Below are 128,232 nucleotides of genomic sequence, written 5' to 3' on the forward strand. Positions count from 1 at the left end.
GATGGGTCGTCGGATCGAGTTGAAGCCTGGTAGGCAGTGTTGTAAGCCATTGATTTTAATGGAGTGTGAATTCTGGGTACATATTTGTGAGTGCATAATGGTTTGATATCATGGTTTTGTTGGCGTCCTTGCCTTTCTCGTGTTTTGACCGATCTTGTGAAATTCACCCTCAATTATTGAGCTTTTTAGTCAGATCTTTTTCGCAGAGATCTCTTGTGCCTTCCTCAGAGTTGTGGCAAAGTTTCACTTGATTTGGTGAAGGTTTGCTCTTTGGTTCGTGGAGTTTCCTGTCGGGCTATTTCGCTGGTTTGCACGCAGATGTTTTGTACCCACTGGATTGACCGGTGAGGCCATGTAAGCCTTCACGGACGATACGGTGAGTTGGCACCCCAGGTTGCTTGGTGTGCAGGTTTTCTGTCTCTCTAGACTTTGCCTTCCCAGGATTGTCCGGTGAGCTCTCTGCTCACTCACCGAGTCAACGGTCTGTCCGTTGCACGCAAAGCTATCCATATCCAAAATTTTGAATTGAAGATTCTTAACTTTTGGAGTATTAAATTAAATCTAATTACAAAATTAATTGCAGAACACTAGGGCTACTTTGCGAGACTTTTCTAACAAGGTATGTTAATCAATAATTAGTGGATGATACTGTAGCATCACTGTAGCAAATCATGGCTTAATTACCGTCATTAGATTCGTCACGAAAAATTATGCCTATCTGTGAAAAAATTTCGCAAATAGACTTTATTTAGTGTACCATGCATGCAAGATTCGTTGAACAAAAAATTTGGATCCAAAGAACCAAAGTGTACGCGTTCATTCCTCGGTTTCTCCGCTTCTCAGGCTTTCTCCAACCATTCCCCCCATCCAACTCCCCCCAAACGTACTATTTACTATATTTTACTACCTTCCTCCAAAAGATTCCTCCCCCTATAACTCCTTCTCTCCAACCATTCCCTCCATATCTATTCCCCCTATATACTATCACTCATTAACTAACTATTTAATTAACGTTTTTGAATTTAAAAAAATCATACAGTATTTGTACTGCCATAATACACATTATCATCGTGTTACGGGGCTCAAACATGATTAATATCGCGAAGAAACGGTGTGATTAGAGATATATGGGGAGTTGAAACTCCCCCATACATGGGGGGAGATTCATCTCTCCCCCTGCGTAGGGGGAGCTGTGGGGGGAGCCGTTGGAGCGCTCGCTCCCCCGAAAGCCCCCCTACGTAGGGTGGGGGGCGGCTTACGGTGAGCCGTTGGAGCTCGCCTCACCTCGGTTTCTCCGCTTCTCGCCGGACGTCTGTCCGGTGACGTCACCGGTCTTTGTCTATTGGACAAAGCGCGCGTGTGGTTTCTGTTCTTTGCCTTCACCGGACACCGTGACTTTGTCCGGTGATCTCACCGGTCGATTCGGTGAGATGTCCTTTTTGCTGTGGATGTGCGCAAGAGGTTTTTGGATTTTTCCTTCACCGGGAACTGGCTTGTTGTCCGGTGCTCTTGTTAGATGAAGTCACCGTCCTGTATGGTGCTGCTTTTCTCTGGTTGCCGCGTTTCTGTTCTTTCCTCTCACCGGCCGCCCGTTCTTTGTCCGGTGAGGGTTTCCGGTGGTGTGTGTTGCCTCTGGAGCTCGTGTTTCGATTGCGTGTTTTTCTAAGCGTGTGTGGGCTATCTCCTTGGGGGTCTTTCCATGGGTGCTACTGGAGGCGCGTCGGGTTGTTGGGACATAGATCTTTCGATTTGTCAATATCGAATTTGATGCACCCATTCATCTCTCTCTGGTCGCTACTTCGGTCCTTGATCGCTACTTCGGTCCTTCAGCACGGAATGTGATGCAGAATGGCCAACGGGTAAAGATGTAATTAGCCTTAAGGATGTGGCAGAAAAATTCACAAACAACATGTTAATAACAAAAGTACAATTTTAAATGGACGATCAGATTAGATTAATGACACTCATTAAGTATCTAGTATCATAAATCACTATAAAGATCCTCTAGATTCCTGGAGGCTGGTACTGGGTGATGCTGGCGATCATTCTAAACGCACCATAGGGCTGGTCAATAGGCACCTGTAGACAATACGACATAAGGAAAATGATTCAGCTTTAATTTGGCCTCAAATCTCATATCAACATAACGAGACTTCTTTCCAGTTGTGACATGTATATATTGACACGCACCATGTGCCCAGCTTCCAGAATCCAGTAAAATTGCAGGCTCCTGTATGACCTAAAAAAGGCCTTGATTCCTTTTGAACAGTGTATAACTGAGTCACAGTAAGTCAATGTTTGCCTGGGAAGGCTCAAGAAATTCCTCAGACCATCCCATCTGAAATGCAATATTATAGGTCAGAAGCTCTGAGGCATACATGTTTGAAGAATTAAAATGCGAGAACTCAAAGGCAATTCATTGGATTTGATTCTAGTGTGAAAACAAGAGTAATGTGTTAGCGAAGGAAGAAATAAGAAACAGATTAGTATGAAAGGTTGTCTAATTGGAAGCATTAGAGCAACAAATAGATCCAGAGAAGAAAAAGGTTCTAATTTATGTCTACAAGAGACCAGGTGACCAGGGGCAGTCAAATGAATATACAGGCCCAGCCCAGATCCAAGCTGGGACCCTGGGAAGCGCATCAGATTCGGGTTGATTTGGGACAAGTAAATCATCCGGCCTACTCAACTTCAAGGACACGCCATGAACCATCCACAAGCATTCAAGGAGATAACCATCTCGCTTGTTCACATGCACCTCTCAGATCTACACTCCAATCTATCACTACTACGAAAACAGTTTTTAGGAGCAGATAAAATCTATTTGTAGGGGCGGGTGCGGTACCCGCCCCTGCTTTTCATAGCTACAAATGCTGTTTGCAGGGACGGGTAACGCGCCCGCCCCTGGAAATCCATTTCTAGGGGCGGGTCCTAGAAACAGATTTTTAGGGGTGGGTCATGCCGCGACCCACCCCTACAGATTGAATAAAAAACAAAACAAATTGCCAACAGCAGCAGCTCCGAGCCGCTGCTGCACCCATGCCGCCGCCGCCGTGGCTCTGCACTTTGCTCGGCAGCCTCACGCTGGGCATCGTGTAGAACTTGTCCTCCTTCTTGCTCTTGTTCTTATGCCCGTCTTGGTCACTGCAAGCCAGGCGGTGTTCCTGCCGTAGCCGGCGGTGTGGTCGGCCTGCTGCCACTCGGTCGGCCGCCGCTCGCGGAATCCCCGGGGGTAGCTGCAGGATGGCAGCGCGTTGTCAGTGTAGATGCGCCCGTGGGCATCATCTCTGGCATGGCGGCGAACGCGTGGACCGTCCAGCCGCGCGTCCCCCGTCCAGCTTGAGGCCAAGCCACCCGCCAGTCCTCCGTCCGCCTCCAAGCCCCGTCCCCCAGCAGCACCTGCTCGCCGCGCCGCTCGCGCCCACCTCCCACGCGCCGCAGTGCTCGCCGAAGTGGTCGAAGCTCTGCCACCGCACCACGGAGGTGAAGGGGCCTCGCTCCGCCGCAGCCCCGAGCCAGTACAGCTGCCCCACGGCGCCGCCGCGCACCGCGGCCCTGCACCGTGCACTGCCGCAGCCCCGTGCGGCAAGGGAGGGGGAGGGGAGGTGGCGGTGCTGCTGAGGCCGGGGAGGAGGAAATCTCGAGGTGGAGAGGTGGCGTGTGGGAGGGAAGAGATGCTGGAGAAGACGGAAGAGATAAGGAAGATGGGGGAGAGAGGGAGGTGGCGTGCGATTGCCGGGGGGGTGGATCGATGATGTGGACGCTGCCGGATTGGGCAGATGAGGGGTTGATTTTCAGGGGCCGGCGATGGCGTCAACCATCCTAATAAATGAATTTTCAGGGGCGGGTGACGCCGGCACCCGCCCATACAAATAATTTTTTATTATAAAATTTTGTTTCAATGAAAATATATAGCAAAACACATAGAAAAAGTAAATTTTTTACCATAAGCCTATTATGACATGTAGAACTTAAAAAAAATATCAAAATCATATTTCAGCATATATAATGGTTAAGAGTGTAAAATCTTAATGTACAACTCAACCACAATACTATCTCATACAACTCAAGGCTCACTTTATGGTTTCCGCATTCATAATCACTATATACACTAAAATGCTTTTAATATTTTTTTTCTTATTCTATAGATCACAATAGACTTATGGTACAAATTTCACTTTTTTAATATGTTTTGCTATTTTTTTGAATTAAATGTATTTTCAGAATAAATTTGAAAATCATTTGTAGGGTTAGGTGAGGGGGTGACCGACATTTTCAGGGGCGGGTCACCCCTCACCGGCCCTTAAACATGGGTCCATTTTTATGGGCGGATCCATTTTCAGGGGTGGGTTGTTTGCTACAGTAACTTCACTCTATTTGTAGCAACGGGTCATATTTTGACCCGCCCCTGTAAAAAAATTGGGGCATTGCTACGGATCATTTTTATAGTAGTGTGTAGCAGCTTGGACCTTACTGAATAGCTTAGCCTAGATCATGGCGACACACCCCCAGTAGTAATACAAGATGTAGGACAATTATGCTATGGAAAGCCGCAACTAGTACTACGTATAATTTATTGTCTATTTGTCTCTATGTGTTTTGGATCCACTCCATCCATAGAACAATTATCGGTTTCTTAGTCCTTGATACCATACCCATTGGTTTACTAATCCTCGACACTAGAAAATATTTTTTTTTCAAAAGCATTTATACAAGGTTATAAAAATTTTGATTGGCACCGGTCAGGCGCAACCTTGTGTGTTTAGTAGGCAGTACTCTAGATTTTTTTTTATAACAAAGAAGTAGCAAGAGAAAATCGTTTTGTCACACGTACTAGTAGTTTGAACAAAGATTTTGGCTTGAAATGGAATTTCATTGTTGTGTATACTGTTAATGTATTTATAGGTCATAAAAATTTTGTGGCCTCTGGGAGAATGCTTTTATGACATTGTCAAACACAATGTGAGCTTTCGTACTGAGGCAATTACCAGTTGGATATTTAGTAAGGCGACTTGAAAGTTTTTGAAGAATTGTTCAAGCATTATTGGTGCAAATGGATGAGCTTGATATATTTGTGAAGTAGCTGGTTTGATAAAATGGTGGCAAAAGTGCAGAGAGAATGAATTTCTCTCAAAGGTGATTGTGTCAGGTGGCTAAGGTATTATGTAACACAAAATTATGGTTATATATATATAAACCTCTGTCATGGTTAAAAAAAAAGAGCATGCATCAACCGGCGAAATGGACAGATTAGAGCCTTACTTTAGCCTGCGAACCCATCCTTCTGCACCAACGGTCGAGCAGATCACATCAAGCTGATCAGAAAACATGATAAACTTGATTAAAAACTCAGGAATTAAACACGAGGAATTGAGAACAGAATAAGTGTGTGTGTGTGTGTGTGTGGTTGCACAGTGATGATGATGATGATGTAAATTAACTCTGTAATATTCGAACGTTCTGTAAGCATTAACTCTATAATATTCGAACGTTCTGTAAGCATTCCCAATATAAAACGGCGAGGGGTCACAAGTAAATTTCTGTGGCTGAATGTGTAGCCAGAGGCTGGGTCATTCAGTTTGGTAGGAATCTTCCTGGTTTCTTGGTTGAACAATGGTACTCTTTGGCTGTTAGACAGAATACTGTGGTGTGCTGTCTGATGAACTTGATATTCCTATTTGGTGTTGGAATAAATCTAAGATCTTCTCTGTTAAATCTGTTTATAATCATATGACTAGAGGTGAAAATAATGAAAACTTGGAACATATTTGGAAGGCCAAGATTCCTCAAAAGATTAAGATTTTTATGTGGTTGGTTCATAACAAATCAATTTTAACTCGTGATAACATGGTTAAGGGTTTTGCTATGGTACACCTTTTACCTCTTAGGAGGTACTCCCTCCTTCCCCGTTTATAAGGCATGGTGGAACATGACACGGTCTTCTAAACAACACTTTGACCATTTATTTATCATATATTATATCACTTTTGATTATAAACTTATAATCATTGTAAAATATATTTGATTATGAATCCAATCATATGAAATTTGCATTATAAAAATAAAAATTTAATAGTCAAATTATTTGTCAAAGATGACAAGGTTTGAATCTTGATATACGTGTATGCCTTATAAACAGGGAAGGAGGGAGTAAGAGGTTGGATAAATCTGGATCCTTGAATTTTGAAAGAGAAACTAATTAATTGAAATAAATTGCCGGCTATTCAGTTCATCATGCATGCAGCCATGCAGGTGTCTGGCGAGTGGCGTGAGCGCCTCCGCTTCCTCCTCCAAAGTTGTTGGATCTACGTGCACTTTCGTGTTACAATTTTTTTTTCTAAAAAATCGGACAACTAGATATATGTGTTTTCGATGTTATCGTTATGCATATCCACTTGTTTCTCAATTCCAATCAATTAGATCCATTGTGGTGATAGATAACAACAGCAGAATAGCTATTTGTTCAGAGTTATGATTGGTTGCATTTTTGAAATGCTCCTATGCATCATGGAGGCGGACACTAGCACGTATAAAACAGGCCTTGGCCAACTGTTGTTACCTGGCTAGTAAACTGCTGTAGGTGTACCCTATTACTAGCATTTTGCAATGAAAGCAACTGAAAGAATTGCCAGATGGTACATTAGAGCCTCCTTGAACAAATTTTTTTTTTCCTAATAACAAACAAAAGACCAAACATATAGAAAACAAATTGTTACACTCCCCCATGACGAGATTGGCAAAAAAAAATCAAACGGTGCATGCAATCTGCTCGTGGTTGTGTGACGTACCTGGATAGGATAAAAAAAATATTACACGCATGTCTCCATCTAATTCCCATGGGCAGCCCATCACGTGGTGGGGAAAAAACTAATCATGCATGCATGTTATATCTAATTCTTTATTTTCTGATTTAAAATATCTAAAATAAATATTTAAATTATTACTTCTTAGGAGGTAATATGATATTAGATCAACGGTCCACAATCATTCGGTGTACCGTAGCAAAGCCCCATGGTTAAAAGAAAGTGGCAAGGCGATCCTACTTGTATCTTCTGTTCACAGTTAGAAACTTGTGATCATTTGTTCTTTATTTCAACGTTCTGTGGCAAAAGTAGTGCGGGGCGTTGTAGCTTTATCTTTTGGAACTAGCTCTATTCCGTCTTCTTATGATAGTTTTTGGCCCTGGATTAAACAATCTTTGGCTAGGGGGGATCATGTTTTTATGCTTGGTTTGGCTGCTATTTGCTGGGCAATCTGGAGGACGAGAAATGCTGTTGTCTTTGAAAAAAAGTTTATCAAACATCCTTGTGAGATCATTTGTTCTGCTTGTGCCTTTATGGGATTTTGGGCAGGATTGTATCCAGAATCCATGAAGGAGATTATCATGGCGGGAGCTGATTCGATGCTCAAAATTAAACTGCTCTGCGCATATTGGGGAGTCAGAGAGGGAGTACTGCTGGACGACCAAGAACCCTTCAAGCACCTGCTGATCCGGCGATTGGAAGTGATGATGAAGACTCTGATGAAGATTAATATCAGATCTGGAGATCAGGGCTTGTCTTTTGATTAATCTGTTTGGTGGTCGGTTATGTGGGCTGGTTGTTCGATATATGTCTTAGTTGTGGTCGTCGAAACGTTTGTTCTGATGGAGGGTCGTCTAGATACTGTGTTAGTCGTCTGTCTCTTGTATCTCCTGTTCTTGTTACTTGGTACCTGGACTGTTTCCGTTTCATTTGAAATGGAAAGGGGGTTCTCCGATTCAAAAAAAAAAATTATTCTCACCTGTCCATTGTACACGGTGACGTTCACTCCATAGGATAGAAGTTCATCGACCTATAGCATATTCGAATATCGATCAAACACCACAAATTCCATGACAACTAACGAAAGAATTTAGAAACTCATCCAACCAGGGTATCTTGCCTCATTAATTGCTGGCTTCATGAAGTCGTTGACCAGAGCTTCATATACGTCAAGCGAAGCCTGTTGCCAGCTGCAGTTTAATTGGAATTGAAGTGTTATTTCAAGGAGGACGTGGTTTGGACCAGGGTTTTTTTCCCAACCGGACACCCCAAACCGGAGCACTCCAGTTCCGGTAAACCGGACCGGTTTCACCGGTTACCGGTAGAATCCGGTCAAATTCAAATTTGAATTCAAAAACTCAGTTCAACCGGTTCGTACCGGTATACCGACCGGTTAGACCGGTTTACCGGTCGGTTTGACCGGTTTACCGGCCGGTTTGACCGGTTTGAATTCAAATCCAAATTTAAAATCGCATGTGTAACCGGTTTGGACCGGTATACCGGCCGGTTAGACCGGTTTACCGGCCGGTTTGACCGGTTTACCAAGTGGGCCTTAATGGGCCGTCTCATTTTTTTCCTTTTCTTTTTTGTTTTAACTTTAAATGCCCGAAAAGTATGTTAAACGAACGAATTTTTGAGAAAATTTGACACCATTAGATTCGTAGCACCTTAAAGTATTTTTAAGAATTTTTTGGGAATTTTTCATTTTTTCGAATTCAAATTTGAATTTTGAATTTGAGCCGGTTTGGTACCGGCCCAAACCGGAACCGGACCGGACCGGTTTGACCGGTAACCGGTCAAACCGGACCGGTTCCCACCGGTTAGGTGAACCCTGGTTTGGACACCACAGAAAGCGTTGAATGTGATGACAGGAAAAGAGACGCTCACATGAGGTCCTCGGGGATGATCTTGAGCTTTTTCTTGATAACACCATTCATGATGCCCTCGATCGTGTTGGGGTCCGACCCAGACGCTTGGCTGCAGACGGGCATTATGTGGGTGCTTCTCAGAGATGACAAGCCTAAGTCGGCTGCCAGCACCGGGTCCATGCCGGTGTCAAGCAAGAAATTGTCGATGGCCTGCAAATCAACAAAGAGGAAAACTTTAGCCCGATCAAGCAGGTTCATTCGTTGATGGGGCCGGCGAGCTAACTACTACTGTTATTACGTATTTTTGATTTTTTGTGAGCAGGAGAACTTACCACGCTGTCACTCTTGGAGTCGATCAGATCGAGAAGATCTGTAAATGTCTGGCGCGCTGTGGCGAACTTCCCCGCCTGCATCTGCTCCTTCAACAGAAGAGCCATTCTGACCAAGAAAAGAGTGATGGGAGATCTCAAGGTTCACGTCCGCGGGCGATTGGAGAGACAAATTACCAAAGGTAAGCTGCTGCGGGCACGCACTTGTTGGTATCGTCGACGGCGTTGTCGTTGAGCCTCGACACGTAGTACAGCAGCGTCGCGTACGAGAGCTGCAGACAACAGTACGTGCATACATGGGTGCAAGTAACTGCAACGATTACTGAGACGTGCATGTAATAAAAACAAGAATCGATTTGTATGCTCACCGCGAAATCGGTGGGCGAGATCCAGCTATCCCCAAGCACGACGCCTCCGAGCGTGAGGTTGATGGTGCGGGCATGGATGGCCCTCGCGATGGCCGTGCCGACCATGGCGGCATGCTTGCCGCCGTAGGACTCGCCGACGAGGAACAACGGGCTGCGCCGCAGAGTCCGTATCTTCCTGGTGAGCGCCCTGAGGAGCTGGACGATGTCCTCGGTCGCCTGAAGGTCCGTCGTCACCAGGGCAGCCGGGTCCTCCGAGTAGCTGTAGCCGACGCCTACTGGGCTGTCCTGTGGTGCATTATTGACATCACCAATTAATAAGCATGAAGTGTCGCGGCAAAATAACAAGAAGAAGCTAGAAACCGAAAGAGTGATTAAGCTCTCTAACCACAAAGATGAGGTCGGCCTTGTGCAGCCAGGTGTACTTGCGCGGCTTCAGGTTGACGTCCAGAGGCCCGATCTCCTGGAAGTTACCGCGTCCAACGCCGGAACCTCCCTGCAGATCAGATCGCGTCGTGATCGGGAATGAAGAATACACCATTTATACAAGGGCATGTATACTAGGTAGGAGTATATAATTGGCTGCAACTTGGATCAATTAAATTTCAGATAGCAAGCATACCGGGCCGCCCTGCAGCCAGAGGATGGTCGGCCATGTCTTGTCGACCGACGACGCCCGCTGCGGGCTCCTGTAGTACCACCAGAAAATGTTTGTCTCTGCAGATTAAATCCAACAGGAACAGAGTAATTTAAAATTGGCATGCGCTTAATTACAGCGACGAAATATAGGAGATCGATCGAGGAGAGCATAGCTAAATAAAGTGCAGAGATCGAGGGCTAGCTGCAGATTAATTACTTGGCCGGACTTTGGCGTAGCCCCATCTTTCTGCCCCGTCCGGTGTCCCGGTGGAGACGCCAGCGCCGCCGCGAACCAGGAGGCACACGAGGGGGAACAGCAGCAAAGCCCCAGCATGGGTGGTGGCCATGGCAGCTAGCAGGGCCTGTGCTTGGGATCGCAGAGACTACGGTGGAGGCTCAAGCTAGCTGCAGCAGTGCCTGCGCGTTGGTGGGTTCGCAGCAGGCTCAAGCTAGCTGCAGCAGTGGCTCAAGGAGATTTGTGGCTGCGTGACCGGTGGGAGCAGTAAGGAGGCGAATAAATGGGCTGGGCTCTCCAGGGTTTCGGCTAGCAGAGATTGATTAAATTCAGCTGTACTGTGGTGACGTCTCGTACCATCTCGTTCCACAAAACTATTATTGTTAATTGCCAAACAAAAAAAAAAGCATTGCATGATGACTTCGAAAGAAAACTATAAAAAGTTTCCTGCATGCTCACTTCTTTCTTTCATGATATCATTGATGAAACGTGCCTAGAGACTTGGCATCTGCCCTGGCACCCGCAATGGAGGGTAGTAGGGGGTAGTAAGCATTTAATGTATTCTTGCTCCTAGGTGGATACACTGTGGAAACAGGGAATAACAAATCTCAGGTATTAGCACTATTCCCCGGTATGAAGGAAATAACAATTATATTTGTACAGTGACGGGCCATGCAGCTGGCACATGCATCTTCTCTTTTCATCTCACGGTCATGAGAAAGGGTCGCAGGGACATGCAGCTTTTCTTTGCAGGCCCCACCTTAAATTGGGTGTACATTGTGCGCTCGTTGCATCGCTACCTCTGCCTGTTCCATGGACCCAGCTTAGTACCTCAGCTGGTAGTATACATTGCGGCTGGTGTGTGCGGGTCTCACATCAGTCAGTCTGTAATGCATGGATGGTGCACAGCAGCTTGCCAAATTTGTACCGGCCGGCAGGATATATGTACCATCGATCGGCATGCTTCCCTCCACCACCAAAGGGGGTGCCCTCGGTTTGGCTTCAGTCAAGCCACCAATAATATGAGCGAGGAAGCTTTACATTCCCTACCTTGTGCAGTGCTTTCGAGAGCACACATGTAGGCAAGGATCGATTGATGTGTACAGTAGGATGTACAGCATATCTACATTTCTCTTTTGCCTTTTCTTTGATCTGTTGTGTACATACACTGCTACACCTGTGTGAAATGTATATACAAAATCTCTCAATATCATCGCTCTTCCTTACCACTACTGTTGAACACTTTGTTTAATGCAAGAATTTCTAGCTACCTAACAAGTAGGTGCTAAATGCATGTAGCGATATAAAATCATGGATATGTTGATACGACATAAAATTAAAGATGCATGCTAGCTGCGCTCCATCTGCAATGGCACCAAATGCTTTCTTTCACATCCGCTCTTTCTTCAGCCTACATTGCATTGCATGGATGGTGCATATATAGCTTGTCAAATTCACTATAAAAGAACCACCCTATAGTGATGCGCACAAAGGTGACGCGACGTTGTCGCGCGTCACCCCTACAGCAAAGGTGACGCGCAGAGATGATGCGCGTCACCTTTGTCCCCCTGGGGCGCCGGCCAAAACGTTGCCCGTCACCTATATTACAGGTGACGGGCTACATACATAGCCCATCACATTTGTTCCAGACAAAAGTGATAGGCTTCTCCTTGGTAGTCAAAGGTGACAGGCTCTGATGTTGCATGTCACCTTTGTTCCATATATAGGTGACACGATCTAATGTTGCCCGTCACCTATGAGGTTGCCTTGATATTTAGCCATGGCCGCCGCTGCTCGGGCAGCAAGTTGCAGCAAGCAATTGCTCCGGGCAGTGGCGGCGATCTAAGAAAATTTCGGATCCTCCAAAGTTAGATCTCAAATCCTACCCCTTCCCCTTCCCCTCCTCCCCCATTCCCTCCCCTCCTATCATATATAGCCTTCCATCTCTCTTCCTTGATCTTCTTTTTCCCATTTATTTCCCCTTTTCTCTTCCCCATCTTTCTCCATCCCTTTTGGCCCCATTTTTAACTCCTACCCCTTCTTTGGCCCTACCGTCACATTCTGTTAGTTAACTCGTGTGAACAGTAACTTGTAGTTTTTCACCCCTCTTTTATTAACTTTTACAGTGATACAGCTGTTGGAGACTGAGCCCATCCCTCGGCAAGGAAGCGTAGCAATCATCGGTTTGGTTAAATATTTTGCACGAAGGGAGGAAACGCAAGTAAGGTGCTATGTAGACTGAGCCCATCCCTCGGCAGAGTGTTACATTTATAATGGTACAATAAGTCATAACAAAATAAAATGATAATTGTGTGAATTTTTAAACAAGAAAAATGGTCAAAACATTGAACAACGTGTCATGCATTTAAATACGGAGGGAATATTATTTTCTTGGCAATTGAGTGGTGAAATTAAAATTCTTCTCTTTATGGCTCTCTAGTTTGGAGTTGGGTACAGTGAAGTGATTTACTTTTAAAAAACAGTGAAGTGATTTAACAAACATGTAATAAAATGGCTTCTGTTAAGTTTCTTCAAGTGTTCCAAGTTTTTCCAGAGATGTTGACTTGCTAAGAGTCCTATATGACTTCTTAAGAAACAAAAATACCTAAATGAACTTCTATCAACTGCTAGTTGCACTTGTGCTTCTAAGAAGGAAATTAAACCATCAGATAAATACCAGACAAATGCTGCTGCTACACTACTTTGCATTCAGACAATGCTGCTACTATCTCTGTCTCTATACCCCTAAAAATAGAATCTAAGGACTGCACCCCTTTGGTTTATGTTTCACCTTCGAGTAATAGCTCTACCTCCAAAAAGAAAAGAAAAATCTGCTACCAGCTAGGCTTATCATTTACAAGCCCATGCTCCAAGATCATATGCCCAACCCAGCAGCCCAAGCAACAAAAGGACCATGTTCCCACCAGGTTAATTCGGAAGCCCACGACCGAATTTCCCCTCCTAAATTATTCAATTCGTTTTTCCTTTCTTTATTTCCGAATTAAACTGACAACCATTTGTGCCCAGGCAATGTCTCTACCATGCAAACTCCGATTGACATGATTCTTATTCTTCTTAAATTTATCTAAATACAATACATTTCCATTCCCATTAGTTCCATAATTTTTAGATCTCAATTTAAATTAAAACAAATTTATTTAAAAGCTTGTTTGAATTACTTTGTTTTCGGTTTTAGTTGAGAAGGAGCTTTTGGGCCCGGCTTTAAAAGTATCATCAGTTTGGAGTTTAGAACCCATTGATCATGAGTTGGTAAATTCATAAGAGGTTCAAGATAAACAAAATTTTCTGGATGATAGAAAATTTGTAATGAGAACATACGATGTATTAAGAAGCCAACCTTTTGGCAGATTGGAGAACATGCAAACATGAATCATGATGATAGTGCATATTCCATATGTTTCTAAATATTTGTCACTATTGACTTTTGGTCATGAGTTTGACCGTTCTTCTTATTTAAATTTCTTTTTAAGTTTCAAATATCTCATGTATGGCTTACTTCATCATCTAAGGTGTTTTGAATATGACTTATGTTTTTTATATTTGTATAAATTTTTGAGCAAGATGAGCGGGCAAACTTGTGACCATAAGTCAACAGATACAGGAGGAGTACTAAACAATGGCGAGTAGCTTTTATCGATATTATTGCAACATCAAATATGGGTTTGTGATGACATATTTGATTTTTGAAAGTACCTGTCAAGAACGGAGTCGATAATGACTGCTTGTAGGAGTACCTTTTTTATTCAAAAAAGAAGTACTTGTACCTTGTGATACGGGCAATATATATGTGCAGTGGAACTGCCCGTATGTACGCACAGCTCCCACAGTTTTTCATTATTATTTGGGTGGAACCAAAATCAACGCAATAGATTCTGAGGGCTCCATTGCGACAAACAACAGAAACGACAATGATATGCAACCATATACAAACCTTTTCTTTTGCAATAAATTTAAATGCTTGAAAACATACATATAAGGATGGATGGAATTCCCTGTCAAATTCTGTCCAACACATATTATATTAGCACAGGTGAGGCATACATATCTACTTGGTGTTTGCTAATAGCAGAGTAAGTAACGCTGCAGCTTACAATGTAGGTGCAGCAAAGGTTTATTTCTATATTACTCACATTGTACTCATATTCTGTTCTAAAACCCCAAAAATGTCAATATAGGTGGGCAATATTTTGGACTATCTGTACAGTTAAATTGTGGACACCAGCCCCATTGCCCGCCTCTGCAAATTGTTTTACAGAGCCGGACGTCTTTACAACTGCCTCTGTAAATCAATTTAAAGAGGTGGGCAACTTTTGGCCCTCCCCCTAAATCAACCGAAGCAATCAACCCAAGCTGCAAACTTTGTAAAATGTATAAGTTTTGTATAAGAAGTTAGAGGAAGACAAACTCTATATCAAAATTGTAGAGATCGATGAGATCCACAATTTTGTAGCTAATAAGATTTTCATTTGACATCGTTTTGACACCCAAATATGTGTTGCAAGTTTCAGATCTGTTTGAACAAACGATGTTTTGAAATTTTCAAATGGTCCAATAACAACGCCCGCCTCTATAAATCGATTTACACAGGTGGACAAAGTTATTGTCTGTCTCTGTAAATGCATTTACACACAGGCCTTCGCCCAAAGGATGTGAAAATCTGTTTTGACCGCCTATGAAATTGTTTATTTTTCAAGTAGTGTGAAATGAATGCCCCACTGCGTTACTCTGTTATTATACAACCTCACTACAGTTGGTAAGGTTGGTCTCAGTAATAGCAAGCAAGGGAACTGGATACATAGAAAAACCTTCTACAGCCGAAATCCACCTGATTAACAACTTTTGGCATTCATCGATCCCATAATAAACTGTCTTTCACTAAAGGACTTTTGGCAGTTCTTCAGTGAAAGACTGTCTTCACAGAGCTTCACAGTTCTGCAACCTTAGATTAATTGCAGCTCAGTTCAGTCAAATTTACCACTCAATACTTCTTCAGTGTTGTGCTCATTAAAGAATATACAAAATTACAAATCAAAGAAGTCAAAAACAATATGTATGAGTGGGGTTATTTAGTAATGTAGCACTCCAAAGAGCATAGTGTCTCATAATTCTACAGGAGGCTGGTCTAAAGGGCACAACGTCGATCCTTTGTACCAAGGCAGAGCATTTTGATGGATATTCTCTCAGCGTCTGCCTTTCTTATTTCGGAACACAATCTAGTCATCAAATCTTGTCATCTTCAGAGAATGATGGCATTTTCAACCTCCCTGCAGTTGAGTCCATGTATAATATGATTTGCTTCATCAGTCACCACGGAAGCACGGGCGTAAGTGGTGGCTTACCGGAAAAGAAGGCCTCAAGGTTGGCAATGGTTGTGTCGCGCAGGTCTGACCTGGACTCTGAAGTAAACACTGCGATATGATGCGTCATGACCACATTGTCCATGGACCAGAGCTCGGCAGGCACCTTGGGTTCGTTCTCAAAGATATCAAGACCAGCTCCAGCGATCCTGCCCTCCTTGAGCGCCCTGATCATCTCGGCCTCGTCGATGTTTGGTCCTCGGCCGATGTTTATGACGATCCCATCCTTTCCTAGTGCGTCAAGTACATCCTTGCTGATGATGTGGTGTGCCTCCTTGTTCAGCGCGCACGCGACAACAAGCACATCCGATTCAGCAGCAAGATCGCGGACGTTGGAAAAGTGTCTGTAGGAGACTGAATCCCTTGGCTTTCTGGAGTTGTAGTGGATGATACAGCCGAAGGCCTCAAGCCTCTTTGCAATCAGTGAGCCGATGCTGCCCAAGCCGATGATGCCAACACGCTTGCCACCTAACTGAAACAAGGAAAGTACTCTAATTTGCTTCTTGTCTTGCTAAAATAATTCACGGTATGTATGTAGAAAAATCTTAAAACTCTGTAGTACTTTACTTCACTACAATCAGGGAACAGACACGGAAAGATGAGGCGAAGCAAACAAGGAAACGGATGGACCTTGGAGCCTAGCAAGTAGTCGCCTTGCACCGGCCAGAGGCCGCGGCGGACGAACCGCTCGGCGGCGGAGACGCGCCTGAGCACGTCGATGAGCAAGCCGACGGCGTGGTCTGCAACGTCGGTGGAGTAGACCGTCCCAGAGTTGGCGACGGCGACGGCGACGCCGCGGCGCGCGCACTCGTGGAGGTCGATGTGGTCAACGCCCGCGCCGGTGCTGAAGACGAAGCGGACGGACGGGACGGCGTCGAGGAACGATGCGTCCACGCGGGCGCTGTATCCACCAACCACGACCGCGGCGCGAGCGGGGTCGGGCCGCGCCGCGGCGGCGGCGAGGAAAGCGGGGAGGGGCTCGCCCAAGGCGTAGAAGTCGAGGACGCGGTGTTAGAATAAATGGGCCAAGAGCCTATTTAAAAAATAATCAATAAATTCCAAGGCCCATATTTTTAAGAGGTACTTACAATTGTGATAATACCACGTTGATGGCTATCAACAAATAACCAGAAACTGATCTTTCAGTAATGGTTGTTAACAAATGACTAAAAACTGATCTTTTAATGGCTGATTGATGGCATTAACCTGGGTACTCAAAGGTCTCCCCTAAAGCCTAATAAGAGAGGCATCACGTCCTTTGTCTTTCGCGGGAAAAAGGAGAGAGCTCCACTACTGTGCTGTAATTTTGTTATCCCCGTTCCGGTGATCTGTGTGCACGAACTTTACCAGAAGAGCAGGCCTCCGAAGCTGCGTCCTCACCAGAGACTCTGCACCTGAGGAGTAGAAGGGCGATCAAGTTTTTGGGGAGCGCATCAGCATGACTACTCACCGCGAACAACTACTTCATCTACCTTCCCGGCGTCACCTCTGCACAGCGAACACCTACACGGCATCGACTTTGATCAGCTACATCGAATAGGCTCGACTAGCGATGTCGGGTAACGGCGCATCTGGTTCCTTCGGAACCGGCCCCGCCTCTGGGTACTTTCTGAACTTCATGTGCATGTTTATTGTTTTTGTTACAAGCATGTTGGATCATGATCTTATTTTTATCTATAGAAATGTCATGATTTATGCTCTCATTTTTGGAATTAAAATGAACCGTAATTGGCCTCTAATTCCAACAATCCAAAAACTTGATTGGGCTTTTTCGGTTTCTAGTTTTGCTGCACATCTCAAACCAAATCCTTTTGATGGAACAAATTACAAGAGATGGGTCCGCATGCTTGAGTTGTGGCTCATATCAATGAGCGTATGGTTCATCACTGAAGGTCCTACTACTGGACCTCGCACTCTCGAGGAGGAGAGAGCGTACCAGACTGCTGACAACTTGTTTAGAGGGGCTGTGATCAGTGTTCTTGGAGAGAACCTGGTGGATGCTTATATGCATATTCCCTTTGGCAAGGAACTGTGGGACGCACTTGAAGCAAAGTTCGGTACCTCCGATGCAGGCTGTGAGCTGTACGTCATGGAGCAGTTCTATGATTACAGGATGGTTGATGATCGTCCTGTCATCGAACAAGCTCATGAGTTACAGGCGCTTACAAAGGAGCTTGATAACTTCAAGTGTAATCTGCCGAAAAAGTTTGTGGCCGGCGGAATAATTGCCAAGCTACCTCCTTCTTGGAGGAATTTTGCTACCTCTCTGAAACACAAGAGACAAGAGTTCACTGTAGCTGGTCTGATCAGCACTCTTGATGTTGAAGAAAAGGCGATAGCAAAGGACACGCATGCTCGTGGCAATGAGGGAGGTTCTAGCGCCCATGTGGTGCAGAAAAAGAATTTCCAATCCCACAAGAACAAAGGCAAAGGGAAGGTTGATTACAAGCACAAGGCTGCTAAGACTACCAACTTTAATAAGAAGAACACAGGAAAATGCTTTGTGTGCGGTGGTTCTGATCATTGGGCTCGGGACTGTAAAGACCGCAAGGATAAGCAGCAGCAAAGGCTGAAGAATTCTGCTAACATAGTTATCGGCGATGCTAAGAAGGGAACATCAGGGTATGATAATTATTCTATTGTTCTTTCAGTTTGTCATTTACCTAATTGGTGGATTGACACCGGAGCCAATATACATGTGTGTGCTGATATTTCTTTGTTTTCTTCTTACTAGGTCACAGGGACTGGATCCGTGTTGATGGGGAATGGTTCGAATGCGGCTGTTCGTGGTGTTGGTATGGTCGATCTGAAGTTTACTTCGGGAAAGACTGTGCGACTAAGGAACGTACATCATGTCCCCTCAATAAATAAAAATCTTGTTAGTGGATCCCTTCTTTGTAAGGATGGTTTTAAGTTGGTGTTTGAGTCGAACAAGTATGTGCTGTCTAAATTCGATTCCTTTGTTGGTAAAAGATATGAATGTGATGGTTTGTTTCGCCTATTGTTGTCAGACTCTTGTAATAAAGTTATGAATCATGTGTGTAGCAATGATGCATCGAATATTTGGCATTCACGGCTTTGTCATGTAAATTTTGGTTGTATGTTGCAGCTTGCCAGTTTGAGTTTAATTCCAAAATTTACTTTGTGATAAGGACACGCCTGCACTGTCCAAAGATTTGCCCAATTTTTCACGGTACAAGAATCAATAATCAATATAATCTGAATTATTTCTTGGATGACAAGCTGAATTTATATCCAATATAAATTATGCACTAACTTGACTGAGCTATCTCCAATGATCAAGTCCTCTAGCAATCTAACGTGAGTAGTAACAATGAAACCCCGTCACCAGCACAGAATATATATAGTCCAGCACCCTTTAGTTATGTCACCACAGCAAAGCTATTAGCCTGACTAACAGATCGGCACTTGTTCACAAAAGCTAGCAGTTCAGCACCACAGTAATAGATCAAAGATTAAAATATATAGAAGAATTATTTTAATCTCTGACAAATACGGGAGACACAGCCACAAATATTATCCCAAACAATATAGTGTCTATCTCCACACAGATCAAACGATTATTCTGAATAATCAAATATGCTCAGTAGCAATGATAGATAATGAGGGATCGGCTTACAATAGTTGATGCAAACCAATCCCTAGATAAATCTTCCACCCGCGGCCACGACGAGCCACGATCAGAAGATAGGGATCCACTGAAGAATCCGGAGCAGCGCACCCAGGAAACAATCCTGATCACGCTCCCAATCACGATCCAGAAGAATCAGCAAGGTAGATGAGATCGGACGGCGTCTCGCTGTTCGTAGGAGAAACCCTAGACGAGAGACACAAATAAAATCCAATCTAATCTAAACTCCTTATAGGCCAGCACCTAGGCTTATATGTGCGCACAGGCACAAACCCAAAGTGCACGCAGGCACCAGACTCAAGTCCGACTCAAAGATGAATAGAAATAATATAATAATCCGGCAACAAAGCGAATTACCATACTTAGCCTTCCTAATTAAAACTTAGCCTGCCTAATTGAAACCAAGCCACACGTATGAATTGAGTAGAGCAGCCAACAAACGCCATGCATGAAGAAAACAATAAAATAATCCAGCAAGGATGCTAATCAATTCACGTTTGATTGATCTCGTGAACACTTCCAACAATGTGAATAATCCCTCCGGATTGTATCTCTTTCTTCTTGCGCAAATTATTAGCTCCACCAAATATTATCTTGCGTGCAATACTTGCAGTACTAGATAGAAAGCCTTTCTTCATAATATTTTGGTTCACATCAAAACAAAATGCACCGAGCTTTATAACTGAAAGATTTTTCACATCATTACCGTCTGAATTTTTTGAATTATTGCACTTCTTTTTATCGACACAAGCTGCAATGATTTGAGGAGCCATGGGCTCATCATCCTCTCCCCCTTGAAACAAAGCCGTCCTTGGCTTTGGCATAAGCTCAACTGGCTTCTTCATCTTTGTATCTATTATATTTTCGTCTTTCTTGCTGTGGTGTCCCACGAAATTAAAAAAAGAGCCAAACTGTATAGGAGATTTATTAGCATCACAGAATTCACCCAAATAATTAATATTCACAGAAGAATTTCCCATGATGGCTATATCTGATGACTCATTGAATTGAGGATTGATGTCGGAAATATTTTTTGCACTCTTGTCATGAATCACTGACTCACTAGCAGCAGCAAGAGTAGGAATATTCACATCATTCTCCGTCCCTTGAAGCAAAGTCGTCCTCGACTTTGGGACAATTTCAGCAACCTTTTTCTTTACTTTCACATGAGGAAAAATGACAGCCTTAATAGCACTAACCGGCATCGGTTTGAGCACATGATGAACTCCCTTGTGTACAAACGAATAATTATTGGAACGACCACCATGAGTAGCATCAAGATCAAACTGCCATGGTCGACCCAACAATAAATGACAAGCACTCATCGGCACAACATCACAATCTAGTGTATCCATATAATTTCCAATGGAAAATTTAACTCTAGTCTTGTGAGTAATTTTCAGTGTACCACTTTCATTCATCCACCGCATATAATGTGGTTTTGGCAGCCTCCGTGTAGGTAAGGATAAAGCATTCACCAAATCAGAACTAATAGCATTTGTGAAGCTACCACTATCAATAATTAATTTGCATACCTTGTCTTGGATTTTGCACTCTGACTGAAAAATATTGGATCGCTGCCCCTTCACATTAGCAATGGTTCCATCACGTTGCACTTCATGAGACAGCAAAGATAATGAACTTGTCATATCAATAGCAAGCGATGGCTCTATAGAAGAAACATTGAAAGAGTCCACAACTGCAGCCGGAATTCTAATTAAAGGTTCCACTGGGTCATCATAAGAAGACTCACAAACTTGCTGCCCTGGTGTCAAAGAAAAATCAGAACCACCAGCTTTTACCTTGACATCTGCTCCAACAATGGATGTGGCTGCAGGAAGATCACTAGACAACCCCATTATAGCTGCGTGGTTAGTGGAAGCATTTTTCTCAAATTGTGTAGTACAAGAAAAATTCAGAAACAACCATATAAGAACTTCCACTGCTTGATAATATATTCTTCTTTGGCTCAAGAGGATGAGCAATAGCCTTGTTCATTGCATCATAAACAAATTGTCTTCGTAACACACATGTCATATCTCCCCATGTCCGAATATGGTCATCGACATTAAGCCACCATTGCAAAACATCATTATCAAATGTTTCTTCTGCATAATACATCTTTATGACAGATGTAAATCCATGGCCCTTGAAAAATTCCTCCATACCATCTTGCCAATCAAAGTATTCACTGATACTTGTTGTCAGAGATAGTTGCGGCATCGATTTTATTTTGTCCAGCAAATAAGGTTGATCCATTATAAATCAGCAGCAATAATTCCAAAAGTACCATGAGCAACCTGTCTCTGAATACCAATTGATAAGGACACGGCTACGCTGTCCAAGAGTTTGCCCAATCTTTCACGGTACTAAAATACCAAGGATTAAGGTAATCTGAATTTTGTTCTCCAAACTGATTTTCCGGGTGATAAACTGAATTTATATCCAATAAATAATGCAGCCGACAGCAGCTAACAACAAGCAGGTAAACTAACGCTAAGAATTGGAATACGGAAACTAGTGCTCGCCCGGCAAACAGTGATCAGAACAAAAGTCCTTGGTTCAACGAGAAAAGCTAGCAGCAGGTATTCACGTCAATTAACGAAACCAATACCTGACCTCCACTTAAGTTCACGGCAAAAATAAATATCACAGACACAGACCAAAGAAACTTCTGTTTGATCAATCATAGATAATTGCCGTAGCAAAGATAGATAAGGGATTAGCTTACAATATATAAACCAAACCCTAGATAATTCTTCCACCCGCGAGTAGAACACTCACGATCAGAAGAGATGAACTCTGATGGAATTCGTCACGAGCCCAAGCCTGAAGACTTGATCTCACGATCTCAGCAGATCGGCAGCTTGAAAGACTGGATGGGAATCGCCCTTCCCTGGTTCTTCGGAGGAGCCCTCGATGAAATAGGAACACACCAGGAAAATCCAATCTAATCTAAAGATACATGGGCATCAGCCCTAGGCTATATGGCACGCAGGCCAGCCACAAACCCAAGTCCGACTCGACCATGACCTGAAACAGACATGGACTCAACATGACCTGACAATTGTTTCGACTACTGCGACTCGTACAAAAAAGATGTGACTGCGGGATCAGATCCATTGGAAAGATATTGAAATTATCTTTCCAACAAGTACTTATAAAGCAAAAACTGACTTCATATGAGGGAGATATGGCCAATTTACTTTGGGCTTATAAAGCTGTGACGGCTTTGGTCAAAAATTCCAAGTGTCAAGTCTGTGTGCAATCTAAGCAACCCCGCAAGCCACACAGGGCTGCAGAGGCGAGGAACTTGGCACCATTAGAACTTGTTCATTCTGATTTGTGCGAGATGAATGGTGTGTTGACTAAAGGAGGGAAGAAATATTTCATGACTTTGATAGATGATTCAACTAGATATTGCTATGTGTACTTGCTTAAATCCAAAGATGAGGCGTTTCATTTTTTCAAGATCTATAAAGCCGAAGTTGAAAATCAACTTGAGAGGAAAATAAAGTGTGTTAGATCGGATCGAGGTGGAGAGTATTTTTTCAAATGAATTCAATTTGTTTTGTGAGGAGCATGGCATTATACATGAGAGAACTCCACTATATTCACCTGAGTCAAATGGAGTGGCTGAAAGGAAAAACCGCACTCTAACAGAGATGGTTAACGCCATGTTAGAAACTGCTGGACTTCCTTGGGAATGGTGGGGTGAAGCCATGTTGACAGCTTGTCATACACTTAACAGAGTTCCTATGAAAAACAAAGAGAAGACACCATTCGAAGAATGAGAAAATAAAAGATTAACACTCTCATACTTGCATACTTGGGGCTGCTTAGTAAAGATTAATGTACCAATTACTAAGAAACGCAAGCTTGGGCCGAAAACAGTTGATTGTGTTTTCCTAGGCTATGCTTTTTACAGTGTTGGATATATATTCTTGATAATTAAATCTAGAGTACCGGACATGCATGTTGGTACAATCATGGAGTCCATAGATGTTACGTTCTTTGAAAATATTTTTCCAATGAAAGAAACACCTAGCAGTTCTAGTCATGAATTTGGTGAAACCCCTGAAAATAATGATGAAATAGTACGCTTTGACCAACCACTTGAGAAAAATAATGAGAAGGATGACAATTAAGTAACTCGAAAGAGCAAACGACAAAGGACTGCAAAGTCTTTTGGTGATGATTTCATTGTGTACCTTGTAGATAACACTCCAAGAACCATTGCTGAGGCTTATGGATCACCTGATGCTGACTATTGGAAGGAAGCAATCAAAAATGAGATGGATTCCATAATGTCTAATGGGACTTGGGAGGTAGTTGCTCGTTCATATGGGTGCAAACCTGTAGGTTGCAAGTGGATTTTTAAGAAAAAGCTTAGGCCAGATGGTACTATTGAAAAGTACAAAGCAAGGCTTGTGGCTAAGGGGTATACCCAAAAAGAAGGCGAAGATTTCTTTGACACTTATTCATCTGTTGCTAGACTGACCACCATTCGAGTACTACTATCCCTGGCTGCCTCACATAGTCTTCTCGTTCATCAGATGGATGTTAAGACAACTTTCCTTAATGGAGAGTTGGATGAGAAAATTTATATGGATCAGCCTGATGGGTATGTAGTAGAAGGTCGGGAAGGAAATATGTGTAAGCTGTTAAAATCTTTGTATGGCTTGAAACAAGCGCCTAAGCAATGGCATGAGAAATTTGATAAGACTCTCACGTCGGCTGGCTTTATTGTGAATGAGGCCGATAAGTGTGTGTACTATCGTTTTGGTGGGGGACAAGGAGTGATCATGTGCTTGTATGTCGATGACATATTGATCTTCGGGACTAACCTCTATGTGATTGAGGAGGTCAAGAACTTTATGTCTCAAAGTTTTGAGATGAAAGACATGGGAGTAGCTGATGTGATTCTGAACATTAAGCTACCGAGAGATGGCAATAGTGGGGTCACACTTGTGCAGTCCCACTATGTGGAAAAGATTTTGAGTAGCTTTGGATATAGTGACTACAAATTTGCTCCCACGCCTTACGATCCTAGTGTGGTGTTGCGAAAGAATCGAAGAATCACAAGAGATCAATTGAGATATTCTCAAATCATTGGCTCGCTAATGTATTTAGTTAGCGCCACGAGACCTGACATTTCGTTTGCTGTTAGCAAACTCAGCAGGTTTGTCTCAAATTCTGAAGATGAACATTGGAAGGCTCTTGAGAGAGTGATGCGCTATCTAATGGGCACAACGAGCTATGGAATTCACTATTCCGGTTACCCTAAGGTACGAGGGCTATAGTGACTCGAACTGGATATCTGATGTTGATGAGATAAAAGCCACAAGTAGATATATGTTCACACTTGGAGGTGGCGCTGTTTCCTGAAAGTCTTGCAAGCAGACCATCTTAACGAGGTCAACTATGGAAGCAGAACTCATAGCATTAGAACCCGCCACAGTTGAAGTTGAGTGGCTTCGTGAGTTGTTGATGGATCTGCCGGTGGTTGAAAAACTAATACTGGCTATCCTAATGAACTGTGATAATCAAACTGTGATTGTCAAAGTGAACAGTTCAAAAGACAATATGAAGTCATCAAGGCCTGTGAAAAGGCAGTTGAAATCTGTCAGAAAAATGAGAAACTCTGGAGTAATAGCATTGGACTACGTTTAGACTGCTAAAAATTTGGCAGATCCTTTTACTAAAGGTCTCTCACGGAATGTGATTGACGAGCCATCAAAGGAGATGGGACTGAGACCCACATGAGAGTTATGTCATAATGGTAACCTGTTCTATTTGATCAGAGATCCCGTGAATTAGGACAGCGAAACAAACTATTGACTAACTGAGAAGGAGAATACTATCGTACAAACCCACTCCATTGAAGATGCATTTTCTCCTTTTGCTGCATGGCAGGTTGGTGAATACCTTAATGTGATCCAAGTGGCTTCTTGGAAGCAAAGATATTGTCATGCAGAAACATCTTTTGAGGAACACACCTATATGAGTTCGGCTGCTAGTCAGAGTCTATGAGATCGGGTAATCTCTAGAGACTCATGAAAGGCCCAGGAGTACGATTTATATGCTCCAAACAGAGGGGAAGTAATTTGCAGCCCGGTATCGGTCAAGGATGTAAGTGAAACTTGTTCGCACAAGACTGACAATTCAAGGCATAGTCCATTGTTCAGTTGTGGCCAAGTGTAACTTATGCTCTAGGTGGATGTTCAACCTTAACCAGGTCTCCATCGAAACGCCAGTATATTAAACAGTGTTGGAAATGAACATGTGCCTTGGAATTTGGTGGGGATTATTAGAATAAATGGGCCAAGAGCCTATTTAAAAAATGATCAATAAATCCCAAGGCCCATATTTTTAAGAGGTAGTTACAATTGTGATAATACCACCTTGATGGCTATCAACAAATAACTAGAAACTGATCTTTCAATAGCTGGTTAATGGTTGTTAACAAATGACCAAAAACTGATCTTTTAATGGCTGGTTGATGGCATTAACCTGGGTACTCAAAGGTCTCCCCTAAAGCCTAATAAGAGTGGCATCACGTCCTTTGTCTTTCGCGGGAAAAAGGAGAGAGCTCCACTACTGTGCTGCAATTTTGTTATCCCCGTTCCGGTGATCTGTGTGCACGAACTTCACCGGAAGAGCAGGCCTCCGAAGCTGCGTCCTCACCAGCGACTCTGCACCTGAGGAGTAGAAGGGCGATCAAGTTTTTGGGGAGCGCATCAGCGCGACTGCTCACTGCGAACAACTACTTCGTCTACCTTCCCGGCGTCATCTCTGCACAGCGAACACCTGCACGGCATCGACTTTGATCGGCTACATCGAATAGGCTCGATTAGCTATGTCGGGTTACGGCGCATCTGGTTCCTTCGGAACCGGCCCCGCCTCTGGGTACTTTCTGAACTTTATGTTCATGTTTATTATTTTTGTTACAAGCATATTGGATCATGCTCTTATTTTTATCTATAAAAATATCATGATTTATGCTCTCATTTTTGGAATTAAAATGAACTGTAATTGGCCTCTAATTCCACCACGCGGTAGCGCTGGCACAGCGCGGCGGAGAAGGCGTCCTGGCGGCGGCTGATGAGGAGCGCCGGTGGATTCTCGCCGGACGCGGTGGCGCTGCCGCCGGCGTCGGCGGAGGATTCCATTATGGAGTTGTTGACAGAGACGTGGAAGCCTCGACGCGCCGTCCAACTGTCAGTCTCTTGTGATGGCCACCGATTAGGATAGCCATAAGGTTCTTCTTGTTCAATGCACGAATACCCAGTTAACTTTTTCTCGAGCTAAAACTACTGTCGGAGGCACCAACGGAGGGATCACCATCTACGGCAGCAACGGATTCAAGAGTCTGAAATATTTCTCCCTCCATATTTATCGTTGTGGGACCGCACTGGAGTTTCAAGTGGGATCAATGACAAAGCTTGAGCACGTGAAGCTCAGGTTCTCTCTTTTTTTTCTATTTTTTGAGGGTCCTATACTAGAGTAGAAGTTGCAGTATCTGAGTTCACATGTAGATGCACACCGCACGCACCTCACGCAACACCTCCCTACAAAAAAGCTAAGACCTACAACCTATCCTCCAATATTGCTTGTTCATGTGCAGAAGCACGGTCGGAAAAGGACCACCTATCTGAAAATAGGGAAGACCCAGGTGAGTATCGCGGGCCACCTATAGGGAAGACCCAGGTGAGTATCGCGGGCCACCTATCTGAAAATGGGAAAGACCCAGGTGAGAATCGCGGACTAGCAGCGCTCGAACCCGCGACTGGCCGCTCGTGCCACTCGAGCGTTACCGATCGGACTATCGCTCGTTCTAGGCTCATGTTCTCTGTGCATAAGAGGGAGTGCCTGAATGGTGCCGCTGATTTGGGCATCCAGCACCTCTCCGCTCTCAGCAAGGTTGAGGTTGTAATTTTGGGCAACTGCATGCGTGACAGCAACTACGATCCAACAGAAGATAAGAATGATGGCACTGTCACATGGGTTGCAACCACCATTAATGGTGCCATCACGACACATCCGAACCGTCCCAGTATCAGATTTAAAGCATGGGACAATACGGAGTGTCAACTGTTCGAAAGTGTAAGTTCCCTCCCTGAACTGCCTGCATTGTTTTTTTTTTTTGCGAATGGGCTGGAAGCTCTCGAATTTGATTAACCCGTGACATTTACAAGAAACCCTTGAAGAAAGAGAAAAGTACAGCAAAAACTGCAGAGCACAATCTCCAGGAGCCGAAAGTAGCACAAAGGACCCTAAAAAAACTCGAATTTGAAGCAAAGGTCTCCAGGTCCTCTATTCGTCCTAGCTTCCACGAATCTTGGTGAACCGCCGGAGTCTGAGAACATCCGCTTCGTCCAGGAGAAGAGCCCAACCAAGAACTCGAACAAGGCCTCCAGCTATTTGAAGCCGCATGAGACGTAGTCATTGTGGTGTATCTTCCGCCGTCGTCGCATGCTTGGCCAAGCATCAAATCCGCCATCACCAGTACACCCACCAGTGACCAGAAGGAGAATCCGGCGCTAACAGTAGGACCGCCAACCCGGAAGGAGAATCTCACGGGGGAGCACACAAGATTCATACTCAAAGCTTCCACCCTTTCGCAAGAAAGGAGGAAAAGAAAACTCGCATCCCCCTCACCACCGATGCAGTAACCGGAGAAGAAGAGGAGCAAGAACAAAAGCCTCCCAGTATCTTCGATGCATAAGATGCCAATGCCAAAACCAGCTCCGCCATCGGTGACATCAAAGAACTGGAGCAACAGAGCTGACCTCATCCATACGCCGGAGACGATGCTACCACCATCACTGCTAGTGAACTGACGAGATCCAAAATCGTCGCCAGCGAAGACTTAAGGGCATAGTTATTAGTACCGGACCGGTGATCGAACCGGTGAGGATGTTGGTTCAATGGTTCAATAGTCCAACCGTTATGAACCGGTTGAACTGCCGGTTCAATAATTTTGGACCGGTGAGTTGAACTGGACGCAAATTTTGAGAACCGGTATAGTATATATCTTTTTTTAGGGCCGGTATAGTATATATCTGATAATTAACAATGCATAGTTGGTCACATGTAAAATAAGATTATATAAATAATTGAAAATTTTGTGACAGCTATTTAGAAGTTTTGCTATGCTGTAAGCTTTTGTTTGAGATGGAGATGCACTTCATGATCTACCGCTCCATAACTTCCAAATCTCAAATCTTTTGTAGCATAAATTCGCTTGCAATTTAAATTCGATTTATAATCCAACTAATTAATAAAAAGAAAAGAAATATTTACATTATACAATTCTACGTATGGATCGAGCAACTTGGTCACACAAGGTCACCAGCTGCCTCCCTCCTACAATCCTACTCTCCTAATAGTAGCAAGAAGCCCTCTAAAAAAATAGTAGCAGAAGCATGAGGCACTGCGGCCCTGCTGGGCCCCGTGGCCCGTGGTGCTTGCAGCAGCCAGCAGCAGCAGCAGCTGTTGGTTACCCAAAAAAAAAACAGCTGTCCCTTGCGGCGTGCGGAACAGAAGAAAAAAATGGCGTATATATGTCTAGGTACCTGTGCAGCTCCAGCCTCGTAGATGCACGGAACTCCTAGAGATAGAGGTCCTATTGGGCCCACCAACTGCTGATGGGATTTGCATTCTTGCGGGTGTCAGGTGCCCAGGTGAGGTTACAATCAAAACCGCCCCGGTTCGCAGAAAACAGTCCGGTTCACCGGTACAGCTAAAAATCGGCCGGTTCAGCTGGTCTGTACCGGTCTAATTGCATGGCCGGTCTTCTAAGTGAACCGAACTGTTGGAGGCTCTGGTTCCGGTTTTTTCTGGTCCAACTGCCGGTCCAGTCCAGTCCGATCCTAATAACTAAGCTTAAGGGTCGTCTTCGAAGCCGGCAACACACTGACCTCCATGGTGCCTCGCCGAGAGCACCACCGGAGCAATGCCGTCGAAGAAGGCCAGTAGGAGGATTATTAGCCGACGCAACAGCGCTGGCACTGCCACCGACAACCTAAGATCCGCCGCCATAGGTGACGACGAGCTAAACCTAGGCGAGAACTAGAAAACTAGCTACCCTATACAAACTCGCTCGACGAAGGTGGAATCCCCCCGCCTCCCGACTCCGGCGAGCTGCCGAAACCGACGGAGGCGAGGGGATCGACGGATCCACCGCTAAGAAACGCGAGTCGCCTGTTTTCCGCCTCTCTATACTGTAGCAAAGGGGAAAACGAGAACACTCAGGAGGTACTAGTGTTAAACTGCCTGCATTGATATTTGGCTGTTCAGTTACATGCATAATCCCTTACTTCTGACACCCTCTTGTTTGTATTCTGTTTTGACTTCCCTTCTAGGGTTTGAGGACGTTCAATCAAGACCTTGGTGGTTTATTGACCGAGTGGCTCAAAATCTGGCAAATCATAGAGGACCTGGCAGAGCAGGAACACACAGATAGATTGAACAAGAGGTACAAAAGTTCCCACTCGAGGATGCCAATCAGATGTCCATTGTCAGAACCCCCCCCCCCCAACCTCCTCTCCCTCGTATTCATTTCTCTTATGATATTTTAAACAGGATGACAGATGGCTAGGAGCATGTTAGTTCAGTGGAGGGAGACGAAGAAACGGACATAGAGGAAGAAGATACATGTCCACATCATCATCATCATCCATTTCATATGGCTATATAATCTATAATTTCTACGACATTTATTTTCATCATTAAAGTTGGACTTGGGTTGGGCTAAGTGAGTCTGAGGCTATTTTAGGACAAAATTAGAAACGTCACGGATTGTGTCGATATGTGACAATTACGCCAAAAACATCACGAGGCGTAATTTGCAACGCTCGATACATAAAGGTATGTGAAATCATCACCGACGCTGCTTTATGACGGTTTTTCAACGATGTGTGATGAAATTTTTCCATCATATATTAACATATTTCTTGTAGTGAAGGAGAGGAGCAAACTAATGAAGAGAAAGAACTGGAGCAGCGAGAGGGCAACTAGAACCCGACATGAGTTTATTGTGGGTGCTACCTGTTGACGCTGATCTGGTCAACACACCGGTGCGCTAATACGCGCGAATCGCAAACGATCTTCACCAGCGGGCTTCAGACAAGACCGGTCAGACCGCTCCCTCCAACCAGTCAGACCGGTAGGACACAGAAACTCGCGAAAACCTAAAACCTCATGCTCGGGAGGGACCCCATCGGGGCTTGAAGATCTAGGGTTGCCTTGAGGTTGGCAGGCCACTCAAGACGCCCTTGAACGCCGTAGAGACAAGCAAAGAACAGCAAATGAGTTGGAAAAGATTAGGGTTTGAGATATTGAGTAAAGAGAGTAATTTTGATTTGATTGTGGTTAAAAAAACCCTCAATCGGCCGCAGCCTTTATATTTATAGGCCGGGGAGGACGTACCCCTTCCAAATCGGGTTACAATAGAACTCTTAACACAAAACCCTAACCCTACTCGGATTACAGGCCCAGACTGGTCTGACCGGTTCGGCCCAACCGGTCAGACCGGTCGGCCTCGGTTATTGCCAATTTTGGTCTCCAACATATGCCCCCCTGCCTTTTTGGTGAGCTATGCAAGCCAAAAAGCAAGCATCTAAACATGCTCTAAGAATACAGAATTACAAATCCAGCACTGGCCTAAAAATAATGCTAAGGGCGATATTCAAATATCGGCCATCTTCACCTTCAAGCGTCTTGCCAAACACTTGGGTAATATTTCTTCAAATATCTTCCATTCAGAGCCCTGAGTAAACGTTCTCCTTGCAGCGTCTCCACCATATTAGAATTCCCAAAGATAACTATGACAATCTTGTATGGACCTTCCCAAGCCGGCGACCACTTGCCAAACTTATTGCTCTTTGTCCCAAGAGGTAGAATTGTCTTCCAAACCAGCTCACCAACTTGAAAAGATTTAGGCCTTACCTTCTTGTTATAAGCTCTAGCCACCCGAAGCTTGTCCTTCTCAATTTCCTTCAAAACTTGCAACCGCTTGTCGCTTACTTCATCAATATTGTCAATCATCAAGTCATGATAATCTACAGCAGAAATGTCATTTTGTTTAGCCAATCTATAAGCGTCCAGATTTACCTCAATGGGTAAAACGGCCTCTTGACCAAAAACAAGCTCAAAAGGAGTAACTTTAGTAGCACCATGTCTAGATATGCGATGTGCCTATAACGCCTCGGATAAAACTTCATGCCACCTCCTAGGATTTTCTTCTATCTTTTTCTTGATGAGCCTTATCAAGATCTTGTTACTAGACTAGGCCTGACCATTGGCCTGAGCATAATATGGAGATGAATTGAGTATCTTAATTTTGTAAGATTCGGCAAATTCTCGTACCTCCTTGGAAATAAATGATGAACCTTGATCCGTTATCAAAGTTTGAGGAATGCCGAATCTATGAATAATATGCTCCGTAATGAACTCAATTACCTCTCTATGTGTCATATTCTTCAAAGGTACCGCTTCGGTCCACTTAGTGAAATAATCCGTTGCAACCAACACGAAGCGATGTCCCTTTGAAGAAGGAGGATTAATTTGACCAATGAAATCCAAACCCCATCCTCTGAATGGCCAAGGCTTAATGATAGGATGTAATAATGCAGCGGGCACCAACTGAATATCACCAAACCGCTGATATTCTTCACATCCTTTATAATATCTAAAGCAATCTGAAAACATACTTGGCCAATAAAAACCGGCTCTCCTAATTAACCACTTTATTTTAGGAGCCGAATGATGTATTCCACATATGCCTTCATGCACTTCTTCCATAGCAACACGGGCCTAGTCAGTTCCCAAACATTTGAGAAGGATATCATCGGCGGTCCGATGATAAAGCTCATCGTCAACCAAAATATATTTAAATACTAAACGCCGAATATTTCTCTCTACACCACGACCAGGATCTCTCAAATATGTCACGATAGGCGTCCTCCAATCCTGCACTTCGGCCTCAATATTCTGAGCAGAATTTTCGGCCGAATTGCCATTTGTGCCGCCCTCAGCAGTTAGACCGGTCTCTGGACCGGTCAGACTGGTCAGACCGGTCAGACCGGTTCGTCCAGAACCAGTGACTCGGCTTTAATTTGCATCGGCTTTCTAATGTTAAAATATTTCTTTGTAACATTATAGCCAGATACTTGTTGAGCCAGAGCATTAGCCTTTCCATTCTCTTCCCTTGGAATATGTCAAATCACAAATTCATCAAAGCAAGAGATAATGTTGAGGTATTTATCAAGATATGCATTTAAAACTCCATTGTAATATTGGCATATCTTGGATACTTGCTGCACCACCAGAAGCGAATCACCAAAGGCTTCAACATGCTTCACGCCCATGGATTGCAAAAATTCCAAGCCAAATAGAAGTGCTTCATATTCAACTTGATTGTTTGTGCAAAATTCTTCCAATTGGTTTGATAACTCATAAACATCACCACTTGGAGATATGAAAACATTACCAATGCCAACTCCTCTCCCATCATCACAAACCGATCCATCAAAATATAATTTCCATGATGTGCAAGTAAGATAGCCGACTTCCAAGTCATGCTCATCACTAATCCAATGTTCAACAACATCACTAATCCGATGTTCAACAATAAAATCCGCTATAATTTGGCCATTTACAGACTTCAAAGATTCATAGGCCAAATCATATTCTACAAGTGCATAAGCCCACTTGCCGATTCTCCTACTCAAAATCGGCTTTTGTAACATATGCTTAATAACATCGGCTTGACAAGTTACTATGCATGTACTAGATAACAAATAATGCCTCAACTTGGTACAAGCATAGTATAAGGATAAGCACAATTTTTCAATAAACGTATACCTTATTTTTGCATCAATAAGTCGTCGGCTCAAATAGGTGATAATATACTCCTTTCCTTCGGTCTCTTGAGTCAAAACAACACCAATAATTTTATCCTCCGCAGCCACATAAAGCCTGAAAGGAACCCCTCTCCTAGGCGCCTTAAGCACCGGCGGTGATGACAAGTAACTCTTGATCTTCTCAAATGATTCTTGCTGTTCTGCCCCCAAGTAAATTTGGCTTCATCTTTTAACCGAAGAATAGGAGTAAAAGAATCAATCTTCCTGGACAAGTTAAATATAAATCTTCTTAAGTAATTCACCTTGCCCAAGAATTTTTGCAAATCTTTCTTACAAGTTGGAGCCTCAACACGCTTCATGGCTTCAACTCGCTTTGGATCAATCTCTATGCCTTTCTCATGAATAATAAAGCCCAAGAACTTCCCGGCCGATACTCCAAAAGCACATTTGAGTGGATTCATCTTCAAACCATACCTACGCATTCTTTCAAGAGCCAACCTTAAATCAGCCAAACGATTTCCCAAACTGGCCGATTTAATCACAATGTCATCAATATAGACCTCCAATATAACACCAAGCAAATCATGGAAGATCAAATTTATAGCTCTTTGATAAGTAGCACCGGCATTTTTCAATCCAAAAGTCATGACGACCCACTCAAATAGACCGATAAACCCCGGACATCTAAAGGCCGTTTTAGACATATCTTCTTCGGCCATAAAAATTTGATTGTAACCGGCGTTACCACCAAGGAAACTAATGACACGATGTTCGGATGCTTCATTGATCAGCATATCGGCAATAGGCATAGGATATTCATCTTTAGGAGTAGCTTTATTGAGATTTCTGAAATCAATGCACACTCTAATTTTGCCCGAATCTTTTTTCTCAATGGGCACAATGTTAGAGATCCACTCCGCATATCGACAAGACCGAATAAATCCAGCTTCTAACAAGCGATAAATTTCCTCTTTAATTCGGTCCTTCATTGCAGGATTAAATTGCCTAGCAGGTTGTTTATAAGGTCTAAAACCGGCCTTAATTGGCAGTCGATGCTCAACCAAATCACGACTCAAACCAGGCATTTCAGAATAATTCCATGCAAAGCAATTCATGTACTCTTTCAATAACTTTATTAAGTCGGATTTATACTCAGCCGATAAATTTGTATTTACAAAAGTCGGCCTAGGAACACCACCATCTCCAATATCTACTTTTTCTAAAGGATCAGCCGACGTGAACCCCTGGCCTAACTTATCCATGTCTTCAGTGTCTTCAATGGCCTCGCACATATCGTTCATCCGCGACCGATAGTGCTCAATCCTCTCCACCAACCAGTCTGCGTCAGACCGGTCTAACCGGTTAGACTGACCGATCTGACCGATCGGCTCTGCACGTCGATCTGATGACCAGTCTGACCGGTCCGGACATCCGGACTGACTGGTCTCGTCTGAGTTGCTTACTGCACTCATTTTATTTGTAATAATGTAGCCGATTCTCCATCGGCTTTAGGCACGAACCCATCTTTGGTGCAACTGATCAACTCGAAATCAGACAGATCTAATCCCAATAAGCACTTGATGTCATCATGCACCCCAAGAGTGTTGGAATCGGCGGTTGCAATGTAAGACGAAGTGTCACCATGGACTACCTCAATCTCATTACCGATCCACTGAATAAGAAACTGATGCAAGGTAGAAGGCACACATTGATTGGCATGAATCCATTCACGTCCAAGTATTAAGCTGAAATTACCTTGCACCTCGGAGACAAAGAAGGTTGTTGCTAACGTTTTGCTCCCCACGGTCAACTCCATGGAAGCCACCCCTTTAGCACCAATAGGGTCGCCTCCACTCACGCCGCTGACCGTCATGTTCGTCTTGATCCGCTCTTCATCTGTCCCTCCAAACTTCTTGTATAATGAATAGGGCATCAAGTTCACAATTGCCCCTCCATCAACAAGCATGCGAGAAATCGGTCTCTCATTGATATGATCCCTCATGTAAAGGGCATTCAAGTGATTGTTCGATTCCTTTGGCTTCTGGAAAACGGCCTCGCGTGGCCCGAAATCCAAAAGAGCCGCTTCCTCCTCCTCCAAGACGACGTAGTAATCTTCGGAGAAACACACAACATTTATCTCCATATTGCTGTGCGCTGGAGAAGCCTCGTAGTCCACCAGTTCCTCATTAACCAAAGCTGCAGGGACTGTTGGAACTTCATCACGCGAAGCCGAAGTGCGAACTTCGGCTGTCTGCTCGACAACAGGCTCGACCGGTCTAACCGGTTGCTCTTGGCGGTCAGACCGGTCCTCTGCACCAATCAGACTGGTCACCTAGGGCGGTTCTACCGGTTCTGTTGACTGCACAGTGGGCTTGGCCCGCCATTCTTTACCCTGAGGAACCATTGGCCGATATACATTGAAGTGCTCATCCCTGAGCTTCTCGGCCTCTTGCTCCTTCTGTTCTTGGCGCTACAATCTCCTCTTTTGCGAATGGCTCAAACCTAGCGGGCACCACCTAGGTTGATGGTACTTGCTCGCCGAGCCACTGCTGCTGGCCTCATGATCGTTGGCCAACACGCACTTCCGGGAATCAGTTTGAGCCGATTTACCAAATACCATCGGCTTCTTTCCAACATCCTTGACCACCACATTCACATCACTGATTTTCACAACATCATTGGTGGTAGTCTTCCCAGAATCCACTTGCATAGGCTGAACCTCACCCTCCTTTTTCTTGATGTGATATTCCTACTTCGGAGGATGGGATTGGACCGGCCTCTGTTGAGACCGGTTTGACCGGTCTGGCTGGACTGGTCTGACCGGTGCAGCATGTTGCTGCTGACCAGATTGGCGCGGGCCCAATCGGTCATGCACCGGCGTTCTGGAGCCTTTACCTTGATAATGTGGTGGGGAAGCACTGCATTCAGACTCCTTTGTGTTCCCACACCGGATTTGTAGCATTTGAAGCCGGAGGCATCCATGGCATGGTAGCATATGCCTTCTGAGGCGGGAACACAGGGACAACATTACCTCTGCGCTTGTTCAGCCCTTCCCTCATTGGAGAACCTCCTCGACGCGGGGGTGACCAAGACCTCTTTTTTAGTGGCCGATCTTATTGAACAGCCTTAGTGTACTTGTTCAGAAGCTGGCCAAAAGTTGGTTTCTGAGCAACCATCCTTCCCTGGACCTTCGGCACATTCTGCTTCCATGTACCCTCCTCCGGGCGCTTGGGCTTGAAAGTCCTCGGTCGGCCCTGGGGCTGACCGGTCTAACCGGTCGGTGACACCGGTCTGACCAGTCGGTCCTGGACAGCAGCAGCGGAAGAACTTTCTTGCCCCCCGGGCACCTTAGCTTTGACACTAATTTTTATCAACTCCTTGCCATCAGGAGCCTTTTCCAGAACCACCTTCCTGGCCAGAATCTTGTCATCAGCATTCTTCGGCCTTGTCTCACCAAACACCACATTTTTACCTTTTGCGTCTTCGGCTTGTTCTGGCCGAAGCAGCACCTTCGCATTACTCAGATCAATGGTATGTGTGTTGGTGTGAACAGAAAATAGTGTCTTGTCAATTTTCATCTCAGGAAAGATCAATCGTCCTTCATTCATGGCTGATTGAACCTAGCGACGGAATACATTACAATCGTTAGTCGCATGAGAATGAGAGTTATGAAACTTATAATATGCACGCCGCTTTAACTCCTCAAGCAGCGATATGACATGATTAATCTTAATATGCCCCAAACGCAACAACTCATCAAAAATGCGATCACATTTGGAAACATCAAATGTAAATTTCATATCTTCTTTCCGACCCTTTTGAGTCGGCTTAAGTGACGCACAAGAAGCTGGTTTGGCCGACGATGGCCAAATAAATTCAGCAGTGTAGACCTCATTATCCTCATCGGCCCAAGAATCGGAATCATATTCAACAACATGAGGATTAGACCGATGAGGCTTGTATGCATCCTTAGAATTTTTAATTTTATACTCCAAATTCATTGCCTGAAGTTGTAAAGCATTAAGATTAATGTAATCAAAACCTTCAAGTTTTTCTTTCAAATATGAGCACAACCCATTTAGAGCAACATCTACCAAATCCTTATCAGAAATTGACAAATTAAAGCATCGGTTTTTAACTTCTTTAAACCTTTTGAAGTATTTAGACACCAATTCATCTCTGGTTTGCTTAACTGATGTTAAATCTGTCAATTTCGCTTGATTATCCCCACTATAAAAGTGATCATGAAACTTTTGCTCTAATTCGTTCCAAGAGCGGACCGAATTCGGGGGTAATGCAGAAAACCAAGAAAAAGCCATTCCAGTTAATGATAAAGAAAACAACCAAACTCGCAAAGAGTTACTAGAACTAGCTTCTCCTAATTGAGTAACATATTGGCTTATGTGCTCCCAAGTTGACCGATTGTCGTCCCCACTAAATTTGATAAAATCGGGAATGCGCCACCCCGTAGGATAAGGAACCAAATCGTAAGCGTCGGGGTACGGCCTTTGATACAATCGATGTCTACTAGGATTTATGCCCAATTCACTAAGTTCAGGACCAAGCAAAGTATTTAAATCCGCTCTCATCCTGGTAAGATCGGCTTCATAGTTCCCGCTACTAGATGTTTGGGCATTTGTTCCTAGATGATTAGTTGCTGGTTCAGTAGTACCCATCGTCTGTGTAGCATGATGGGGACTATTTTTTGTCAAGTCATCCCACACATATTGCGGCATAGCGGGTGGAAAAGGAGGTTCACCGTATGATTTAGTGGTATACGGCGGTACGAAACCCTCCAATTCATCTGTTCGGCCAGGAGCAGCCGAACTCGGAATTGGCGCAAGCGCCGGAGCTAACGCCGAGCCCATCACCATGGCACCGGTCTGACTGGTCTGAGGGACCGGTCTGACCGGACTTGCCGCCGGGCAGCGGTCTGACCGGTCGTTGTGACCGGTCTGACCGGTTCGGCCGTGGTTAGCCGAACGGCGCCTGGCCGTGGTGACTGCCCAGCGAAGTAATTCGGTGGCATCCCAAATTCCACATTAACTGTAGACGCAGGAGCTGCCAAACTGAGGGTAAGATCTTTAGTAGAATACGTGGTATCTACAGACTTACCCTTCTCCATCCTATCCATGCGCTTAGATAGATCTACCAAAGTGTTTTGCGCGAATAGCTGCGCATCGCTGATCTTCTTCCCAAGCTCAGTCAATAACATGCTGTATAGATCTAGATCGGAAGAACTTACATTGGTGGCTGCAGGAGCAGGCGGTGGTGGTGTAGTAGTTGGAATCGACGGCGTGACGAACGTCTCCATCTGGATCACACCCTGCCGAGTCTTCCCATAGCATGCCAGCATCCTCGCCTTGAGCTCCTCGTTCTGCTGCTTCAAGTCAGTTTCGAACTTCTGTCGCTGCTCCTCAGACAGATCTTCATATGTGACGTTGATGGCGTTCAACGGATCTATCTTGGAAGCATCTCCGTTCTCACCGGCCATTGGAACCGATGTGGATTGTTTCTTCTTCTTTACCTGCGGAGTCACCAAAAAGTATGTTGACGCTGATCTGGTCAACACACCGGTGCGCTAGCACGCGCGGATCGCAAACGATATTCACCAGCGGGCTTCAGACTGGACCAGTCAGACCGCTCCCTCCAACCGGTCAAACTGGTAGGACGCAGAAACTCGCAAAAACCTAAAACCTCAGGCTCGGGAGGGACCCCGTCGGAGCTTGAAGATCTAGGGTTGCCTTGAGGTCGGCAGGCCACTCAAGACGCCCTTGAACGCCGTAGAGACGAGCAAAGAACAGCAAAGGGGTTGGAAAAGATTAGGGTTTGAGATATTGAGTAAAGAGAGTAATTTTGATTCGATTGTGGTTAAAAAACCCTCAATCGGCCGCAGCCTTTATATTTATAGGCCGGGGAGGACGTACCCCTTCCAAATCGGATTACAATAGGACTCTTAATACAAAACCCTAACCCTACTCGGATTACAGGCCTAGACCGGTCTGACCGGTCGGCCCGACCGGTCAGACCGGTCGGCCTCGGTTATTGCCAATTTTGGCCTCCAACACTACCTGCACGGACGACGTACCCAGGCCAAGGTGATGTGTTTCGTCTCGGTGGGAAGAGACCCACGGCAAGAGGCATGATGCTTCCTGTTGGCAACCTGCACACTCCGTTGGTGGTTAACTGCTTGCACAATTGAGAGTCATCGCTCTTTTCATCTCAGAATATCTGTTTTCCTTCATTCCTCGTGCATGTGTGCTGTTAGTTTCGAACTTCAATGTGAAGACATTTGGTTGCTGAGGTGCCCGCTGGACCATGCTGGTTACTAACCTCCTGTTCTTCTGTGGTTCTTCAACGGTTCCGACAGCAGAGTTTGTATTGGTTGAATCCTCTGCTTTTGGTCTGGTTTATATTGGTAGTAAGACTCTAATTAGTCTGCTTTTAATAAGAGCTGTGTACACGGGACAGAAGGAGACGGAGAGACCCTCTTTCCCCTTGCTACAGAGCTCAGTGGCGACACAAGTGCGAATCGCGTTTTTCCCGTCGATTCGTCGTCACCCTCGCCTCTGGCGCCATCGCCGGCATCGCAGGAGGAGGGGGGCATGACGAATCGACAGTGGATTTGTTTTTCCCTGTAATCTAGTATAGCTACTTGCTAGGGTAAGTTTGGGGTGGCGCTTGTCAGATGGGTGCCGTTTCTTTTGTTGCTCTGGATCAGCGCCGGAGGTGGAGACGAAGGTAAAGCAGGTGACTGCGTCGGTGAAGCCGGTGTCTTCAGGTTTCGCGTCGACCCATGGAGAATAAGATTTCCTCTTCGCTTTTCCGGCGGTGGTGGCAGTTGCGACGTCGTCTCCGGCAAGGCTCGAGTGAGGTTAGCTTTGGTCCTCCTTGCTTTGGGGAAGGATCTTTTGTGCTCCCCCGTGAGCTTGCCTTTCCTGGCCGGGGACTTCATCGCCGGCTGTGGAATCTCCTTTCTCCTGTTAGATGGGGGCTTGGATTTCCCCTGTGTGGGGCTCTTTGTCTTGGGTGATGCTTGATGTGGCACATGTGGACTTCTTTTGGGTCGCCGGTTCGGTCGGTGGGGCCAGCTTCGTTCTCTTCCAAGGTCAAGATGATGACGGCCGATGCGCGCCAGAGGGGGGATGTCTTGTGGCTAAAATGCTGGAGGTCTCGTCGGGTACCTTGGTGGGGCTTCTCTCTTGCCGGTCGTGCTTCTTCACCGACTCCGGCGGAACCAGAGGAGGTGCGATGTGTAGGAGATGTGTGCATGAGGATCCAGGGAGTGTAAAGTCAAATTTGACGTTCGTCAGGGTCCTTTCTGTATCTTTGCACAGCTGGAGAAAGTGTCCTGAGGTTTTGGTTGTATTTTGTAATTTCTCCAGGGTGCTGCCTGTAAGAGCCTGGTTTTCTTAATGAATGGGATCCAGCCCCTTCGCAAAAAAAAGAGCTGTGTATTCTTGCTAGCTGACGTCACATGATGGCGAGCAACATCATTTGATATTTTTCTGATTTTCACAACAGAACACGCCAAAATGGACTCGTACACGCCTGTTTCTTTTCTATCGCTAGTTCTTCATCACATGCATCCTCTAAACTCTGTTTATCCTGCGATCTACTAGTGAGGGTTGGCCGAGCCACCGGTGGCGGCAATGAACTCCCACCCGGCGAGACGCGAACCGCCCCCGCAAGCGCCATCTTCTTAGGAACTGATGACCTACCGGCACTATCCCAATTGACCAATCGGCTCTCTTGGCAGGCTGTACGCGAGGCGACTAGCTTGGCGTGGGGGACAATGTGTAAGCAGCTCCCCGTGTCCTCCCTCTCAGCCTCTTATTTCAGCTCTCCTAGCCTATACATTCAGATTCAGAGGTCGATGTTCAGTACTTCAGTCTATCTCAGCTAGTTTTTGCTTGTTTTACCGTTCTCTCGCATCCACAGTCTAAATTACTAAAAGCCAGTTGCGGAATTCTGCAAATCTAGAATCTCCGGTTAAACTGAATTAGTCTTCCTAATCGGCATGCTCCGCGTACGAGAACATACTTTATCTGACCTTGTAGGCACTGTCTTGATGAGGCTTCCATCCTGAATAATTTGCTCCAATAATAGACTTTCAGATAGCAGCACTACTATCCTGCTAAACACTCAAACCTGACGTTCCGTTAATCCATGCATGCCATGTGAAGTTGTGATCTGTTCCATTGTCTCGTTATGAATTCTGTTCCAGATAAGTGCAGTAGCAAAATTTGCAGCTTTTGCTGCCAAGGTAATTCCAGTCTACTAGAAATTATTAACTGACAAGGTAGAGCCAGCCAACAAAAAATTAATATACTCTTATATCACTAGAACAATTTGTCTAATATAGAATTGCAGCCATGATAAATAGGAACGAGCTAGTACACCACTGTAATGCGAAGCAGCAAGGAAAGCGCTCTGCTGTGTTTAGTTTCTCTTTGAAATTTTTTTTGAAAGAGAATCTTGCTATTTAGGAGTATTAAATAAAAACTAATTATAAGTTTTTTTTGCACGGATTCATCTCGCGATTTACAACACATCTGTGTAAAAGGTTTTGTAAACAGATTTTATTTAATACTCCTAAATAGCAAGATTATCTTTGATGTGATGGAGTGTAAAATTTTCTGAAAGAGATCTAAACACAGCCTAAAGTGAAAAGCAACAGGATAGATGCGAGCAGAAGCACAGGAATAGGAGGAAGTCGTTTTCCCCACTCAGGACTGTGATTTGCCATGCTATTGACCTGGGCCCTGTTTGGATGGAGAGGTAAAAGGGGTAAAAGGGGTAAAAGTATCTACTTTTTACCTCAAACATCCAAACATGAGGTAAAACTTGTTGAGGTAAATGTTTTACCCCTCCTTTTTCCTTTACCCCTCTTTAGGTGTCAAATGGGGGTAAAATGACCAATTAAATGTTATTCTCCAACCATATTTGCCCCTAATCCAAACATCTTTATGGGGTAAAATTGTTGGGGGAAAATGGTTGAAATAAAACATTTGTCTTGAGGCAAATTTACCCCTCCACATCCAAACACGGCCCTGTTGTCAGGCACCCCTAGATGTTCGCTGTCAAGTCGTCCTGCCACTAGCCCTGCAATAATTGAAGACGGGGCGTCGATGAACACCGCTGACCGCTCCAAGTAAGGATGGAAATGGATCGAATTCGCATGGAATTGGACTCGGATAGTATTTTTTGTCATATTTTAAATCGAATACGGATACGGATTCGGATATTCTCGAATACGAATGCAAAACGGATACCTCGGATTCAGATTCGAATTCGGATATTGACTTGATATATGAGCTAACGTTTATCTATTCTCTTTATTAGTAGTTTTAGATTATAAAATCAATATACATGTACAAATTAAAGTGTAATAATATAATAAAGATATCTAGTTAAAAATAATTTATTTATCATTAATAAGTAAATTCATAAAATAAAATTAGAACTAAAAATATATTGCAATAAACATATAAATAATTTTATTATATATAAATTAAAATATAGAAGTCATATTGAGATAAAATAAGAATATTTAAAAGTAAATTTAATCTTTTATATTATATCATTATTATAAAAATAATAATATGGGTGGTAAGAAATAAATATATTTCTTAAATACTTTTTGAATGAAAATGGATACGGATAGTGTCGGATATTGTCGAATACGAATCTGGAATCGGATAGAGAAAATCAATGAAAATCGGATTCGGATGTATCCACTTTGCTACCATATTAAATTCGAATACGGATATCCATATTGATGTTTAAACGGATACAGATATCGAATAATTCAGATATCTGCTATACGTTTCCCATCCTTACTCCCAGGCTCCCAGCCATTCGCACCCCCAATCAAATCCAACCTCTATCGCCGCACTCACTCATCCTTAGAGCAGGGCTTATAACCCAGCCCGCTGCCCGCGGAGAGAATCGCCAGCGTGGTGAGCATTTATGGCGGCAGCGGCAGCCAGCGGGCAGCGCATGCGTCCAATGGGAGCAGTACGCGCGCGAGCGCACCAGCAGCGCAGCGAATGGGCGTAGCACGCGTGCGCAGGAAGCCAGTGTTTGGTGAGACGCCCGCTCCATATTTTCTTTCCTTTTCTCTCTCCGCCAGCTATGATTTTTCCAACGTGGCTGTGCTCCCAGCCCGCCCAGCTGGCTCTATAATACTTGCTCTTAGAGCAAGTCTAATGAATTCGCCTGCTCACGGGCGTCTCGCGCTCCAGCTCGAATGAGCTGCGTAGCAGTAGTGGTAGACCCCGCAGGCTTTAACTCCTCAGCTACAACGTGGAAGCAAATGAGCGGGGAGCGGGCAGTTTAACTCCTCAGCTACAACGTGGAAGCAAATAAGCAAATGAGCGGGGAGCGGGGCGATTCTGCTGCCAAACAGTGCACGTCGCCGGCTCAAGCAGGCGTCTCGCGACTCGCCTATTTTTTTCTCTTTCCTCCTTCCTCTCACACCCATGTCGGATTTCGCTCGCTATTCGCCTGTTACTATATTTGCTCTTAGGCCTCCTCCAGCGGTTGTAGACTGCACGAGCAACTTCGCTGGGCAGCACAGTAGCAGCAGCGTCTCGGGTCGCGTGCATATGAGGAGGAGAGCCTTCTATCCGAGCGAGAACTGCACCACTAGCTAGAGCTATTCTACACTGTTCATCGATTAAAAAACTGGTTTAGCTAGCGACTTCGCCGGCCACTGGAGGAGGCCTTAGGGTAGGTACAGCAATGGGTGTTTCGCCCAACACGTCAGCTACCTGACCGAGCTGGAGGAGAGAGAATGAGCTTGTCGCTCCTGCGACCGCTGAGCGCTTGCATTATTCTCTGAGTATGTGGGGTCCGCCACTTCCTCTCATCCGACCAGGGCGCTTCCAAAGTCAGGAACGCCTCCACTCAAGGCCGAGCTGGGACCAAACAAATTTAAATAAATGGAGTTGGAAGATATGAAGAGATAAGCTCGTTGTACATATAGTCTGTTGGTTTTGTATTTAGATGACATGAACTTGGCTTATAACCAAGCTTATTGGCTTATAACCTAGCCCGCTGCCGGCTCTCTCATCCTTAGAGCAGGGCTTATAACCCAGCCCGCTGCCGGCTGAGAAAAGGCCACGGCATGCAGTGGTGGCAGTGGGGCATGCAGCTGTGGCAGTGGACCCGTTACCAATTAATGCTCTCTGTGGACGCAGCAGCCGGCGTGCAGAGGGGGCAGCTACGGCACAATTCACTTTGCTGGTTTGAAGCCGGCGTTTCAGAAGTCGGTCGCTTTCTTCTCTCTTCTATTCTCTCTCCGCCAACTGTGATTTCTGCTGAGTTGTACATCTCTCAGCCTGCTGAAGTGGCACTATAATACTTGCTCTTAGAGGGAGGACAATAATAATTGGGAGCAATCAGATCAGATAAGCAGAACCAACCATAAAGAGGACCGAAGGGTGAAAAAAAAATCAACAAACCCAAGAGATTGACACGCGTAGCCTCATGTACACACCGCTATCAGGAAGGAACGAGGAAATGAAACAACCAATGATAATTGAGGCCAGAATGTGGATCCATTGGCACACCTTTTGGGGTCTAGAAATTTTAAGAGCCGAATCTTCACAGACCATAATCATTTGAAAGCAAATGATATGTGAAAATAACTTCACAGAAAATGAATTACAGAATATGGAGGAATTAAACTAAAATTTACAACAACACCTTTAGATTTACAAACATATACGTGTCAACGCTTCCACTCATATCTTCTCCATGCTCATCAACTCGAAATTCCTGCCAAGTTCATAACTGCACGCACCACCATGCAACAAACCTATGACTATCAAACTCGGCAAAGGATTTTCATGCTCGTCCATCAAGGAATTCAGTTCCACTCACGTGAGCCACATCTGCACTCGGTTGGTTGCACGCCCCCGCCATGGGGCTCGCCGCCTGGGTTCGAACCCAGGTGGGCGCAAAAAATTCCCCTCGCCTATCTCCGGTCCCAAAGCACGGATGTAGTACCGGTGCTTCTCACGGTGTAATGGGTCTCCATGTAAAGGTGTGGTAGGAATTCGGAGATTTTTTTGCCTGCGTGAGAGGTCTTCTACCTTAATCACAAAGTCCTGGGGGAGGTCATACCCCCGGCAGGACCAAGTTTTTTTTTTGAGCCACATCTCCAACTAAGATACGATGAATTTTGTAAAACAACTTTTGTTAAGAGGAAATCATGTTTCAATTTATAAAATTCTATTTGGTGGCGTCAAATATCGTACGCAGCCAACCCATGTATAACCCGCATGGGCTACCTGAGCTCCAAGTAGTTTACCGGACAAATTGATAAGTCTGGCCCACCAAGCAAATGATGCAACAGGAGGAGTCAATATTCACATTTTTACAGTTTGTAGAGGTGTACCATTTTCCATGAATTTCCTGGAGTATCCCGTAAGACCACGTCTGGCCGTTTACGCGTTGACCAACTTGAGGAAAAATACGGGAGGCGTTGCGTGAGGTGTGAGTAGGTGTGGTGTACGTCTATATATGAGTTCAGATACTACCACTTGTACTCTAGCATAGGGTCCTTCAAAAAAAAACTTGAGGAAAAATACAAATTTTTCCAAACACGAACTACGGTATATATATAGCCCACTCAACTGGTTCGACGCGTCGACAACTTAGTCGTTGTGATGAATTGCAATCCACCACTAACTCCAAATATTCATACAGCCGGCTCTACGTCCATCACTGTGTCAATCTCACAGCCGGACCTATGTCCAGTGCCGTGTCCAACTTACAGTCGGCCCTACATCCAGCGCCATTTTTTCTACATGGGTTACACCGTCCTCTGTATATGTACCATCTTTGAAACGAACCGGGTTCTCACGACGAGAACTCAACTCCTTGTACCATCGCAATGTTCTCAGAATCAATAGACAGTACGTACAGAACTCATTTTAGACATATATCACATCCATACATAGCGTAAAACATGTTAGATATCTAGGCAATTTTCGGTATATTTTAATTCCAAAATTAAATGTATAAACTAACAATATTTCTATGACTTTAAGGAGTAAAATAAAACATGTGAACATGTTTATACTTATCACACATATAAGCATAAACAATATAAATAACCAAAGTTTCAGGGAGTACCCTGAAGCGGGGCCGTTGCCGGAGGCATTGGCTGCGCTGTTACCAACTGGAGTAGACATCTACTCGGTTGGCCTCAGTCGAAGTAGTCGAACTAAATCGGTGCAGGAAGAAGTTCGCAGTGCAGTCCCGCGAACGGTCACCAAGATGTAATCGACGTAGTCGTTCGGGCACCAGAATGTAGTCGACGTAGTCGTTCGGCTCGTCCACCAGGAAGTAGTCGTACAATCGGGCAAAGCCTTAGTATTTTTGAGCAGTCACGCTAAAGCGTTACCCAAAAACCTGATTGCCCGCCTATCCCGTGCAGGATCTCAAGGCGAGCAAGGTTTCGGAGGCCTGCTCACGCTAATTCTGTGCGCGCAGAAATTAGCGTTGGGGAACTCAGTTGTTGCAACTGGAGAGGGAGAAGAGAGGAGCCGAGTTGCCTCAGTGCTCTGGTGCAGAATGGATGAGGGGAATGTCACTCCTTATATAGTGACTCAGGTGCTCAGGATCGTTGAACCTGGACACCATCAGAGTCATTTAGGTGATGCGGTTATGGCCATTAATTACAGATTTAATTGCACGTTTAATCGCACGATTAATTGCAGTCAACGGCAAAATAGCCATCACATCGCACCGCGCCGCGCCGCACCGCACCGCACCGCACTGCACCTGCACGTCACGTCCGGCCGCGCACGCGCACCGCACCGCCCGCCCGGCCGGCCGGCCGCGCCGCGCCGCGCCGAGACGGCCGTGACCGCGGCCACGGCCCGGCCCGGCCCGGCTCGGCGAGGCGAGCGAGCGCGCGCGCGTGTGGTTCACCGTCCTCCTCTTACCGGCTTCACAAGTGGTGTACAAGAAGTCCATCTTTTAAGTCGGTTGAGATCCTCCTCAATTTCCGGTACGGAATTAAGCATTGATTCCCTAGCATTAATAGTGGGCTTTAAATTCTTTTAATGTTTTAGAATGAATGGGCCAAGCCCATTACTCTAACAATCCCCACCAAGAAATTCAAGCCACACTAGAAATACCCTCATTCCCTCATTGATATACCAGTATTCGACAGAGACTGTTAAGTTGAACTTCCATCTAGGACAAAGGCTACACTTATTCACAACTGTGCAATGGACTATGCCTTGAATTGCCAGTTTTGTGCAAACAAGTTTGACCAGAGCCCTACACTGGTACTAGGCTGCATAAGCATCCCCGCGGTTTGGAGCTTATAAGTCATACTCCAGGCCCTTCATGAGTTTCTAGAGAATACCCAATTCTCATAGACCATGACCAGTGGTCAAACTCATATAGGTGTGTTCCTTTCAGATGTTCTGTAGGACAACATCTTTATTTCAAGAAAACAACTCATTTGTTTAAAAGAAACCACCTGGCACACATTAAGGTATAGACCAACCTGCCATACAGATTAGAAGAGAAATGCACCTTATACACGGAATGAGCCCTTTTCACAAAGGTTCTCTTCTCACAGTCAGACTTTAGTTTGTTTCACCATCCTAATTCACGGGATCTCCGATCACATAGGACAGGTTTCCACTATAGAATGACTCACGTGGGTCTCAAGCCCAATTCCATAGATGCATTGTCTATCACATTTCGTGAAAGACCCTTTGTAAACTGATCTGCCAGATTTTTAGCCGTCTGAACATAGTCCAGGGCTATAACTCCGGAGTTTCTCAATTTTCTGACAGATTTCAACCGCCTTTTCACATGTCTAGATGACTTCATGTTATCCTTAGAACTATTCACCTTGACAATTACCGTTTGATTGTCACCGTTCATTAGGATTGCCGGTAACGGTTTTTCAACTATCGGCAAGTCCATAAGGAGCTCACGAAGCCACTCAGCCTCAACAGTGGCAGTATCTAATGCTGTGAGTTCTGCTTCCATAGTTGACCTCGTTAAGATGGTCTGCTTGCAAGACTTCCAGGAAACAGCTCCACCACCAAGTGTAAACACATATCCACTTGTGGCCTTTATCTCATCAGCATCAGAAATCCAATTTGAATCACTATACCCTTCTAGTACCCTTGGGTACCCGGTGTAGTGAATTCCATAGTTCATTGTCCCCTTCAGATAGCGCATTACTCTTTCAAGAGCCTTCCAATGATCATCTCCCGGGTTTGAAACAAACCGGCTCAGTTTGCTTACAGCAAACGAGATGTCAGGTCTTGTAGCGCTCGCTAAATACATTAATGAACCAATGATCTGAGAATATCTCAGCTGATCTCGCATTATCCTTTTGTTCTTTCTAAGAATTAAACTGGCATCATATGGTGTTGAGACAGGTTTATAGTCGCTATAACCAAAGCGACTTAACACCTTCTCCACATAGTGAGACTGTGTAAGAATCACCCCACCATTGATCTCTTTTACCAGTTTTATATTAAGGATAACATCAGCTTCTCCCAGATCCTTCATCTCAAAATTTTGAGATAAAAACTCTTTGACTTCCTTAATCACATTAAGGCTAGTGCCAAAGATCAGTATGTCATCCACATACAAGCACAAAATCACTCCTTCAGCCCCACCATAGCGATAGTACACACATCTGTCAGCTTCGTTCACAACAAAGCCGGCAGAGGTCAAAGTTCTATCAAACTTTTCATAACACTGCTTAGGCGCTTGCTTGAGACCATATAAAGATTTTAACAACTTACAAACCATTCCTTCTTGACCATTTGATACAAACCCATCCGGCTGATCCATATAGATCTCCTCTTCTAACTCTCCATTGAGGAAAGCCGTCTTAACGTCCATCTGATGAACGAGAAGACCATAAGAGGCTGCCAGGGAAAGTAACACCCGAATTGTGGTCAATCGGGCAACTGGTGAATAAGTGTCAAAGAAATCTTCTCCTTCTTTTTGGGTATAACCCTTGGCCACAAGCCTAGCCTTGTACTTTTCAATAGTACCATCTGGCCTAAGCTTTTTCTTGAACACCCACTTGCATCCAACCGGTTTACATCCATAAGGACGTTCAACGACCTCCCAGGTTCCATTAGACATAATAGAATCCATCTCACTCCTTACTGCTTCCTTTCAATAGTCAGCATCAGGAGATGAATATGCCTCTTCAATGGTTCTGGGTGTATCATCTATGAGGTATACAATGAAATCATCACCAAAAGACTTTACAGTCCTTTGTCTCTTGCTCTTTCTCGGAGCATCATTGTTATTCTCCTCAGGATTTTCTACAAGTGTATGTTCATTGTGTTCTATCGGCTCAGCAGAGCCATCATCCTCGATGAACTCTTGTCTAGATGAACTTGTTTCATCTCTCATGGGAAAAATGTTTTCAAAAAATGTAGCATTTCTGGACTCCATTATAGTACCAACATGCATGTCAGGTACTCCAGATTTCACTATTAAAAATTTATATCCAACGCTGTGAATAGCATAACCTAGAAAGATACAATCCACAGTTTTAGGTCCAAACTTACGTTTCTTGGTTATTGGCACACTCACTTTTGCCAAACAACCCCATGTACGTAAGTATGACAGTGTTGGCCTTTTCTTCTCCCATTCCTCGAATGGAGTTATCTCTTTATTCTTTGTAGGAACACGATTTAGGACATGACATGCAGTCAATATAGCCTCACCCCACCATTCCTTGGAAAGCCCCGCTGTATCTAACATGGCGTTAACCAAATCCGTTAGAGTGCGGTTCTTTCTTTCGGCAACCCCATTTGACTGAGGTGAATAGGGAGGCGTCCTCTCATGAATAATACCATGTTACTTGCAGAATAAAGTAAATAAATTTGATAAATACTCGCCACCACGATCTGACCTAACTCTTTTGATCTTTCTCTCAAGTTGGTTTTCTACTTCAGCTTTATAGATTTTAAAGTAGTATAAAGCTTCATCTTTCGACTTCAACAAATAGATGTAACAAAATCTAGTACTATCATCAATCAAAGTCATGAAATATTTTTTACCACCTTTTGTCAACACTCCATTCATTTCGCACAAATCGGAATGAATTAATTCTAAGGGTGCCAAGCTCCTTGCCTCCGCGGTCTTATGAGGCTTACGAGTTTGTTTTGATTCAACACATACATGACACTTAGAATTTTTGACAAAAGTGAACTTTGGAATTAAGCTCAAATTAGCTAAGCGCATCATACAACCAAAATTAACGTGACAAAGCCTCGAATGCCAAACATTTGTTTCATCAACGTTAATAACATTGTATGCAATTTTATTACAAACATCTGACAAAGAAAGACGGAACAAGCCTCCGCTTTCATAACCTTTTCCAACAAAAGTACCAAACTTAGATAAGATACATTTATTGGACTCAAAGACTAATTTGAAACGATCTCTACACAGTAGAGAGCCGCTGACTAAATTCTTCTTGATGGTGGGGACATGCTGTACGTTCTTCAGCTGCACGGTCTTCCCCGAAGTAAACTTCAGATTTACCGTACCAACACCAAGAACACGCGCATGTGATCCGTTCCCCATCAGCAAGGAGGAAGTCCCGCCGGTCTGGTAAGAAGAGAACAAAGAAGCATCAGCACAAACATGAATATTAGCACCAGTGTCAACCCACCACTCGGGTGAACCAAAGACTGAAAGAACAGTAGGTAATAAATTACCGTACCCCGATGTTCCTCCAGGCTCGCTAATAACCATGTTGGCGGAGTCGTTGCCTTTGCGGTTCAGACACTTTGCAGCAAAGTGATCCGTACTAGCGCACACATAGCAAGCTCCCGTCTTCTTCTTCTTAAAAGTGGTTGTCTTCTTAGTCTTTGGTTGGTTCTGCGGTGGCTTTTTCTTGTTCTTGTGGGAGTTGTTCTTCTGAACAAGATTGGCACTTGAAGCACCAACAACTCATTTCCCACGTATGTCCTTTGCTCTCGCCTTCTCCTCAACATCAAGAGTCCCTATGAGTCCATCTATTGTGAACTCCTGTCTCTTGTGTTTTAGAGAAGTAGCAAAGTCCCTCCAAGAAGGTGGCAGCTTAGAGATTATACCTCCAGCCACAAACTTATTGGGTAACACACATGGGGACTCTTTGCTGCAATTTTTGAGATCTTTTGCCAGAGTATGTATTTCATGAGCCTGTTCCACTACAGAACGGTCTTCGACCATCCTGTACTCAAGGAACTGCTCCATGATATACAACTCACTCCCGACGTCAGATACTCCATATTGAGCCTCAAGAGCATCCCACAATGCTTTGCCAGTTGGCAGCCGGATATAAGAATCCACCAGGTTATCACTGAGAACACTAATGATCAAGCCTCGAAAGAGGATATCAGCCTCATCGAACGCACTCCCTTCCTCTGGAGAGAATTGTTCAGGCTTACCCTCTTTCACATGGATCACTCTCGATAGTGTTAACCACAGTATAAGCCACTCTTGCCAACGTTTGTAATTTGAACCATCAAAAGGTGATGGTTTGATTGATGCAGCAAAGCTAGATACCGAAAGCCTATTAACACAATCAGGTTTTTGGATTGTTAGATATCTAGGCAATTTTCGGTATATTTTAATTCCAAAATTAAATGTATAAACTAACAATATTTCTATGACTTTAAGGAGTAAAATAAAACATGTGAACATGTTTATACTTATCACACATATAAGCATAAACAATATAAATAACCAAAGTTTCAGGGAGTACCCTGAAGCGGGGCCGTTGCCGGAGGCATTGGCTGCGCTGTTACCAACTGGAGTAGACATCTACTCGGTTGGCCTCAGTCGAAGTAGTCGAACTAAATCGGTGCAGGAAGAAGTTCGCAGTGCAGTCCCGCGAACGGTCACCAAGATGTAGTCGACGTAGTCGTTCGGCCACCAGAATGTAGTCGACGTAGTCGTTCGGCTCGTCCACCAGGAAGTAGTCGTACAATCGGGCAAAGCCTTAGTATTTTTGAACAGTCACGCTAAAGCGTTACCCAAAAACCTGATTGCCCGCCTATCCCGTGCAGGATCTCAAGGCGAGCAAGGTTTCGGAGGCCTGCTCACGCTAATTCTGTGCGCGCAAAAATTAGCGTTGGGGAACTCAGTTGTTGCAACTGGAGAGGGAGAAGAGAGGAGCCGAGTTGCCTCAGTGCTCTGGTGCAGAATGGATGAGGGGAATGTCACTCCTTATATAGTGACTCAGGTGCTCAGGATCGTTGAACCTGGACACCATCAGAGTCGCACCGCACCGCACTGCACCTGCACGTCACGTCCGGCCGCGCACGCGCACGCGCACCGCACCGCCCGGCCGGCCGGCCGCGCCGCGCCTCGTCTCGGCCACGGCCCGGCCCGGCGAGGCGAGCGAGCGCGCGCGCGCGTGTGGTTCACCGTCCTCCTCTTACCGGCTTCACAAGTGGTGTACAAGAAGTCCACCTTTTAAGTCGGTTGAGATCCTCCTCAATTCCCGGTACGGAATTAAGCATTGATTCCCTAACATTAATAGTGGGCTTTAAATTCTTTTAATGTTTTAGAATGAATGGGCCAAGCCCATTACTCCAACAATCCCCACCCTCACAAGTTCAATTATTACATAATCCATAGAATCGTAGTACGGAATCAAGTACCAGCTCCTTGGGTTAAACGAAAACAAAAAGGAACAGCAGAAGTGATAGCTAAGCTCCGGGCTTCATCTTCATCTTGGCGAAGCTCCTCCACAGGCAAGACTTGAGCGTAATACGAGCCTCAATCGTACCGCCCTTCGAGGTTATAGTTGAACTCAGGGTCAGATTCGATCATGCATCTATCCAATCTATCTCAAAGAAGTGGGATAGGTCCATATCACCATGCATCCATATGCAAGCTTTTAGTGGTCTATAGACTAGTATATAACAAAGGCAAGAAACAGGCTGGGATTTTCTATGTATAAGCAGTTAGTATAGTGTCAGGGTCAATTACCACAGGTACCCCTCCTACCAAAGAGAGGCTCCCACGGGCAGACCGTAGCCAGACGGGCATTGATCACCATGCTCGACGGCCTGCTAAGACAGCCGCGCATACGGCGCCAGTCCGCTCAGCAGGAGAGCAGCTCAGGAAGCCCGATCGGCAGGCGGCCGATGGACATGTGGCACCATCCCGACCCTTTACAAGCTTGGCGGGGTCAGGGACCTGTGCCGACCAGGGTTAACAATTTCGGCGAAATTTCGCCGAAATTTCGGAAAAATTTTCGTTTCCGCTAGTTACCGGGATCCGAAATTTCGGTATTTTTCGGTATATTTCGTTTTCAAATTCAAAATTCAACAAATTTCGACCAAAATTCAACGAAATTTACCGAAATTTCGGAACGGAATTCCGTTTCCGCTAAACACCGGGATTTGACCGGAAAACGAAATAGTTAACCCTGGTGCCGACCTAACGGCCGAGTCCAACCCCCCGGAAGGGGCGCGGGGGAGACAGGCCTCTAGGAGTATTAAATGTGCCGGACCGACTATCAAACTCAGCAAGAAAAGAGGTCATTATAAAAGGATTTTCATACTCGACCATCAAGGAATTCAGTTCCCCTCACGTGAGCAACATCTCCAACTAAAATACAATGAATGTTGTATAACAATTTTTGTTCATGTTTTAATTTATAAAATTCAATTTGGTGGGGTCAAATATCGTACGCAGCCAACTCACGTATAACCCGGATGCAACAGGAGTGAATATTCACATTTTTACCGTTTGTAGAGGTGTATACCCTTTTTCATGGATTTTTCGCGCAAATCCAATTCTACGTGCGAGCGTTGGCAAGCGTCCGGTCGCTCGTTTCCAACCATGCGGTTCGCACACCACATGTGTGGGACCCACTGAATGCTTCTACCACTACTACAAAACAGGTCTTTGTTCCAGGCCATTTATCCCGGCAGCCTTTGGGCCCGGGACAATAGGTGGTTTTTGTCACGGATCCAACGGCGAGCCGTGCCAGCGGGGGGACAGGGGCCTTTTGTCCCAGTTGGAGGCACCAACAGGGACAAAAGGGGGTCCTTTTGTCCCGGTTGGTGGTTCCAACCGGGACAAAAGGCCCGCGTAGCCTTTTGTCCCGGTTGGAACCACCAACCGGGACAAAAGGACCCCCTTTTGTCCCGGTTGGTGCCTCCAACCGGGACACAAGGCCTTGGGCCCCTTATCCCCTTCCCTCTCCCCCGCCCGAGCCATTCAGCTCACTTGTTTTCTTACTGTTCTTGGCTCGAGATAGATGAGTTCTTGCTCATTTCTTCACCACATTTGTGAAGATCTTTGATTCCCCGTCCATCCATCGGCGCTAAAGGTTTGGGGCTTGTTTTTCTCTTCTTCCTTGGCTTGTATAGCTCATTTCATGCTTTTGAAATAGAGAAAATGTGTAGCTAGCTCATTTCTTGGACATTTAGCTAGCTAGATTGCATATGTAGGTGTGATTTTCTTTTAGATTTAGATGAGTATGTGGATAGTAGAAATTTTTAGAATGAGTGTAGACACTTCATGTGATGTACTTGTATATATGACCATATTGTGGATAGTTGATTTTTTTATTCATGAATGAATTAATGAAATGAGTATATTAGAATTTTTTGTATTATGAATGGATTATTTTGACACTCTAGTGATGTATTTAATCAGGCTCACATTGAAACCATCTAGAAGCTAAAAAAATCTTTATTTCGAAACAAGTATACATCATTAATCTCCATCCAACGGTGATGACACTACCTTTCGGGGATACACGATGCGCTATAAGAACGTCGCAAATCGGTTGGTCGCATCACCAGCACTTCCGATTGATAAGAAGACAGCATTTGACGCAGTCAGCATGCCCGTTGTTGTACTGAGAGCATATCAACGAGCATGCTGCCTGTGCCAAGTGCTGTGCCTATTAATCGTAAAGGCATTGTCATCACCGCAGGGTTGAGGTTACTGACATATACATTTTCAGAAATAAAGGTTTATTTTTCTTCTAGAGGGTTTCTGGATATTGAAAATAGTGTACTCCTGGAACTGAAGGGTGTCAAAGTAATTAGAAGTTATAGAGATTTCTTTCAATTAATTAGAGATTTCTTGAGGATTAATAATACATTTCGTATTTTTATATGATTTCATTGTTATTTGCAAGAGTTATTAATCTAATCATTGTAATTGTAATAGTAAATAATTTTTGCATTGTAATGGTAAGAATTTATAATTTTGTGGAAAATAAAGGTATTTTTCAGTAAAATATGGCTTCAGCAGCTGGAGGGAGTGGCGCCGGTGGGGGTGATCGTTGTCCTTCTGGAGAGAAGGGCACAACTCGAGTAGGTCGTCGGTCCAAAAAACCTAGTGCTTTTCATAGGCCAGCGCTCCATTATTTGGAAAAAGAATATAGAGAATGCATGGCAAGGGGCGAGGAACCTCCGTTTGATCTTGAGGATTTATTGCGGCGTTACGGTTCGTCACCACCAAACTCGGAGGTTTCAGCTCCGCCATCTTCTTCTACGCCAGCAAGAAATCCGTTAGAGCATTCTGCGTTCCAACGCAAGGACGGTTGAAAATCTATGTGTTGTTGACCGAATTTTTAAGTTTCATTTATAATACTCCTTTGTTAAGTTCTGTAATGGATTAAGTACTCATTTTAATTAATCAAGATATATGATGGGTATTGCATATCTTTTAATTATTCATGTTATGTTACATTTAGTTTAATTTAGGTTTGATATATTTTATTTATTCGATACGTGTAAAGAATTCAAATCGATTTATTTAAAATGCAGATTGACCGGCAATGGATGTACAATGCTGACCGACGTTCGAAAGAATTCATTGACGGCCTGCATTATTTTTTGTCTGTGGCTGAGGCAAACAAGCAGAATGGTTTTATGTGCTGCCCGTGTGTTCATTGCAACAATAACAAGGATTACTCATCTTCAAGAATCCTACACAGCCACATTTTCGCAAATGGTTTCATGGAGAAGTATGTTTGTTGGACGAAGCACGGAGAACAGGGGGTTACCATGGAAGACAATGAGAAGAAGATTTTGACGACCACTTTCCTGGGAATGCTGGAATCGGTGCATTCGAGGACGATATTCCTATGGAAGAGCCCGAAGTAGATGTAGCAGAAAATAATCCCAGCGATGATCTGGAGCAGGCATTGCACAATGTGCAGGCAGACTGTGAGAGTGAAACGGAGAGGTTGAAGTTCCAGAAGTTGTTAGAGGACCACCATAAGTTGTTGTACCCAGATTGTCAAAATAGATTGAAGAAACTTGACACCACCTTGGAGTTGCTGCAATGGAAGGCGACAAATGGTGTATCCAAAAAAGGATTTGGTGAATTACTCAAACTTGTTAAAAAAAATGCTTCCTAAGGACAACGAATTGCCCACCACAATGTATGAAGCCAAAAAACTTGTTTTCCCTTTAGGACTAGAAGTGCAAAAGATACATGCATGCCCCAACGACTGCATCCTCTACCGAGGCGAGTACGAGAATTTGGATGCATGTTCCGTATGCAGTGCATTGCGTTACAAGATCAGAAAAGATAATCCTGGAGATGTCGAGGGGGAGCCTCCCCGGAAGAGAGTTCCTGCGAAGGTCATGTGGTATTCGCCTATAATACCACGTTTGAAGCGTCTGTTTAGAAATAAAGATAATGCTAAGTTGATGCGATGGCACAAAGAGGAACGCAAGAAAGACTCGATGTTGAGACACCCCGCTGATGGGTCGCAGTGGAGAAAAATATATAGAACGTACCCTGAATTTGATTTGGATGCGAGAAACATAAGGTTCGGTTTGAGTACGGATGGCATGAATCCTTTTGGTGAGATGAGCAGTGGTCATAACACTTGTCCTGTGACTCTTTGTATGTACAATTTTCCACCATGGCTCTGCATGAAACGAAAGTTCATCATGATGCCAGTGCTTATCCAGGGTCCAAAGCAGCCCGGAAATGACATTGATGTGTACCTAAGACCATTGGTCGAAGAACTCTTATTGCTCTGGGGCGATGAAGGTGTACGGATGTGGGATGAATACAAACAGGAAAACTTTAACCTACGAGCATTGCTGTTCGTAACGATCAATGACTGGCCTGCTCTTAGTAACTTGTTAGGACATTCGAACAAGGGATACAAAGCATGCACACACTGTTTAGATGATACCGATAATATATGGTTGACTCACTATAAGAAAGTTGTATACATGGGTCATCGTCGGTTTCTTCCCATCAGGCATGCGGTACGAAAGAAGGGCAAGCATTTCAAAGGCCAAGCGGACCACCGAACAAAACCGATGCACCGTAGTGGTAAATACGTCTTCAACATGGTAAAAGATCCAGAAGTTATTTTTGGAAAGGAATCTGGTAGCCAACCTGTTCCGAACGAAAACGGAATGGCGCCCATGTGGAAGAAGAAATCTATATTTTGGGAGCTACCATATTGGGAAGTCTTAGATGTTCGTCATGCAATTGATGTGATGCACCTCACGAAGAATTTTTGCGTCAACCTTATAGCATTCTTGGGAGTGTACGGAAAGACAAAAGATACAGTAGAAGCACGTCAAGAATTGCAACGTATGGAAGAATGAGATGCCTTACATCCACAACAACGAGATAATGGACGACAATACTTAAGTCATGCCAGCTATACTCTTAGCAAGGAAGAGAAAGAAATCATGTTTGACTGCTTGAGCAGTATAAAGGTTCCATCTGGATACTCATCCAATATAAAAGGAATCTTAAATTTGGCAGAGAAGAAATTTACAAATCTCAAGTCCCATGACTGTCATGTGCTTATGACAGAACTTTTTCCGGTTGTGCTGCGGGGGATTCTGCCTGATAACGTCCGGTTAACCATCGTGAAGATATGTGCCTTCCTCAATGCAGTTTCTCAGAAAATAATTGACCCGGAGAATTTGATAAAGCTACAAAACGATGTGGTGCAATGTCTTGTTGGCTTTGAGCTGATATTTCCACCATCTTTCTTCAACATCATGACACATCTTCTAGTGCACCTTGTCAAAGAGATTGATATCCTTGGACCAGTATTTCTACACAACATGTTCCCATTCGAAAGGTTCATGGGGGTACTCAAGAAATGTGTTCGTAATAGAGCTCGTCCAGAAGGAAGCATCGCCAGTGCCTACGGAACTGAGGAGGTCATTGACTTTTGTGTTGACTTTATTGATGACCTTAAACCGATTGGAGTCCCTGAATCGCGATATGAGGGGAGACTAACTGGAAAGGGTACATTAGAAAAGAAATCTTATGTCTGCACAGATGATTTCTCATTCAAGAAAGCACATTATACGGTTCTTCAACAATCATCCTTGGTTGACCCATATATCGAGGAACACAAGAAAATTCTGCTCTCCAATTTCCCGGAAAAGTCTGAGGCATGGATTACACGTGAGCACATGAACACTTTCTGCAGCTGGTTGCGGAAGCATCTAATGCATAACATGGATATAAGTGAACAACTGTTCTTATTGGCTAGGGAACCATCTTGGAATATCTTAACATACCAAGGGTACGAGATAAATGGAAACACATTTTATACGATAACCCAAGATAAAAAGAGTACCAACCAAAACAGCGGTGTTCGTATGGATGCCACGGACAATAATGGAAAAAAAGACACATATTACGACTACATTGAAGAGATATGGGAGCTGGATTACTGTCCCAATTTCAAGGTGCCTCTATTTCGTTGCCAATGGGTTAAGCTATCTGGAGGAGGGGTAACAAAAGATGAGTATGGGATGACAATAGTTGATCTCAACAATCTTGGATATAGAGACGAGCCATTTGTCCTGGCCCAGGATGTCGCTCAGGTTTTCTACATTAAGGACATGTCCAGCAAGCCAAAGAAGGGGATAAACAAGCAAAATAATGAGCCTAAGCGAAACATAGTTCTATCAGGAAAGAGAAACATCGTTGGAGTGGAGGACAAGACAGACTTGTCAGAAGAATATAATAATTTTGTTGCCATTCCACCTTTCGAAGTAAATGCTGATCCATGCATCCTGCTAGCCAATGATGATGCTCCATACTTGCGCCGTGATCATAATCAAGCGACATTTGTGAAGAGAAAGTCTGTTACCGCTAATCCTTCATGTACTTGAATCATTTTATATTATTGTATAAAAACATAATCGCAATTCGAATACTTTTATTATATATGTACTATACAATTATACTTTATGTGTTATATATATTATTTTATATATTTTTCACTTAATTACCAAACTCAATTATAATTTTCATTCAATAATGGATTACTCAACTAATTTTATTTATTTCATGAAATTACATTCACATTAACACATTATACTCTCTCACTAACACACACAATCTCACTAACACAAACTATCTCTCAAACTCACACACTACTCATTAATATCATGAAATTGCTTAATTTTATCTAAAATTCACTTTTTAAATCTTAATATCGTGATAGAATCCACTTTCTGTCGAAAAGCAACAGTTTGAAAAAATTTGTTCACCTAATATATTTTTGCATGGTCAAAATAACAAATATGATTTCAAAAAAGTTAGATATTTCATTGACCCAATCACTTGAATGAAAATTAATTATTTTTGTTGCGTGTATCAAGTTTATATATAGATAAGAAATTTTGTTCCATAATTTTTGGAATCATAATTTTATTAACTGAATTAACAAATGAAAGCCAATTTTAAAAGAGAAGTAAAAAGAAACAAAAACAAACATAAAATTAGGCGGGAACGAGGGAAAACAGGCCCCTTTTGTCCCGGGTGGTAGATCCACCCGGGACTAAAGGTGGGCCGCGGGCTGGGAGTTTTCCCGGCCCGCCAAAAATACCTTTTGTCCCGGGTGGAGCCACAACCTGGGACAAAAGGTCATTTTGTCCGGGGTGGTGGCTTCACCCGGGACAAAAGACCCCCCCCTTTTTGTCCCGGGTGAAGACACCACCCGGGATAAAAGGGCCTTTTGTCCCGGGTTGTGGCTCCACCCGGGACAAAAGCCCCCCACCTCACATATTTCTTCCCCTCACCCCCTTTTCCAACACTTAGCCTTCTCTGCGCCATCGATCCTCCTTGCCGCCGTCGTCCTGATATGCGCCGCGCCGCCGTCGTCTCGCCCATCGCACCCCATGCTCCGCCGCCGTCCCCGTGCGCCGCCCGAGCTCCGCCGCCTCCGCGCCCCGGCCGCCTTGGACGACGACCCCGCCAGGCCACTCACCGGTAAGCCGCCGCCGGCAGAGCTGTTCGCCGCCGCCGCACGCTGTGCGTCCTGCTCGCGCGCCCCCCCCGCCATGCTACCGCGAGCACCGGAGCCGCACGCCCGTACTGGTGCTCGCACCGCTTTGCGCCGCCGCCGCCTGGCCCCACCGCCGCCGGGACAGCCGCGCCGCGCCTCCCCTGCTTTGCGCCGCCGCTAGGGCACGCCGTCGCCGTCCACTCCGCCGCCTCGGCGCATGCGCGGGCCCCACCGGGCCGCCGCCAGCCAGCCGCCGCGCGGACCACCACCGGCCAGCTGCCGCCGTGGGTCCCATCTCCCCTGCGCCTGGCGCGCCACCGCCGCTGCGCTATGCGTGGCTGGGCATGGAAGACGCCCCTCCCACTAACCAGCGGGGCCCGCTGGTCAGTGGAGGGAGTAGGGGGGATTTTTCTTTATTTGTTGATTGATTTCGGCTGAAGCTTGTAAAATCCGTATAAAACCAAAGGAAAATGGGAAAAATATGAAATAAATTTTGTTAGATTTGTTAGAGTAAGATCTATGGAGGAAAAATATCCATGATGGCGAAATGACCTCTTTACCCCTGCAAAAATTTAGATTGTGTTTAGTCTTGATTAATTAGTTTCTATTGATCTGTTAATTTGCAGAGAACTCCTAACGTCCGCCATCCCGGCCCGGACCCCGCCGCGCGAGCCCAACGTCCCCGAGTCCTCTGGCTCGCCCCGCCTTCGCCTGTGCGAGCCCAATTATTTGTTTAAATTTGTTTAGAAATTAGTTTAAATATGTATTATTTGTTTAAATTTGAAAATATGGATTATTTGTTTAGAAATTATGTTGTAAAATATATAATATTTGTTAATTTGTTTAATTTTGATGACAAATAGGGTGTTAATTACTTTTGAAATTATATTATTTAGAGTTCATGTTATTTAGAGTGAAATCATAATTTGTTGTTTAGAGTGAAATCATAATTTGTTGTGTAAATAAAGGTATATTTACAAATTCTCGAAATGTAAGAATGTATGTATGTATGTATGTGTAAAGTGAGTTTAAATTTCTTTTAAATATTTCATGTATATTTCTTGAATTACTTAGAGAATATTTCTTGACTTCATCCATCGATCGTTACTTAGTGAAAAAACCGTCTAGAATATTTCATATATAGATGATTTCAAGTTTATTTCTTGAATTACTTAGAGAATATTACTCGACCTCGTCCATCGATCGGTACTTAGTCAATTGCTCGCAAATATGTGGATTATTTAGAGAATTTTTTTAAGGGTTTTATTTGTATTCATATTTTAGTTACGATGGACCCGCGACACACAGACGCGGAAGACGAACAGTTCCTGTTGAATATGATTGGCGAAGGTCAAGGAGATGTCCCTGAACAAGCTGATGATGGCAGCAATACCGACATATATTTGAATATGTCCGGTGATGGAATTGAGCCACCATCTATTCAGGATGACGCTGCTGCAGAACAAAGTGCTAATGTACATATCACAACTATACTTATTTGTAGTGACAATCATATTTTCATCTGAATCTATATGAATACTATGAATGTTTTTTTATAGCCGTCTGGATCATCGTCGCAGCAGAAAAAGACGAAGCGAGGCCCAACAAAAAAACTGGAAGGGCGGTTCATTATAACGGAAGTTGGTCAGATGGCGAACCGATCGCTCTAGAAGCTGCCGCCAAAAAATTCATAAGACAAACCGGATGTATTGTCAGGGACCACATCCCGATCAGCTTCAGGCTCTGGAAAGCTTACAATCCAAGCGAGGAACAGGATGCGGTACCCGAAAGAGAAAAAGAATGGTGCTGGCGGGAGCTTAAGAAAAACTTCACAGTTCCAGCTGAATCCGAAGAGATATGCAAGCGCTGGACCCCTGAGTAAGATGGCCGAACAGCTGCAATCATTCAACAAAATTTTGACGACGAAATATATCAAGACCGGGACCACACCCGTATTTACCGGCGAGCTCGAAAAGCTCAGGGGTCACTGGGATGCATTTGTGGAATACAAGTCTTCAGAGCCTGGGCTTCAGAAGGTGCATAAGGCCAAAGACAACGCCTCGAAGAAAGTGTACCATCACACTCTAGGACAAGGAGGCTACAAGCTTGCAATACCCAAATGGGAGAAGATGGAGCAGGATCTACTTGATAGAGGCATCCAACCTGCGACCTTGAACTGGCCTGAACAAGTAACAAGCGGTGTTAACCGCCTCAGCCCAGTATTTGCGAGGAGTCCTATGCTCATCGAGCATCGTCCTCGCCATCTCAACCAGCGTCCGATTCTTCCGCTCTACAACTCCATTCTGTTGTGGAGTGTTGGGAGAAGAATACTGATGTTCAAGCCCTTGATCACTGCAAAAGGCGTCAAAACGAGCGTTTTTGAATTCTGTGCCATTATCACTGCGAATCGCTTGTATGGCCTAGGGTAGCTCGTTTTTCAACCTCAAGATCAAGTCTCTAACAAACTCGAAAGCCTCATCCTTGGTTCTCATGAAAAAGACCCAAGAATAGCGAGAAAAATCGTCCACAATCACAAGCACGTACCACTTCCCACCAACAAACATCACCCTAGAAGGACCAACTGTGTCCATGTGTAGCAACTCTCCAGGGTGAGCGGTCATCACCTGATTAACAGGCGGATGAGAAGCGGCAATCGTCTTCCCGTGGCGACACGGATGGCAAACAAGGTCCTTTTCATACTTCAACTTGGGCAATCCTCGGATCAGGCCAAGTGAGCTCAGTCTCGACAACAAATCGAAGCTCAAATGTCCAAGTCTCCTATGCCACTTCCACAAATCAGAAGAAGGACCAGCCATCAAGCAATGAGAATGGCCCAAAGGAGTTCCAGAGAAGTCAACCAAGAAAACTCGATCGCGAGGTGTAATCTGGCAAACCAAATCTACTCTGGAATCAAGAGCACGCGAACAACCCTCCTTAAAGCGAACCTCAAACCCCTCATCAAGAAGTTGCGAAACAGAGAGCAAATTAAAACCAAGGTTCGAAACCAAAGCAACTTCTCTCAGGGTAAAGTGATCAGAAACCCGAACAGCGCCAATTCCACGTACCTTTCCTCTTCCATTATCCCCGAACACAATGTACTCCTTTGAGCGCATCGGGGTGAGGCTGGAGAACCATTTGTCATTTCCAGTCATGTGGCGTGAACAACCAGAGTCCATGATCCACCTGTTCTCCAAACCTCCGACCTGCACATCAGTAGTGAGACAAAGGATGAGCAAATGTCTCAACACTGGGGTTAGCAAAGTGAGAAGCAAACCAGTGTCGAGCCATTTGCTCTACAGAAGGGTTAGCAAAACCAGACAAAGCGTATCCCCATCCCGTCTACCGCGCGACTGACGAACACCACCGCGAGGAAAGCGTGGAGCCTCAAAACCACCTCCAAAGCCTCGGTCCCGTGGTCCATAGCCGTACTGAAAACGACTAGGAGCACGACCGGCAAAGCGACCACCCGCTGGAGCACGGTAACCACCACCGTCTCTCTGACCTCCACCTACACGGCGCGCCCTAGCATCTCGCCTATCACCATGCCGAGAAGGACCATGCACCCGAGTAGAGTACATGTCCGCGTTCCGTCTCTCCTGCTCTCTCCTCACAGCCCGCTTCCTCTTGAAGCAAAACTCCTCCAGGTGACCTTCCCTGTCACAGAACTCGCAGTGGTACCTCACCTCGCGCTTGGGATGTGGAGGCCTAGCCTGCGGACGGGGAGGAGCAGCCCTCTTCTTCTGGGCAACCTGGGCTGTGGCAGCTGGGCTGTGGCAGCAGGGAGCGTGTCGAGAGAGTTCCTCAGCTCATTGGGCTTTGGAACCCAAACCTGCTTCTGCGGAGGTGCTTTCAGTGGTTCTTTAAGCACACCATCCGTAGGGTCAACAAGCGAAGGCTGCGTGCTCGTGCTAGCAGTGTTTCCAGCAGCCTTGCCGATCTTACCATACAACCTGTCAAAGTCTGACTTTGTGTATGTGTAACCGACCCCAAACCCATCACCACGCTTGAACTGCTTGATCATCATGCCCAACTGCGGCTCACTAGCAGAAACCCAACTAAGAATCGCCCTAAGATAGGTATTCTCATTCTCCAGGTTGGCTTTCTCTACCGCAAGATTATCCAAATCAGAGATCAAACCAGGGCAAACAGAGCAGTCAATAGGTGGGCTAGACTCTATGACCTTAGTCTTTCCAAAAGACTTGATCAAAGCATTCTTCTCCTCTAGCTCCAACCTAAGCGTGGGACAAAGCTTACAAGTGCCAAGCAAAACTGGCCTAGACTTCATCTCCTCTAGCTCGCACACAATAGTAGCAAACTTAGACTGCAACGAAGCTAGATCAGACTTAAAGATAGGACACTCCTCGCATTCAAGCACATCGCTAACAATAGGAGCATCCTTAACCAGTTCTAGTTCATTCTTGGCCTTAGCGAGCTCATGAGACACGTCAGCAAGCGAAATCTTAGCAACATCTAAGTTCGCGACGTTCTCATCATGCTTGGCACGGAGAGGAACAAGATCGTTCATGTGAGATATGCAGCCAGCGCACTCATCCTCACTAGACTTCTCCCTAGCGCAAGCCAGCTCAGCCCTAAGCTTTCTACGCTCTCTAGCTGCTTCCTTAAGCAGCCTCTTCTGGTTGTCGAGAGTGGCGTACAACTCCCTAACCTCTGTATCAAGCAGGTCGATCGTGGAGTTTACCTCTGAATCACTCTCGGATCCAGGAGAAGAGCCGGAGTGCGTCGGTGTAGCATGTCCACCCGAAGATGCACGAGCACCATTGGCTTCGCCAACCATGGTGCAGAAACTTTTGCACCGACCGGCCGCCAAGCAAAGGCCGATGAAGCCGGTGGCTTCCTTGTCCCGCTTCTTCTTCTTCTTGTCGTCGTCGTCGGAGGTCGGTGAAGAAGAGCGGTCGGTGTCGGAGCTCTTCTCGAGGTCGCTGAGCTGCGCTAGGAAGGCCTTCTCCCGCATCTTGGCCTTGTACTGGAAGCGCTTCTTGAGCGACTCCTTGTCAAAGCGTCCTCCCCGGTCACGGCTGCGGTGCTTGTGGCGCCGACGCTCCTTGTTGGAGCCTCCCTCGTCGCGGTCGCGGTGGCAGTAGTAGTCGAAGGAGTTGTTCTGGCCACCGCCGGACTTCTTGGGGCAATCGGCGACGAAGTGGTTCAGATCGCCGTAGTTGTAGCACCCGGGGTTCTTCTTCCTCTGTCTGTTGTGGTAGACGCGCTGGAACTTGCTGATCAGGAGGCACAAGTCGTCATCGCCAGCGTCTCCAGCTGCTCATCTGAAACAGAAGGCAAAGAGGCAAGAGAAAAACTAAGAGCAGAGTTAGCGTTAGAGCTCGATCCACCTGGGCCAGTCACAAGAGCGACGCTCTTGGAAGGAGGGGCACCATTGAGCTTGGCTTGTATCTGGTTATCCACCTCCGTGGCCTTGAGCTTGCTGAAAAGCTCGTTCACCGTTAGAGTCTCATAGCCAGCAGACTCAATGATGGTGTTCACATTGAGATCCCACATAGAGCGATCAAGTGCGTAAAGCAACTTAAGGGCCTTCTCGTGCTCTGTGTACTCAAGGGCACCAGCAGATCTGTTCGCATTGACCTTGTTCACAATCGACTGAAAATGACTGAACATCAGGTCAATGCTCTCACCCGGCTCCTGTCTGAAGTTCTCATACTCACGCCGGTGAGTCTCGAACAGTCTGTCCTTCACCTGAGGTGTACCCTCGTGGTAGTTCTCAAGACACGTCCAAATTTTGTGGGCTTCCTGAAAACCCTGGACATGTGGGAACTCCGCATGAGAAACGCCAGCGAACAAGGCATTGACGGCCTTGGCGTTAGCCTCGTGCTGGGTCACCTGAAGAGGCGTGGTCCGAACAGCAAGCACCTCGTAAAGGTGGTTCGTGGTAATCTCCCAGACCTCGGCTCCCATGCTCTGCAGGAAGGCTCTCATGCGAACCTTCCAGTAGGCATAGTCCTCGCCGGAAAACACCGGGATCTTACCAAGACTTGCCATGGTCGCCAAGTGGTTTTTGAACCGGTTAAGGTACTGAAAACCTCAACCGAGTTCTGATACCAATTGAGGGACCGAAGCCGGCGACCATAGTGGGGGTGAATGGGAGCCGATCAAAATTTCTTCGAAATTCAAATCGTCGGCCTATATCCCAAAACCACCTCAAACCCTCGAACCTAGGTCAGCAAGAATAGCTATGAACAAGCTATCTCGAAGCAAAAGACCCGGATTGCAAAGCGGAAGCGAAAGCGAGAGAAACTTCTCAAATCGCAGCACAGCCTACACAGACCGGTCTGACCGGTGTACTGGACTGGTCTGACCGGTCGGGTTGGGAATTTCAAACTGTAGACCGGTTGCACAGACCGGTCAGACCGGTCTCTCCCAGTCAGCCCGCCAACAAAGCTCCAAATGTCAAATCTCGAGCAAACGAAGTCCAAATCCAACGAAACTTGGAGGAAAGCTTCGTAACTACCCCGTGAACATATCCCCAAAAGATCTTTCCCAAGCGATTCATGGATCGAGAGAATTCTCTAGAACACAAAATCGCCAATTCGTGAGAACTCTCGATTCTAGTAGGTTTAGCACACGGCTAGAAGGATTAGAATCATCACAAAGAGTCCATCAAACCACGAATTCAAGGGTTGATCTCCTCCAAACAAGAAACACACCAAAAGAGGAGAATTAAACCCAAAACGCAAGAGAGAAGGGGAGGACGAGATGCTCAGCACACACAAGTGAATCTCAAACAAATTTCATCCATTAATCACCGAGGAATTCACCTATACAAAGGCTAGAGCCATCCGCCCATCATCCACCCACTAGATTAAAGAGAATAGCTATAATCTAAACTCTCTTTGCGTTGGAGTCCTTGGCCCTAACCTAGAGCAGAGGCTGGGAGAAGGAAAAACTCAGAGAAAACAAAAAACTCAAGAGACTCAACCAGCCACGGGCTGGTGGGGGTATTTATACCCGGGATAGCAGCACCCGCTGTACAATCTCGATCGACGGCAGAGCTTATTTCTTCGACTCGAAGTCTTTGCTGCAATGCCCCCACGTCGACGAAGATCCGGTCCGCGGTTTTGGAGGGTCCGCGAAACCCGGGTAGGTGGCCGGTTTTGAGAAAACCGCCAAAACCTCACGCGCGGGAAGATTCCCGCCTCCACGCCGTGGCCCTAGACGCCGTTCCCGCCTCGGCCTTCTGACGGCCCTAGACGCCGCCCGACGCCCGTCACCTCCTCGCCCGTAGCAAGGCCCTAGACGCCGTCGACGCCCGTCGCCTCCGTCAGTCCCGAGACCGACGCCCGTGCCTCCACGACTTGGCGTCTTCAACCGCCGTCCGCCTCCTTGATTTTGTGGCACAAACCAAGAAACCCGCCTTCCGTCGCCGCTTGCGCCCTTGATCCAGGAGTGGACGCCACAACTGCCGCCCGGTCCGAGCTCCGGTCCTGGCTGCCCTTCACCGCCGTCCACCGCACGGTCCATCGGCCACAGCACCTCCACGGCAGCTCCCCGTCGACACTCGACGCCCGTGTACCTGCAATCCAAAGACCAAGCGCACGATCACACCGCACGGTTGACAATTCACTCATCACAAGCAGAATAGAGTACTCAACATTCCTCAAGAGTACATCAAGTTCAAGGGTGTTCGCAAGCAGATCAAGTTCTTGAGGGATGAGCTGAGGGCCATGAGTGCCACGCTCGATGATCTCGCAGATGCGGATCCGGAGAAGCTCAGCTCTGAAGTGAGGCTCTGGAGGGACAAGCTACGCGAGCTGGCCTATGATTTGGAAGATTGCATCGATGCCTTCATGGATCATGTTGACCACGGGCATGATGGGGGCACGGGCTTCAAGAAATACTTCCGCAAGCTGAAGAGACTGATAGCACGCCATGATATTGCCAATTAGATCCAAGAACTCATGGTATCCGTAATGGAGGCCGCCGAGAGGCACAGGAGGTATGAATTTGCCCAATTAAAACACAACTCTAGCACTTCTTCCGTTGATCCCAGGCTGCAAGCACTTCATGAGGATATTGAAAACCTTGTGGGCATCGATGTCACCAAGAAGCATATCATTGAGTTGTTATCCATGGAGATGGATGGGCCATCAACAAAACTTAAGGTGGTCTCAATCGCTGGCTGTGGAGGTCTTGGTAAGACTACTCTTGCAAAGCAAGTCTACGACACCATCAAAGGCCAGTTCTCCTGTTCAGCTTTTGTGTCGGTTTCTCGAACACCTGATGTGAGGACGATTCTAATACACATTAGTAGTGGAGTTGGATTCACTGGTTACACGCAGGATGATGGTGTGCAGCAGCTCATTGATAAACTCAGGAATTACCTTCACTGTAAAAGGTAAGCCTAGTGATCTTCAGATACTTTATGCATAAGTAAAATTAGTGGTGCTTGAATTGATGGCAGCATTTATCAAGCTAGAATGGATTATTGGAACTGTAACGGCTATTTCTTGATTTTAGTAGGACGTCATGCATGCATGTTCGTTAGTATTTAGTAATTTCAGTCTCTCCAAGATATTATTATTTGGCCTTTTCTGTTAGTTTCAAATTCATGGAGAAGCCACAGATATTTCAAGATATGCAACATTAGTCACCAATATGTGTTCTTTCAATTTGAAACGTAAATTTCACCTTCGATTTTATTTACTTATCAAAGTTACCTTATGCACTTCATCAATAGCACAGCTTAAAAGTTTAAAGTACCACCAACTGCGCTAAAGGATCTACCGGTTGGTGTTATCACCTAGTACTAAATACTATATTCAAATTAGTATAGGTTGGTGTATCGGTTGGTAACACTAACCGTTACTAATATGGACCCTTTAGTAGGTTGTTCTTAATACCCAGCATTAAAGAGTCCTCCATGGGTTAATTTAAAGGGAAAGCATCTCTCTTCCAATCAGTACATGTGAGATGGTAAGCCTGGTATTCATAAGGCAAGAGGTCCTGAGTTTGAATCCTACTATGTACCGCACACGCATGTATTTCACGTGAGAAATTGCGTGACTTATGAAAGCACCCGGTACTAAAAAGGTGAGACTTTTATTCCTAGTTCAAGTATCGGTTGGGAACCCAATATAAACTCTTGTGCAGTGCACAAGGCACACAAGGCAAAGCAGTCGATCGCCCTCGCCAGGCAACAGGAGTTGCTATCCCTCTCATTTTCACTGAAACGCAGCTATTTTTGCCGAGGCAATACACTTTCCTGTTTAACCCAAGGGGTGGTGGCGGTGGCATGCAAACAACTCTGGAGGACCCTAACAGGCTCATCTTATTATGAACGTCATTACATTCCTTCAATGGTTCAGACTACAAAATTCTAAATTCCTAATGGATCAAAATCCATCTTAGCCCACTAGTGGATAACCCGATTTGACTCTTGGGCATATATCGAATAGTTTTGTCTATCTGTAAAGGAACATGGCGCCATTAGGCTATTATTTGTGATTTTGGTGATTGTGTGACAATATAATCAATGGGACTAATAAAGTTGTCAGATGATATTTGTAGGATTTCTAGATCCCATGGATGTAATCAAATGTGTCCAATCCACTGTCAAGACACCCAAATCGTAGTAAAAAGCATATTTAAGGTGTCCAAATGACAGCCGCGACGGATTGGACAAGTGCAGGAAAAATCAGTAGCACCGATTCATCCGATGACCCTGCTCCGGTCCAACCGACATGCATTGGTGCAATTAGACAACGTTTTTAAAGATTAAACGGAAGAACTCAGTAGCACCGGTTAAACCGACGGTGCATAGAAGAGCGTTGGTGCATTCACCGTACTATTGACCAGAGAGCATGTCAAGGGCATAGGAGCCAAGTCTTTAGCATCGGTTGAACCGATGGTGCGTCGGAGCAAGGCGTCGGTGCAATGACATCAACGCTGCAGGAAAGTCAAGGCAGATCTCTTCAAGACCGGTTAAACCGATGGGGCATTGGTGCAACGCATCAGTTTAACCGATGGATGCTACGTTAGCAGCAGGCGCATGTCAGGGCTCAATGGCTATCTATAAGGTCCAAAGTGACCGGTTAAACTGGTGGTGGTCACCAGCTAAACCGATGCCTACGTAGAAAAGAGGATAACGGCTAGTAACAACTCTATGGACTTGAGGGCCTATATATATGCTTCTCCTCAGCCATTTTGGAGTTGCTGGAGTTCTATGAGACCCTATACACATTGAAGAACACCTCCAAGCCAACTAAAGAGCAAGTTGATTAAATTATTAGGTTTAGCACAAGCTTTGTGAGTGAGAGTGCTAGGCTAGCTCAAGTTTGAGTGTAAGTGCAAGGTTGTGTGCCTTGTGTACTGTTCTTGAGAGCTGCTCAAGCTTGTATCTCGGTGTGCTAGCTATCCTTGGAGTCTTGGGGGCTCACCGGCAAGTCATCAACCCTCCGGCTTGGTGTGGAGCGGCGACGATGACTTTGTGCGGGGGACATGGAGACCCCCATCCTTCATGGAGAAACTCTTTAGTGGAAAGCGGGATCAAGGTGACCGTGGTAACTTGGTAGTAAGCCTGTGTGACGAGTCAAAGTGTCCCTAGAAGAGACTTGGTTACCGGGAAGCAATACTCTTAGTGATTGCTTTAAAAACGTGGAGTACGAGTGACTTTGCGCCTAACCGAACCACGGGATAAATCTCGCGTCAAGAGTTTGCTTACTCTCATCCCTATTTAAGCTTCCGCATTTCATATTGCAACTTGTGTGTCTTTACATTCTTAGTGTAGTATCTTGTTAGGATTGGCTATAGATTGTAAAACTCTTTTGAGATAAGAGTTTCACACTAGTTGAACCGTAGTTGCACATCTAGATAGAATGATCTAGTTTTTAGTTTGTGCAAAATAGTTGGAGCCATAGGTTAAGGTTTTTAGTTTGTCTAATTCACCCCCTCCTCCTCTTAGGCTACAACCACCCGATCACTTTCACTATTACTAATTAGAGGTTCCTTTGAAGGTTACACATGAAACCATCTAGGATTATAGGTGGACACTCTAAAAAAATAGAGGAGTCGTAGAAATTCTCACAAAAATCAGAAACATCTGGCCATCAATCTAACAACTCTAATCATAATAGTCATTAGATTTGTTATCTTTTCTAATAAATTATCCATCTCTGTCATTATGAAAATGACTAGAGTAACCCCCTAAATATGACCCACCTCTGCCATTATAAAAAAATCTAATGTAACCCCTAATCTTCGTTTAAATTACCCACAATGCCATTATAAAAATACTGCAAATAACCCTCTGCATTTTCATTTAAATTATCTAATTATGTTATTAATAAAAGTTAAATTAAATCCTAAATCTGAATCTAATTAAAATATACCAGTAAATATTTCTATATTACTATTTTTATCATTATTAATATATTATTTATATAAATATAATATCCACGGTATATGTCACTATGTATTCATTTATTATGAAAGAGATAAAAATATTAATTCACAAAAAATGGTTCAATTAAATATATATCAAATGAATATGGAGGCGTGATGCAAAATGAAATCTATTAAAACTAGATAATAATAAATATGTATTTTAGGGTATGTGTTAGAGTATTTAATAGATGAAGAGGACGTGAGATAGATAATTATAATTATTAGCTGTAAGTCTTGTTTTTATATTAATTCTAATTAGTCCGTGTGGGAGCACGGGTTGATAGGTTAGTTAATCAAATTAGTAGAAAGTAAGAATAATATATAAAGGTTATGTTGGCAACATTTGAAATATTTTGATTGCACGCACTAGAATGTCACTCTTTATTACCACAAGAATATCTATTTTTGGCTTCCTGCCATCATGCATCAACCTTGCCATAGTTGATGTCACGGATGTTGTGATGTATACAATTTTGACGTTGCAAAATTTTAGCACTGATTACATCTTCGTTAAAATATTGTGTTGTAGGTACATTGTTATAATTGATGATGTATGGGACACAGAAGATTGGGAATTTATCAAACTTGCATTACCGAATAATGATCATGGGAGCCGAATAATCAGTACGACACGTAGTATTGCTGTTGCAAAATGTTGTTCCTCTCAAATTTATGAAATAGAGCCTCTTAGTTTTGATGACTCCAAAAGGTTGTTTTTCAAAAGAGCGTTTGGTTCTGAGACTTCATGTTATCCTCACTTGGAAGATGTTCCGGATAGAATATTAAGAAAATGTGGTGGTCTACCATTGGCAATTGTTACTGTATCTAGCATGTTAACAAATGAGCTTGCAAAAGCAGAATGGGACAGGGTACTGAGAGCTATCGGTTCTGCACTTGCAAACAAACCTGATGCTAAGAAGATGACCAGTATAATATCTCTAAGTTACTTTGATATTCCTTGCTGTCTGAGAACTTGTTTGTTGTACTTGAGTGTGTTCCCAGAAGATTTTGAGATAGAGAAGCAACCTTTGATCCATAGATGGATTGCAGAAGGGTTCATTCATGAGGAAGGAGGGCGAACAAAATATGAAATTGGTGAGGGTTATTTTAATGATCTCATCAATAGAAGCATGATCCAACCTGTTGATGTAAAGTACGGTCAGGCAAAGGCATGCCGAGTTCATGACATCATTCTTGACTATATCAAGTGCAAGGCTGCTGAAGAGAATTTTGTAACTCTATCCAATGGTGTAGAGCATGTATACACATCATCGGATTACAAGGTTCGTAGGCTTTGGGTCAGCAATCACACCGGAGAAAATGTTACTATATGGGAAGACCCTATGTTATCTCACGTCCGATCAGTCACTATATTTGGGCAGCCCGTGAAAACCAGTTTGTTGCCTTCCACTGCTCTTCGTGTGTTGGATCTTGGAGGTTGCCGGGGCATACAAGACCATCATCTTGCAAGTATTGATACTCTGTTTCATCTTAAGTACTTGCTTCTCTCCTCAGGTTCAATAACTAAGCTGCCAGAGAAAATAGGAGAACTGCAATATCTGCAAACCCTGGATGTATGAGGTACCAACATTAAAGAGCTTCCATCCACTATCACCAAACTACAACGACTGTCACATTTATATGCTTATAGGCTTTACATTAGATTTCCAGATGGAATGATCGGGCAGATGCACAGCTTAGAAGAGATGGCGGGGTATCAAGTCCAATCCTACGAACAAGGGAAGTTTCTGCAAGAATTCAATAAACTAACCAAGCTGAGGACATTAAATATTGAATTGAATTTTGATTCACTCAATGGCTCGGAAGGACTACGCCAAGCTCAGGGCTGTCACAGTTATTTGGGAACCTTATTATCTTCATGCAACCTTTATAATCTATATATCACGGAGTCCTCTGTGTTCAAAAGGTACCCAATGTCGCTGGATTCATGGCACCCTACTGCTCCCTGTAGCCTCCAGAAGCTCTGCTTAACAGAATGCCTCATCTGTAAGGTGCCAAATTGGATGGCATCGCTTGGGAATCTCGTGGTGCTAAAACTGAAGTATATCCCCTATTTGAGACCAGAGGAAGTGGAGATCCTTGGAGCAATACCCAGTTTACTTTTTCTCGTACTACTAATTGCCGGAGGCACCAACGGAAGGATCACAGTCCATGGTAGAAACGGATTCAGATGTCTGAAATACTTATACCTAATATTTTTTGTTGTGGGACCGCGCTGGAGTTTCAAGTGGGATCAATGCCAAAGCTTGAGCATGTGAAGCTCGCACTCCGTGTGCATAAGAGGGAGTGCCTGAATGGTGCTTCTGATTTGGGCATCCAGCACCTCTCCGCTCTCAGCAAGGTTGAGGTTGAAATTTTGGGCAACTGCATGAATGACAGCAACTACAATCCAACAGAAGATAAGAAAGATGACGCTGTCAGATGGGTTGCAAGTGCCATTAATAGTGCCAACATGACACATCCCAACCAAACCACTATCAGATTCAATACATGGCGCATTGACTGCTGTGAACGGTTCGAATGTGTAAGTTCCCTTCCGTGAACTGCCGGCATTGATGCTTCCTTCAACCTCTAAATTGCTGCTACAGTCACATATTTCCTTGTTCTATTAATTAGCAAATGCTTGGTTATTCAGTTACGTAATCCTTTACTTCTGACACCCTCTTGGTTGCATTTTGTTGGGACTTCTCTTCTAGCGTTTGAGGAACTTGAATCAATGGATGGGGGGTCTATTGACTGAGTGGCTCAAAATTTGGCAAATTGAAGAGGAGCAGGAACAGATGGATAGACCGAACAAGAGGTACCAAAATTCACACTTGAGGGTGCCAATCAGACGTCCACTGTCAGATCGTTTTCCCCATCAACCTCCTCTCACTCATATAGTCATGTTCATTTCTCTTATGATTTTTCAAACAGGATGACAGATGACGAGGAGGAGGCTAGTGCAAAGGAAGGAGATGATGAAACTGATAATAAAGAGGAAGAAGATACCTGTGAAGAGGAAGGAGAGGAGCAAACTGATGAAGATAAGGAACTGGAGCAACGAGAGGGCAACTATAACCCCACATGAGTTTGTTGTGGCCTTGTGGGTGCTACCTGCATCGGGTCTCGGTGGAAAGAGACCTGATGGAAAGAGACATGATGCTTCCTGTTGGCATGCTGCACGCTCCGTTGGTGGTTAACTACTTGCCCAATTAAGTGAGAGTCACCATTCTGTTCATCTCTCTGGATTATTTCTTTCCTTGTGCGTGTGTGCTGTTAGTTTTGAACTTGCATGTGAAGACATTTGGCTGTGTTTTTTTTGGTAATTAAGACATTTAGCTGTTGAGGTGCCTGCTGTTGAAATATGGTTCTTCAACGGTTCCGCAACAGAGGTTACTGCTTCTATTTCTGCTCCACGCTGCTGCACTGAATCCTCTGCTTTCGGTTGGTTTGTATTGGTTGCAAAACTAATTCATCTGCTTGGAGCAACGGCTGGGCTTCATTATGCTGTTCGTCTTTTCCAGAATATCTGGTACGTATCGTCCGCTGGTCCTTGTGCTGACACAACCGTCCACACGCTTGTTTTTCAACTGTTTCGATATCCCAGAAATAGCTGGATCAGCTTTTTATGTTCCTGTGCTACGCTCGTGGCTTGTAGCATCAACTTTGATTAACTTCCAACAAATCAGTGAATGCAAGCTAACCCAACTTTACAGCCTACCAGGCACAGGCAAAAAAGCTGATAAGAAAAGATACTTGTTTACAAGGCCAAGGAGAAAATGGACTTGCTCTGATGAAAATATGTTATATCCTTTGGTTCCGCTGGAGTGTAAACCCTCAAGGATTAAGAGGCTCCATTAAAATGCCAGCAAAAACCTCTGTAGTCCAGCGTCTAGGCAAATTTAGAATCTTCGGTTAAACTGAATTAGTCTTCCTAATCGGCATGCTCTGCATACGAGAACATACTTTATCTGACCTTGTAGGCACTATCTTGATGAGGCTTTCATCCTGAATGATTTGCTCCAATAACAGACTGTCAGATAGCAACACTACTATCCTGCTAAACACTCAAACCTGAGGTTCCATTAATCCATGCATGCCATGTGAAGTTGTGATCTGTTCCACTGTCTCATTATGAATTCTGTTCCAGATGAGTGCAGTAGCAAAATTTGCAGCTTTTACTGCCAAGGTAATTCCAGTCTACTAGAAATTATTAAGTGACAAGGCAGAGCCAGTAAAAAAAATTAACACTCATATCACTAGAACCATTTATCTAGTATACAATTGCAGCCATGATAAACAGGAACGAGCTAGTACACCACTGTAATGCGAAGCAGCAAGGAAAGCGCTTTAAACTGAAAGCAACAGGATAGACACGAGCAGAAGCAGTCATTTTCCCCACTCAGTACTGTGATCTGCCATGCTGTTGTCTAGATTCAGGTAGTCGCAGCTCTGGCCTAGCGTAGAGACCCGGCCACAGTTCGCGGTCAAGTCGTCGGCCAGCCATTGATTGAAGACGGAGCAAGCGCGTCGACGAACGCCACTCCAGCGTGGCCGACTTCGTCGCTCGCCACTCCGCAGGCAAAGTGCCCCCCCCGTCCCCCCACTTCTCCCTTGCTGTGCTCCCGTCGCGGCCCGGCCCGGCCCGGCTCAGCCCAGATTTCGATTGGCTGCTGCTGACCCTGATCGCGTGCTGCAGGGAGCGGCGGTGCGGGCGAGCCCGCCGTAGGCGCCAGGGTGATCTGCATCACCTCCGGCAGCACCACGGTGCCCCTGGAGCAGCGCTGCGTGCGCTACATCGACAACTTCACCTCCGGCCAGCGGGGGGCGGCCGCCACCGAGTACACACAGATACCGCGCCCTCTTGTGTTTGCTTGTCACCGCTCTGCTTGTTGTTTAGAACTGTCTGTGGTAAAATGCGGGTATTTTCTCAAGGCAGGCTATGCCGTCATCTTCATCCATCGCCGGTGAGCACTTCAAACCAGCCTGTCTCTGTGTTCCCAACATGCTCAATTATTTCACTAAAATTGGCATCAGTTTGTCTCATAGTTTAGCTACTAGCTAGGGTGATTTTGGCCTTTAGGGAAGTTCTCGTTAGTCGTTACCTAAAAGGACAGGGGGCATTGTGCAGTTAGTTGCAAGCTGTTTTTATTTCAGTTCTGAACACCAGAATGTCTGGCAAGTGTGAGTGATACCAGCGCCTCTTTTCAGTGGGAGCAAGCACCCTTACTGTAGATTTCTTCCAGAGGATTCGATTCTCGATCTTCTTGAGCTTGGCGAAGACTCAGAGATCCAAGGTTTGGAGACTGTTTTCCTGGATTATGTATGTCATGCTAACTGAACCAAATTTGTCTCGTCTGACCAATTTGGCCCGGTAACTGTATGGCTTTAGCCACTTGCCTACTTAGTTTATCTCCTTTCCTAAATGTTCTGCCTTGTCACCTCATTCTTTTACAGTAGTTATAAGTAATCTTTAAATGAATATCTGTATTCCACTACTGAATAGAAACATCTGTTTGTATCTCTGTTATTCATCTCAGTTCCCCAATCTCACTCTGCTGTGGTCAAGGCAGCTATTAGCAACTATCGCAAGGTATATGCCGCACCCTTATTTGCATGCTATTTCTCTTCTGATGCTTTGCTGCAAGTCATATTGATAGACCATGGCCGCGTCTTTTATTCATGATTGCAGGCAATTGATGAAGGCCTGCTTCTGAAACTTCCTTTCACTACAATTTTCGAGTACCTTCAGGTACTCGAACCTATTTCCTACCACTACCAGGGCATGTTTCCAATTCTTGTTGTTTTGCGTATAGCATCGGACTCACGTATCAACTGTTGCTGTCCATATTACATTTTGTACCTGCATGATTTGTTGGTCTAATTAGGCTCATTAGATTCGTCTCGTGATTTACAAGCAAACTATGCAATTAGTTTTAATTTCGTCTAAATTTAATACTCCATGCATGTAAAATTCCATTCGATGTGATGTTTTTCGAGTGTAAAGTTTTTGTAACTAAACCAGGCCTTAGTCTTCCTAATCGGCATGCTCCGCATACGAGAACATACTTTATCTGACCTTGTAGGCACTGTCTTGATGAGGCTTTCATCCTGAATGATTTGCTCCAATAACAGACTGTCAGATAGCAACACTACTATCCTGCTAAACACTCAAACCTGAGGTTCCATTAATCCATGCATGCCATGTGAAGTTGTGATCTGTTCCACTGTCTCGTTAGGAATTCTGTTCCAGATGAGTGCAGTAGCAAAATTTGCAGCTTTTACTGCCAAGGTAATTCCAGTCTACTAGAAATTATTAAGTGACAAGGCAGAGCCAGTAAAAAAATTAACACTCATATCACTAGAACCATTTGTCTAGTATACAATTGCAGCCATGATAAACAGGAACGAGCTAGTACACCACTGTAATGCGAAGCAGCAAGGAAAGTGCTCTAAACTGAAAGCAACAGGATAGACACGAGCAGAAGCAGTCATTTTCCCCACTCAGTACTGTGATCTGCCATGCTGTTGTCCAGATTCAGGCAGTTGCAGCTCTGGCCTAGCGTCGGGACCCGGCCATTGTTCGCGGTCAAGTTGTCGGCCAGCCATTGGCCCTGCAATAATTAAAGACGGAGCAAGCGCGTTGACGAACGCTGCTCCCAGCCATTCGCACCACCACTCAAATCCAACCTCAATCGCTAGCGCTCATTCATCCTGTCTCGCCTCCGGCGCTCCGCTCTCGCAAAAATCCATAGCAAAACAACAATAATTGGAAGCAATCAGATCAGATAGAAAGAAATTAAGCAGAAGCAACCATAAAGAGGACCGAAGGGTGAAAAAATCAACAAACCTAAGAGATTGACACGCGTGGCCTCGTGCACACACTGCTATCAGGAAGGAACGAGGAAATGAAACAATAAATGATAATTGAGGCTACTAGCATGTGGATCCATTGGCACACCTTTGGATCTAGAAATTTTAAGAGCCCAATCTTCACAGACCATAATCATTTGAAAGCAAATGATATGTGAAAATAACTTCACAGAAAATGAATTACAGAATATGGAGCAATTAAACTAAAATTTACAACGACATCTTTAGATTTACAAACATACACGTTTCGACGCTTCCACTCGTATCTTCTCCATGCTCATCAACTCGAAATTCCTGCCAAGTTCATAACTGCACGCACCACCATGCAACTAATCTATACATTTTTTAGATTAAGGATAAAACCTGGTCTTCCATATCCACATTGGATATACGTTCAATGGTTACATAAAGTTCTTAGACTCTAATCCTCAACAACGAGAAGTTCAAAAACACAAGGAAACAAACTCTAAGACAAAGAAAAAAAAAGAAGACTAAGGGGTTGTTTGGTTTACAGAGACTAAAGTTTAGTCCCTATCACATCAAAGAGAATCTTATTATTAAGAGTATTAAATAAAATCTGTTTATAAATTTTTTTTGATAGATGAGTGTTAATTCGTGAGACGAATCTAATGAGTCTAATTAATCTATAATTTGCAACAGTGATGCTACAGTAACCATCCGCTAATTATAGATTAATATACCTCATTAGATTCGTCTCGCAGTTTAGCCCCAGGGTTCTGCAATTAATTTTATAGTAAAACTTTATTTAATACTTTTAAATAGCAAGATTCTCTTTGATGTGACAAGGACTAAAATTTAGTCCCTGCATCCAAGCACCACCTAAGTTTTGTTCTTCTTCTTCATCCATATGTTGTCTTTATGCATCTTGAGTCCATTGCTTCTTTCATCTCCTTGGAAATTTGATGTGGTACTTGGAATACTTGTCTTCTATCTCTCAAACAACTGACTCTGCCTTAGTTAATGAAAGTTGAGCGAAAGGACTTCTAAGGTGACGGGCACTGGGACCCAGGATCCCCAGCGGGCCCGCATACTGCGCGCAATTCGCCTGACCCAAGCCAGTGTTCGGGACCAGCGCTCGTTTTCATGGGCCACGACCTCACCAAAGCCGCTCAGGCCCATGGCTCCTACCAACTGGATGGCAGGGAAATAAGGGCCGAGCCCCAACCAATAAGATGGCTAGATGACCGAGTCTGCACGCAGACTCGACCAAGGTCCTATTGTCGGTCAAAACCCACCGGCGAGTAGCGACAGGCAACACGAGGAGCCGGGAGGCTGCCGGGGTGCTGGCTGGCACCGGTCCCTCGGTCAACGGCCCAGATCTTGGCACACGCCGACGCTTCCGGAGATGCAGGGTGTGCCACCTGACCTATATCCGATCAGGAAGGTGCGAACGTGTTTCAACGATTTGCCTGCATGCACAAACACGTGTAAACATTAGTCCGAGCCATGGTCAGCTCCCCGGGACGACTCTTGCATCGGCTTTAAAGAGCCGATCGAGTCCCGGTGTCAGATCAGATCAATATATGTAGATATTGATAGATAAAGCAAATAACGGTAAAAACTTGCTTTAGTTAAATCTAGTTAATCCAATCCACGACGGTTAAAGCTTTCACTACTAGATCGGATCATCCTACACATAATTGGGCCTAACGAGCATGATAGATAGCCAAACCCTAACCAGAGTGGAGTCCTAAGAATTAGCGAGAGCCGATTCCCGGAACAATCCCCATTAAGACTAAAGCAAAGCATCTAACATGTCGCCGGAGCATCCAATCCGTTTGCAAGGCCTAATCTAGCAGATGTCGAGCCAATTCTTATGAAATAAGAACAAACTGTAATAGATCAGATCTACTAGATGGAACGAAGCAAGATGTTATCCCTGCGCGACTAATTCTATGTAGTAAGAATTAGCATAAGATTGAAACATGATCGTGCAGAGATAATGTGATACTCGCAGATGATAAACAGGCATGCGCATAATGAATCTACTAAAAACCATGCTGTGAACATCAGGATAACTAGCATTACTCGCCATCAAAAATGCTTTAGTACGAGTAATACCAAGGTAAAAGCAAAACAATAATGCCCTGATCGCAAGAAGCGATCAAGGCAGCATGACGCTTACTTGGATGAAACCCTATAATTAGAGGTGATGACGTTCTCTCTTTACAAATGTCATAGGGTACATATTTATAGTCCGGAGACTTGAAAAACAATCTAAACTAACGTGTCCATATCGGACTCTATCTCTAACTCAAACTGAACTAAATCCAAAGATACATGACCCACATGTCCCAAATGCTCGCGCAGGAGCCGATTCGCAAGCCTTCATTAATTTCTATACTAAGCCCAACTTGCTCGCGGCCCATTAATTAACCCTGTTAATTTATGGCGATAACACATGCCCCCTGGTTTTGGCAATGATAGTTCCAAAACCATTCCGTTGCTTCATCTTCCCGTTGATGCTCATTAAAACGCACTACACGCTCCATGGAAGACGCAACATCACTGAATCTGGCTCCTCGTAGAATGTGAAAGTGCCAATCCATCTTCCAACCTCCAGCTTTTTAACCTCATCCAGAATCAACTCCTTTCACCACAAACTCACCATCTTCCCATAGCCACACAGCGCAGAGCACCCAAACCTCTTGTAGCCATGGCGATCTCCTCCTCCTCTGGCTCCAACTCCATCAACTCCACCTTCTCTCCCCTTTCCTCGAGCTCCTCTGCCTCCTCCCTTGACCCCTGCTTCGAGAGCCGAGAGCCGACGCCGGAGTACAACCCGATGGAGGCGCGCGGGGCGCTCGCTCCTCTGCATTGGGATGCAGAGGAGCTTGATTTCGGGGTCGTCTCCGAAAATGATGAGCCCCAAATGGACGGCGAAGACCTCCAGCTCCTGTTCTAGGAGGAGCTGGAGAGCAGCAGCGATGACTCGTTCTCCTGGGACGGAGTCGATTCCTCCTCGGAAGAGGAAATCGACTCCTCCTCTAATGAGGACGACCCGATGGCCAGAAATGCCTTCCGGTTCCTCGGCTCCTCTGAGGAGAACAGCGAGGAGGAGAGCGATGGCGGCAGCGGCTACAACAGCGGTGACGAGGCCAGCGATGGCAGCAGCGCCGATGAAAGCGGCGGCAGCGACGACAACGGCGACGTCAGCGACGACGGAGACATGCCGGCGCGAAGCCCCAAGCGCTGTAAGGACCTAGGTACCTACTGGTGGTAGATGTAGGTAGTACTGTAGGAGTAGTACCGTAGCTTAGATCAAGCCGAAGGGTTCGCCCCTTTGTCGAATCGGCTTCTCCTTTTGTAAAAACCCCATCCTTAATGAATAAAGTTTCTATTTACTTAATTGCTCGCCCGGATTATCCTCCAAAAAGCTGATGGCACCACATCGAACTTTACCAGTATCCAAGAGGACGAAATTCAAAAACTGGAAGTAACCCGCATAAAAATAGAACATTACTTCCACTCTGAATCCGACCCGAAATAGATACCCCAAATCCGAGCGCAATTCCCGAATCCCGCTTTATAAATCCAAGAGAAAAAGCATCCAGAACTTGAACCAAAACCCAAGAAACAATCCAAACCCTAGGATAACAGATCTGAACCATGGTGGACTCTGAAGCTCAAACAGCGAGATCCCCCATCGCGAATACGGCAATCTACGGCCTGAAGGTAACCTCCAGCCTTTCCTCTTAACTTCTCTTTAGTTCATTAAGCCACTGAATTCATTAAAATGCTAAATCATGACACCATATTAATTCTGAATTACTAAACTCTAGGTATCAGATATCCTTCTGCCGCATCCTTCCAATCCCAAATCCCTCTGTCTTGGCCCACGAACCTACGAAGATCCCATAGATTTGATTTCTTATGAAGCAAATAGGATCCCTTTCGTGAGTCAAAACATCAATTTAAACTCTTGGGCCGACTGCTTAAGAGCCTGGCCTAATCCACCCAAGGGCTGGATTTCATGGTATAGTAGAGTAGCAAAAACTTATCTGCCTATGTGGCAAGAACTGAACATAGCCGATGCACTAACTTTATCAATGTCCCCACTTGAGAAAAATGAAAACCTCTTGAAAACCATCGGCTATTTTTGGTTTGATTCTTTGAATTGCTTCCTCTTTGGCCATGGATCCATGACTCCTAACCTGCTGGATGTAGCAATGATCACTGGCCTAGACATCGAATTCTCCAGTCCTGCAGCTCAAAGAATGCCAAATGTTCCTTTTAAGCTTTCATCCAAAGCAGACTGAACAAACTGGAGCACCTATATGAGCCAACAAATGAAAACAAATGGTCCAGTAACTGAAAAGGAACACACGGCCTTTCTGAATCTTTGGTTGGAACATTTCATCTTTTGTGGCCCTTCCCTAGCTCCAACCAAGAATTATCTTCCTCTGGCTTATCATCTGGCCCATGGCAATCGCATTGGCCTAGGCAAACTGTTTCTCGGAGAGACATACAGATATCTCCATTCGATGACAACTAGCCTACTCAGCCAAAGAAAACTCAGAACTGGAGGCTCTTGGTGGTTCATTCAATTATGGGCTCATCTATATTTTCAGCATCAGATCCCAAACTTTCCAGTCTTAGCCAACAATTCTTTCCCAGATGAAAAAGGCAAGCGGATCAGATGCACCAGCTATGGCCAAGCTTTATGTAGCCTCCCTGGCAGTAAACTAAATTCATCAAACGCAGCAAACTAGTTCAGAATTTTCTTCAAAGGTCTAGACAACCCGCTTTTGTTTCCATTTACTGATTCTGAAATTTTTGAGAACCCAACTGCCTTTAGGCTGGATAGCTTTGCCGATGATAATAGCACTCGGGATCTATACTCTCTGATGATCCGACCTGGCTTTCTCCTTGTTGGCATAAGCACTTCCAACAGAATCATCAAACCAGGTTATGAAGTCTATCAACCAGTCTGTCGTGGTGTGCAAACCCACAGCCGGGTGGCATAGTGCACCCGCCTAAACCCAGAGGGTGAGTACTCGGGGGGGGGGGGGGGTAGCTAGATGCAAGAACACGATGAACACAGCAGGTTCAGAGTGGTTCGGGCCACCAGAGCATAATACCCTACGTCCACTATGTGTTGTATTGCTTGTGCTCTCAAGAGGTTGAGAATGGGATTGTTCGGAGTGAATCCGAGCTTGTGTTGTGTCTGCCTTGGCTTGGCTTGAATGACCTTACATACTCCTCCCTTTTATATCTCAAGGGAGGAGTGTACATAGCCATTGGGTCCCCGACAGATGGGCCCAGCGATGTAGTATAAAATAACATACTGTACAGACATTATGGTGTTGCAGGCGACAGAGACCTTATTCCTGGATTTCCTTGCTTTGCCCGTGGGAATCTTCCGTCCGGCATAGCCATGCCCTGTCCTGTCGAAACGGCGCTAGGGCGTAGCTTGCCGTAGCCTGCCGCGTAGCTGAACGGGCTGTGTAGCTTGCGGCGTAGGCGGTATGATGAAAGGGTGTCGTGCCGTCGTATCCATTTAATGCGGCAGACGGGCTCTGCGCGGATGCGGCGCATGCGGCTGCACTGTGTACCTCGGTAATATGCGGTCTATAGTGAGGCCTGACAAAAGCTGTCCCGCGTGCCGTGGCGGCAGAGCATGCCTCAATGGCCCGCATTGAATGCGGTGGGTGGGCGAGTCTTCCAACGGAAGACTCGCGCCCGCGCCTGCGCCTGCGCCTGCGGCACACATGGTGCCCCCGGACCCCGCCCCGGCAGTATATTGGTTCTACACGCGTGGGAGGTCCAGACGGACGCGGGGAGGTCCCGGATCCATGTGGGGGGGTCCGAGCCCTCGGCTGTTGGCGAGGAGCTTCCCCTCCTCAGGGACACGTGGCGTCACCGGACCTGTTCCCAGAGCGGGGAACGGGTCCGGGGCCGTTGGCCTGGTGAGGTAAGAGCCGGACCCCTAGGGCCCGGCTGCTCCGCCCCTTAGGGCGTAGTTATGGATGACTACGCGAGTCCTGCCTTGCTGCAGTAGGAGTGGGTATCCCTGCTACAAGGTACCGACACAGTCGTAGTGGCCCGGCAATTCGGCTTAGGACAAGTTCCTCCCCACTTCCATATTCACCACTTGGTGGAGAGCAGAGCCGATTTGCCCGACACTATTTCCAGCTCAAGATGCTACAGCATGTTTGATGACCTTCGAATCCCAATCCCTGCCGATCTGTCTTTCACCTTCTCATCAGACAGCTTCAGCACTTGGTGGGGAATGTGGAAAACTCATGTGTTCAGGAAAGCTTTTGGGCCCTCTACTGCAGCAAATTGATCCTGAATACGCAATCCCCGAGGAAGAGGTACTGAATCTGTGTACTTATCCTTTCTGAACCCTCTATTACTTTACTTGGCTAACTCTGCTCATCTTCCTTGCAGCAACAAGATGGTTCAGAACCCATGACCAGAAGCGGGGAACCATTCTACTTCATTCCGACTGCCCCTGATGTTTTTTTTTGCAAGAAATCACCACCAATAAAGAAAGTAATAATGGCTGCTCAGCCAGACTCATCTCAGTCGGCTTTTAAGCGGAGGCAAGAAGAGGAAGATCACCGCAAGACGAGTCATTAAGAAAATAGTACAACCTTCCTCGGATCTATCAGAATCCAACACCAACCAGGTAATTCATCTCTTTGAAATTCCTTCCTTATGCACATGTACTCTGGCTGATTGTAATCCTTCTCCCAGGACGCGACTGAAGACATCCTCAGCATTGGAAGCCCAGCACAACAGAGGATCACTGCTCAAGAAGTCGACACTGGAACAACTGAAGTCCAAGAGCAGCAAGAGGCAACCATCGTCCCAACAGATACTTGTAGCGAAGGAACCGCAACAGCTGATGCACCAATGGAAGCTCACACTGAACAAACCGGAACCCCCGCGGCTCCGATGGAAGTTCGTGAAGAACGGGCCAACACAGCTGATGCCCCTATTGTTACCTCAAACCCAACTGAGCCGATCGCACCCGAACCGACCATTGCTTCTTCCTCAGAACAGGTAACACTACTCGAGCCGATCTGAATTAGCCGATAACTCAATTGATGCACCTTCCTCCCAAAACTAACTCCAATATCTTCACAGGGCTTCAATATTTCAGATTTGCTTTACTTCGACCCAGCATCAATGGGTCTAATTGCCCCTGGAGCAAAAGTATCATCACCACAGCAGCCGATTGACCTTGCGGATCAGCTTCAACACAACAAAAGTCTGCTATCTGCTCCAATCAGCACTCTGGTCGATGACTCCAGCGAAATAAAGAATATCCTCGAGTAGATAGAATCCCAACTCCCAGAGTCACTTCGCACCAAGCTCTGGCCTACCGGCCACCTTCCCTTCTTTCCGGGCAGAGGTGAAAGCAGCACAACAGAGAATAGAAGTGCGTCGTTCCCAAACCTCCCTAAAAGCCGACATCGCTCTAAAGTACAAGATGCTCAACCAGAAGAAAGCAACTCTGGACGCCAAAGCAGATATCTCCGCCAGTATAAGACAACTCAATCTCCTGGAGAAAGAACTGGCAGAACTCGAGGAAAAGGTCCGCACCACCCAGAGACTCATCTAGGAGGAGAAAGCTTCGATTGCAAACTCCAAGCGAGAAGCCCAAGAAATGACCAAGCAGATACGGGAAGAGTTTGCAGAGATAAGCACCTTGAGTCAGTAGATAATAATAGGCGATGACACGGATGACGAAGCGATCATAGCAAGAGCCGACGCCGTATGCGAAGAAGCCATCCACGCCATAGAAGAGTTCCTGAACTAGTAGAACAACCCAGAAAATATTTAATATTACCTGTTAAATCTTAAAACATCTTGAGTCGATGGTTACACATCGGCTGCCCTGGTCAATTCAAGCAGAACTTCTCATATTTTTGCAGCCAATTCACTGTATTGGCTTCTTCACACATTTTTTTACTAGCCAACTCAACATGTTGGCCTCTTATTATTATTTTTTTTACTGGCCAACTCGCTGTGTTGGCCTCTTATTGTTATTTTTTTACTGGCCAACTCACCGTGTTGGCCTCTTATTGTTATTTTTTTTACTAGCCAACTCACCGTGTTGGCCTCTTATTATACAGCCGGATGGCTTTCATCGGCTTTCGCTATTCGCCTTCCCACATGCTCGGGAAATATTTCTTGAGGTGTTGGCCATTGATAGCCACAGGAAACTTGACATCATCCAATTCCTCAAGCATGTACGCATTTCCAGACAAGACTTGATCAACCTTATATGGCCCATGCCAAGTTGGAGACCATTTACCATACTTTCTATCTTTAGTTCCTAATGGTAGCACTGCCTCCCAAACCAGGTCTCCAACTTGAAACTCTTTTGTCTTGACCTTTTTGTTGTATGCACGAGCGACTTTAGCCTTGTTTTCCTTAATCTTCTCAAGTGACCAAAGTCTCAACTCTATGAGATCTTCCACATTGTCGCTCATCAAGGCTGCGTACTCCTCGGCCGACAGATCATTCTGGAACTCAACACGCCTCAATCCGGCTGTGATCTCCTATGGCAACACGGCGTCTTGACCATAGACCAGATGATATGGCGATGTCTTGATGGATCCGTGACACGAAACACGATATGCCCACAAACCTTCTGATAATACCTCATGCCAGCGCCTCGGATACTCATCAATCTTTCTCTTGATCAACTTGATGAGGCTCTGGTTGGATGCTTCAGCCTGTCCATTAGCCTGGGCATAATATGGGGATGATCTGATCAACTTGAACCCCATGTCATCGGCGAACTTCCTAGACTCCTCTGATATAAAGACCGATCCTCCATCGGTCGTAATGGTCTGTGGAATCCCGAACCTATGAATGATGTGCTCTTTCATGAAACTGATCACATCTTTCGTTGCCACCGACCTCATGGGTACCGCTTCCACCCACTTCGTGAAATAATCCGTAACGACTAAAACCCATTGGTGGCCTTTACTGGATGCCGGATTAATCTGGCTGATCATGTCTATGGCCCAACCTATGAACGGCCACGGCTTGATGATAGGATTCATTACTGATGCTGGTACCATCTGGATCTTGCCAAATCTCTGACATGCCTGACATCCCTTGTAATAATTGAAATAGTCCTCAAGCATGGTAGGCCAGTAATATCCCGATTGCCTAATCAGCCACTTCATTTTATGAGCCGATTGGTGAGTATCGCAAGCTCCCTCATGAACCTCGTGTAAAAGCCGATTTGACTCCAACGGCCCCAGACATTTGAGTAGCAATCCTTCCAAGGTCCTTTAGAACATATCATCCCCTATCAGAACATACTTCATAGCTTTGAATCTTATCCTTCTGGGTGCCCCCCGAGCCGAATCCTTCAAGTAATTGAAGATATCGGCTCTCCAATCTCCAGGCTCAAGAAACTGAACCTCGACATCGACTCCATCGGCTGTCTCCTTGTATCCGGAAGCCATCTGCGCCAAGTCGTTGGCTTCATTGTTCAAAGTCCTGCGTATCCAGTGAAAATTAATGTACCTGAATTGTGACATCAACTCACAGCACTGCATCCATATCAGAAAAAGAGCCTCGCTCTCACATCTATATTCTTCCGTGAGTTGAGAAATCACCAGCTTCGAATCTCCAAATATTTCCACCGCCTCTGCACCAGCTTCCAGGAGTAACTCCATCCCCTTGCGAATGGCATCATACTCTACTAAATTATTGGTGCATGGAGTTGTCACCCTGATGGAGAAAGAATAAGTCGCCCCTCGAGGCGATACCAAAAGAATTCTCACGCCGCACCCATCATCACATGCCGATCCGTCGAAAAATATGGCCCATGCATGTATGAATAGTGCAGCCACATCGGTGTTGACCCTGTCTGCAATGAGATCTGCCAGTGCCTGTCCCTTGACTGCCTTTGCGGGCTGATATCGGATATCAAACTCTGATAGCGCAAACATCCACTTTTCGAGTCGGCCTCTTAGAACAAGAGCCGACAGCATTTGCTTTATGACATCCGATTTGCAGACGACGATCGTCTCCGCCGAGAGCAAAATATGATGAAGCTTTGTACATGTAAAGAATAAACAATGGCAAAACTTCTCAATCTCAGGATACTTGGTCTCGGCATCTAACATGCGCCTACTGAGGTAGAAGGCAACCCTCTCCTGGTCATCATGCTTCTGAACCAGCACCGAGGCGATGGAGGTGTCACCCACGGATAGGTACACAAAGAAAGGCCTGTCTTGCTGAGGAGGAACCAACACTGGAGACTGCCCCCCAGTGAAACTCATCCTCGGTGCTGCTCTGCCCCCCAGTGAAACTCATCCTCGGACTTGATTTTTACCAGACCCATGAATGGCTCGATACGTCCAGATAGATTAGAGATAACTCATCTGACAAAGTTGATTTTGCCGATGAGCTTCTGCAAGTCCTTCTTTGTATTAGGCGGCCTCATCATCCTCACAGCTTCTTGACTCTTTAAGACGATCTCGATTCCTCGTTCATGGACCGGGAATCCTAAGAATTGAACGGCCGATACACCAAATGTGCATTTCTTTGGGTTCATTCTGAGTCCAAACTTTCGAGTCCGCTCCAACACCTGACGCAGATCTTCTAGATGCTCCCCAGTCAATGTGGACTTGACCACAACATCGTCAATGTAGATTTCTATCAATCTGCCGATGAGATCATGAAAGACATAATTCATGGCACGTTGATATGTTGCACCGGTATTTTTCAATCCAAAAGTCATGACCACATACTCGAACAAGCCGACCGCGCCGGGTACCTTGAACGCGATCTTGTGTATATCCTCTGGGGCCATAAAGATCTGGTTGTAGCCATCATTGCCATCCGTAAAGCTCATCATTTTGTGATCGGCAGCCGCGTTGATCAATGTTTCTGCGATGGGCATCGGATACTCGTCTTTTGGTGTTGCTCTGTTGAGGTCTCTGAAATCCACGCAGACTCGCCATCGGCCATCTTTCTTCTGCACAGGAACCACGCTGGAAATCCACTCTGCATATCTACATGGCCTGATGAACCCTACATCCAACATCTTTTGTACCTCCTTCTTGACTTCTTCTAGAATTTCGGCCTTCATCTAGCGTGCCCGTTGTTGAAACGGCCGAAATCCCTTCTTGAGCGGGAGCCGATGCTTCTATCTAAACCAGGCATCTTAGCATAATCCCATGTGAATCAATCCCAGTATTCTCTCAATACTGCTAGCATCGGCTCACGTAGGTTCGGGTCCAACCTTTTGCTGATAAATGTCGGCCACGGCTTATCCCCGGGACCGATGTCAACTTCCTCTAAGTCATCAGCTGATGTGAACCCATACCCTAGCTTGCCATTGCCTGTCAAGTTGATGGTGAACACAGGCAACTTGTCGTCATCTGCCAAGTCGATGGTGAACACAAAAAAATAACAAAAGAAAAATTTCGGCCAACTGCATGGGCTGGCCGTTTCTGTATTTCCATTAACCTCTGTAACTGTACACCCATTAACTAGCTGACTGTCAGAGCAGGCTATCTTTTGTTCATAATGGAACAATTTTAACTCCAGATAAGAATTAACTATTTTTGGGGGCCGGTCGCTGGGACCGGCCTCTCTAAACTTGCCAAACTGTGTGGGGTGCCAGAAAGTGCCTACTCTGTGAGGCCAGTGGATAAGACCAGCCTCAACCTGTTTTTTGTAGCTTCGATCTGATCACAGTCCTCCAGCGCAACCCCTGAGATCGGCTCTTGTCCTTTTCACGTCCCACATGTTCATGTCTGCGAGCGAAACCTCACTGGAATCATCAGCACAGACCACCTCCACTTCGTCACCATCCCATTGAACCAAACACTGGTGCATTGTGGAGGGAACACAACAATTGGCGTGAATCCAATCTCTCCCAAGCAGCACTGTGTATGTACTCTTGCTGTTGACGATGAAGAACGAGGTCGGGATGGTCTTGCGGCCAACTGTCAACTTCGCATTGAGGAAGCCTTTTACCTCTGTCGGCTGACCATTGAAATCATTGAGCATCACATTGGTCTTGATGAGATCAGCAGTAGAGCGACCCAATCGGCGCATCACTGAATATGGCATCAGATTGACTGTGGCGCCAGTATCGACTAACATCCTGTTCACGGACTTGCCGTCGATGAGACCCTTGAGATATAAGCCCTTAAGGTGCTTGTAGCTCTTCTCCTTGGGCTTTCTCGAAGATGATCGGCTGCGGGCCAAGGTCTAACTGTGCGACAGCCAACTCCTCCGGTTGAGGCGCTCGAAACTCCGACGGGAGCACGAATACCATATTCACATCAGCCGATGGCTTCTCATTGGCTTTTAACTGCTTGGGGCACCACTCCCTCCTTGGAGGATGCCTTTCCACCCTCTGCGGGTGCCTGACTTGCTCCGCGAGATCCGGGCGCGCCTTTCTCAGCACATTGAGGTACTGTGCTTCTGCTTCTTCCAAATTGCGTAAACGCTGCACCCCGTGCTTCTGCGAGCGACTGAGCCCGTCAGGACACCATCATGGCCGTTGATACTTATCCTCCTCTTCCAGCTCAAGATCATCCCTGGATGGCCATTCAACATGGTCATCGTGATGCGCTTTGGGCCCCAAGCGCTAGAACACCGAAGTCTCGCCTGATTGGCATTTTCGAGGCCTGCACTCCAAACAATCATCGATAGTAGGTAATCCGCTCATGCGGGAATCCCAACAGTACCTGAAGAACGGGCAATGCCAGTGATCACGTATAGCCTGTCGCCTTCCCAGCGTTCTCCCTGTACGGTGCTTGTACTCCTCTTCTTCCGATTCATATCGGCGACGCAGCTTGTACTGATACTCGTATTTCTCAAGAAGCCGAGCGAAAGCTGGGAGTTGATTGTGGATGTGACGCACTTGTTCTTCAATAATGTGCTGCCGCTCCGACTTGTCTTCATCCTGGGGCCGTTTGCCAGAATCGGCCTCTCTCTTCTGCTTGTCATGGAAGCATATGGGTCCCGCCATGTTGATCTGGAATGCAAAATTCTGGCCCTCATGTCTAGGATCCGACAGCTCCACCACGTTAACCTGTGGGAACGGTTGACTGTCAACCTTCATCGTGTGTTGGGCCAGAATCAACCGGCCCTGCTCAATAGCCGATTGGATCTGCCGACGCAGCTCCTTGCAGTCATTCGTGGCATGAGTGAACGAATGATGCCACTTGCAGTATGGCCTTCCTTTGCAGTTCTTGCATCATCAGGAACTTGTGATTCTCAGGGAGCTTCAACTGCTTTTCTTTGAGCAACAGATTGAATATCTGCTCCATCTTGGACACATCAAAGTCGAAGCCCTTCACAGGTCCCTTTTGTTTGACCCACCTGCATGGGACGGGGTTTGCCCCCCGGGTCCACTCTGCCACGGCTACTTCTTTCTCTTCGCCAGAATCATCAGAATCATCTGCTTGGGCCACATTCACATGGCGCTCGAACTTTTCCTGGTACAACTCAGGGTGATAGTGCTCGTACGTCGTGAGCTTCTGCACTATGTGTGCCAGGGAGCTGAATTCCAACTAGAAAGCCAGATCCTTGATCGGCTTTGCGAGCCCTAGAACTGCCAAATTGATTGCCTCCCTTTCCATGATGCGCGATGAGTAACATCGGTTCTTGACCTGTCTGAAGCACTGTACGCACTCCGACACAGTTTCTCCTCACTTCTGCTTGACTTGAGCGAGGTCGGCAATCCCGGCTTTAGCAGCCTCTGAATGATACTGGATGTGGAACTGATGTTCCAGCTGCCTCCAAGTGCGGATCGAATCCGAGGCCAATGATGTGTACCATCCAAAAGTCAGGCCTGTGAGAGACTGGCAGAAGAACCGGACCCACAGCAGATCCGACACTGAGATCATCCCGAGCTGTGTTAGGTATCGGCTCACATGCTCAATGGAGCTGGATCCCTCTGACCTGTTGAACTTGGTGAACTCAGGGAGCCGATACTTGGGTGGTAACGGGATTAAGTCGTAGTCACTTGGATACGGCTTGGAATAGCCGATCATCTTCCTTTTGGGCAGTATGCCGAATTGGTCTGAGTATCACGCTGATCTGCTCCACGCTGAGAACTCCTGGGGCCGAGGGTTCAGCACTCGGCCCAGTAGCGTACTTTGCTAGCTATGCTTGTTTCTCCGCATCTGTTCCTGAAGCTGCTGCACTCACCAGCTGCCCCAGGCGTGTCAGGTTGATATTGTCAGGTATGTACATGCACGTGTAGCCGTGCAGGATCTCCTTAGGCGGCTCGCTCAGGAATTGGCCGTCCTCGGGATTACCACCGATCTTGTAGACGATGTAGATCGGCGAACTCTATGGTTCCGGAGCTGTGAGCGAGTATGGCAGTGGTGGCCTAGAGTGAAGTGGGGCTTCCCCCCTGTGACTGCCCAAGATTGGTCCCGATGGGGAGTACTGGTTCTTTATCACCTCTTGGACGACGCGGTGTGCTACGCGCTCGAGCTCGTTCACCAGACTTTCTGAGTGCCGATGAAGCGAATGAGCCACCATGTAGTTCATCTCCTGGCGTAAGGCTCTAGTGCGCTCCTCTAAAGGAACGGACAGATCCACGTTCTCGAGAGCGCCTTCAGATGAGAACCTCTTCCACCTAATGTCGTGGTTGCGGGTTCTCTCAAAAGAGCCGATGAGATCGGCTTCGAACTGAGCTCTGACCTCATCATACTTCTGCTTGTGTTCAGGGGTTAGCTCTTCATACATGACGGGGTCGGTGGCCGGCAGAACCGGCACTTGGTTCTGGGGTCCAGTCATCCTAGCGGCGGACGTTGGTGTTGATGAGGGTCCCACTGGGTGTGCCAGAATATGTTATCGGTCAAAACCCACCGGCGAGTAGCGACAGGCAACACGAGGAGCCGGGAGGCTGCCGGGGCGCTGGCTGGCACCGGTCCCTCGGTCAACAGCCCAGATCCTGGCACACGCCAATGCTTCCGGAGATGCAGGGCGTGCCACCTGACCTATACCCGATCAGGAAGGTGCGAACGTGTTTCAACGATTTGCCTACATGCACAAACATGTGTAAACATTAGTCCAAGCCGTGGTCGGCTCCTCGGGACGACTCTTGCATCGTCTTTAAAGAGCCGATCGAGTCCCGGTGCCAGATCAGATCTATATATCCAGATATTGATAGATAAAGCAAATAACGGTAAAAACTTGCTTTAGTTAAATCTAGTTAATCCAATCCACGACGGTTAAAGCTTTCACTACTTGATCGGATCATCTTACACGTAATTGGGCCTAACGAGCATGATAGATAGCCAAACCCTAACCAGAGTGGAGTCCTAAGAATTAGCAAGAGCCGATTCCCGGAACAATCCCCATTAAGACTAAAGCAAAGCATCTAACATGTCGCCGGAGCATCCAATCCGTTTGCAAGGTCTAATCTAGCAGATGTCGAGCCAATTCTTATGAAATAAGAACAAACCGTAACATATCAGATCTACTAGATGGAACGAAGCAAGATGTTATCCCAGCGCGACTAATTCTATGTAGTAAGAATTAGCATAAGATTGAAACATGATCGTACAGAGATAACGTGATACTCGCAGATGATAAACAGGCATGCGCATAATGAATCTACTAAAAACCATGCTGCGAACATCAGGATAACTAGCATTACTCGCCATAAAAAATGCTTCAGTATGAGTAATACCAAGGTAAAAGCAAGAACAATAATGCCCTGATCGCAAGAAGCGATCAGGGCAGCATGTCACTTACTTGGATGAAACCCTAGAATTAGGGGTGGCGGTGTGCCGAGATTTGTTGATGCAAAACGTGATGATGTTCTCTCTTTACAAATGTCATAGGGTACATATTTATAGTCCGGAGACTTGGAAAACAATCTAAACTAACGTGTCCATATCGGACTCTATCTCTAACTCAAACTGAACTAAATCTAAAGATACATGGCTCACATGGCCCAAATGCTCGCGCAGGAGCCAATTCGCAAGCCTTCATTAATTTCTATACTAAGCCCAACTTGCTCGCGGCCCATTAATTAACCCTATTAATTTATGGCGATAGCAGGTTCCCAGCCTTAGCTTGCTCTACACATGTCACCATTCTCGATTGCGATGGTCGGGACTAACCGGGCCGTCCATCGGGACAGCTTTGGAGCAGGTGCAGCGGATAAGGGAGAAGGACTGTGGTCAATCCACCATACAAACCAACCACTCCCTCACGAGGGTAATAGTATGCCCCATCACCGCTACAGGGGGATACTATTCTACCTGCCCGTCCTTACGAGTGGACGGGGCAGGGAGCCATCAGCGCAGGGCCACCAGCACGATGTCATCATAGCCATACCACGGACAAGCCATCACCAAGATGAAGTGACAGGGCACCCCTCAAATGACCGCCATGTCGTGTCCGCCTGCGGGAAACCCGATCCGACTGACGAAGAACGACGAATAGGAACAAGCGCCCATCACGGAAGACCCAGTCGGTAGCCGCCCCACATGCTCCGACTGGCCAGGCTTGAACTCCCTGATTGGAAAAGAAGAAGCTCCGACCGACGGGATCTGCGATCCTCATATCTTTAACAGCACGATAGCTTTTCTATAAAGAGGGTCGCCCTTGACTATAAAAAGGAGGGTCCTCCACGTAGGAAGGGAGAGTTCTTTCGCTCTCCACACTCTAGCACTCTAATTCGTCACACCCACTCGAAAGCTTGTAACTCCCCAACTCTTTCTCTCCTGAGCACCTAGGCTCGAGCAATACAAGCAGTAAACCACCGACTGGATGTAGGGCATTCAAGCCTGAACCAGTATAAATCTCAAATCATTGTGTGCTTGGCATATCCGATCCGATGTATGACAACTCGCAATCGAGTTGATTAGCAGTCGACTATTTCCGGAGCCGACATAAGGCGAGGCCTTCAAGAAGGACACGATGTTGAAGACGCTGCCGTCGCCCATCCAACGAGCTGGAGTAATGTTTTCACCTAGAAGACCACTGACTTTGCAGAAAGCATCACAACAAATGCCTCAAGGGAGGGAAACAACACTTCACGGCGCCATCGTTGCTGATACCGATATAAACAACCGGATAAAGCTTTCGTCTGTTACTCTTGCACGACCACATCATCACTACTACATGAAATCTATCGACTTCCCGCCTCATACCGCGAAGAGGGTATGAAGGCATCAGCCTCCCGACCCCTCCGACCGACACCGTGGTCACCGCGGTAGTGGCCTCGCGATGGCTAGCCAGGGTGTGCAGATGCAGGCACGTGTGCTCCAGCGGCGGCATGCCACCACAGCCTAACCATGAAAGCCGAATCAGGACACCCTCGGCCCAACGGAGGCCTCCACCGCTGCAGCGGCCGGACTAGGTGGCGGGGCGGACTGGACGCTCCCAACGACGCTACGGTGGCGGCGGAGAAGGCGAGTGCTCCCCCACTCTCGGCGGCGCCCCCCACCCTCCCATCTCCGGCCTAGTACAAGGATGGCGGCCGGCCTGGGCGGCGGCGCGGAGCAGTTCCCACCAGCATTGGCTCGGCGAGCGCCCGCGCGCACTCTGGTGGCGACAAGCCCCCAGCTCCGGCCCTGCCAAGGATGATGGTCGACGGCGGCGGTTTGTCAGGTCGGGAAAATAAGAGGAGGAAGATGGAGGTACCTCGCTGCCACCATCTTCGCCGCTGCACAGGCTTCCGACGGACTGCTCTGGTGGCGGCGTGGGGGGGGGGGGGGGGTTGGATTCGGGGGAGCTACCGCTCGTGCCGCTGCTGTATGTTTGCATCTAGCGCTACTGTTCTTCTGTCAACTAACCTATACATGACTATCAAACTAAGCAAGAAAAAGGGTTATAAAAGGATTTTCATGCTCGTCCATCTAGGAATTCAGTTCCACTCATGCGAGCCACATCTCCAACTATAAGATACGATGAATTTTGTAAAACAATTTTTATTAAGAGGAACCAATGTTTTAATTTATAGAATTCTGTTTGGTGGGGCCAAATATCATACACAGCTAACCCATGTACTCCCTCCATATAGGAAATAGAAAACATTTAGAACAGCGATATGGTCTTCAAAGCATAATTTTGACTGCTTATTTTTATAAAAATATTTGTTGAAAAGTGATATATGTATATTTTTATAAAAATGCTTTTTAAGACAAATCTATTCATATGGCTTTCACTTTTTCAACTCAATAACTTAAAAGTTATTCATAATTTATATTCCCAATGTTTGACGCAAATCTCGTCCAAAATGACATTCTTTTCCTATACGGAGGGAGTAGGTATAACTATAACCTGGATGCAACAAGGGCACTCAATTGAAGGAAATCTATGGAAAAGGGTACATCTCTACAAACTGTAAAAATGTGCCGGCGCGGGCGTAGCCTTACGTTGCCGCTTCATCAAGGAGGAGCAAGGAAATGAAACAACGAATAATAATGAAGGCCAGCAAGAAAGAACAAAAAATTCCACAATCATGCAGGAGGATTGGCTGGATCAGACGGACAGGAACCAAGTGATTGATCTATCGGATGGTTAGAAAATTGTGTGCCAATTAAGGGCGGGAGACAAAAACACCTGAGGGTCCCTTAGCTTTCCCCGCCGAGAAAAGTAGAAGGCCTAGGAGGCCTGCAGCTCGGAATATTGCTAGGCAATGGGAGTTGGTCGGAAGGAATCGGAGGATGGTGCCCACGACGCCGGCCACGAACATGGTGCACGGGCTTGTATAGATTTTTTCTTAGATTCAAGTTCATCTCTGTATTCGCAATCTGAAATTCATTTTTCACGACACTTCAATGGACTGCACTGGAGGGGAACTTTATTTCAAAAATGCCAGCAAGCCCCTACCAGCTGCCAAGAGATCGCTGCCTGGCCGTGGCAGCCGGTGAACATGATGCCTGAGTGGGACTCGACTCATTCGCCCACCACTCCAACTGCACGACGCGGGTCCGATCTGTTCCCGGGGCCCGATCAGCAGGTCGGAGAGCGTTGCTTGCTTGGGATTACCCGATGAACTGAATTATCCGATAACCGAATCGAATTATCCGAAATCGAAAAATTCGGTCACCGATGGTGGACATGGTGCGGCCAAGGCCGATGGTGGCATGGCGCAGGGACGCCAGCACCCGGCGGCCTCTTTCCCGCTCATCTCCGGCCGCCGCATAAGTCGGTCTAACGTTCGGAGGAAGCAAGCAAGCTAATCCATTCGGAGATGTGGCAAGAAGGGCTCCAGATCCACTCCAACAGCTCCATTTGTATCATGTTCACGTTCGATTGTGATGATTTGTGCTCAGTTCATGCCGTTTTTTGTTAGAATTTTTCCGTGTTCACGAGTAAATCAGGTTGTGCGGTCATGATCGGGGACCGAACCGAATTAACCGAACCCAAAACGCTCGGTCTTCATAATTTTTTTTGGAGCCGATCGGTTCCTAAGTAACCCAATTTTGCAAATAGCCGAAGAACCGATCGCTTCGGTTCGGTCCAACCAAATGCTCTCACTTAATCCCGGCTACTGTTACCGGTCAAGTCATCGGCGTGGTCCGCTGGGAGCTGCCAGTACGTCCTGCAAGGCTGCAACAATTAAAGACCGGGTGGCAGGTTCACGTGATGAACGCGGTAACAGGGCGTGGACCACCGCCGTACGTACCAGCACTGCCACCCCAAAGCTCATCCTCTCAAAGGCTCCCCCAGCCATTCACGGGATCGCGCTGCCAATCATTGCCACCCTCCGTCGCCGCCGCTCCCTGACCTTGGTCGCATCTCGCCGCCGTGGCTGCTGGAGTGGCTGGATCAGGAGCTCCCCCTCGGCTCCGTCCTCTCACCATCGCCCGGCTCCTTCTCTAGCTAGCCGGAGTCGGAGGCCACACAACGAGGCAGGATCCCGGTCCTTCGGAGTTTGGAAGCAAGGCGCCAAGGCCAAGAGCGCCGGGTCCTCTCCTCCTCGCCACCGCGCCGAGGACCCGGGGCCGGCTGTTCACCGCGGCACGCCCAGTCCGGCGGGTGCTCCCTTCCCTTGCAACCTGCGTTCTCTCCACAGGAACCGCCCAAACTCCGATCCAGGTGAAGCTCGCTCCGGCTGTCCCGTCCACCGCGAAACCACCTCTTATGCTCGAACACTCCATATAACCTCACCGTGCAGTTAGCTAGCCCGGTACAAGTGCAACAGCAATGGAGGTTGTAGGTGTTGCCACGGGGGTGATAGAGCCGCTCCTGTCCAAGCTCACCAAGCTGCTGGGGGGAGAGTACGCCAAGCTCAAAGGTGTTCGCAAGCAGATCGAGTTCTTGGGGGATGAGCTGACCGCCATGAGCGCCACGCTCGAGGTGCTCGCAGATGCGGATCCGAAGCAGCTCAATGCTGAAGCGAGGCTCTGGAGGGACAAGCTACGTGAGCTGGCCTATGACCTGGAAGATTGCATCGATGGCTTCATGGCTCGTGTTGACCGTGGGCATGATGGGGGTACGGGCATCAGGAAATACTTCCGCAAGCTGAAGAGGCTGATAGCACGCCATGATATCGCCAATCAGATCGAAGAACTCAAGGCATCTGTCATGGAGGCTAGCGAGAGGCACAGGAGGTACATTTTTTTTGAGATTTCTTCCAACTCCAGTCCTTATTGTGCTGTTGACCCTCGGCTGGCCGCTCTCTATGTGGAGATAGATGAGCTTGTGGGCATTGACGGTCCCAAGAAGCATATCATTGAGTGGTTAACCATGGAAAGGAGAGACTCCTCATCAGAACCTAAAGTGCTCTCGATTGTTGGTTGCGGAGGTCTTGGTAAGACTACTCTTGCAAATCAAGTCTACAAAAATGTTAAAGGCCAGTTTTCTTGTGCGGCTTTTGTATCGCTTTCTCGAAACCCTGATATCAAAAAGATATTAAGAGATATTGCTAAAGAAGTTGGTATTGCTAAAGAAGTTGGTATTGCCAACAATTTATTGGGCGATGACGAGAGGCAACTCATTGATAAACTCAGGGAATACCTCCAGGATAAAAGGTAAGCTCAGTCATCTATGTTGTATTGACAATAAAATCTGTAGTGTTGGAATACTTGATTTTTTTTGCCATCTATGAAACTGAATTGCAAGCTCTACTTCCTGATTATAATGAAAAAGCGTATATAGCGACCCATTAATTATTAATAATCGGCAAGCCTCCCTAAACTATTTTCTTTGATTTTTTGTTAGCTCATTAAACAATCATTAAAGTTTATATTTGAGTAAATTGGAAAAAAATTGTGCAACGATTTGCACCGATACAGAACATTACAAATTTTGAGACAAGATTTATAGAACTAAATTATCTAATCCCCTAATAACACAAATTTACAACATTTTCACAAACCTATAACTATTTTACTTTGTTTTATGCAATACAAAGCTATAGTTTTGTTAAAAACGCGCGCGCACTTACCCTTATAAGCACAGCACACACCCTTACGAGTACAACACGCACAAGTTATCCTTGTCAATGTGTCCAATACAGGTCTTTAGAATTGAGATTGAGGAACTCATCACTTGTGTCTCATTGTCGTGTTGGTTGCATAAGTCTCCTTACAAGGAATCTATTTGACTATGCTACTTGGTTCGTGAATCATGCATGTTTTGGAGCAACAGTGTGTGGCAAAAGACGCTCTTTCTTCTAGAATATTAGTAGAGTTAATTTCTTCATTGCCACTGGAATTTATATAGATCCCCTCAATACCGTCAAATTTTTTCACTTCCCTTCACTGCTACTATTCTAAATTTGCATTCCCTTAGTTACCATTTGCATTAAAATCTGTTAACTAACTATTAAGTTGGCACACGCCATCAACGGCCATGAGGGTTGCCCCGGTCGCCGTGGTCCTGGAGCTAATGACCATGGGGCAGCAGTCCACGGTGCACCTCAGTGACGTGCTCTGGGCTGCATACCCAGCGTCAACACACCAAGAGCTCGCCGCTGAGATCCTCACCCGCCGCCGCATCCACTCGGTGCAACATGCTGGTCGGCCGTTGCGCGCTCGACCCATCTGCTCGATTCTAGCCTCCGCTCCCTGAGCGTCCATCTCCGCCCGTGGCTTCGAACTGCCATATATAGCCCCCTTCTCGTCCTTAGTTTTACTACGCCGTTCTACTGCTCTGTTCAAGGCTTCAATTGCGGCTGCAAGAATCTCGGAGCGTACAGCTCAATTCCTGCAGGAAGTGCTGGACTCTCATGCTGAGTTCAACTGAGGAAAAGAAACGCTCGATCTGGGAGGAGATGGCACACTGATCTTGGGTATACAACCCCAATTTTGGGTCTTGAGTTCAACAGATTGTAACAGAAATGGTAATCAAGGGAATGCAAATTTAGAAAAGTGCTAATGAAGGGAAGTCGAAAATTTGCAGTAGCAATGAGGAGATTCATATAAATTCCAGTGGCAATGAGTAAATTTGCTCATATTATTACTAGACTAAGCTTGTCTAGGATTCTATTTTACCTCGTTAGGAATATGTCCAGATAGCTCAATTGTTTATAACATAGACTAAGCTTTTTGAAAATAAGACTAAGCATGCCTAGGCTGCTATCGTACGTGGTCAGGAATATATCAAGACAACTCATTCTTTCTTATGACATGAAAATTTCCAATCCAAATCAAACTGAGTTCAGATGCTTAAACAGTATGAAGATGCTATCCAGTCAACTACTTTCAAGGCAACTTGTTTTGGGGCTTTGCTTCACCTTTGTTTTTAAAGTCGTAGCAAAATGCGAAGCCAAGGCTACCATATACACTAGAAGGCAGAAGCTGGTAGGTGGTTTTGGGCTTTGTTGTCTAGTCATTTTAATTGTTCCTTTCCTATATATTACTTCTAGTTCCAATCACAAGTTCATAACATTTTAGATTGCTTGTTTTTTGATAGCTTGGACAACCTACACAAACAACATTTGTGATGTCAGTTCGAAGTAATAACCGACCGTACAAAGGCTTTTTATTGTTGGTTCTGGAAACGAAACTTAGGGCGCACACACACTTGGTACCATGGGTTGCGCGCCAGGCCATACAAATATACATTTATGACGGAAACTGCCTATACATATTCTTTTGAACTGACGATTCTGGCCCATCCTGTAGTAGTGAATGTGATGTATTCATGATAGGAGCTAGCAAAATTTATCTGCTAGGATATAAATCTTTATTACCGGCATGAGTATCGTTTAAACTTTGATTTAATAAACAGTAACATCCTCCTCATTGCCTTCCAAATTATAAGGTGTTCTAGATTTGTCCTAAGTTAAACTTCTTCATGTTTGACTAAATTTCTCAAAAAATACATTTTTTACATCAAACATATATAAGAAAATTCAATGGTGGATTTAATTAAACTAATTTAGTGTGGCAGATGTTATTAAGTTTTTCTATACATTTGGTCATTAAATTATAACTAAACTAAAACATCTTGCATCTTGGAGTGGGGGAGTATATACTACCATGCAACTCCTTATTACCGGTTCCTATCATCGTGCACGTGAACCTCTTAGCATTTTCTTAGCTACACAAATTTAATAATATCACCCCCTAATAGCACTGAAAAATAAAATTATATCATTTGCAACCTTTGATCAATAGATGGATTGCAGAAGGGTTCATTCATGAGTGCAAGTAATCGAGTGCTCTAGCCTAAGAGGGGGAGGGGGTGAATTAGGCACTAATAAAAACTTAGACCTATGGCTCCAATTAGATTGCACAAAATTTAAACTAAAACATGCTATCTAGATGTGCAACTAGGTTGTTCTAGTGTAAAAACCCCTATCCCAAAAGAGTTTAGCAACCTATAGCATTTCCTATCAAGAAACTATTCTATGAAAGTAAAAGCATACAAATAGCTAGTATGAAATGCGGAAACTTAAAGAGCGGGATAGGAGATAGCAAACTCTTGACACGGGTGTTTATCCCGTGGTTCGGTTAGCCACAAAGGCACACCTACATCCACGTTGTTGTAGCACTCACTAAGAGTATTGCTACTCGGCCACCAAGTCTCTTCCGTGAACACAATCACGGTCACCTTGGCCCCGGGTTCCACTAAGGAGCTTCTCCACAAAGGATGGGGGTCTCCACGTCCCCCGCACAAAGATATCGCCGCTCCACACCAAGTCGGAGGGTCGATGACGTTGCCGGCGAGCTTCACGCTCCAAGGTGCCGGCACACCAAGCTCTTGTTTTGGTTAGCTAATGAACCACAGCACAAAGGCTTGAAGCCTTGCAAACTCACTCACTAAGAACTAATCATTTACACAACATTTCTCAAAGTGTGCTAAGAGCTAAGGATATGATCTTGACGCTTTTGTATGGCTTGGAGATGTTCTTGGGTGTGTGTGGGATGTCCAGCAACTCCAGCAAACTTCAAATGGCCGGGGTGAGGCGTATATATAGGCCACCAAGTCTTGTAGCCGTTGCTCCAACGGTCAGTAGAAAATCTAAGTATCACCGGAAGAACCGATGCCTCTAGCGGGGTAGCGTCAGTTCATCCGGTCACTCATAACTCGAAGTAGCCGTTGAACTTCTGACTGCTGCTACAGTGAACATCGGTTGAACCAATGCTTTGTTCCGATGCATCACCGGTTCATCCGGTGCTTAAGGATCTTCTCCTGACAGCTGACGTCATTACACCGATGGTATGCACCGATGCCTCACCGGTTCAACCGGTGCTGAAGACTTGTCTCTTGCGCAACTTGCATCGTCGCTGGAACACAGTACACCCAATGCACCGATGCCCCTTTTTTGACCCATCGGTTCAAACGGTACCTATAAGCTGACTTGGCTTCGATTCCCTTCTGCACCAAAATACCATGGTGTCGGTTCTTCCGACAACCATCGGATGCACCAGTGCTTCATGCGTCGGTTCTTCTGGTGCTACTGACCAAATAGCCTTGCTACGCCTTCTTCTCTTTCTTTTTGTCATCACTTGAACCTAAAATCCTGAGAATGGTCATCTTAACAATCATATTAGTCCAAGTGTTGTGCTGTCATTCGATCACCAAAATTACTCGAAATGGCATAAATGGTGCCATATTCGTTTCAATGAGGAAGGAGGGCGAACTAAATATGAATTCAAATCAGCTTTTCTGTCGGAACTCGTCCGTACGTGTCAACAGAATCCGTTGCCCACCTTAATCGGGGGAGATTTTAACATCTTGAGGCATAGTAAGGAAATGAATAAAAATAATTTTAACCCTCGCTGGCCGTTCCTATTCAACGCTGTCATTGATAGCTTTGATCTTCGGGAGATAGATTTGACAGGGAGACAATACACCTTTGCAAACTCTCTTCCGGATCCGACCTATGAGAAGCTCGATAGAGCTCTAATGACAACTGAATGGGAGTTCAAATACCCGATGGTAACAGTGCGAGCACTAGATAGAGGCATCTCAGATCATACCCCATTACTTTTGGAAACGGGTGACCCATCCTTTACGGGACATGCAAAGCAGTTCAAAATGGAACTCAGTTGGCTATCTCATGAGGATTTTAAAGAGCGAGTCACAAAAATTTGGAATAAACCGGTTGGTGGACAAAATTCAGTGCAACGCTGGAATAGAAAACTGGGGGCACTCAGAAAGCACTTGCGGGGGTGGGCTCGTCACCACCATGGGGTGTATAAAGCACAAAAGGAAAACCTCCAATCGATAGTAACGGACCTAGACACCCAAGCTGAATTTAGAACACTCACGAACGATGAGAGGAATCAACTTGAATCCGCCTGGGATGACTTGATAAAACTCCTGCGTGAGGAGGAACTCAAGTATTATCAACGGGCCAAAGTGCCTGACGTTCTTTTGGGGGATAATAACACTCTATACTTTCAGATGGTTGCTAATGACAAACATCGTAAGAAACGTATCTTCTCCCTAGAACACGAGGGTGGAAAAATTGAGGGTCAATATAACCTAAAAGGTTATATCACCCAATTTTACAAAGAATTATTCGGTCCTCCTGAAGAGAATAATTTTCCTCTAGGCGATAGGACGGATGATATCCCTCAAGTTAGTTCACTAGAAAATGCATTCCTCGTAGCTCCTTTCACTGAAAAGGAGATTCGGGATGCAATCTTTGATATAGATCATAACAAAGCGCCAGGACCAGACGGTTTCCCAGCTGAATTCTATCAGCAGTTTTGGGATGTCATCAAAGGGGACCTCATGCAAATGTTTCATGATCTGCATAATGGTGATCTTCTCCTTTTCAGTCTAAATTTTGGTGTCATAACATTATTACCAAAAACACAAGAAGCCAGTAAAATCCAGCAATACAGGCCGATATGCCTCCTGAATGTGAGTTTTAAAATCTTCACGAAAGTGGCGACAATCCGTGTCAATTCGGTTGCAGATAACATAATTAGCCCTTCACAGACGGCATTTATGCGTGGCTGAAATATTTTAGAAGGTGTTGTGATCTTGCATGAAACGGTTCACGAATTACATCGCAAGAACCAGAGTGGGGTAATTTTCAAAATAGATTTTGAAAAAGCCTATGATAAAGTGATAAAGTGAGGTGGAACTTCCTGATTCAGACGCTTCGGCTGAAAGGCTTTTCTAACAAGAGGATTGATTGGATTAAGTCTTTCATCTCAGGTGGAAGTGTTGCAATAAATGTCAACGATGATGTGGGTCCATATTTTCAAACAAAGAAAGGACTTAGGCAAGGAGACCCACTCTCACCCATCCTTTTTAATTTAGTAGCCGACATGCTCACACTTTTCATTAAGAGAGCAAAAGCAGAGGGTTTGCTGAGTGGTGTGGTGCCCCATTTGGTAGATGACGGGCTATCAATACTACAATATGCTGATGATACAATTCTCTTCATGGACCATAACCTGGAGCAGACTCATAACATGAGGACTATTCTTTGTGCTTTTGAGCAGCTATCGGGCCTCAAAATTAATTTCCATAAGAGTGAAATCTTCTGCTTTGGAGAAGCGAAGAATTGCGAAAGTCAGTACATGGAACTGTTTGGTTGCAATCCAGGATCTTTCCCAATCCGATACTTAGGCATTCCGATTCATTATAGAAAATTGTCTAATAGCGATTGGCTGAAGATCCAAGAACGGTTTGAAAAACGTCTCAGTAGTTGGAAAGGTAAACACCTTTCAACTGGAGGTCGTTTAACACTCATTAATTTTGTTCTTAGCAGCTTGCCTATGTACATGATGTCCTTCTTTGAAATACCAAAAGGGGTTCGTAAGAAGCTGGACTATTTTCGATCTAGATTTTTTTGGCAAAGTGACGAGCATAAAAAAAAGTATCGGCTAGCAAAGTGGGACATCTTGTGTCAACCCAAGGATCAAGGGGGACTAGGGATTCATAATTTGGAATTAAAAAATATAGCTTTGCTCAGTAAGTGGCTGTACCGCCTGTTAACAGCAGATGGTACATGGCAGCAGATCTTACGCAATAAATACCTAGGGTCTAAACCGTTTGGTACAGGCCCAATGGAAGAGCGGAGATTCACATTTTTGGGCAAGCCTGATGAAGGTAACACGAGATTTTTTAAGATTCGGAACATTCGTGATAAAGGATGGGTCTCAAGTAAGATTCTGGAAAGACACTTGGTTAGAAAATAGTCCTTTACGCGATCAATACCCACAACTTTATAATATAGTCAGGAAGAAACAGGATACGGTGGCTGATGTACTAAGTACACAGACCCCGAACCTCTCTTGGCGTAGAGATCTAATTGGCAATAAGTTGGTGATGTGGAATAATCTTGTCTCACGTCTATCAACTATAGTTCTCAGCCAAGAAAGGGATGAATTTAAATGGAACCTAGACCAGATTTGTGTTTTTTCGGTAAAGTCACATTATCTGGGTTTGATCAATCAGAACACTCCTAACCTAAATAAGAGAATATGGAAATTAAAAGCCCCACTCAAGATAAAGATATTCCTCTGGTATCTTAGACAAGGCGTCATTCTTACAAAGGATAATCTTGCAAAACGGAATTGACAGGGCAACCAACAGTGCTGTTTCTGTCATGAGAATGAAACGATACAACATCTGTTTTTTGACTGCCGATTCGCGAGAATGGTATGGGCTTCGGTCTATGTGGCTTGGGGCATACCAAAACCTCATAATATGCCTAGCATGTGTGGGAGTTGGCTCAATGGAATTTCTAAAGAATATAAGCCACTAGTACTTCTGGGCGCGACAGACTTGTGTTGGTCTATTTGGCTATACAGAAATGCGGTGGTGTTCGATAACAAAAAATCTTCCTTTTTGCAGGTTATCTACTCAACTACGCACTGGCTCCGTACATGGGCTATCCTTCAGAAGTATACTTTGCAGGACAAGCTTGTAGCGGCCTCTCATTTCTTGGCACAGGTGGCCAAGGATTTTTTTGCCCGGGCACATGGGTGGCGGTCTAGTCTTCGGATTGACAATCATTAGTGTGGAAGGATCTTTATCAAACTCTTTTTAGGCCGTGTGTCGTTTAGGCAGAGGTCGGGAAAATTTCAAGACGATATATCACCTTGATGTATTGTGCTTGAAATCAATAAAATTTCCCTTTTCAAAAAAAAATCCTCTGTTTGAGACCAGAGGATGTGGAGATCCTTGGAGCAATACCCAGTTTACTTTTTCTCGTACTAGGAACTGTCGGAGGCACCAACGGAAGGATCACCGTCCATGGTAGAAACGGATTCAGAAGTCTGAAATATTTAGACCTGGATATTTTTCATTGTGGGACCGCGCTAGAGTTTCAAGTGGGATCAATGCCAAAGCTTGAGCATGTGAAGCTCAAATTCTGTGCGCATAAGAGGGAGTGCCTGAATGGTGCTTCTGATTTGGGCATCCAGCACCTCTCCGCTCTCAGCAAGGTTGAGGTTAAACTTGTGGTCAACTGCATGCGTGGCAGCAACTACAATCCAACAGAAGATAAGAAAGATGACACTGTCAGATGGGTTGCAAGCGCCATTAATAGTGCCATCATGACACATCCCAACCGTCCCACTATCAGATTCGAAACATGGCGCAGTGACCACTGTCAACGGTTCGAATGTGTAAGTTCCCTTCCGTGAACTGCCGGCATTGATGCTTCCATCAACCTCTAAGTTGCTGCCACAGTCACATATTTCCTTGTTCTATTTATTAGCAAATGCTTGGTTATTCAGTTACGTAATCCCTTACTTCTGACACCCTCTTGGTTGCATTTTGTTTTGACTTCTCTTCTAGTGTTTGAGGGAATGGAATCAATGGACGGGGGGTCTATTGACTGAGTGGCTCAAAATTTGGCAAATTGAAGAGGAGCAGGAACAGATGGATAGACCGAACAAGAGGTACCAAAATTCACACTTGAGGGTGCCAATCAGACGTCCACTGTCAGATCGTTTTCCCCATCAACCTCCTCTCCCTCATATAGTCATGTTCATTTCTCTTATGATTTTTCAAACAGGATGACAGATGACGAGGAGCAGGCTAGTGCAAAGGAAGGAGAGGATGAAACTGGTAATAAAGAGGAAGAAGATACCTGTGAAGAGGAAGGAGAGGAGCAAACTGATGAAGAGAAGGAACTGGAGCAACGAGAGGGCAACCAGAACCCCGCATGAGTTTGTTGTGGCCTTGTGGGTGCTACCTGCATCGGGTCTCGGTGGAAAGAGACCCGATGGCAAGAGACATGATGCTTTCTGTTGGCATGCTGCACGCTCCGTTGGTGGTTAACTATTTGCACAATTTAGTGAGAGTCACCGTTCTGTTCATCTCTCTGGATTATTTCTTTCCTTGTGCGTGTGTGCTGTTAGTTTTGAACTAGCATGTGAAGACATTTGGCTGTGTTTTTTTTTTGGTAATTGAGACATTTAGCTGTTGAGGTGCCTGCTATTGAAATACAGTTCTTCAACGGTTCCGCAACAGAGGTTACTGCTTCTATTTCTGCTCCACGCTGCTGCACTGAATCCTCTGCTTTCGGTCGGTTGTATTGGTTGCAAAACTAATTCATCTGCTTGGAGCAACGGCTGGGCTTCATTATGCTGTTCGTCTTTTCCAGAATATCTGGTATGTATCGTCCGCTGGTCCTTGTGTTGACACAACCGTCCATACGCTTATTTTTCAACTGTTTTGATATCCCACAAATAGCTGGATCAGCTTTTTATGTTCCTGTGCTACGCTCGTGGCTTGTAGCATTAACTTTGATTAACTTCCAACAAATCAGTGAATGCAAGCTAACCCATCTTTACAGCCTACCAGACACAGGCAAAAAAGCTGATAAGAGAAAATGGATACTTGTTTACATGGCCAAGGAGAAAATGGACTTGCTCTGATGAAAATATGTTATATCCTTTGCTTCCGCTGGAGTGCAAACCCTCAAGGATTAAGAGGCTCCATAAAAATGCCAGCAAAAACCTCTGTAGTCCAGCCTCTAGGCAAATTTAGAATCTTTGGTTAAACTGAATTAGTCTTCCTAATCGGCATGCTCCGCATACGAGAACATACTTTATCTGACCTTGTAGGCACTGTCTTGATGAGGCTTTCATCCTGAATGATTTGCTCCAATAACAGACTGTCAGATAGCAACACTACTATCCTGCTAAACACTCAAACCTGAGGTTCCAATAATCCTTGCATGCCATGTGAAGTTGTGATCTGTTCCACTGTCTCGTTATGAATTCTGTTCCAGATGAGTGCAGTAGCAAAATTTGCAGCTTTTACTGCCAAGGTAATTCCAGTCTACTAGAAATTATTAAGTGACAAGGCAGAGCCAGTAAAAAAAAATAACGCTCATATCACTAGAACCATTTGTCTACTATAGAATTGCAGCCATGATAAACAGGAACGAGCTAGTACACCACTATAATGCGAAGCAGCAAGGAAAGCGCTCTAAACTGAAAGCAACAGGATAGACACGAGCAGAAGCAGTTATTTTCCCCACTCGGTACTGTGATCTGCCATGCTGTTGTCCAGATTCAGGCAGTCGCAGCTCTGGCCTAGCGTCGGGACCCGGCCACTGTTCGCGGTCAAGTCGTCGGCCAGCCATTGGCCCTGCAATAATTGAAGACGGAGCAAGCGCGTCGACGAACGCCGCTCCCAGCCATTCGCACCACCAATCAAATCCAACCTCAATCGCTAGCGCTCACTCATCCTGTCTCGCCTCCGGCGCTCCGTTCTCGCAAAAATCCATAGCAAAACAACAATAATTGGGAGCAATCAGATCAGATAGAAAGAGATTAAGCAGAATCAACCATAAAGAGGACCGAAGGGTGAAAAAATCAACAAATCATCAGAGATCGACACGCGTGGCCTCGTGCACACACCGCTATCAGGAAGGAACGAGGAAATAAAACAATAAATGATAATTGAGGCTACTAGCATGTGGATCCATTGGCACACCTTTGGATCTATAAATTTTTAAGAGCCCAATCTTCACAGACCATAATCATTTGAAAGCAAATGATATGTGAAAATAACTTCACAGAAAATGAATTACAGAATATGGAGCAATTAAACTAAAATTTACAACATCTTTAGATTTACAAACATACACGTGTCGACGCTTCCACTCGTATCTTCTCCATGCTCATCAACTCGAAATTCCTGCCAAGTTCATAACTGCACGCACCACCTTGCAACTAACCTATACATTTTTTAGATTAAGGATAAAACCCGGTCTTCCATATCCACATTGGATAGACATTCAATGGTTACATAAAGTTCTTAGCCTCTAATCCTCAACAGCGAGAAGTTCAAAAACACAAGGAAACTAACTCTAAGACAAAGAAAAAAAAAGAAGACTAAGGGGTTGTTAGGTTCACAGAGACTAAAGTTTAGTCCCTATCACATCAAAGAGAATCTTATTATTAAGAGTATTAATAAAATCTATTTATAAATTTTTTTTGACAGATGAGTGCTAATTCACGAGACGAATCTAATGAGCCTAATTAATCCATGATTTGCAACAGTGATGCTACAGACGAATCTAATGAGCCTAATTAATACATGATTTGCAACAGTGAAAGCTGAACGAAAGGACTTCTGCTTGGAAATTTGATGTCATACTTGGAATAGTTGTCTTCTATCACTCAAACAACAGACTCTGCTTTAGTTAATGAAAGCTGAGCGAAAGGACTTCTAAACTGATGGGTCTAGGGACCCAGGGTTCCCAGCGGGCCCGCATCATGCGTGCACTCCGCCGACCCGAGCCAGTCTTCGGGACTAGTGCTCGTTTTCATGGGCCACGACCTCACCAAGGCCGCTCAGGCCCATGGCTCCTACCAACTGGATGGCAGGGAAATAAAGGCCTGAGCCCCAACCAATGAGATGGCTGGATGACCGAGTCTGCACGCAGACTCAACCAAGGTCTGCAGCCTTGGCTTGCTCTACACATGTCACCATTCTCGATTGCGATAGTCGGGACTAACCGGGCCGTCCGTCGAGACAGCTTCGGAGTAGGTGCAGCGGATAAGGCAGAAGGACCGTGGTCAATCCACTATACAAACCAACCACTCCCTCACGAGGGTAATAGTACGCCCCATCACCACTACAGGGGGATACTATTCTACCTGCCCGTTCTTACGAGTGGACGGGGCAGGGAGCCATCAGCTCAGCGCCACCAGCACGATGTCATCATAGCCATACCACGGACAAGCCATCACCAAGATGAAGTGACAGGGCACCCCTCGAATGACCGCCATGTCGTGTCCACCTGCGGGAAACCCGCTCCGACTGATGAAGAACAACAAACAGGAATAAGCGCCCATCACGGAAGACCCAGTCGGTAGCCGCCCCACATGCTCCAACTGGCCAGGCTTGAACTCCCTGATTGGAAAAGATGAAGCTCTAACCGACGGGATCTGCGATCCTCATTTCTTTAGCATCACGATTGCTTTTCTATAAAGAGGGTGACCGACGGGATCTGCGATCCTCATTTCTTTAGTAGCACGATTGCTTTTCTATAAAGAGGGTCTCCCTTGACTATAAAAGGGAGGGTCCTCCACGTAGGAAGGGAGAGTTCTTTTGCTCTCCACGCTCTAGCACTCTAATTCGTCACACCCACTCGAAAGCTTGTAACTCCCCAACTCTTTCTCTCCTGAGCACCTAGGCTCGAGCAATACAAGCAGCAAACCACCGACTGGACATAGGGCATTCAAGCCTAAACCAGTATAAATCTCAAATCATTGTGTGCTTGGTCATATCCGATCCGACGCACGACAACTCGCAATCGACTTGATTTGCAGTCGGCTATTTCCGGAGCCGACATAAGGCGAGGCCTTCAGGAAGGACACTATTTCCACGACGCCGGCCACGTAGGTGGACATGGTGCACGGGCTTGTATAGATTTTTTTTCTTAGATTCAAGTTCATGTCTGTATTCGCAATCTGAAATTCGTTTTTCACGACACTTCAATGGATTGCACTGGAGGGGAAATTTATTTTAGAAATGCCAGCAAGCGCCTACTAGCTGCCAAGAGATCGCTGCCTGGCCGTGGCAGCCGATGAACATGATGCCCGAGTGGGACTCGACTCATTCACCCACTGCTCCAACCGCACGACGCGGGTCTGATCTGTTCCCGGGGCCTGATCAGCCAGGTCGGAGAGCGTTGCTTGCTTGGGATTACCCGATGAACTGAATTATCCGATAACCGGATTGAATTATTCAAAATCGAAAAAGTCGGTCACCGATGGTGGACATGGAGCGGCCAAGGCCGATGGTGGCATGGTGCAGGGACGCCAGCACCCGGCGGCCTCTTTCCCGCTCATCTCCGGCCGCCGCGTAGGTCGGCCTAACGTTCGGAGGAAGCAAGCAAGCTAATCCATTCGGAGATGCGGCAAGAAGGGCTCCAGATCGACTCCAACAGCTCCATTTGTATTGTGTTCACGTTCGATTGTGATGATTTGTGCTCAGTTCATGCTGGTTTTTGTTGAAATTTTTCCGTGTTCACGAGTAAATCGGGTTGCGCGGTCATGATCAGGGACCAATCCGAATTAACCGAACCCAAAATGCTCGGTCTTCATAATTTTTTGGAACCGATCGGTTCCTATATTTTCAAGTAACCGAATTTTGCAAATAGCCGAAGAACCGATCGGTTCGATTTGGTAAATGCTCTCACCTAATCCCAGCTACTGTTCCCAGTCAAGTCATCAGCGTGCTCCACTGGGAGCTGCCAGTACGTCCTGCAAGGCTGCAACAATTAAAGACCGGGTAGCAAGTTCACATGATGAACGCGGTAACAGGGCGTGCACCACTGCCGTACGTACCCGCACTGCCACCTTTTCTCCCCACCCCAAAGCTCATCCTCTCAAAGGCTCCCCCAGCCATTCACGAGATCGCGCAGCCAATCATTGCCACCCTCCGTCGCCGCCACTCCCTGACCTTGGTCACATCTCGCCACCGTGGCTGCTGGAGCAGCTGGATCAGGAGCTCCTCCTCGGCTCCATTTTCTCACCATCGCCCGGCTCCTTCTCCAGCTCGCCGGAGTCGAAGGCCACACAACGAGGCGGGATCCCGTTCCTTCGGAGTTTGGAAGCAAGACGCCAAGGCCAAGAGTGCCGGGTCCTCTCCTCCTCGCCGCCACGCCGAGGACCTGGGGCCGGCCGTTCACCATTGTGCGCCAGGTCCGCGCGGGTGCTCCCTTCCCTTGCAACCTGCGTTCTCTCCACAGGAACCGCCCAAACTCCGATCCAGGTGAAGCTCGCTCTAGCTGTCCCGTCGACCGCGAAACCACCTCTTATGCTCGAACACTCCATATAACCTCACCATGCAGTTAGCTAGCCCAGTACAAGTGCAACAGCAGTGGAGGTTGTAGGTGTTGCCACGGGGGTGATGGAGCCGCTCCTGTCCAAGCTCACCAAGCTGCTTGGGGAAGAGTATGCCAAGCTCAAAGGTGTTCGCAAGCAGATCGAGTTCTTGAGGGATGAGCTGACCGCCATGAGCGCTTCTTGCTCTCCGATCAACTACTCCCTTAAGTAGTACGACTACTTCCTGAAGCTGTGCGACTATTTTCTCATGACACCTACGACTACTCGGTGAACCGATCAACTGCTGCCTCAACATACTCGGTGCCTCGATCGACTACTTTCTGAAGCTCATACAACTATTTCCCGGTGATCGTAACTCGTACGGCTCCTTCCTGAAAGCCATCTACACTACATCGACTTAGTTCGATTACATAAAATAGCTTAGACCGATGTTGCCGCAGGAAAATCACCGACGGTCGGGGCGTCCGGCGGGCAACACAGCGAGCGGAGCCGGGAGATTAGGCTGCTGCTACCCTCCTCTCTCCTAGCGCGGCTCGTTGGTCGGCTCTTGGTGTTGCGGGCGTGCCACCTGGCTTGACCTGCAGCCAGAAAGGGGTGAGTGGTGAGGCTTTCGTCTCCTGCTTTCCCTGCATCACACAAGATAAAGCGTTAAGTTCCTGCCGATCGCCCGGATCGGCAAACTGTGAACCCGGTTGCTATGTATCGGCACAATCAGCCGATCCAGAGACGTTCAGAGGCATATTGGCACATTTGCCGATTGAAGATGCGATCGATAAACAACATGTAAAATGCATCTGTAATAGATAAAACCTACCCTAGAACATGATATAAATAAATCTACCTATCTAGATAGGCTCTTGCTACGCACGACATAGAACGATCTAAGCATACGTGAGCATAGCTGGGATCTCCAAAGAAACTCATCCACACAGATAGATCCAATCTAAGACATACCGGGCAGGGTGATCGGCACACGCTAACCCATCGGCAGGTCGCATGCACGTGTTGCAGCGCACGCCGTGGATTGTAACAAACGGCTAGGCAATGCGTTCCGATCCGAAACCAAGAACGAGAAGGATCTTATAAATCCAGATAAAACAAGTAAAACTCTTGGTAGAAAGACACTCGCTCTGCAAACATCAAGCAAACCCAAACCACGACTGTTACAACTCTCACCGCAATATATTAACATCCCGTCCACGTGTTAGGCCAGATGAGCGTAATAGACGGAGTCTAAGACGCCATAGGAATCATCCAACACGTTTACTAGGGCCGTATATAGCGGATGTTGAGCGAATCCTTATTGATTAATGATGAACAGTAACGGATCGGATCTACCGGACGAAACAGAGCAAGGCGTCATCCCTATACGAATCGGCTCTATGACACGCTGGGTGAACAGGAAACTAGCTGATTCCGTGCACAAGGATGACACGGTGAATGCAACAATTAAGCAATGATAAAGCACGATCGATCTACTAAAACCATGCTGCAAACACCAGAATAAGTAGCAGATCTCGCCATCAAAAACGCTTCAACACGAGATCCACCAAGGTAACGAGGCATTGAGCCGTGATGCTCTAAGGAAGATCCTTAGAGCCGCATGGCGCTTACCTCGAGGTTAACCCTAATGCGATTAGGGCTGGCGATGCGCCAAGAGAGAGTTGGAGACAACCGCTGCTGTGGGAACGTTTGCTGTCAATCTTTATCATCGGGTATGGTTACATATTTATAGCTTGTATTCTTGACGAACAAGCTAACAAACCCTAATTTAAACTCATAGAAAAAGTAATCTATCTCTAAAAAGATACAGATAAATAGGAGCCCATCGGCTCCTAACATGGACTGCAATCGCCTCTTCCCTGGACGACCCAAACCGGCCCACTAACAATCTAGGCCCATATCAATCTCGGTCAAATTCCGGTGGTAACACATGCCCCCCTGGTTTCGTAAATAATATTTATTGCGAAATCAGAAGAGGACTCTTGGGAATCCACAGTTCCGTCTTTGACCGTCGGAGACTCCCATCGGAAACCGAGTCCGATACCCTTTCATCTTCCTCCCAGCGTCTTTATAACCAGACTCCATCGCCTTGCTTCCGCACACTTCTTCCATCGGCAAAAAAACTTTCCCTCTTCAAACTCTATTCACCCTCCAATGGAGTCTTCCCACGGCAGCAACTCCACTCCGCCATCTTCTCCTTTCTCGACGCCGACTCCTTCTACTCCCTCCACGGTATCGACTCCTTTCCTGGAATATCCTCCAGGCTTTTCTCTGAAAATCCCAATTTGTTTTCCTCCCTCTTCTTCTTCATCCTCATCTCTTTTTGCTTTGACGATTCGCTTCCTCCCGGTGTCACCACAGACTCCGGTGAACTCCAGCGACATCGTGGGCTCTCCACCATGGTTCCCGCCGTGGTTCGACGATGGCGGCAAATCTTGGGGCTATAGCGACCCCGCTTGTTATACTCCATCCCCTGTCACCAGTGGCACGGAGGACCTCCACGGCCTCCTGTCCGGCTCCACCATCCCCTCTAGCATTGACGACCGCTTCTCCTGGTGGGACGCGACAGCAACGTCGTGGATGAAGGCATCTCCGACCGCCTCCTACTTGTCGAATGCCAGCGAGTCCTCAGGTAGCAGCACCAAGGGCTGATTCTCCGCCGAGCAGCCCGGGCGACAGTGGCGAAACCAATGGTAGCATTAGGGCTAGTAGCAGCACCAAAGCTGATAGCGATGAGTAAATCATCCCGGCTTATGTAAATTATCTGCAAAATATCATTATAAGCTACTTCCCAATAAGATATCATCTTATTTTATTTTTATTGTCATTATTATCATCATTTTTTTGGTCCGATGGCAACTCATCGGACTTACCCAGGCATTGGCAAAAGAACCATCATGCCAACATCCAAGAGTCGATCACCCCTAGCCTCTACATCAGTCGATGTTAGGAACGCTCATCCTTATCCTTTCACGCTGATAACCTATTGGCTCGGAGCACGAGGGCTCAGCCTTAAAGCCACAACTTGAACCCTTTTGTGACCCACTAACCAAAAACTCTACCTTCCATTTCGGCTAGTCGCGCAAACCTCCCTTCTTGCTCCAAGAACTAAACAGCGCACTTGCAGACGGATTCCACGGCTCTACTCGCACTGAATCAGATGGCGTCCTCCACCCGCGCTGGATCTTCAGAGAACTCACAGCGATTCCTCGGCCTAAAGGTAAGACTTTGGCCCCTTTCTTTTTCTTTCCTTTCCGAATTTGGGGATAAACGAATTCCGGCATTCAAATTCCACGCCCTTCTACAAACTTTTTCAGGCGAGCGACATTCTAATCCCCAAATCTTCCACTTCCAAATCTTTCAGCCTGGGTCCCCGATCCTTTGAACCACCTCTGCATCTGATTTCCGCTGAACTACAACGAATCCCCTTTATCGCCCAAAGCCCAGATCCAAATTTTTGGACTGACCAACTATGGGCCTGGCCATTCCCCATGGAAGGCTTGTTTAATTGGTAGAAGCGTGTGGCCAAAGACCATGAGGCCTAGTGGCAAAGCACAAGGATAGCCGATGCCCTCTCTTTAAGTCTGTCCCCCATAGAGAAACACGAAAACCTCTTAAGGTCCATCGGCTACTTTTGGTGAGACACCCTAAATTGCTTCATGTTTAGCTGCGGACCCATGATCCCCACTCTGATGGACGTCATCATGATATTAGGTCTAGATATCCATTCTGATTGCCCATCATCTTCGTCGCTAGCTGAATTGTAACACCCTAACTTAAATTCCAGCTTTTATTAATAAATTTAACTGGCTTTAATAAAGTTTCTAAGGTTTATCTTGTTTAGCTTGCATTTAATTGTTATTTATTTCACAAGGAATTAAAATTTATTTTAGGTTTAACATGTTTGTGCATTCATGCTGGTGCAAAAGTTTTATTTGGTTGAGTGCATAGGGTTTGAATTCAAATTTGGTTTGAATTCAAATAGTTGAGTTAAGTTTGAAAAAGAAAAAAAAGAAAACCCAACCCAGCAAACCAGGAAATCCAACCCACCAGCCCAGCATTCCAGCAGCCCGGCCCGCTCTTCTTTTTTCTCCGTCCCAGCCCATTCTCCTCCACGGCCTGTTTCCTCTCCTCCTGCTCCACTCCTCTCCTCTCCGGCGAGCCTCCGGTGAACTCCGCCGCAGAACCGCGCTCCGGCCTTGGTGTTTTTGCACGTTAGACCCTAGATCTGACCTTTAATCATGTTTAGGTCCCTGGTTTTTGCGCAGAACCCCTAAAACCTTTAGTTTTCTCGCAGTTTAGCCCCTGAACCTTGTTTTAGCCCTAGTTTTCATGTTCTAGCTCCGTTTTAGTTGGTTTTTGTGCCCACACGACTGTTGTAATGCGTAGAATAGTTTTAGTCCCATTTCGTGCGCTGTTTTTAATGTAATGATGTACTGTTTCTTAGCTTTTGCCTTGTTTGCATGTATGTGTATGTGCTAGACCCTTGTTTTGGTGTTGCGATCATGAGTAGACGTCGAGCCACCGGAGGAGTACTAGGAGCCAGCTTCGGAGCCTTTCGAGCTGTTTGAGCAGCAGGAGAACCTCGAGGAAGGCAAGTATATCATGAACATTCCTATCACTGCTAAATACATTTTCATACTGCATTTTAATACTATATGCCTATAAGGATTTCCTAGCCACCTTTATTCCTTTATATATACCTTGGGTTGCATTTTGGTTAGTTGTGCTAGGTGCTGCGCTCTCACACATAATGGTCCTTTTTAATTAATTTTGCTAATGGTCTTATGCAACTTAATTCTGAGCGTTACCCTCTGTGCTGTGTGCTTGAGTGGTTTACGTCTCCTTAAAATATGTTTTCTAGAAACTTGGTTTAGGGGGCTCGCACTGTGTTGTGTGCTAGCTACTCTCCATAAGGACCGTATGTCATTAGAGCGACAACCTGGGACAACCGTGCAACCACAAGATTGGGATGTGCAGTCTTGGCTTACTAATTAGGTATTTTTGGTTCGGGAGTAACTTACTTGCGTGGGCAAGAGGGGTGGTAAGCTTCAATGGTCCCTACTCCTCCGGCTTGGTCAATGTTGTGTGCTTGTACCCCCGTGAGGTGGGCCCCATCGTCGCTGATCCAGAATCCTTAGCGGTTACACCTTACCAACGAGATTCTTTGTAATGGCCTCGTAGTGCGCTTGCCAGTCATCTCACCTAAGGAAGTGTGATGAACAACTAGCGTAGCTCACGACTTGTGGGTAAAGATGTGCAATCTCTCGAGAGTGTAAAACTGGTATACTAGCCGTGCTCACGGTTATGAGCGGCCCGGATCCTCCTTTTGATTAGCTGGTTACCTTGGTGGTTTTGGATGGTTATCAGTAGTTCTATAATTAATTTTGATTAATTTCTTATGTAACTGGGGTTCATGGTAATTCACACACTTGCAGTAAATAGCTTTAATAAAATTTTGCCAAGATTAAAAGCTAATGCAGTTGAGTCAGCCAACCTTAGAGCCTCAAAGTTTGTGTTATACTTGTTGAGTACAAGTTGTGTACTCACTCTTGCTTCCTCTACTCTCTTTTGCTCTCTTTTGGATATCTTCGACTGCTGCTCAGTTCCCGACGACGTGGAGGACTTCATCGAGGACTTCGTCGACTTCTAGGCATTCGTCTCCCAGCCGACGTCCCTATGGCGCCCCTTCTTCATGTATTCATTTTACGCTTCCGCATCCTTGTACCGATTCTTGATTCGGTTTGTAATAAAGATTCATTTAATGTTTTATATGCTTTTATTCGTGACATGTGTTGTGATATCTTGATAATTCTGTTGTATATATGTGTGACTTGATCCTGGTGCATATATGATTGCTCGGTTTATGTCCTTTATAAACCCGGTGTTATAAGAATGCAGCTATAAGATAGTTAACAAGGTCAATATATTGATCACCATCAAAAACTGAAAGGAACCATTGATCACTGGGAACATACTGCCTTTCTAATTCTTTGGCTTGACCACTTCCTTTTCTGTGGTTCTTCTTTGGCTCCCACAAAAAATTATATCAATTTGGCCAATGCTCTGGCCGGTGGGAGACGCCTAGCACTAGGGAGACTTTTCTTAGGCATTTTATACCGCCATCTATCTCTGAATAATGTCCGGCTTCTCTCAAGCAACCGCGTCAAGGCCGGTGGCCCGTGGTGGTTCCTGCAACTTTGGTGTCAACTATACTTTTCACCTAGCATTCCAAACTTTCCTCGTTTGGCAACACTTTCTTCTCCAGACTCCGCTGGCAAGCTCTGTATCGGCTCCCTGGCTGTAGGCCAGATGAGAAAGAAATAGCCAAATGGTTCAAAATATTCTACCATGACCGAACCCAGATTTCTTTCTCTGTCTACTCCGAGTCTGAAATATTTGAAAACCCCTCTTCCTTCAGACTAGACGCCTTTGCCGATGACGATGATACACGGGCGCGATATGCTTTGATGATCCGCCCTTGCCTCTTGCCTGTCAGCATGAGCACCAGTAATAGAATCACCAAACCAGGCTATGAGGCCTACCAGCCTGTGGTAGCAGCACGTCAGCTCGGCCTTAACCAACTTCCTCCTTCTTTCATTATTCATGAGAATTTCCAGAGCCGAGCTGACCTTACTGAACATTTAACAGCCAGCCGTGCATACGACCTTTTCTCCGATCTTGCCATTCCGATACCCCTTGATCTTGAATTCATATACTCATCTGAGGGTTTCAATCCCTGGTGGACCTGCTGGAAAACACATCTCTTCAGGGGCCCACTCGGAATTCTCTTGATCGGAATTGATCCATCACATGTGCCAACACAGGAAGAGGTGAGTCTGTTAAGTTGAAATCTTCAGAGCACAACTGTATCGATATCGCTGAAAACCGCTAACACCTTTCTTGAAGCTCACCGAAGATCCCTTCCCCAAGGATGCAGAGGGGGAACCATTCCAGTACTTGCAGACAGCTCCAGTCCCGTTGTACAGGAGGAATGCACCATCTTTAGAGAAGGTGGTCTTCGCTGCCCCTGGAACGAAACGCCGGTCCGATGATGCCCATCAATCATCGGCCAAAAAACCCAGGGTGACGAAGCTTCTGGGGAGGAAGAAGCAAGCCACCATCATTTCAATTGACGACCCTGACGACATCCCGGTATGTCCCGCACCCGAGATATTCTAGCCCGAAACATCTATATTCCGACCATTTTTTCCTTTCCTGCAGGCACAGAAAACTGCAGAGGGCAGCGTCAGCTTGCTGCTGTTAGCCATCGACGAACCCCTGCCAGAGTTACCGCCTGCTGACGCTCCCTCCACGGACCTCCAGCCACACATCGGCTCTTCAGCTGATGTGCTAGAAATTTCAAGAGGCGATGCTTCACCGGCGCCTGAGGACTCAAGATGCGATGCCCCGCCAACATTGGAGGTAACTGTCCATTCTGAGTGATCACTTGCCTCCTCTCATTCTACTGACGCCAGCATCTTAAACTGCTCCCAGGCCCAAAGCTCATTGGTCATCCATGGTTCCATTCTTCCCGCTCTGGACGCCGGTCATCAGACTCCTACGCCCCTTTCCTTGCCAAGAGACCTACCAATCGATCTCGCGGATCGGCTACGGGAAATAGTGGCTCTGCTGGAAACGCCCTTGGAATAGTTTGTTCAGGACGCGAATCGCCTCTGCGGAATGTTGGATCCGATAGCCGGGCGCCTTCCTATTGATCTCCGGCGGATGCTCTACTACGCCGCCAACCTTCATCTTTATCAGGGAGAGGTAACAGCCGCAACAGCGCGAATCACGACTCGATAGGGTGAGGCTGCAATAAGACAAGAGATTGTCGAGGAAAGTCTGACTTTACAACAAGAGAAAGTTACCTTGGCCAACAACAACATCCAGTCGACCCTTTCCTCAGAAGTGCAGGAGTTGCAGAAGGCACATAAAGAGATAACCAAAGAAATCCAGAGACTCCTGCAGAAACTCTTGGTGGTTGATGAGAAGCTTGCTACCAAAGAGCCTGAACTTCAAGCCTTAATGATGAGAGACGGGAGCGTGAGGAGGCAGTCGAGTCTAGGCTATCCGAACTCCGATCCCGAGAGGCCAATCTCACGCCCGGTGCCGACAGCGTCGACCGCGCTATTGTCACCAGCGTCGATGCCTAGCACGGGCAAGTTCTTGACGCTCTTCTGCTGATCCTTCGGTGAATGGATGTTGCAATGAACTCGTGCCCCCCCCCCCCCCCCCCCCCCCCCCCGAGCTTAATAGCTCGGCACTGTTGAACACCTGCCCAAACTCATTTTTACTTTTTGTATTGTGCATCTATACATATATATATATATATTAATATATATATCCCCTTTAGGCGATAGCAAAGCATCGGCTTTATATTTGTGGCTTTACGTTTGAGGCCGATGGCAACGCATCGGCCCTCTGCATACCTTCGTGCACGTCACGCATGACGTCCAAAATTTCATTGGGCCCAAACATTTTAACAATATTTGTGGCCGTGTCCTCCTGTCTGCCCCCCGAGTCGGATCCTTCAAGTATTGGAGGAGATCGACTCTCCAGTCAGCAGTGCTCAACTGCGATATCTGGACCGGAAGATCATAAAAGACGCAGAATAATAAAGGGGCCGATGGCGTGCATCGGCCGATTTCATTTCATTTTGACTTGAAAATTTTATATATTTTTGTTGCTGATTGCTGGAATCGGCTCTACAATTGGGGCAAGAATATAGCCCCTCAAAAAGGGGCCGATCGATAGGATCGGCCATATTCTAGGTAGACCTTTTCATGCGTCGTCGCCGATTGCTGGAAGAGCATAACCCTGTTTTTTGACTGGTTGACAAAACGCCAGCCTTGCTCCTTTCTGAATGTCATGCACTCGATACCTTCTCCCCACCAGCTTAGAGGATCTGCCACTATCACATCGTAGGAGTCGTCAGCTTGTACCACCACCACTTCATCGCCATCCCACTACATCAAGCACTGATGCATGGTGGACGGCATGCAATAGTTGGTGTGGATCCAATCTCGGCCGAGCAGGGCCGAGTAGCACCCATCAGAGTCCACGACGAAGAAAGAGGTGCTGACCGTCTTGTGGCCAATGGTCAGGTCAACGTTGAGGACCCCCTTTGCTGGCGTGGGGTTGCCCTTGAAGTCATTCAGGACAACATTGGTCTTGACCAAGTCCTCCTCTGTCCTGCCGATCTTGCGGCGCACCGCGTATGGTAGGAGATTCACCGCCGTGCTGGTATCCACCATCATCCGATTGACCAGCTTACCATTGATGTAGCCCTTGAGGTAGAGCGACTTCAGGTGACGGTGACTTCAGGTGACGGTACTTCTTGTCGGCGGGCTTCTCGAAGATTACAGCTGCAGGCCCCAGATTGAGCTGGGCCACTATTTCTTGGTTCGGCTGCGGGCTGCGGAACTCCTCCGGGAGGAAGAAGACCATGTTCACATCGGCCGATGATCCTGCCCTTCGTTAGCCTGATGAGGTGCTTGACGTAGCCGCTACTGGATCGGCCGATGCACTTGCGTTGGCCACCGACGCCGTCGGCTGAACCCTCCTCCAGACCATACTGTGCATCCTACGAGGGGGAGGGATGGCCGCTGGCCCAGAGCTTACCTGTCCGAGGAGCCGAAGGTAGTGTTCTTCGGCTTGTTCAAGGCTGCGTAGCCTCTGGACTCTCCGTTTTTGCGATCTGGAGAGCCCGTCTGGGCACCACCGAGGGAGGTGGCACTCGTCATGCTTACGCCTGGATTCTTCTTGTGGAGGCCGCTCAGGCGATGCGCAGCGCGATTGGGACGGCGACGGGCGTTCGAGCCTTTGGAACACCGATGGCCGCCGATCCTCGGGCCGTCGGGTGGAGCACTCCGGGCAGTACTAGAAGAATGGGCACTCCCAATGTGCACTAGCTCCTCTGTTGTCGTGGTTCTCTTCACGACGCCGCTCGTGATGGAGGCGTCCCTCCTGCTGATGTTGTGCTTCACGGCGGCGATCCCCACTGCATGAGTGTCGACGCGGGCTGCGGTAGGGCCTGTGTCCTCTGTCGTCCGGCCCGCGACGGTAGGCGCACCGGTCGTCACTATGTCGGCCTTCATCTTGTTGGCGCTCTGGTCTCGCGTACAAGCCGATCAGCGCCCCAGAGTTGGGTCGCGACCGGCGGTTCCTGGCGATCTCCTCTGCTGACACGTGACACTCGGGCTTGAACTCCATGAGCCGATCGACATCAGGATCGGCTTTCTCTTTTCCTTTGGCACTGTGCGCGGATGTCACCATATTAATCGAAGGGAAAAGACATGTATCGTTCTCACCGCGCGCAGCTCTGGCAATGATGCGTCCTTGCTCGACCGAACTCTGCATCCGCTGGAAGGATGCAGGGGATGCGTGAGGCTGAAGCAGTTGTGATGCGGGCTCGGCATCCACCATGTTGACATTCGGGAACGGTGTCTTATCGACCTTCATCTGGTTCCGCATGTACACCAGACGCCCTTGCTCGATGGCATTCTGTATCTGCTGGCGTAGGGCTTTGCAGTCGACCGTCTGATGGGAGTCGTCCGTCTTATGCCACTTACAGTACTTGCGCCCTTTGAGCTAGTTGGCCGAGGGAATTTGGTGCCCGGCCGTGAGCTCAAATTGCTTTTCCTTGAGGAGCAGGTTAAAGATCTGCTCCGCCTTGGTGATGTCGAAGTCGTAGCTGATCGCCGTCTCGGGGCGCTTGACCCAAGGGCAAGGTAAAGGCTGAGATGCCTTGGCCCATTGGACGACCGACACATCGGCCTCATCGGTCGATTCCTCCTCGGTAGCCTGGAAGTAGGCAACCAGCTTCCGCGGCTTCTCTGCATACATATCAGGATGTAAACGTAGACGCCTTTGGTGACCCAGGAGAGGCCACCGTAATCAAGCTCCGCCAAATTCCTCTCCGATAGGTGGAGAGAGTAACATATGTTGCGGTCCTCGCGGAAGCGCTGAATGTACTGGTTCACGGTTTCCCCCATGCGCTGACGGAGGGCCGTGAGATATGACAATGTAGCCTCGTCGGAGCCGGAGAAGAACTGGGCATGGAACTATTCTTCCAGCTGCTTCCACGTGGTGATGGATCCCGGCGCCAGAGAGGTGTACCAACCGAACGCTGGTCCGGTAAGTGACAGAGCAAAGAGTCAAATCTTCACGTGCTCGGCTGCAGCTGCGACGCCAAGTTGAGCCGTATATCGGCTGATGTGCTCCACCGTTCTAGTGCTGTCATTGCCACTGAACTTGGAGAACTCTGGCACCTTGAACTTGGGTGGCGGCGGCAGCTGGTCGTATACCTCTGGATAGGGCTTGGAGTAGGTGATGGTACCCCTCTTCAGGGCGTTTCCAAACTGATTCCTCAGGATCTCAGTCAGCTGATACTGGAGGCTTCCCGTCCCTGCGCCAAGGGACTGACTAGCCTGGTTGTGAGAAACCGGACCTATTGCATACTGGCTCGGCCAAGCCAGTAGTTCCTGATCGGCAGGTTTATCCTTGCCGACGGCTATGCGGTTGCTGGTGCTGACCTCTTTGGTCGGCGGTTGCCGACGGTAAGGTTGCTCGTCTGCCCGCAGAGGCCTGTAGCGGAGCTGGCAGATGTACCCCTTTGGTATGACTGTCGACAGCTCCTCGTAGCAAGTTGACCTGTCCTGCGGGTCCTGCGGTGCGTAGAGGACGAACTCGGCTTTTGTCCCCTCAGGAGCATTGATCTGAGGGACTTGGAGTGGACGCGTGTAGAACTTCTTTTCTCCGCCATGGGAGTTGATTACTGGGCCGATGTCTTGGTCATGTTCACCGGCCAACACAAACTTGACAACGCGCGCCATGACGTTGTCCATGGAGTTGATGATGACTTCAGTCTGCTGGATGATGGCATGATGGATCATGTAGTTGATCTCTTGCCGAAGTGCCTGGCTTCGCTCCTCCAAAGGTACAGACAGGTCGATCCCGCTGAGAGCCGACTCTGGATCGCCGATGTACCTGATTCCTCCATTGTGGGTCCATGTGTACTGCTTGAGGACTTCTTTGCCCAGGTCAGCCATGACCTGGTTGTACTTGCGCTTGTGTTCCGCCGTGAGGTCGTCCAGCGTCGGTGGGCCGGACTTCCCCTCGGGAAGGAAGTTGTTGTCGTCCTGCTCGTCGTCCTTGGATGTGGACGCCTTTTGAGGCATGCTGACGGAGTCGATGGTGTTGTCGTTGACGTGGTCCCACTGGGCGTGCCAAAACTGTGTTGCCGTGGGAAAATCACCGACGGACGGGGCGTCTGGCGGGCAACACAGCGAGCGGAGCTGGGAGATCGGGCTGCTGCTACCCTCGTCTCTCCTAGCGCGGCTCGTTGGTCGGCTCTTGGTGTTGCGGGCGTGCCACCTGGCTTGACCTGTAGCCAGGAAGGGGTGAGTGGTGAGGCTTTCGTCTCCTGCTTTCCCTGCGTCACACAAGATAAAGCGTTAAATTCCTGCCGATCGCCCGGATCGGCAAACTGTGAGCCCGGCTGCTCTGTATCGGCACAATCAGCCGATTCAGAGACGTTCAGAGGATATCGACATATTTGCCGATTGAAGATGCGATCGATAAACAGCATGTAAAACGCATCTGTAATAGATAAAAGCTGCTCCAGAACATGATATAAATAAATCTACCTATCCAAATTGGCTCTTGCTACGTACGACATAGAACGATCTAAGCATACGTGAGCATAGCCAGGATCTCCAAAGAAACCCATCCACACAGATAGATCCAATCTAAGACATACCGGGCAGATATAGCGGATGTTGAGCGAATCCTTATTGATTAAGGACGAACAGTAACGGATCGGATCTACCGGACGAAACAGAGCAAGGCGTCATCCCTGTACGAATCGGCTCTATGACACGCTGGGTGAACAGGAAACTAGCCGATTCTGTGCACAAGGATGACACGGTGAATGCAAAAATTAAGCAACGATAAAGCACGATCGATCTACTAAAACCATGCTGCAAACACCAGGATAAGTAGCAGATCTCGCCATCAAAAACGCTTCCGCACGAGATCCACCAAGGTAACGAGGCATTGAGCCGTGATGCTCTAAGGAAGATCCTTAGAGCCGCATGGCGCTTACCTCGAGGTTAACCCTAACGCGATTAGGGCTGGCGATGCGCCGAGAGAGAGTTGTAGACAACCACTGCTGTGGGAACGTTTGCCGTCAATCTTTATTCATCGGGTATGGTTACATATTTATAGCTTGTATTCTTGACGGACAAGCTAACAAACCCTAATTTAAACTCATAGAAAAACTAATCTATCTCTAAAAAGATACAGATAAACAGGAGCCCATCGCCTCTTCCCTGGACGACCCAAACCGTCCCATGAACAATCTAGGCCCATATCAATCTCGGTCAAATTCCGGTGGTAACAACCGACACAATATCCAGTCTTGGGAACGACGCAACTGGTGCCCCAGGCACTGGTCCTACCTCTGGGTACATCCTAAAACCTGCTATGTTGGCTCAAATGAGGAAATTGTTTGAGCTGGCTTCCCTTTCTCATAATATCCAATGATATTTGTTACTTATAAAAACACACTTTAATTACCAGCCGTTTTAATTTTTTCTAGATGCATAGTTAAAAATATACATCTAGATATATTTATATCTAGGTGCTTAGCAAAATCTATAAATCCAAGAAGCTAAAATACCGGTATTTCATACACTGGCCAGTAAATATACTTTAGGATTCTCCGTAGCATAATGCCTAACAGTCAAGACAAAGGGATGCCACTGTTCTCTGTTAATGTGGGCTAGCTGGCAATGCGGCAATGCCTATAGACGTTTGAATTCGAATGCAAAGCTAGCTGTGAGCTGGCGTTGTGATGCCACTGTTCTCTGTTAATGTGGGTGCAACTGGGGCCCTATATGATGCATACAGTGATGTCGAGAGAGAGAGAGAGAAAGGCTGACTAGAGTTTGCGGAAAATAACATAGGGGCCATGCTTGCCTTTGTTTTTTTAACCCTCATGAGTCATGATCATGACTCATATACATCGATGCAACGTCCTGTACCTGTATGAAATATGAACTTGTACACCTGCCCGGCACCGTCGTTTTGCCTCCTCTTTGAAACTGAGTGTTTTGGCACGAAAATTCCTAAGAGAGTAGGCAACTCCGATCCTGCAAAATTCGTTCAACAACTGAATGACCTCCGATTGTCTGGATGGAGCGTTCTCCCGGAATATTTACAAAATTCGTTCAACAACAAAATTCGTTCTGCAAAATTCGTTCCAAATGCGGAACAGCTGCAACGCGGTGCCAGGGGGCAGGGGCGGCGTCGACCACCGGTCCACCACCGTACGTCCCAAATGTCAAAGGCGCAGGAGCAAGTCTTCATCAATTCCAGCCATCATCAATTCCTGCTTCCGTTTTACACGCCGGGAAGCTCTCGCTCCGTGATTGTCCTGGACGGCGACACTGCCACCTCTTGGACCCAAGGTAACGTGGAACTGAAGCTGCGGAAAGGACTCGTTCCGAGCTTCCTTTTTTTTTTTCTTCCGCGGCTTCTTTCGTCTTTCCCGTGGGGAGACGCGTTGTACTTGCCGGGGAAAGCTCGAGAGCTCCTTTCCGAGCTTAGTACTCTAGCTACAACGCTTGCTCACTCCTCTCTGGTGCAAAAGCTTCATCTGCCAGTGGAACGACTAGAGCGCCTGTGGTGTTGCGTTGCGTGTCCCGGACTTTGATTCGTCGTCCAACGGATGCCACGGTCTGGATTCGCTCGATCGATCATGCCTCTTTTGCATTTGATCTGATTCGATCATCGCAATGCCATTGTCCGTCACGGAAGTCATGTGTTCCTTTGCTTTCGGTGTCCGTTACCTCAA

At 46.1% G+C, this 128,232-nt stretch overlaps 2 protein-coding genes, 2 long non-coding RNA genes and 1 pseudogene across 5 annotated transcripts; 3 read left to right on the forward strand and 2 right to left on the reverse strand.

Moving 5' to 3' along the window:
* Nucleotides 1-1,844: 1,844 nt before the first annotated feature.
* LOC120711564 (serine carboxypeptidase-like 51) lies at nucleotides 1,845-10,518 on the reverse strand. 2 transcript variants are annotated; one of them, XM_039997135.1, is made up of 12 exons: nucleotides 10,222-10,517; nucleotides 9,988-10,082; nucleotides 9,754-9,861; nucleotides 9,369-9,653; nucleotides 9,205-9,272; nucleotides 9,004-9,109; nucleotides 8,691-8,881; nucleotides 7,924-7,993; nucleotides 7,783-7,833; nucleotides 5,263-5,315; nucleotides 2,191-2,338; nucleotides 1,845-2,079 (listed from the first exon to the last, which is right to left on the reverse strand). In XM_039997135.1, exons 1-12 carry the CDS (start codon nucleotides 10,349-10,351, stop codon nucleotides 2,005-2,007), a joined length of 1,380 nt encoding a protein of 459 aa, XP_039853069.1. In that variant the 5' UTR covers nucleotides 10,352-10,517; the 3' UTR covers nucleotides 1,845-2,004. The 2 variants fall into 2 exon arrangements, with proteins under 2 accessions (XP_039853069.1, XP_039853068.1); XM_039997134.1 differs by having other exon boundaries at nucleotides 9,205-9,653; nucleotides 10,222-10,518.
* A 4,682-nt stretch (nucleotides 10,519-15,200) lies between these two features.
* On the reverse strand, nucleotides 15,201-16,628 carry LOC120711565 (glyoxylate/hydroxypyruvate reductase HPR3-like; the record flags this gene model as incomplete). The annotated part of the gene is made up of 3 exons (XM_039997137.1): nucleotides 15,201-15,524; nucleotides 15,600-16,089; nucleotides 16,248-16,628. Coding segments are annotated over 3 exons (915 nt in total), but the record flags the coding sequence as incomplete, so codon positions are not given.
* A 28,438-nt stretch (nucleotides 16,629-45,066) lies between these two features.
* Nucleotides 45,067-108,546, forward strand: LOC120713199 (annotated as a pseudogene).
* LOC120711568 lies at nucleotides 76,686-77,843 on the forward strand. The gene is made up of 4 exons (XR_005690327.1): nucleotides 76,686-76,790; nucleotides 77,035-77,120; nucleotides 77,364-77,416; nucleotides 77,516-77,843. It is a non-coding gene; the product is annotated as an uncharacterized LOC120711568 (long non-coding RNA).
* A 4,304-nt stretch (nucleotides 108,547-112,850) lies between the features above and the next one.
* LOC120711569 lies at nucleotides 112,851-114,239 on the forward strand. Its single transcript, XR_005690328.1, has 2 exons — nucleotides 112,851-113,727; nucleotides 113,810-114,239. It is a non-coding gene; the product is annotated as an uncharacterized LOC120711569 (long non-coding RNA).
* The last annotated feature ends 13,993 nt before the right edge of the window (nucleotides 114,240-128,232 follow it).

The sequence above is a fragment of the Panicum virgatum genome, chromosome 6K (genome assembly GCF_016808335.1).
Source record: "Panicum virgatum strain AP13 chromosome 6K, P.virgatum_v5, whole genome shotgun sequence".
In the NCBI taxonomy this organism is placed as follows: Eukaryota; Viridiplantae; Streptophyta; class Magnoliopsida; order Poales; family Poaceae; genus Panicum; species Panicum virgatum.

What these genes read in the sequence shown, in the direction of transcription:
- LOC120711564 (XM_039997134.1), bottom strand. Translation starts at nt 10,351, where the DNA reads ATGGCCACCACCCATGCTGGGGCTTTGCTGCTGTTCCCCCTCGTGTGC. An exon ending in CTACGCCAAAGTCCGGCCAA is followed by an intron (nt 10,083 to 10,221) that starts GTAATTAATCTG and finishes TTTAATCTGCAG; the next exon opens with AGACAAACATTTTCTGGTGG. An exon ending in GGATGGGTTCGCAGGCTAAA is followed by an intron (nt 2,339 to 5,262) that starts GTAAGGCTCTAA and finishes ATTGCATTTCAG; the next exon opens with ATGGGATGGTCTGAGGAATT.